The 123282-nt window shown below is 50.9% G+C and overlaps 30 protein-coding genes and 1 non-coding gene across 31 annotated transcripts; 13 read left to right on the top strand and 18 right to left on the bottom strand.

The window, feature by feature from the left end:
* Positions 1–11181: 11181 nt before the first annotated feature.
* On the bottom strand, positions 11182–12019 carry BCR38DRAFT_485412 (uncharacterized protein; the record flags this gene model as incomplete). The annotated part of the gene is made up of 2 exons (XM_040863883.1): positions 11182–11217; positions 11366–12019. 2 exons carry the CDS (start codon positions 12017–12019, stop codon positions 11182–11184), a joined length of 690 nt encoding a protein of 229 aa, XP_040715688.1.
* A 1209-nt stretch (positions 12020–13228) lies between these two features.
* BCR38DRAFT_210851 (uncharacterized protein) lies at positions 13229–15132 on the bottom strand. Its single transcript, XM_040854156.1, has 2 exons — positions 13506–15132; positions 13229–13444 (listed from the first exon to the last, which is right to left on the bottom strand). The coding sequence occupies exons 1-2, from the start codon at positions 15030–15032 to the stop codon at positions 13349–13351; spliced, it is 1623 nt and encodes a 540-aa protein (XP_040715687.1). The 5' UTR covers positions 15033–15132; the 3' UTR covers positions 13229–13348.
* A 1243-nt stretch (positions 15133–16375) lies between these two features.
* On the bottom strand, positions 16376–17182 carry BCR38DRAFT_485410 (uncharacterized protein; the record flags this gene model as incomplete). The annotated part of the gene is made up of 5 exons (XM_040863882.1): positions 16376–16419; positions 16511–16630; positions 16681–16715; positions 16774–17041; positions 17092–17182. 5 exons carry the CDS (start codon positions 17180–17182, stop codon positions 16376–16378), a joined length of 558 nt encoding a protein of 185 aa, XP_040715686.1.
* Positions 17183–18797: 1615 nt separating this feature from the next.
* BCR38DRAFT_210884 (uncharacterized protein) lies at positions 18798–19662 on the top strand. The gene is made up of 2 exons (XM_040854157.1): positions 18798–19009; positions 19070–19662. Exons 1-2 carry the CDS (start codon positions 18971–18973, stop codon positions 19586–19588), a joined length of 558 nt encoding a protein of 185 aa, XP_040715685.1. The 5' UTR covers positions 18798–18970; the 3' UTR covers positions 19589–19662.
* Positions 19663–20099: 437 nt separating this feature from the next.
* Positions 20100–20202, top strand: BCR38DRAFT_t187. Its single transcript has one exon. It is a non-coding gene; the product is annotated as a tRNA-Thr (tRNA).
* A 2912-nt stretch (positions 20203–23114) lies between these two features.
* BCR38DRAFT_458012 (EPSP synthase-domain-containing protein) lies at positions 23115–28038 on the top strand (the record flags this gene model as incomplete). Its single annotated transcript, XM_040862108.1, has 3 exons — positions 23115–23307; positions 23448–27853; positions 27973–28038. The coding sequence occupies 3 exons, from the start codon at positions 23115–23117 to the stop codon at positions 28036–28038; spliced, it is 4665 nt and encodes a 1554-aa protein (XP_040715684.1).
* Positions 28039–30513: 2475 nt separating this feature from the next.
* On the bottom strand, positions 30514–33080 carry BCR38DRAFT_210777 (uncharacterized protein). Its single transcript, XM_040854155.1, has 2 exons — positions 32035–33080; positions 30514–31920 (listed from the first exon to the last, which is right to left on the bottom strand). The coding sequence occupies exons 1-2, from the start codon at positions 32867–32869 to the stop codon at positions 30755–30757; spliced, it is 2001 nt and encodes a 666-aa protein (XP_040715683.1). The 5' UTR covers positions 32870–33080; the 3' UTR covers positions 30514–30754.
* An 8162-nt stretch (positions 33081–41242) lies between these two features.
* BCR38DRAFT_210690 (histone-fold-containing protein) lies at positions 41243–42338 on the bottom strand. Its single transcript, XM_040854154.1, has 4 exons — positions 42155–42338; positions 41925–42103; positions 41664–41801; positions 41243–41596 (listed from the first exon to the last, which is right to left on the bottom strand). The coding sequence occupies exons 2-4, from the start codon at positions 41932–41934 to the stop codon at positions 41433–41435; spliced, it is 312 nt and encodes a 103-aa protein (XP_040715682.1). The 5' UTR covers positions 41935–42103; positions 42155–42338; the 3' UTR covers positions 41243–41432.
* A 719-nt stretch (positions 42339–43057) lies between these two features.
* Positions 43058–44342, top strand: BCR38DRAFT_434470 (histone-fold-containing protein). Its single transcript, XM_040860308.1, has 3 exons — positions 43058–43570; positions 43694–43846; positions 43907–44342. The coding sequence occupies exons 1-3, from the start codon at positions 43358–43360 to the stop codon at positions 43949–43951; spliced, it is 411 nt and encodes a 136-aa protein (XP_040715681.1). The 5' UTR covers positions 43058–43357; the 3' UTR covers positions 43952–44342.
* A 604-nt stretch (positions 44343–44946) lies between these two features.
* On the bottom strand, positions 44947–50939 carry BCR38DRAFT_474771 (uncharacterized protein). The gene is made up of 2 exons (XM_040862981.1): positions 50521–50939; positions 44947–50432 (listed from the first exon to the last, which is right to left on the bottom strand). The coding sequence occupies exons 1-2, from the start codon at positions 50700–50702 to the stop codon at positions 45437–45439; spliced, it is 5178 nt and encodes a 1725-aa protein (XP_040715680.1). The 5' UTR covers positions 50703–50939; the 3' UTR covers positions 44947–45436.
* Positions 50940–51060: 121 nt separating this feature from the next.
* On the top strand, positions 51061–53176 carry BCR38DRAFT_524351 (pre-mRNA processing factor 3-domain-containing protein). The gene is made up of 2 exons (XM_040865292.1): positions 51061–52186; positions 52342–53176. The coding sequence occupies exons 1-2, from the start codon at positions 51303–51305 to the stop codon at positions 52976–52978; spliced, it is 1521 nt and encodes a 506-aa protein (XP_040715679.1). The 5' UTR covers positions 51061–51302; the 3' UTR covers positions 52979–53176.
* A 327-nt stretch (positions 53177–53503) lies between these two features.
* BCR38DRAFT_409645 (uncharacterized protein) lies at positions 53504–54361 on the bottom strand (the record flags this gene model as incomplete). Its single annotated transcript, XM_040858391.1, has 3 exons — positions 53504–53784; positions 54055–54078; positions 54319–54361. The coding sequence occupies 3 exons, from the start codon at positions 54359–54361 to the stop codon at positions 53504–53506; spliced, it is 348 nt and encodes a 115-aa protein (XP_040715678.1).
* A 643-nt stretch (positions 54362–55004) lies between these two features.
* Positions 55005–55315, bottom strand: BCR38DRAFT_485401 (uncharacterized protein; the record flags this gene model as incomplete). Its single annotated transcript, XM_040863881.1, has 2 exons — positions 55005–55090; positions 55141–55315. 2 exons carry the CDS (start codon positions 55313–55315, stop codon positions 55005–55007), a joined length of 261 nt encoding a protein of 86 aa, XP_040715677.1.
* A 1116-nt stretch (positions 55316–56431) lies between these two features.
* BCR38DRAFT_485400 (uncharacterized protein) lies at positions 56432–56808 on the bottom strand (the record flags this gene model as incomplete). The annotated part of the gene is made up of 3 exons (XM_040863880.1): positions 56432–56442; positions 56497–56622; positions 56679–56808. 3 exons carry the CDS (start codon positions 56806–56808, stop codon positions 56432–56434), a joined length of 267 nt encoding a protein of 88 aa, XP_040715676.1.
* Positions 56809–58766: 1958 nt separating this feature from the next.
* On the top strand, positions 58767–60304 carry BCR38DRAFT_458006 (major facilitator superfamily domain-containing protein; the record flags this gene model as incomplete). Its single annotated transcript, XM_040862107.1, has 3 exons — positions 58767–58949; positions 59004–59252; positions 59348–60304. 3 exons carry the CDS (start codon positions 58767–58769, stop codon positions 60302–60304), a joined length of 1389 nt encoding a protein of 462 aa, XP_040715675.1.
* Positions 59967–63806, bottom strand: BCR38DRAFT_210575 (leucine carboxyl methyltransferase). Its single transcript, XM_040854153.1, has 5 exons — positions 63622–63806; positions 63342–63562; positions 62917–63278; positions 60801–62863; positions 59967–60750 (listed from the first exon to the last, which is right to left on the bottom strand). The coding sequence occupies exons 1-5, from the start codon at positions 63694–63696 to the stop codon at positions 60301–60303; spliced, it is 3171 nt and encodes a 1056-aa protein (XP_040715674.1). The 5' UTR covers positions 63697–63806; the 3' UTR covers positions 59967–60300.
* Positions 63807–64769: 963 nt separating this feature from the next.
* On the top strand, positions 64770–66291 carry BCR38DRAFT_485397 (protein-vacuolar targeting protein Atg18; the record flags this gene model as incomplete). The annotated part of the gene is made up of 4 exons (XM_040863879.1): positions 64770–64830; positions 64880–65034; positions 65088–66169; positions 66243–66291. 4 exons carry the CDS (start codon positions 64770–64772, stop codon positions 66289–66291), a joined length of 1347 nt encoding a protein of 448 aa, XP_040715673.1.
* A 2036-nt stretch (positions 66292–68327) lies between these two features.
* BCR38DRAFT_485396 (uncharacterized protein) lies at positions 68328–70507 on the bottom strand (the record flags this gene model as incomplete). The annotated part of the gene is made up of 2 exons (XM_040863878.1): positions 68328–68650; positions 68707–70507. 2 exons carry the CDS (start codon positions 70505–70507, stop codon positions 68328–68330), a joined length of 2124 nt encoding a protein of 707 aa, XP_040715672.1.
* Positions 70508–75112: 4605 nt separating this feature from the next.
* Positions 75113–78242, top strand: BCR38DRAFT_320893 (DDHD domain-containing protein; the record flags this gene model as incomplete). The annotated part of the gene is made up of 3 exons (XM_040854770.1): positions 75113–75795; positions 75838–76344; positions 76397–78242. Coding segments are annotated over 3 exons (3036 nt in total), but the record flags the coding sequence as incomplete, so codon positions are not given.
* A 160-nt stretch (positions 78243–78402) lies between these two features.
* Positions 78403–79537, bottom strand: BCR38DRAFT_210474 (uncharacterized protein). Its single transcript, XM_040854152.1, has 5 exons — positions 79456–79537; positions 79196–79349; positions 78932–79081; positions 78788–78866; positions 78403–78552 (listed from the first exon to the last, which is right to left on the bottom strand). Exons 2-5 carry the CDS (start codon positions 79313–79315, stop codon positions 78521–78523), a joined length of 381 nt encoding a protein of 126 aa, XP_040715670.1. The 5' UTR covers positions 79316–79349; positions 79456–79537; the 3' UTR covers positions 78403–78520.
* A 7683-nt stretch (positions 79538–87220) lies between these two features.
* BCR38DRAFT_485393 (uncharacterized protein) lies at positions 87221–88401 on the bottom strand (the record flags this gene model as incomplete). The annotated part of the gene is made up of 2 exons (XM_040863877.1): positions 87221–87410; positions 87464–88401. 2 exons carry the CDS (start codon positions 88399–88401, stop codon positions 87221–87223), a joined length of 1128 nt encoding a protein of 375 aa, XP_040715669.1.
* A 4577-nt stretch (positions 88402–92978) lies between these two features.
* BCR38DRAFT_457996 (DNA repair helicase) lies at positions 92979–95720 on the top strand (the record flags this gene model as incomplete). Its single annotated transcript, XM_040862104.1, has 3 exons — positions 92979–95322; position 95425; positions 95717–95720. 3 exons carry the CDS (start codon positions 92979–92981, stop codon positions 95718–95720), a joined length of 2349 nt encoding a protein of 782 aa, XP_040715668.1.
* Positions 95721–95848: 128 nt separating this feature from the next.
* BCR38DRAFT_524343 (oxoglutarate dehydrogenase) lies at positions 95849–99597 on the bottom strand. Its single transcript, XM_040865291.1, has 2 exons — positions 96635–99597; positions 95849–96582 (listed from the first exon to the last, which is right to left on the bottom strand). Exons 1-2 carry the CDS (start codon positions 99210–99212, stop codon positions 96038–96040), a joined length of 3123 nt encoding a protein of 1040 aa, XP_040715667.1. The 5' UTR covers positions 99213–99597; the 3' UTR covers positions 95849–96037.
* Positions 99598–100255: 658 nt separating this feature from the next.
* Positions 100256–103011, top strand: BCR38DRAFT_434414 (TFIIH p62 subunit domain-containing protein). The gene has a single exon (XM_040860307.1). It carries the CDS (start codon positions 100735–100737, stop codon positions 102691–102693), a length of 1959 nt encoding a protein of 652 aa, XP_040715666.1. The 5' UTR covers positions 100256–100734; the 3' UTR covers positions 102694–103011.
* Positions 103012–103704: 693 nt separating this feature from the next.
* BCR38DRAFT_485389 (uncharacterized protein) lies at positions 103705–105043 on the top strand (the record flags this gene model as incomplete). Its single annotated transcript, XM_040863876.1, has 2 exons — positions 103705–104897; positions 104953–105043. The coding sequence occupies 2 exons, from the start codon at positions 103705–103707 to the stop codon at positions 105041–105043; spliced, it is 1284 nt and encodes a 427-aa protein (XP_040715665.1).
* A 130-nt stretch (positions 105044–105173) lies between these two features.
* Positions 105174–106319, bottom strand: BCR38DRAFT_434413 (mitochondrial carrier domain-containing protein). Its single transcript, XM_040860306.1, has one exon. The coding sequence runs from the start codon at positions 106213–106215 to the stop codon at positions 105334–105336; it is 882 nt and encodes a 293-aa protein (XP_040715664.1). The 5' UTR covers positions 106216–106319; the 3' UTR covers positions 105174–105333.
* Positions 106320–106558: 239 nt separating this feature from the next.
* BCR38DRAFT_342566 (uncharacterized protein) lies at positions 106559–108715 on the top strand (the record flags this gene model as incomplete). Its single annotated transcript, XM_040855957.1, has 2 exons — positions 106559–108379; positions 108446–108715. The coding sequence occupies 2 exons, from the start codon at positions 106559–106561 to the stop codon at positions 108713–108715; spliced, it is 2091 nt and encodes a 696-aa protein (XP_040715663.1).
* A 615-nt stretch (positions 108716–109330) lies between these two features.
* BCR38DRAFT_409631 (uncharacterized protein) lies at positions 109331–109954 on the bottom strand (the record flags this gene model as incomplete). The annotated part of the gene is made up of 1 exon (XM_040858390.1): positions 109331–109954. The coding sequence occupies one exon, from the start codon at positions 109952–109954 to the stop codon at positions 109331–109333; it is 624 nt and encodes a 207-aa protein (XP_040715662.1).
* Positions 109955–110973: 1019 nt separating this feature from the next.
* On the top strand, positions 110974–111447 carry BCR38DRAFT_409630 (uncharacterized protein; the record flags this gene model as incomplete). The annotated part of the gene is made up of 1 exon (XM_040858389.1): positions 110974–111447. One exon carries the CDS (start codon positions 110974–110976, stop codon positions 111445–111447), a length of 474 nt encoding a protein of 157 aa, XP_040715661.1.
* Positions 111448–111897: 450 nt separating this feature from the next.
* BCR38DRAFT_485384 (uncharacterized protein) lies at positions 111898–114276 on the bottom strand (the record flags this gene model as incomplete). The annotated part of the gene is made up of 2 exons (XM_040863875.1): positions 111898–113409; positions 113506–114276. 2 exons carry the CDS (start codon positions 114274–114276, stop codon positions 111898–111900), a joined length of 2283 nt encoding a protein of 760 aa, XP_040715660.1.
* A 7079-nt stretch (positions 114277–121355) lies between these two features.
* BCR38DRAFT_210343 (uncharacterized protein) lies at positions 121356–122131 on the bottom strand. Its single transcript, XM_040854151.1, has 2 exons — positions 121916–122131; positions 121356–121865 (listed from the first exon to the last, which is right to left on the bottom strand). The coding sequence occupies exons 1-2, from the start codon at positions 122029–122031 to the stop codon at positions 121457–121459; spliced, it is 525 nt and encodes a 174-aa protein (XP_040715659.1). The 5' UTR covers positions 122032–122131; the 3' UTR covers positions 121356–121456.
* Between the last annotated feature and the right edge of the window lie 1151 nt (positions 122132–123282).

The following is a 123282-nucleotide window of genomic DNA, read 5'->3' as shown; positions in this document are numbered from 1 at the left end:
AAGCAGGCTCCTTTTGCCGTTATTCCGTAGCCGTTTTTGATTTAACCCGTTCGGTATGGGCGTGCCACGTTAATTTGCGGTCAAACCAGACCCCTAGGAACCTTGCCGAGACCTTCGGCGTTACTGTAGCGTTTCCAAGACGGATACTCTGCGGGGAGGGGTCTCAGGTTCTAGTGAAGTGCATCAGCTCACTCTTGTCCGGAGCGAACTCCATCCCGTGCCTGGCGGCCCACCGTTGGCACGTTGCCCAAGCGTCTTCTAGTCGGCGGCAGGTCGTGCCCGTGTCTGTGCTCACGCTAAGTAGGTTCGTATCGTCCGCGAACCCTACGACTAAGAGTAGGGGGTGTTTCTCCGCTAGTTCCTCATATAGCGTCGAGATATATAGGATAAATAGTATCGGGGAGAGTGGCGACCCCTGGGGGACGCCAGCTCGTAGAGGGATCAGCTCTGACTCCTTACCGTCGAACCGGAGGCGTACTGTCCTATCCTCTACGAAGCTGTGTACCCATTCCTGAACCCACTCCGGGTAGCCCTTCCGGGCTAGTATAGAAATCAAACGCCTGTGGTTAAGTGTGTCGAACGCCCCCTTAATATCAAGTTGTAGTAGTGTGGCGATCCCTCCGCGCCTCCAAGCTGTATAGGTTACGTCCTCGACTATACGTATCGCTAATTCGGTGGACCGCCCCTTTCGGTTACCCATTTGGCCGTTTGGTAGCAGACCGGCCGTCTCCGCGACGGTAGTGATACGCTGGCATATCACCGCCTCTATCACCTTCCCTATCGTACTAAGCAGCGCTATCGGTCGCCAGCCGCTAGAGGTCTGCTTTTGGGCTGTCGTTTTGTTCGGCTTAGGGATAACGACTACCTTTGCCGAGAGTTGAATTATTATTTTTTAGTTTAGTTAAGTTATTGAAGTTATTCATACGGTGCCAAGGAAAAGTGGCCAACTTGCTTGTGGGGTACGTTATACTATTCGTGTTCGTCGTTAATTACTACTAGTAACGGCAGTTTCCGACATTAACTAGGTTATCCGGATCCGTAAGCAGTTAGCTAATAATTAATTCTAGATCTTTAGCTAGTTAAGTAGCTTTAACTTATATTATTATTATTAAATACGCCGTAGGCTCGAAGCCCCCGGTACCTCTACTAGTACTCCCGTATGTCAAACCGTGCCCTAATGGCTGGACTAAATACATACGCTGCGTCGTCGGTTCGCCCTATTGGCGACTGCGTTGCGTTCACTACCATACTACGTTGGTTCTCAACCTACCAACAAAGTCCCCCCTGAGAAGATCGATGCTATCTGGGCCTTGAAGCTGTTAAAGATATATAATCAACTAATTTATTAGATGTAGATTAATTTAAATTGATTTATAGCCTTATAGTTGCGTAATTAGACTTTAAAGATATCGTATATTGAGAAGTACGTACTTGCTTAGGTACGCGACTCGCTTGTAAACCCCGTTGTTATCAAACCTATCTTATCAGAATTATAGAAACCCTTAACGTGAATGTGCACCTAGCTGGCCACCCTTACATAACCTCGCATAGAAATTTTACGATAGTAAAACCACAACGCCGTAAATCAATTGAAACTACTCTGAATCTTCCTCTCCAGAAGATGGCAATGCGATCTTACAAGTTCGCGCATTATGCCCAGTCCCGTTGCAAATACCACAGCGCCTCGGGCGCGTTTCAACACGCTTTGCGCGACCACCATTTCGGCGCTCTTCTTGCTGTATCTGCGTCACCAACTCCCTAGAGTCCCGTAGGTCCTGTCCTTCTTGGAAAATAAGTGATTCTCCTTCCCGTAATTGCATTTTTTTAGTCCTCCGGCGCCGGCTTAGCATCTTATTTGCCTCTCCAAGCTCAGTGCACTCGGCTCGGCCCGTACGAGGGCGAGCTCGTGCATTATCATTTTTGCTCCCTTCGCAAACTGGTCGACAGCTGAGAAAATATTCGTCGGAGAGCTATTCTGATGCTCGGAGATGCGCTTTTTCAAAAAAGTAGACTGTTCATGAGCCTCTATCGGGTTCTGTGGCGTCTTTGATACCCACGGTCGGGTTTGCCATTGCTTCCACATCAGCAATCTGGGGCGGAAACGCTCGTGCATCTAAGTCCAGTATATGCTTGATAATGACCTCCTCTTCTAATTCTGTCATAGTTCGTGAATTGGGCAAAATATCGCGGCCCGTTTTTACGCGTTTGGAGGGTGCTTCGGGGGACTTGATACGTTTTTGCCGCATGTTGGAGACTAAGTTTTTGGTCATTTTTGAGAGCTTGAAGGGCTAGCATTAAGTCTGCTTTGTTGTATGACTTTGCCATAATTGGTTGTTGAGAAAATCAAAGATTAAGTTGGCCGGTCGCGTTGGCGCATGAAAGTGGCCAGCTCGGTGTACATTCACGTTAGTAGAGATAATAATAATAGTAATAGTAGTACTAGCCGAAGAGGTCGACGATCTACTAAGGACGTCGAATATTATAATTACGGTAAGAAGGGCTATCCTAAGATAGATTACCGATCCCGCCCTAATAAGGGTGCTAGCGCGAATACTACAGAAGGGCGAGAGCAGTCCGTCGTAGCGCCCCCCGGACTTAAAGAAGCCCTTAGCGATAAGTTCTACGGAGCGAAGGTAGCGTTCGACTACTAAGATCTCGTCGATAAATACGACTAGACTACTTAAGCCCTTATCGTACGAAGCTATATAGTAGATGCTAGATCGGTTAATCCTAACTAGCTGCTATTCGATACCGGAGCTAATATCCACGTTATAAATAACGAAGACGATTTTACAGAGGGCACTATAGTTATACTAAAGAAAAACGCGTATCTAGTAATTACTAGCGGTAGTATCGTATACGCCTGGAAGGTTAGTATAGTTAAGTAGCTCGTAAAAGGTCCGGACGGCTAGCGTAACTAATTAGCGACAAGTTTAACGTGGTTTAACACCGAGTCGCGCATATCACCGAGTCGCACACTTTTTCAACTTTTCCAACCTTTTGACTTCAACACTTATTTCCTCAACAACAACACCATGTCAGTTCAAACCCAAGAAGCCAAAATCAACCTTGCCATCGAAGCTATCCGATCGACCAAAAATATGAGCCAACATCGAGCAGCAAAGCTATACGGTGTACCCGAGTCCTCACTCCGTGACAGAATCCCCGGTCGCACCCCACGTACCGAAATCTGGCCGAATAGCGCACTACTCGCCAAGATAGAGGAAAGAGCTATTGTTCAGCATGTACTTGACCTAGATTTGAGAGGGTTTCCTCCCCGGCTAGAGGGTGTGGAAGATATGGCCAATTCCATTCTTGCGACGCGGGGTACCCGACGCGTCGGCAAGCTCTGGGCGCATCGCTTTGTAAAGCGAACCCCAGAGTTACAAACGCGTTTTTCTCGCTCGTATGACTTCCAGAGGGCCCTCTGCGAGGATCCAAAGATTATTGCGGACTGGTTCCGGCTTGTATCGAACATGAGGGCCAAATACGGGATCCAGGACTGCGATATGTGGAACTTCGACGAGACGGGCTTTATGATGGGCGTTACCTCGTCTGAACGTAATGGTAGAGGCAAGAAGGTCCAGCCAGGTAACCGGGAATGGGCCACGGCGATTACCTGTGTCAATTCGGAGGGTCGCGACATCCCGCCATTTCTGGTAATTCAAGGGAACTATCACCTTGCTAATTGGTATACTGAGGGGGGACCTACCAGCCGATTGGGTAGTCAAACCGACCGAAAACGGGTGGACGAACAACGAGACTGGTCTAGACTGGATCAAACATTTCAACAAGCACACTATCTCGACCAAAAGAGGCGTGTATCGGCTGTTAGTATTGGACGGGCATGAGAGTCATACATCGGCCGATTTAGAGTCTTATTGCAAGTATAATGGCATTATTACTATCAGTCTGCCCCCGCGCTCGTCTCATCTAACCCAGCCACTTGATGTCGGGTGCTTTGGGGTCTTGAAACGTATATACGGTCGAGAGATTGATATATTTATCAAGTCCCATATTAACCACATTACTAAGGTTGAGTTCTTTATCGCTTTTAAGGATGCTTATTTAAAGACAATAACCGACAAAAACATCAAGGCAGGGTTTCGAGGGGCCGGCCTAGTCCCCCATGACCCTGAAGCCGTTATCTCGAAGCTGGATGTTAGGATTCGGTTGCCTACACCCGTTAGCCTCTCTCTTCCAGATGCTGACCCTTGGGTTTCACAAACGCCCAATAACCCGACAGAGGCTCTCTCGCAGTCCGATTTTGTCAATCGCCGAATCGCCAGACATCAGGGAAGCTCTCCGACCCCAATCTTTGATGCTGTTGGCCACCTCGCGAAGGGTATAACTCGATTAGCCCATGAGAATACCCTCTTGAAGGCTGAGTGCTCCACCCTTCGCAAGGCAAATGAGGCACTAAGCAAGCGTCGGAGGGCAAAAAAATCGCGTGTCCGGCAAGGAGGTGCACTTCCTGTCGAGGATGCCCTGGACATTTTGGCCCGGAAGGACGCGGAGGCCCAGATAAAGGAGGACAAGCGCTCTAGGGGGGGTAAAGAAAAGGCTGGTCCGTCGACTGTACGACGATGTAGTAAGTGTAAGAAGACCGGACATAATGTAAAGACTTGTCAGGTCGAACTATAATTGTCAGATGTATATAGCTCTGAATAAATTTCAATAAACTTTAGTCTGTTGTGACTTTTTAATTGAACTTGAAATTATAGTGTGGTAAAAGGCGCGCGACTCGGTGTTAAACCACGTAATATTTAGTATGCTATAATACGAGGTAGTTAACCTCGTTTTTCTATATATCTCTCGTATAACCGATTATCGATATAAATAACTAGTCCTATATACTCCGTAAAATCGTCTAGTCGATCTATACGTATAATTCCCTTCTTTATTTATTCCTTTAGTCCTTGATAGAACTAGGCCTTTAGGGCGTCCGTCCTAATCCAAGTAGGATAATACTATCTAAATACGAGAGCGTAGTAAGCGGCTAATATGACTAAGTCTATTTATGTCCCAAGAGTTATCTCTTAGTAGTCCTAGGGTTACCGAATAATACCTCAAGTCCTTCTCTAATTCCTTATAGTCGCCGAAGACAGTGCGCGTATTTTAGTCCTAATCCGTATAATCGCCGTTATCTAACTAGTCTCTTATAGTAAATTCGAAGTAAGTAAATACTAATTCCGCTAGAAAGCTTATAGCTCGTAGCTTTATAGTATCGCGGGTAGGCTTTAACTTAGATTAGGAATCCTTAAATACTTCTATTTATATAATAATATTATACGTCTTAAGCGTCGGGGGTTAGTATCGAACTATATTCATAGGGTAGCATTCGGGCTAGTCCTCTAACTACTAGAATTATATCAAGAGGTAGGTAATCATAGCCTATATCTAGATAAGGTTAATAAGAAGAGTATTACTACTTATAATACTCGTAGTTAGGTTTATAGTACTATAGTATCGAGAGGATATTACTAAATATCCGTATGTTAATGTTCTTAAATAACGTAATCCATCTATAAGCGGGCCACACCCATTAGCGGGCCACTATTTTTAGCAGAATAAGAGGATAATCAGTAATAGTATAATAAGCAAGGTTGAAGCTATTTATAACGCTATTTTCAACTGGATATATCAGAATCGAGCGGTAGTTCCTTCTAAACGCGTTTAGTAAAGGTAATAACACCCCTAAGGGCTTATCTACGCTCCTTTTCACTTATTACCAAGCCTCTGGCTCCTGTCTCCGGCACTATTAATCTCGAATCTCTTTAATAATTAATATACGTATAGTACTATAGGCCTTCTTCGTCCTTCTATTTCTACTTTCCTATTATTTCTTAACGAGACCCTCGTTAATCTTTTATAAGCTAGATTATCTACTAGAGTTATTAGGTAAGTCTCTTTAATGAAAGAAACCTTACGCTATAAGGGGCTATTACAAATAGTAATAAGCTTAGCTATAATCTTATTAATCTGCTAATCCGTATCCCTATTAACTTAAATATTAACGCGTATGTTATTCTCGTCGGTAAGGCTTATAAATAGAGGGGTCTTTAGCCGATACTTAGCGAGGATCTTCGACGGATCTAGTAGGGATAAGCTAGTACCTCTCTAAGCGACCCGTTTTCTCCTGGATGCAGCGCTGGGCATCCTCCCAACACAAACCATAGATGTAAAATTGAAATTGCATGTGGGCTGAAGGACACAGGCATTTTTAAATGCAGCCAGGCAACTATAGTTGGACCTCACTACGATTTATTTGTGCTGGTGAGAAAAAGACGGTTTTTGAGATTCATCGATAACTTCATCGAACAGCGTTAAACCATCAAACAGATTACGGCAATCGATTTTTATAGGCGCTTACATCGGATAGTGACCTCGCATCGCTTGCGAATCGAGGGGGCAAAGCCATGGAGATGCCGATGGTAATTGACGGGGGGCGGGCGGGACTGCAACAGAGTTTTCACCACCCCCAAGCGAACGAAAGCGCCTACGCGCCGAGCGTGGAGCGTAGTAGCGACGAAAACGCAACGAAGAAGCAAGTCGACAGCGAACGAGCGAGCGTCGAACAAAAGATTACCGACTTAGTACCTCCCGAGAAGATCGAGGTTATGGGAGGCTTAATGGAACGCTGGCATGAGCTAAAGCTAGCCGGCAAGGCGCTGGAACAGGGCGAAGACCGATCCGCTACACCAGCCGACGTACTAGCAGCGATCCAAGCACTTACCGAGGGGATTACGACTACAGTACAAAAGACGATACAAGACACCGTGAAAAGCGTAGCTATGCCTACGACCAGGTCCTGGGCCTCAGTCGCCTCGGGAACGGCCCAAGGGAGGGAACCCGTCGGAGCTCCGGTGTGGCAGCAACGGGTCGTTGTACCCCAGCGAAGGGAAAGAGAAATAGTGATCCGAGGGACGGAAGACCCCAGTATGAAGAACAGGACGGCGGCTGAAGTCGTCAAAGCAGTGAATAAGGCACGCGGTAGCACCGACGCCGTAGCGGCCCGCAGGCTACGCAGTGGCGACACCGTGGTAACGTTCAAACAATCGGCCTCGGCGGCGACCACGGATAGCCGGTGGGTACGCAACGCCTTCGGCGATAAGGCACTCCTCAACCGCAGGGAGGTTGCAGTTATCGCAAAAGGCCTACCTGCGAAACGTTTACGAGAGGTCCATGATGAGAACCAACTACTCAAGGACCTAAAGCGAGATAATACGAAGCACCTCTCTAGGGCTAAAAGAAACCTCCCCCGGACGCCCCAGGCACCATACGCGGCTCTGATACTACACGTGGATAGCGTCGAGGCGGCGATGGAGCTGTGCTCTGAGGGACTTATATGGGAGGCCCAGATATTCGACTGTGAGCCGTACGACGGCAATCTCCGGGTCCGACAGTGCTACCAGTGCTACGAATATGGCCACATAGCGAAGCACTGTAAAAAGACGAGACGTTGCGGTATATGCGCCGCGACGGCACACCCAGGGGGCGAAAAAGACTGCCCCGAGAAGGCCTCAAGCGGCAGAAAACGCTGCGTAAACTGTAATGGGAAACACGCAGCGTGGGACAGAGTCTGTCCGACGGCGGAACAACAGCGACTACGCGTATGCGAAGCGTACGCCCACCGCCCCCGGCAGTTTGAGGTCCGTAGCTACTCGGACGGGCTGTCTAGCGAAGGCAGGCTCACTCCACCTAGCTCGTTAACTAGCGATGGGTTTACGATCGTACGACCCCGGGGCCGCCCTCCAGGCGGATCACAGGCGGAGCAAGTGCGGACCGAGCGCTCAGCGTCAGCAATGCGAAGCTTCCTTACTAAGGGATGCACGAACGAAGAAATACCACCGGCAGCGTAATGGTAGTCTCCATTCTCTAGTGGAATATTGCGGATTCAAAAGCGAACGCAGCGCTAGCGATTGAGAAGGGAGGCGATCACGATATAATAGCGGTACAAGAGCCATGGATTAATCGACAGACGAAGTCAATCTACTGCCCAAGGTCGTCTAGATACGAGGCAGTCTATAGTAGCGGCCGAGCCGCGCTATACGTCCATAAACGCTACGATGTAGCCTCGCTACGACCCCGAACGGGTACCGACTGGAGCAGTATCACATTAGGAACAGGCCCGGATGCCCTTACCATCTGGTCTATCTATTCACCAAACCAGTCCGGAAGCCGCTGGATTAGCCCGCTCCGGGACCTCCCTAGTGAGGCCCCGGAAGGGAAGCAGGTCCTCGTAGGGGACTTCAACACACATCACCCGTTGTGGGACATACACGGATGATCGTCACGGGGTAGCGAGAATGTGATAGAGTTTGCGCGACGGTGGCAATTAGAACTCGCCACACCTTTCGGGGAAATTACACGGCAAAGACACAGACAAAGGGACTCAACTATCGACCTTGCATGGGCGACGAAGGGGACCGTAATAGACTACGAAGGGGACCCGGGCCTAGAGGGATCGGACCATAGGGCGCAAGTAATCAGGGTAATATCTAACGAGGAGGCAGCGAATGAAGGCCGCCGTAACACCGAGGGGTGGAATTGGACGATGGCAGATAAGTGGCTAATCGTAGCCGAGTCGGGCCAGAGATTCATGAACTATTTGCCGGTTGAGACGAGAACAGAGCTAGACCAGGCGGTCGATTGGGTCATCCAAAACCTCCAAGAGATCGCCGACGTAGCGGCCCCTAGGCGTACTGTTGGTAGAGGCGCCGGGACCCCGTGGTGGTGCCCCCAGGTCAGCAAGGCTTGCGCTGAGACGAAGAGGCGACGACGAGATTACCTCCACGCGAGGTCGCAGACTAACTGGGACGAATACTTAAGAGCTAACCAAAAACAACCGCTCGAAATCAGCGAGGCACAGGCGCGGAGCTGGCATGAAAAACTCGAGAGAACGGCGAAGGATCATAAAAGCCTTTGGGCATTACAGAGATGGGCTAGGCTGCGGAGCTGGACACCCCCTGACACCCATGGGATGCCGGATCTTCGACGGAACGCAAGCGATGCACCCACAGCGCGCACCCACGACGAGAAGTCAAAGCTACTAGCTGAGAGGTTCTTCCCAGACCTGGATATAGACCTGTCGGATCTCGATCACAACCCGCCACGGACGAGACCAGACCTGGACGTCCCTAAGGAGGTAAACGCGAAGGACATCGAGGCTGTTATCAAGAAGACAGCGGCTTGGAAGGCCCCCGGCGATGACCAGATCCCTACGGGCCTACTGAAAATCTGTGGTAAACCCCTATGGGAGATCCTAGCGGATATAGCGACCGTAAGCTTTAGGCTAGGATACTACCCGGAGGGCCTCCGCTCGGCAAAGGTAGTCGTTATCCCTAAGCCGAACAAAACGACAGCCCAAAAGCAGACCCCTAGCGGCTGGCGACCGATAGCGCTGCTTAGTACGATAGGGAAGGTGATAGAGGCGGTGATATGCCAGCGTATCACTACCGTCGCGGAGACGGCCGGTCTGCTACCAAACGGCCAAATGGGTAACCGAAAGGGGCGGTCCACCGAATTAGCGATACGTATAGTCGAGGACGTAACCTATACAGCTTGGAGGCGCGGAGGGATCGCCACACTACTACAACTTGATATTAAGGGGGCGTTCGACACACTTAACCACAGGCGTTTGATTTCTATACTAGCCCGGAAGGGCTACCCGGAGTGGGTTCAGGAATGGGTACACAGCTTCGTAGAGGATAGGACAGTACGCCTCCGGTTCGACGGTAAGGAGTCAGAGCTGATCCCTCTACGAGCTGGCGTCCCCCAGGGGTCGTCACTCTCCCCGATACTATTTATCCTATATATCTCGACGCTATATGAGGAACTAGCGGAGAAACACCCCCTACTCTTAGTCGTAGGGTTCGCGGACGATACGAACCTACTCAGCGTGAGCACAGACACGGGCATGACCTGCCGCCGACTAGAGGACGCTTGGGCTACGTGCCAACGGTGGGCCGCCAGGCACGGGATGGAGTTCGCTCCGGACAAGAGTGAGCTGATGCACTTCACTAGAACCCGAGACCCCTCCCCGCAGAGTATCCGTCTTGGAAACGCTACAGCAACGCCGAAGGTCTCGGCAAGGTTCCTAGGGGTCTGGTTTGACCGCAAATTAACGTGGCACGCCCATACCGAGCGGGTTAAATCAAAAATGGCGACTCAGAAGCTAGCCCTAACAAAGCTAGTGAACATGGCGTGGGGCTGCGATCTCATACGGGCGAGACTACTGTACACGTCGGTTATTCGCAGCGCGATCGCCTTCGGGGCGGCTGCGTGGCACACTATAAGCGAGGAACCAGCGGGACCAGCTAAGAGCCTAGTCGGGATACAGAATGAGTGCCTCCGAATAGTCTGTGGCGCCTATAAAGCGACACCGGTCCGACACCTAGAAATAGAGGCAGCTATCCCGCCACTAGACCTATATCTCAGTGCCCGGGCGGCGAAATTTGAAGAACGGCTACGGAATAACGGCAAAAGTAGCCTGCTTCGGAGCGCGAGCGCGAGAGCGTCACACATACTCCGACAGGACACGCCGGCGAAACGGAAGCGGACGTCACAATCGCTCAGACCAGCGAGGTACACGATGGAGAAGGAGGCTAGGGGCTCTGAGTGGATAGGCAAGGCGAAGGAAGTCCCGGCCGCCCTTCTAGACCACTGGGAGAAGAGATGGCTCTCCGGGGCAGCACAACACGACCGCCAGCGACGCGCTATCGCCGACGAGCGGGAGGGCCCCTCGATGCGAATGCCGAAACAGGGCAAGTACTCAGACCTAAACCGACCGGAGGCGTCTACCCTATGCCAGATCAGGACCGGGAAAATAGGACTATCAGCTTTCTTATTTAAGATATCAGTGAAGGAGAGATGGATATATAAGGGACAGGACTCCCAGGCATTTCATAGATAGACAGTCTCTACTTCAGTGATCAATCTAAGCATCAATCTAACCCATTGGTGAGGCAAACTGCCTTAACGACTCTATTCCCGATTACCCTACTTGAATACTTCAGTTACCCCAAAGCACTATACTCCATACGTCAAACCCCGATATTATTGCTTGAGGACTCCGCAGCAGGACTTACTTACTAGCACAAACCCTTACAGACTCTTTAGTGGTTTACGCAGCTAGACTATTAGAGGTTTCGTTACACCTTACCCCGTTACATTCCTCCCCTATAGGTTCGTCTCTGTCCCCAGAGACAGTCGAACCTATATAAAATAAAGGGTAAGGCAAAGTTCTTCCTCTAATCGTAGCAGCGGTGTCTTTCGAGAAAAAAAATTTGGAGAGGGAGGGGGGGTTTGATAGTCTGATCAGACGACTTGTGTCCGAATCTTGTGTCCGAATCCTGTGTCCTACGCACCACAGTCTTCCTCTCGTAGCCTTGTCATCCGACTGAAGTATTCTCTCCTCCCCAGGAATCTCTCTCCTCTTTCCTCCCCAGGACTCTCTCGATTCTGCCTGGCTGTCCGGTATCTTCCTCGTCCTCTTTAGTAGCTTCCGAATCTTCTTCCTTGACAAGCTCCTCCGAGAAGTGTAGTCTACTTCCAGACCGAATAGTAGGACTGTCTGACCGCTCATATCAATCCTCTTAGCAGCGGTAGTCCTCTGATCGACGGTAGCCTCGTCCGTGGCGGTAGTCCTCTTATCGACGGTAGCCTCGTCCACAGCGGTGGTCCTCTTAGTATCAGCAGTCTCGTTCCTCTTCGTCTGATCAGACGGCTGCAAAAACGGTTCAACTGTCGTGCTGTCCAAATCTTCGACTATCGACCTAGTGAGGATCTTGGTAACTACAAGGTCGGCTGATCGGACGTCAGGACTAAGGGCTGTGTTCGTCTTCGCTGTCTCTGGCTGTACTAGTCCTGGCGTCTGTAATCGATTATCCTGTACTGGCGGCGGCTGAGAGGAGCTCTGAATCTGGAGAGTGCTCGTATCATTCTTCGTAATACCAAAGTCTCGTCTAAGATAATAGGCCGCAAGCCGCTGGAATTGAGGATCAAGGTTGTTCGACATGACCCAGTCGCACACCTCTCGTAGGATAGAATTGCCCTCCTGCGTCGCCTTTCTCTCGATATAAAAAAAATATTAAATACGCCGTAGGTGTTAACCCTCGGTACCTCTACAAGTACTCCCTTAAGGGGCTATAGATGATATAGCGGGCCCTTAAGCCGCGTCGGGCGGTTATACAGGTAAACTTGTAGCCAAACGACTACTAAACCTCCTGTCCCTCCCTAAGTCTGTGCTACAACCCCTGCCTGAACTACCGATAAGTGTGGTAATGTGGCACTTAAATTCGTCCTCAGGGGTGGGATGCTGCTGATGTGCAGAAGATGCTCGACTATTTTTTGTCGCGACAAGTCGTAGTATCTGCTAATTGGGGTTCTCGTCGAGCGTATACATCTCAACCATACGCTCAAGTGGATAGACCGTAACGTGGTCTAGACGCTCGCATGAATCGCGGCGAGAGGGCGTGCTGCGCGCCTTCTATCGTGAGGGGACGGGTTCGCCGACGAGCGTTATAGCATATTAAATATATCGCGTCTCTAATGTCCCACTCGGTCTCTATACTAATATTGAATAAAATTAGGATGCTGATCTAGCTTTCTGCGATCTCAATATGCCGCGCACTTACGTTCCTCGAGAACTAGCCTAGGATTTGGTAAGGATAATATCGAGGACTAGTATCAACCCGAGGTATCATATTGTCTTACTGGCGGTGACCTTAAAATTTGGACGATAGTTACTTTCCTAATCCAAAGAACCAGGATTTATAGCCGTACACCTGTGCTGATTTAAGCCTGATTATAGCTTCGGAGCAACAGGATCAATTAATCAAGTTATGCTCTTAAACAACCCTATCGCTAAAAGGAAGGTGGCTCCGAGGAGGGCAGTATTTAACGTGCAATGTGGACAAGACGCGACACGCGAGGTCGTCTCGATATACGTAGCATAACTGAGCCGACCGCATCTGCCTCCCAGAGCGCCCGCAGGCCTCAGTCTTCCAGTGACGTGACAACAGCAAGAGAATGTAGTTGGTCATGCCATTGCCAAGAATGTGGTTCCCCTAGAGAGCATCGCGCATCCACGCTTTCATATGAATGTGGAGGTTCTGACCTCTGAACTTGACTGAGACGACAGCCAACTCCAAAGCCAGTTGAGTTGACAGCGCGAGGGGTAGCAAGACATGGTCGCTCACAGAGCTGGAAACATCACTCATCAAGAATGGGGACGGGCTAGGATGTGCAGTACATTCCAACATTGTTATAGTTATGCCATGCCAAAGGTCCCGATGCAATCGGCAAATGGTATCTCTCGACGTATCATAGAAACACATACCCAATCCTAATAAAGATTAACCACTTGCTTGTAAACCTCTATGCTCCTCTTCGATACCCCAGTGACGTTGACATTGCCGATATCACACCAATTGTTGACGGGCTGCGCTATTGTTAGCCATGCTGTACTGAAATACAGACATAGGAACGGCGGGTAAACCTACCAAGCAGCTCAAGTACTTGTACCATTCACGGCTGTTTTGATTGAGCACGAATCTCTTTGTATAAAAATTGTTCAGAAGAAGGATAAAGACGACGATAATGGTGATGAGAAATGCGGCACGGACGAGCCACCAAGCCCACCACAGACCCTTTCGGCCTTTAAAAAAGCCAACAGGGTTCCGGAGGAAAGGTGGGAATGCAACACTGGTGATGCCTCCGTTGTTGACACTGGAATAAGAAGCGGCAAAGTGATCCTCGCCGATCTTTTCCCGCAGCGCATTTGGTGAGTGAAGCACGCAGATACCCAAGCACAACCCCATGAGGAAACCGCCGATGTGGGAGAAATTGTCCAGGCCGGGAAGTAGTCCCAGCACGAACGATATTACCACTTCAATCAAGATGAACATGAGCTCCCTCACCGGGCTGCGCCTCTCTTTCCACGAGTACAGTAGATCGAGCAGCGTCAAGGCGATGATGCCGAACAGGCCACCGGATGCCCCCGTCGATGAGATGCCTTCAGCTGCATAGTTGCCACCCATGACAAACCCAAAGATACCAGCGCTCATGTACACAAGGAAAAAGCGGATGGACCCAATGGCCCTTTCGATTTCCTTACCCAGCGTAAGCTGCAGGAGCAGGTTGAAGCCGATGTGGATGATTCCAGCATGCATGAAAATGGGCACAATGAAGCGCCACCACTGATTCGGTGCGGCGTTTGGGCGACTGGAGTTGGTGGTGGCGCCAAACCCGCACAACTCAGCTAGAGTGCATTGATTCGAGGCATCCGTCCCGTCGGACGAAGTCGTGTTGGCGCAGGCGAAGGAGAGCTGGGTGGTCAGGTTAGAGATGCCCTGGATGTCGTGCATGCAGAGAACATATCTCGAGCCCATGTTGATGAGGACCTGCGAAGACGGACCGATCATGGGGTTGAAGGTAGGTGAGGTCTGGATTGGCGACCCCGTCAACTGCGCCGCCTTGACCAGCTCACCGACAAAAACGGCCAGCTGGACGACGGAGAAGAAATAGACGATCAGCGGTATCCTCCTCTTGCCTGCACCGAGCATTCCTAGTTCGCCATACTGTAGCCTGCGCCGTCCCCGCGAGCGACCCTGCTGGGGACCATGCTCCGGGGCGTCGTATACATGATCTGCTGAGTCGAGGGGTATTCCTGCCGTGCCTATCTTGTTGCCGTTGCTGTCTTGGTGCCGCAGCGGGATGTCGTCTCCTACGGGCGACACGTTGCCGGGGGCGGGACTATGGTACCTCGTGTCCTGGGCAAAGCTTTGTTGACTATGCTGCTGCGAGTGCATTGGGTAAACGTGGTCATCAAAGTCGGTATCGAAGGGGGACACGATCGGAGCTGCAGTAGCGGGCGTCGTTGCGCCTAGCCGGTCCGGCCGTTGAGGCGGCTCCGACGCGTACGATGGGGGATAGGAGGGGGCGGCTGCTTGATGTGACGATGTTGGGTCGTAAGCACCATAGTAGGGCCGTGACGAAGATGCGTCGTTGTAGTAGTCGTTGGCTGCCATATTAAGCTGGTCTGGCTAGACTCTTCTGGCGCTGCTGCAGAGAGCGGCTTTGGGGTGTATATCAAGGGAGGATTGTGGCAGCCAACCCGTCTATTGACGAGACAATCTCCAGGCGCAGCCAGTCGGATGTTTTGATCGCTGGGCTGGGGTGATAGAGCCGTGTCTGGGGTGGTTACGCAAAAGCAGTGTGCCGACCGATTTCAGTTATATATGGTAATTTGCCCCAAGAAAACAAAAGAGAGAGGATGTCGTTGTAGATACAATCCAACGGAGCAAACAAGGACGAGCGAAGGTGTAGGCGGCCTGATTAGATCAAAAAATATTGCAGCAGTTTGTGAAGGAAGAACATTTGTTGGCTGTTGAAAGGAGCGAGACAAGGCTTCTAATGCCAAGGACGAGGTCGGCTGGCAAGCCTGGTAAGACTGGGTACCCTTAAGCATAAATGGAGACGGCAGGTTCCTAATTTTAGCAGGATTTTGGAGCCAGCCTCACAGCCTTCGCTAGCTCGAAAGCTCTTGTCATCACCGACAAAATCTCAACCAACTGAGAAGGGGAAGAGACAGCAATTTGTGGCGTTCACAAATCCATGTGGCTTGCTACGGATTGCACCTGACGACAATGTTGGGGTGGGGTGCCTCAACTGCTAGCCCTAGAGTCATAGCTCGGGAGTCGCAAGTTAAATTAGTGACGAGGCACGCGGAGAGGAAGCGAGGATGGGGGTGGTGCAATGTGCCAATGACTTTCATCATGACAATACCAATCTTCAAATTTTTCACAGATCCCTACAGGCTGAACGTTGCTGCATCATACTCGTATATTTGAAGCCACAGTGGGTTTTATTTTTGACGTTGGACCCAACTTCACCACTCGCATGCGAGCAACAAAGCCCCTCCAGCCTCAGTGTTTACGTTTCAGCAGCAACTCAAACTTTGACAGCTGTCCATCACCTAGCAGATTGTTCATCCCATTTTCCACCAAAGAGTAGTTTAAAACTCCAAACCCTCTCCGGGTAATTCGTTACGTTGTTTCTTTTGACAAATCTCTGCTGGATTCACCGACCTCGTCAGTCGATGTGTAAAGGGTTCTTCTACGGAGCTTATTACTCCTTCCTCCGCATAGGTAACACCAGAGCCGCAATGAGTGTATTGTGGGCAGGCCTCAGCTTTGATTGCGTGTGCGTATTTCGTAATTTGGGCAATGCCACTGCAGGGCAAAGAAGCGCACGCACATCACGTCCCGACCGCAAATCTGCTCCTCTTTCTCAATTGCTTCCCGTATCGGAAGAAATCTTACAGAAACGGCGTCATAGCCACCGTGAGGGACGCCAGCAAGTAGTTCCCCCATTAATAATGTGTGATACATCCGAAGACCGAAAGAGGGAATGCGGCTGATTGTGGGGCAGTGTCGAGTCAGCGGGGAATATCCTTCCGCACGAGATGCAACCTGGAGGGGGGAGCAGAAACTGAGAACTTGCTTACCTGCAAATGCAGGTTGTGCAAAAGAATTTGTTGCCGATGCCGCATATATCAGGTAGGCGTCCACTAAAAAGACATTCTTATAAACGTTGTCTGGGATCAGTCCGTTGGCCAGCTTACCAACTAAAACATGTGAGCATTTTCATTCCAGGCGCGGTCATGGGACAACTTACCAAAGATGAATATGGATGTACAAACCAACAGAGTTCTGTATCAGGCATCAATACCAACATCAGGACACAAGATTGCCTCAAGGCCCAACTTACCCCATGCCAAAAACGGCAGACCCGAGAACAGACACAATCCCGTGCACCCAAGGGTAAGCACTCCAGACGAACCAGAAGATTGCGGCAGGGATAAGTAAAGCGCCGAAGATAGCAGGCACCAAGCGGAATTCCAGCTTGGAGACGCCTCCATCCAGTTCCAGCACCCTGTTGTAGGCACAATGCCAGATAGGATCCGTTACTGGTGCAAAAATCATGCCACAGAATACTTCTATGAATGCCAATCCCGTCTGCCAGAGGTGGAGCCATACTTGTACCCAAAGATAAGCCCAAAGGCCCCAAAGAGCATACACAGTTTACCGAGGAGAATGGCAGAGAATTTGCTCAGCAACAGGTACATTGGCTCAAATATCAATAGCTGGAATGGCCAGAGCAGCGAGTAGCTGGCCATCTTGGCAACTGATTTGTGCATTTTCTCCAATGTTACCTACCATCGTTGTTCGCCTGTCTCCTTCCCCAGTGCTTGGGCCTTTGCTCACAGCCTGATTGGGTCTTTTGAGCAAGTCAGCCTGTCTGCCTGAAATGTCTAGTTGCGGTGCAAACACCCAAGATACGTCTCGGGGGCCAGCACGATAATTAGGACAAAACATATGATAGACCATATGGGTAGGAACTGTATCCTACTGTCAACATTCGGAGCCGGAAAAGACGAGGATGAGGAATGCTCACGTAACAAGTCCACCGCCAGTCTCTGTTGGAATTAATAAAGCCTCCCAGCAATAGCCCGAGACTAGGACCTATATCCATTAAGTGTCTAAACCCAGGCTTGTATCGGATATGATGCACAATGGGCTACTAGTATCTAGGAGTGTTATACTAACGATTAGTATAAGGATAGATACTAGGACAAAATTAGCGGTAGGACGGGCGTATTACTATTAGAGAAAATTAGCCGGGCCGAACTACTAAAGATTTTCTATAGGTTATACTACTAGGGACTAGTAGCTTCGGAGGGGGAAATAACTATAAGATTAAGGAATATAGGGCTATAGTGTAACGGGGTAAGGCCGGACATCAGGGAAATAGGTTACGGGGCTAGGAGAAAGTTTATTTTCTCTTCTTTAAGAGGCACAGAGGCAGAGTAGGACACGAGTCCTCCATCTTCACGCATCATCATCCTCATCTTCATATCATCATCTCCTTCTTATCTATATCTTCACCTTCGCTTTTCAGTCAGTTATTTAGTTATTTTAGTTATTCAGCTTATCTTTACGTTCGAGATCCTATTATCACGATACGAGTCTCAGAGGCACATCCGACCAACTCGCGCACCAGACGTATAAGAGCTTCACTCTTATAACCAGTACCACGATCTTCGTCTGATAAGACCACCAGATGGGATCTGTTGGTACTGGAGCCGTCTGTTCAGTGTGTTAGGTGGTAGGTATATCCTATTGACCGCCTGACCCCGTTTCAATGGTGATCAGAGGGAGGCTTCACGGCACTGAATCTCTCGCTCAGCGGACTATACTCTTCAGGATCTCTCGTCGGATCGCAATTATTGAAGACAACCGATCAGTCGCGAAGAGGGAATGATGGAGACCCCCAAATGCTTCTGCTAAGGACACGGAAGACACGGAAGCCTCGGACATAGAGTTAAGACCGACAAACTCGGAAGGGCGGGGCTCCAAAGTTTCTGGCTACGAATCGACGATAAGGACAGCGAATGTGGGAATTCGAAGAGGAAGTACAGGCTTCCGAGACTGCCGAAGCCACGACGGCCTTATCAACAGGATATGGATAGGGACTTGGCACACAGCTCGGCACACAGCTCTTGAACTCTTATTCAGAAGATAAGATACAGAGAGATAAGAGAGCACAGAGCACAGCATCAAGGAGAGACAGACATACGACAATCGGCATCGACAAGAAGGACAAGAGTATCAAGGGCATCGACAAGAAGATCAAGAGCATCAAGAGTATCGACAAGAAGAACAACGGCACAGGACCGAGAGCATTACAGAAGACAGAGAGACTCGGATACAGAGATGCGATAGACGATATGAGACTCAGATACAGAGATACGACTAGTACGACAGGACCCATAGGAGAATAGTTCCTACGAAGGAACAGTTTTCCAGAGCCGAGAGAGAGACCGTACGGCGAGAAGCACGGAATCTATTATTCGCCTAGGACTGATCAGACTACTCTCGTCAAGACCGCCGAGAATCCGATCAAAATGGCTCAAGCTTTTGCTATACAATATATGATCCCCGATGTAGCGCAATACCCAAACCTCCGCTTTGACGGCGATAACGTACCCGACTGGATTGAGCAGGTCGATCGGATCTTTGAGAGAGCTCGACTCAGTGATGCTCAAAAGATTGCCGAAATCCAGTACTGGACTAAGGACAGGACGCATCAGAAAAGAGTGGAGTACGCTATCGATCAACTTGACAGCTGGAGTGCCGCGGTAACGGCTCTGAAAAGTACCTTCGTAATCGGAGACCCTAGACAACTACGAAGTGCATACCAGCGCCTCAAAGACCTCGAGAACCAGCCTCCACTATCGAATCCGTCGAAGATCTATACGTACTGTCTTGATCATGAGATCCTCGTTAGTGAGACGAAGGGTACTACTCGAGTCCCAAGCGACCTTGACTGCACTCGAGGTCTATTCGAGAGGATCCACGGCCACAGCCTTGAAGACATCATAAGCAAAGCTGATATGACGTACGAAGAGATCTTCAAGATGGAGTACTCTCAAGCCCAGAAGTTAGTCCGAGGATGGGCGAAGACTAAGGTCGATCTGGAAAACCACAACAAGCGAGCCAAGAGATATTTTCCGTCTGATTAGGGCAAGAAAGGACAAGAGGAAAGCCAGCCAGATGTGACTGCTCTCACGGAGAGGCTCAGAGCCTTGGAGATACGGTTATACCAAGTAGGTCCGTCTGATCGGAGACACCAGATGGAAGACATAAGGACTGCGTACCGGCCACAGCAGCTATGGGGCTGTCAGCCACTCGTACAGCAGGTCGTACACCAGGCCCAAGGAAATACGGTCAGGACTCAAGACAGCCCTCGTCAAGATATCCCTCGTCAAGACATCTCTCGTCAAGACATCTCTCGTCAAGGACAACTGTACGATTACGAGACCAGACAACACCGTCCGTATCCGAATCGATGGGGCACGACAACCAGGAAATGTGTCTTCTGTACTATGCCTGGCCATCTTGTCTCACAGCGCGGTATACTTGAAGATTTGAATCGCGACGGCTTTCTCCGATGGGACCCAATGGACAGAGCCTACTTCCTCGGAGGAGACTACAAAGACAGACTGCGATTCAGGTACCGACATATATCGAGAGGTCGGCTGGTGTAGTTGGTCACTTCGCTGGTAGATAAGTCCCGATTTGAGCCTCGCCCACTTGGGTCGGTGACGAGTCGCGGGTTCGAATCCCGCAGCTGACACACAAGGGGGTTTAGTCAACCCTTACGGCGCGCTGCCCACCTTGTTGACTTCGCCTACCTAGCGATAATAGGGAGATTGGTGCAGTTTAGGATTACGAGCATCCTAGCCAGTCGATGTCGAATATCACGTGTGTCCAATCGAGTAGTCAGCAGTGCGTAAGATTGTATATAAATGAGGTGTGTTCTTGTCTGTCTGTCTTCTTGTCAGGGTACGGCCTGGACCGAAGGCGATAGTACAGAGTGAAGGGGAGAAATAGGCGTGTCCCCCTGGTGGTCACCTGGTGTTCACTGGTGGTCACTTGGTGATGGCAGGTAGGGGTATCCACAGTCGTTTATTGATCTCTCCCCTCTCTATCTTCCTCCGTCTCGACTCCTTACTTATAGCCAGCCGAGGTTCTCTGTTGGATTCTGGATGTTTGCTTCCGCATGTCTGTGTTCCTTCGACTTCGGCCAACATCTTGGATAGCGGCTCTTTATCTGCAACCAAGCGATTCCCTATCCGCTGCAAACGGCTTCAACAGCTCTCATTCGCCACAAGCGGCTCTCTAGCCGCCACAAACGGCCTCCCGGCTCCTCATTCGCCACAAACGACTTCCTTCCTGGTGGAAGCCGGCCCGCCTCGGATGACACTTGTGGCTCTGACACTTCTGTTCTCGCGAACTCCCGTTGCTCTGCCTTTTATAGATGCTTTAGAACATGTCGGTAACTTTGGTGTTACTTTTGAGAAGAGGGGTTCCTTTCGCCTTCTGAACTTCAAGTGACAATAGTCTTCTCTAGTGCCATATTATTTCTGAACCTAGGAACCAGGTGCCCTATCTGACACAAAGTGCTCTCTACCTTACCACTATCTCGAGGTATTTACTTCTATATCTTGGGAAGAGAGAGAAATTAGGCGCTACAGAGGTTTTACTGGGGATACCGATTCATATTCTGGACCACCAGCGACTGAGGCCGAACAGGATTTTATTTTCAGTTATAGAATTTCAATTTGACGGGACCAGTTCAACATAACCTGAACAATGTTACTGTGAAGGCCATACTACCCGGGCTGCTGAAGGTGATATTGACCTGTGCGCGTATCCCCATGTTTTGGATCCCACTGAGGCTTGATACACTTCAGTGACATATCTTGTTTGTCCCCTGCCTGTAAATATTGGTAAACCTAAGTTATAAATCGTGGTTGAATATTGGGGGTTAAAAAGGCCATTCAGGTGAGTCAGCGATGACGTAAGCCTAGCCACTCGCCCGAAGCTCTGGATACAACCGTCATTTTTATCGAGTACTCCTGATGAAATTCAAGATCGTATTTCAAAGAAGTGTATATAGCTGCAAGAAAAAATTCGATTTCAAGAGCGTGGGTCACTTTATTTAGTATCTACTAGTTTACTTAGTAAGGGAAGGAGTAATCCTGTAACGAGGCAGAGGCACATAGGTACGAATCAAGGTTGCATATCAGTGCATCTCTATTGTTGAATACTAAACTAGGGAAGAAAGAGAAGGAAAGGGTTACAAGTATGTCTGGCCGTTCTCCTATTATAAGGGGAACGCGCTCGTCCAGACCAGGGCAGGCCATGTCAGGATGTCCCTGCTTATCGTCCATGTGTCAGTCGTCACAAATCCTAGAAGGAAGGGGGTAATTGTCAGATAGGACACCTGGTTCCTAGGTTCAGAAATAATATGGCACTAGAGAAGACTATTGTCACTTGAAGTTCAGAAGGCGAAAGGAACCCCTCTTCTCAAAAGTAACACCAAAGTTACCGACATGTTCTAAAGCATCTATAAAAGGCAGAGCAACGGGAGTTCGCGAGAACAGAAGTGTCAGAGCCACAAGTGTCATCCGAGGCGGGCCGGCTTCCACCAGGAAGGAAGTCGTTTGTGGCGAATGAGGAGCCGGGAGGCCGTTTGTGGCGGCTAGAGAGCCGCTTGTGGCGAATGAGAGCTGTTGAAGCCGTTTGCAGCGGATAGGGAATCGCTTGGTTGCAGATAAAGAGCCGCTATCCAAGATGTTGGCCGAAGTCGAAGGAACACAGACATGCGGAAGCAAACATCCAGAATCCAACAGAGAACCTCGGCTGGCTATAAGTAAGGAGTCGAGACGGAGGAAGATAGAGAGGGGAGAGATCAATAAACGACTGTGGATACCCCTACCTGCCATCACCAAGTGACCACCAGTGAACACCAGGTGACCACCAGGGGGACACGCCTATTTCTCCCCTTCACTCTGTACTATCGACTTCGGTCCAGGCCGTACCCTGACAAGAAGACAGACAGACAAGAACACACCTCATTTATATACAATCTTACGCACTGCTGACTACTCGATTGGACACACGTGATATTCGACACTTTGTGCTCAGGATGTTCCTATATTTAAAAACCATGAGTCCGATCCTCGGCATCAAGCCCAGGCCGGAAGCCAGGGACAGCTGCAGGCTGGAGGGGCAACCCCGAGAGCCTGGGCCACCGTGCAACTTAGCTCGCGAGTTTCATGACCCCGCGTCCGACGCGGAGCTATTCACTACCGTTTAATTGGTCAATTCTACTACAAGTTCTGATATTGAAGAAAAAAAGTTGTAAGACTTGAGCTGCACTTGCCATATCCGCATCGGCGTCGTCGAGTCACACCAAAAGGAACATTAACGAGGGCGACCTCAAAGCTTACAGCGCATTCCCCGTCAGCAACGATCAAGAGAATACGTAGCACGTTGCGACGAGTAAGATATTTCATTCGAGTTCATCCACCGACCCAGTCCTCGAAGGATCACGCCGGCCTGTTTGACTCATACTATTGATTCTCGTAAGAGTATGGAGTGCTTCTGCTGACCTGAGTTCCTCCCGCAGCTTGTCTACTTCCTACGGTGGAACCAACGGATAATTCCACGTCGAGTTTGATGGAATAGTGCTTTCCGACCATGGCCCACCACGTCACCAATGGCCCAACGCGCATCTCTATTTTGGGCAGCGAGTCCATCATTGTCGACCATGGCATATGGCGCAGTTTCGTCGCCCGCGATCTCCTCGAGAGCCCTGACCTCAAATCCTCCACCTATGTTCTGATAACTGATACCAACCTCGACGCAACATACGTGCCCGTCTTCGAGACAGGTGAGGACCCCCCCTTCCGCCCGCCTGAAAGAGCAATAAATTGGAACAAGCGCGTTGCGAAGCCGGCAACACTACGGTGGACCCAGTAATAAGAGAAAGTTACTGACTCGTTGCGTACTTGTTAGCGTTCCGAGAAGCAGGCTCGCAAAGCCGGCTATTGACCAAGACAATCCCGCCCGGCGAAACGTCCAAGAGCCGCGAGACCAAGGCCGAGATCGATGACTGGCTGCTGGAGCAAGGTTGCACAAGGGATACCATCATCATTGCCCTGGGCGGCGGCGTTATTGGCGACATGATCGGCTACGTCGCCGCCACTTTCATGCGCGGCGTCCGCTTCGTCCAAGTCCCAACGACACTGTTGGCCATGGTGGACTCGTCCATCGGCGGCAAGACAGCCATTGACACTCCGATGGGCAAGAATTTGATCGGCGCCTTCTGGCAACCGCGCCGCATCTACATTGACCTAGCCTTCCTCGAGACGTTGCCCGTCCGCGAGTTTATCAACGGCATGGCCGAAGTCCTCAAGACGGCTGCCATCTGGAACGAGTCCGAGTTTTCCTTCTTGGAAGAGAACGCGAAGCTCATCCTAGACACCATCCGGTCCAAAACGTCGGATCCTTCCGAGAGATTACTCCCCATCCGCGCTATTCTCAAGCGAATTGTCCTTGGCTCGGCCGGCGTGAAGGCTGAAGTGGTTTCCCAAGACGAGACCGAGGGCGGTCTGCGCAATCTTCTCAACTTTGGCCACTCCATCGGTCATGCCTTTGAGGCCATCCTCACCCCTCAGCTCCTGCATGGCGAGGCTGTCGCCATTGGTATGGTCAAAGAGGCTGAACTCGCCCGGTACCTCGGCGCACTCCGCCCTGGCGCTGTCGCCCGCCTGGTCAAATGTATCGCCAGCTATGATTTACCCACCACCGTCCGCGACAAGCGCATCGTCAAGTTGACAGCAGGAAAGCGTTGCCCAGTGGATGTCCTACTTCAAAAGATGGCCGTTGACAAGAAGAACGATGGCAAGAAGAAGAAGATCGTCTTATTATCGGCCATTGGGAAGACGTTCGAGCCCAAAGCTAGCGTGGTGGAGGACAGTGCCATCAGAGTCGTGCTATCTCCAGCCACCCGCATCGACCCTGGTGTGCCTGAAGGCCTGCAAGTCAGCGTAGCTCCCCCGGGGTCCAAGAGCATATCGAATCGTGCTCTCGTTCTGGCGGCACTCGGCAAAGGCACTTGCCGTGTCAAGAACTTGCTTCACTCCGACGACACGGAATACATGCTCAACGCGATTGCGCAGCTCGATGGCGCCACTTACACTTGGGAGGACGCCGGCGAGGTCCTTGTTGTCACGGGCAAGGGAGGAAAGCTTCGGGCTAGCGAGGAGTCTTTATACTTGGGAAACGCAGGCACCGCATCGCGTTTCCTGACGACGGTTGTCGCCCTGTGCTCACCATCCAAGACGTCTTCTACCGTTTTGACTGGTAATGCAAGAATGAAAGTCAGACCCATTGGACCCCTCGTTGATTCTTTGCGGACCAACGGTGTCAATATCGATTACCTCGGTCAGGATAAAAGCTTGCCTGTGCGGGTTGACGCTGCTGGTGGGCTGGATGGTGGTGTGATCGAATTGGCCGCCACCGTCTCTTCGCAGTATGTGTCGTCGATTCTCATGTGCGCCCCCTACGCAAAGAAGCCAGTAACTCTCCGTCTTGTTGGCGGTAAGCCCATCTCACAGCCGTACATCGATATGACCACAGCCATGATGAAGACCTTTGGCATTATCGTCACCAAGTCTGAGACAGAACCAAACACCTACCACATCCCGCAGGGTACATACCAAAACCCCGACGAGTATGTTGTGGAGAGCGACGCGAGCTCGGCTACATATCCTTTGGCAGTGGCCGCCATCACGGGTACCAGCTGCACGATCCCCAACATTGGCTCCACATCGTTGCAAGGCGATGCGCGCTTTGCAATCGATGTCTTGCGACCCATGGGGTGCAAGGTAGAGCAGACTGACTATTCGACGACAGTGACGGGGCCACCGCCAGGGGCACTAAGGGGAATCCCGCACGTCGATATGGAGCCAATGACAGATGCCTTCTTAACGGCGTCAGTCCTGGCTGCCGTAGCTTCTGGGGTCACAAAAATCACTGGCATTGCCAACCAGCGCGTCAAGGAGTGCAATCGCATTGCTGCCATGAGGATACAACTGGCCAAATTCGGAGTCGAGAGCGGAGAGCTCGAGGACGGTATCGAAATCAGTGGAAAGCAGTACACCGAACTCACCGAGCCAAAGGACGGCATCTACTGCTATGACGATCACCGAGTGGCCATGAGCTTCAGTGTTCTCTCGGTGCTGTCGCCCCGGGCTGTCGTTGTTCTCGAGCGCGAATGCACGGGCAAGACCTGGCCTGGCTGGTGGGATGTCTTGGCTCAGTCCTTCAAGGTTGGTCTCGTCGGCGTCGATGCTGAAGCTGAGCCGAAGGACGCAAAGAAGGCCGATACCGGCCCGTCTGTCTTCATCATCGGGATGCGCGGGGCCGGAAAGACTACGACTGGCGGCTGGATGGCCAACATACTGGAACGACCCTTCACGGACCTTGACTCTGAACTGGAGCGCCGGGCCGGCATAACCATTCCCCAAATAATAAAGGAAAGCGGTCGCGGCTGGGAAGGGTTCCGCAAGGATGAGGTTGACCTTTTGCGAGAGGTCATGAAGAACCAGGCCTATGGGCACGTCTTCTCTTGCGGCGGCGGTATAGTCGAGACCCCCGAAGCTTGTGAGCTGCTCGTCAACCACCACAAGAAGGGAGGAGTGGTCCTCCTCGTGAACCGCGATGTTGAGCAGATGGTCGAATACCTCATGCGAGACAAGACTCGACCGGCTTACTCGGAGCAGATCCGCGAAGTGTACGAGCGACGTAAACCCTTCTTCCAGAAGTGCAGTAATTACGAATACCACAGTCCGTACCTCGACGGCATCAGCGAGGCTCCCGCTGATTTCAAAAACTTTGTTTCGCTTGTCTGCGGTCAGAGTACGCACTTTGAGGACGTCAGAAAGAAAAGCCAGTCGTTTTTCGTGTCGCTCACGGTCCCCAACCTCTCATCGGCAGTCGACGTGATTCCCAGGGTTGTGGTAGGCTCGGACGCTGTCGAGTTGCGCGTGGATCTACTTGAAGATCTATCTCCTGAATTCATTGTCAAGCAAATCTCGCTCCTGCGGTCCACGGCCAAAGTTCCTATCGTGTTTACACTGCGCTCACAGGGGCAAGGAGGTCGCTTCGCGTACACGTCAGAGGAGCAACTCATCTCCATCTATCGGGCGGCCCTGCGCATGGGTGTCGAATATATAGACTTGGAGATGACTCTGCCGTCGGAGATGCTGGACGAGATTATGCATTCCAAGGGGTCAACACGAATCATTGCGTCCCACCACGATCCAACGGGTGCTTTGTCTTGGAAGAACGGCGGGTTTCAAGCGTGGTACAACAGAGCATTACAGTACGGCGACGTTATCAAATTAATAGGGTTAGCTAAGACGATGGATGACAACTTTGCCTGTAAAGCTTTCCAGGACAGAATGCATACTGCTCACGACAAGCCCATCATCGCGCTGAACATGGGCCCATTGGGGAAGCTGTCTCGAGTGCTGAACGGGTTCCTCACGCCCGTCTCCCATCCTGCTCTACCTTTTAAGGCAGCCCCCGGCCAGCTGTCAGCTGCCGAAATTCGTGCAGGCTTGGCCTTGGTGGGCGGACTTGAGACGAAGCAGTTTTATCTATTCGGCAAACCCATCTCGGCGTCACGATCGCCGGCCCTCCACAACGCCCTTTTTAAGCAAACGGGACTGCCACACAAGTACTCGTTGCACGAGACTGACGACGCCGCATCCGTGAAGGATTTGATCAGATCGTCAGAGTTTGGTGGCGCTTCAGTAACGATGCCCCTGAAACTCGATATGATGGCCTTGGTGGACGAGGTCACCGACTCGGCCAAGGTTATTGGCGCCATCAACACCATCATCCCAACGCTGTCGCCAGACGGTATAACTCGGCTGGTCGGCACCAACACGGATTGGCAGGGCATGGTGTACACGCTTCGTTCGGCGGGTATAGTATCACCGACCAAGTCGAAGCCGAGTAGCGCCATGGTTGTGGGGTCGGGGGGAACGACCCGGGCCGCTATTTACGCGCTTCACTCGCTAGGCTTTAGCCCCATCTACATCGTGGCACGCAACACCAAGATCGTCGACGAGCTGTGTTCCTCATTCCCAAGCGACTACGACATTGAAAGGCCCGAGGAGGCCAGCGACGTCAAAATTCTGCCGACCGTTATCATTAGTACCATTCCGGGCGATAGGCCCATTGAGCCAGCCATGAGAGAGCTGCTCGGAAAGATCTTGCGGCAACCCAAGTCTGCTGGGCAGCGTCGCGTGCTCCTGGAGATGGCTTACAAGCCGCTACACACCCCGCTCATGGGCCTTGCTGAGGATTCGGGCTGGGCCACCATGCCCGGACTCGAAGTACTCTGTTCTCAAGGCTTCTATCAGGTAAGTCTCAATGTTGCCGAGTGGTGCCAGCATTAGTGAACCTTGCCCTTCATCGCCTACTTAACATTTTGCCACCTTTTCTTTGTTAAATGACTGCTAACTCAATGTGCCATGTGTAGTTTCTGCTTTGGACCGGCATCACACCTTTGTTCTCGGATGTTCGAGCTGCCGTAATGGGCGAATAGCCCCGAGCGAAGATAAACTTCCCAATTCTTGGATGGAGCTGTGATGGGTATGAAGTGTGTCATCCTACTTAGTTGCTGTGCTCAACTGCACTATTATTGGCCCCCTGGCGAGTCAACTTTATCATGTTCTATGAATAGAATAGACATATCCTAGCCGTATCTGGCAAGAGGCTCGTGTGAGCTGCGGCGTGCAAATGTGTACTTATCCCGGTGGCAGTTTTTACAAGTGATCAGCATAGTCTATACTCTCACGCCTGGTTTTCTCGCCATAGCAGGCTAGTTCTGGCTAGGTCCAAGTTTGGATGGTGCACTCCAGGGTACCCGTCGTCTACATAGTATTTACCCGAACTTTGCCTGGCGCAGCTCAGAACGACGAACTGTCATTTTCCCAATAATCGACCCAAGCTCCACCCTCCTTCCCTGCAAAAATAAAAAATCGGGCCCAACTTATGAAAATCACCAGCCCAATTATCAGTCTAGCTATTACTGCCCTTCGTCAATACACGGGCTTGCTGGTTACCTGTATAACGGATAGGTGGAGTGTATAGGTCGCGCGTATACTGTTTATACGGCTTAGCTCTCTGGCCTAGTAGTGCCTTGTGCGCCCCACGTATCCCTCATATACGTAGCGGGAAGGCCGCACGGATTCAAAATTCCTCCCTACACACACGAAACTAGAGAAGGGTACTGGTAAATGGACTGGTGGTTGCGCTGGTGATTGCAGTGTGTTGGGCCCTGATAGGGATTTCTGGGTTCGGCAGGGTATTGTCAGTTTTGTCGTTCTGGGCTGCCGTATTTGCCACCGCGACTAGATTCTAGTTCTTGGCCCGAGATGCAACCCATCTTGGCAGGACCCCTGGCCTCAACCTCTCTCATCTACTTGAAGCACATATGCGTGACGCACTCAGCGACAAGAACCTGTAACTCTGGTATGTCTCGCTTTTCAATGTTGTATCAGCCCTCCGTCATAGGAAAAATTCTATATTTCGGTTCTTGAAGGTTTTTCCGTCGTTCTGGTCACGCCAGGTGGCGATTGTCAGACGTGGCTGGTGAGCCCGATTCCCAGTTGTTGCTGCGTCGCCGGCTGGAGTAAGCAAGATGGATATCCAAGTCGAGCCCACATGCATGCATGTACACCATGTCCATGTCCACCATCGAGTCCAAGTATCATCGACGTTGGCGATTCGTGTAGACATCGTTTAAGTTCACATATCCATCTCGGCAACTACCGGCTGCCATCTATCCGGTTTTTTGTTTTTATGAAATGTTTACAAAGGATGTAATATCACCTAATCCTTGTATAATGCTATCATTTTCAACAACTTACTATGGTATACTAATTCAGTTCCTGGATGTTTCTGTGTTGTATCCATACAACGGTCCATAATACTTTCAAGCATTTGGAAATTCGCCCGGGTTGTCTTAATCTGGCTGGCATTACTTCCTTGCTTGCTTGTAGTGATGTACAGGTACAGCTCATAAACCCCGACCGAGCCGTAGAATATTCATCAGAAACCCTGCGAAAGCACTCTACAACCGGCGTTTAAGTGTGGTAGCATTACTCGCGTCATTGGCGGCCTCGAGAATGACATGCAGACTTTTCCAAATATCACGATATTGAAGAATAATGGCAGTTTATTTAAGCACCTTGTTTGCACATTATCCACAACAATAATTTATTATTTCTAAAGGATACTACGCTCGACGTATATATTTCAATTATGGAATTTTATCCATTCGGTTCACCGTCCGTCGATGTTGAGCCATGGAACAGTGCAACCACCACAGCCATCAACGAGGCTGCTCGTTAAACGATATCAGCAACTCGATGTGTTTTTTTCCATCACGCCTCATCTCATCATCGTACATTCCCGCGCGGTCGTTGTGGGCCGGGGGTAAGAAATCAAGTCGCAGTCGCATGTAGACGATAAAGAGGACCAAGAATGTACAGGGAATCCAAAAGAAGGCATTACATGATTAGTAACAGTATCCAGCATGCATGATCCAATGCCCATCTCTTTGACCCCGTTCTATACCCATAAAGCCCCAGCGCATGACACAGGATATGTCGTGAATAAAAGCCAACAGTTTTGCCATTCGCGCCCGCTGAAAACTAGAAACCAGCGAAGAGCCGGCGGAAACAAAAAGCCCGCAGATACAACTGCCCAATGAAGAAATGACGCCGTCACAACATTATTGTGCGTTCGCGGGCGGGGATAAGGCCCGCACTGCATTCAAGCGGGCAGGACGGGAAAGAGGAAAATGCATCGAAACCCGATCGGGGTAATAGTAGCATGAAAATGATGTAAAAGTTGGGGTAGGACTTGTTATGATGTAGGTGGTGATTTGTCTTGTGTCGGCTCGCTGCGAGGCATCGGCCGCTTGACGTCATGAGAGACAGCTGGTGGCTCCATACGACGACGTTCCAGATGGTAAAAGGTGGGTCTATGACCAGGAGAATCTGTGCAGTGCGCCGGTGACCACCGGATAAGGTAAGGTCCGGCGTTGAACTAGCAACCCTGCAAGACCCTTCACGCATGAGACCCTGAAAAATCGACACCCCGCCAAAGAGCTTGGGCGTGACGATCACACCACGCGGCGAGGGGCCGGCCGTCGACCCATCTTCACCACACCACACCACATCATCACCTTCACGACACATGGCCAGCATGCGCTTGACGTCGAATGATAGAAAATGTCGTCATACCACACTACCTCAGACATGAGACCCGCCTCGCCGTCGGTGCTTGCCGGGGAACTCGACATCGGGATGACATACGCGGTAATGTCTAGTCAGGGCGTCGGCGCGGCTAAAAGTCTTTTCTTCGGTGCATAGATCGCATCGCACCTTCTGTTTTCGCGCATTATGGATGGTGTCCTCGTGTCGTGTGAGATCGTACGGTCGTGAAAATACAGTGTCACAGGACTTCCCAGTGCTAGGATTAATCCTATCGCACCGGTGCGGGCCAGCTTGCGTGTTGAGCAGTGTCTGTGGCACACCTGGGGAGGTGACTGCAGGTCGTGCAGTGCTCAGTGCGTTCGCTTGACGATGCCCTTCGCGCTTGTGTTTCTGTAGCATGGACGGTGTATCGAACCGTAGCGTACAACCGTGATACGTGCACGTATATGTGCCGCTGTCGGCGTTGGTCCGCATTGGCCTTCGAGCCGATCCAGGGCTAGCCGATCCGTTTGTGTCTTCAGAGCCCACTCTTGAAAAGGTGCTCACCGACGGCGTTGCTTGTTGCCGCTGTCGTGGGCGTGCCACGAAGGGATATTGCTGCGGGACTTGAATATTTGTAGGCATATTGAAATTGAAGGCGTTCTGCAACGGTGTTGTCGACTGGAAGTTCTGCATCTGCTGAGGCATCGACTTGCTAAGCTGGTGCAGATCGAAGTTGTTGGTTTCCTGCGCCGAGAATAGCGGGAAGTTGGAGTCATCAGCCGGCTCGTTGAAATCCAACATGGCATCCTTGGGAGAAATGGTGCTTGGCGTTCCCTGCTGCTGTTGCTCTGCCTTACGCGCCACTTGTTGCAATGAGTTCGCGTCCTGCTCTGTCTTTCGCTTCTCCTTCAGTTGCTGTGCCGAATTCGAGCGAACCTGGTTCGACTGCTGCGAGAAGTCATTGGATACGGGTGCCAGCGGCGAGCCGTGACGGAAAGGCGACTGGTTCCGTGACGAGACCGAGACGGGCGACTGACCCGTGTTCAAGTGATGGCTGTTGGCCGCCTGAAGTCGCTGCGCAAACACATCATTGCTAGGAGACATGGCGAGACGCGTCTGCGGAGGTGGAGATGCTGATGTGATGGTAAAGTTGGGACTGTACAACTCGTCGCCGAAGACGTCCGTCATGGTACGATCCAGCTTGGGCATCGAACTAAAAACTGTGCGGTCACAGGAACGTAAGTAATTGTGATCAAGGTTCAGGTGTAGGCCGAGTATAAGATCGAAACCAATATCTTGTAGTTGTGGGAGGGCGCATATGGAAAGATTCTCACCATTCTTTCTCCTTCTGCCTTCTTCATCAGGCTCTTGAAAGGATGGCGTGGCGGGTGAGTCACCGCCAGCGATTGAACTCGCCACTGAGTGTGAATACGATCTCGTAGCTGAGCCATTGGAAAGTTCAGGCGCCGGCAGAAGGCTTCGGTCCGGCTTGATATGGTGCGGATGGGCCGACATGTTGGGCATTTCGTCTTGGAAGCCAGCGTTGCCAGCCTGGAGATTTTGCAGGGTTGCGTAAAAGCTTTCGTTCATGCTCATGGATTTGCCGCTCGACTGATATGCGTAATTGCTTTCGCCGCCACTCATGTCGTGAAACATTTCGCTGCTACTCGAGTCGGTTACAGCAATATGCGGGTTTGATGTGTTTGCTGTGTAGGGCGAAGCTGGGCCGTTGGAACTAAGCGACGACAACGACGGCTCGCGTTGGTGTACTAATCGGTGGGCGGCTCGAGGAGTCTGCTGCGGGTGCTGCGGCTGAGTGGAACCGAGAAGCCACTGCTCCGAAGGCGTTAGGTCTGGCACTTGGCTTAGACTTTGGCTGTTTTGTACCTCGTATGAATGAGGCGTCGTGGGAAATTTGAAGTTGTCCCCTCTAGGCACGGCCGACGGTATGGTGTCGAAGGTGGTCGAGAGCGATGTCGTCTGGAAATTTGAGTACTGCGAGAGTAGCGACGATTGTGTCGAGTGTGGCGAGGATGCGACGCTGTCTGTGTCCACGGGATCTAGGTTGCTGCTGTCCACGTCGAGATGCTGATGATGTTGATGTTGATACTGCCTGAACGAGGGTTGTTGATGTGTAGGTCGAGTATAGATGTTGTGAACAAGCATCATGGTGTAGATGACGTATGTTTTTTGTTTGTGATCGAGGTCAAGGTTGTTCAAGGTTAGATGAAGGGTAAAGGAAAGTGGGGGTTTAGGGCGGGGTGACGAATGGATGACCTTTATAAGTGTGTTGGAGTCACCGTCACTAATAAAAGTTATCTGCACCGACTGCTTGGATTTTCGCAACTAGAGGGAGATCCTTGTTTGGTGCTTGGAAACACTTGGAACCGGCTTCTAGCGCAGTGTGTGGATAGTCTTGAGTTTCTTTCGTCTTGGTAATCCGAAGGGGGTTTGTCCCTGTTATAAGCGTTGTCAAGGAAATATTTATCGTCACGAGGTCGACCCAACCAGTGACCACTTGCGAGTATCTCTTTGTCGTGTCTTTGTCGTGTCTGTGTCGCTGGGGTTTGTCGTTGGGCCTCAGTGTTTGGATGATGACCAGTCTGGCTTGTAATTGGGGAATCCTATGTATTACTGAGACGGAGTATTTGATGTTGTTGGTGTATGCATGTCAGGTGTTGATTATCTTGATACGGAAGATGCGGGATAGAGAGGAGGCGTTATCGAGATACTATTATATTGAATTCAAATCTTGTTGAAGACTGGCAGAAAATAAAGATTGTAATTGAAAGCTGCAAGCCCCAAGGGCACTGGATTGGACAGGACAGTCAACTTCTGGCGAAAGGATGACATGGTGCATACAGCCACAACAAGCCTGTGTCTGTGACGTAGCTTTCATTCGGGCTTCGCGGGCGCGCGACACTACGGGTTGGTGCGCCGATGTGGGCGGCCTGCCAAGACCTCTCGTCTTCTCTTTTTTTTTGGAGCCCCCGGCACCGTTACTCAGGGATTGCCCTGCTCTGGCTTTCTCCGGTAGCTAATTATACCCGCATAAATCGAGGCTTCCGAGATGGGTCTGCTGCCATCGTGAAGTAACGCCGATCATGAGACTTTTCGAGCTAGACGATGAAGCTCGTTGGAAATCTCACGATTGGAAAGTTGCACTGCCACAAGGGAGGCAAGCCACATTAGTCATGCTGGTGGTACCTGCTTCGGCTGCTCGGGAGACGGAAATCTCGAATTTACGGCATAGGAAGTAGACAGGTAGCACTCGCAAACCACAATTATTCATCATTCAGTGCAGTCGTGGAGATTTATTTTACTCCGCCCTCCCTCTTTGTGACTCCGCCAGATGGCCGTTTTAGGCCGTTCTTGGGAAGTACGCCCGATAGTAGTAAGGAACCTTGGTCTTGGCATAGATCTAGGCCTGACGGATTTCCAATTAGTTGGTAACTGCTGACAGGTCTACATTGTGCAAATCACCGTAACTACACCTGCAGGACGGGCTTGGGTAAGGGTGTGGGTTACCGAGGTCCCAACCGCATCTTGCCAGCGTATCTCAGCTGAAATTGAAATGCGTATACCTTGTTACATTCCACAAACCCAGGTGTCGCGTAAGCCTGGCAGGCCGGGCGAGTCACACGAAAAAAAAACTTAATTTGGTCGTCATCATGGCGACTATCTGGCTCAACAAGCCATGCCAAAGAATTCGACTCGGATCTAGACATGCGGGCGTCTAGGGGCAGGTGCAACGAGGTGACAAACAATATTGAAGTCATACGAAGAACCACACAGACTGTATACAGGCTTGGACTGAGTGCTTACGGAACGAAGTACGCCCAAACGCCGGTTTCCCATTCTGACGGCACGTTGCGCAGTCTTGTTAGCGCGGCGGATCTCCCGAAACATGGGAACCGCGTGTTCGGCTTTTAGTGAATCTCGCTGCCCACTACCGGCGAAGTGGAGCCACAAAATACACCGGGAGTTTATGCACACTATGTTAAAGTACGAAGTACATTGTTGGCCAAGAATGCTCTGTACAGCTTCTAGCAGAATCAGGGTCACATTGCGGCTTATATGGATGGAACTGAGAAGTTCAAGTAGGTGTGATGCTTTTTGGAGCAAGCAGGCATCCAAACTGAGGCTGGATGTCAGGAAATCGGCCACAGCTCGCTTGCTGCTCGCTCTCGCTCTTTGAATTACAGTGCTGACTGAGAAGTGCAGCTTGGGCATTGAGCAGCCAGGGCAACCGACCTCAGCAGCCGCGTATGTCCTCAATCCTTAGCCGGGGTCAAACTCCGGCCCCGCTTGGGTTATTGTTACCAACTTAGCCGCCCTTCTAAAACTAATTCATCGACAACGCCAACAACAACGCCAACGACAACGGCATAACGTGGAAAGCGGAGCCGGGTCGACTTCGGCTTTGCCAAGTTTTTATTGTTCATTTTAACTGGGCTATGCACAATTCTTTCTCCTCCCAAATGTCGAGCTCTCGCACAATGCCGAGTACATAGTACAGAGTATGCGAGGAGGGCATGCTCAGTAGCTCCACTTTTATCCCGCACGCACATGCACAATATCCTGCGAGTGCTCAGGCGAATCCCGTTGAATCGCTCGCTCCTACACAGCAATCTGCAATGCACTATATGTTTATACCGGCTATCAAGCGAACGCAAAAGACTGGACATACTTCGAAATAATCCATGGACCAACTGTGCATCGTACACCATCCAACGTCGGTCCATCACGGCCAGATAGGGGAAGCTTGTCTCACATCTTGGCAACTGCACAACACGAGGTGCAAGCTGCTGATAGACGGGCAATGCGTAACTGGATTCCATGTACGGTCGGGCGGTAATTACTTGGCAGCGCAGTCTACCCGAATCTACCCATAACAAAATCAAATCAACTATACGATGCGCCACTTATTAGTATCCCTGTGGGCAGCAGCGATTATGCAAGCATGCATACTGACTTTGAAGTATTGGTATGTCCCGGCGATCTGGGTCGCTTTAGACCTTCGAGCACATTTTGTCCTGCATATACGTTGTGGCTGTGCCGTGCCATCGTGCAGTCCAAGTCGGTTGGTCTAGACTGGTCCGGCGTCGTCCGGCATGCCTTAGCATACCCCAACCATTTGAAGAAGACATAAAAAGTAGCATGTAGAATTGTCCCTCAGCGGAACTTGTAGAACAAGAAAGAAAGCATTGGTGACCCCATCAAGAATTGTCGTCGCAATGAAGCCGCACTGTGGACAGATAGTTGAATTCGCCAAAATACCAACATCAGGTATGCAAGACTGCCGGGACGCGGATGAAACGTCAAATCCCCCGTGATTATATGTCGGAGCCCGTGGGTGCTTCCTAGTCAAACCCAACATTACATGTCTATTCTTACATGTCTATTCAGCTATAAAAGATGCAACTCTACTAACTTAATCTATTCCGCACTTGGGGGCGCGAATGAGGACGATTCCGCGCGGGTAACCGCACAGCCTCCCCCATGCCAGGCCACTGGTCCACGGCATTTCATATGGGATTTTCAAGAAACCCGTCGTCCTCCTCAAGGTGCATGCTGTATGCATCCTTGTCCTGTCCTGCGCATTAGTATAACCTTGCTCTTACCACATCAAATTCTAGAACCTTCCACATTTGCTTCGCACTGACCGAACAGCCCAGGCCGCAGAAATCAGAAAATAGCTGAGACCACCTTGCAGTCGGGCCAGTAGGAAGAAGCGAAGTGAACACAATGCATGCTGTGCAAGAACAAATCGGCGGCTTCCGACGTTATGCCGCGGTTGTTAGTAAAGAACTTCCGGCGTCAAATTCCTGTCAACCTTTTCACCACGCTCACCCCGATCCTCGAAGTAGACTACTACTGGTAGGGATGCCACTGTGGAGACCCCCTTCAAAGCTGTGGCTGACGCACATCTGTCGGCATTCCCACTTTGACATCATCAATGCAACGGCATAACGTTCTGGAGCCCCACGGTCGCTTCACACAGCCACGCAGAATTTGCAGCCCTTCTCAGGAACCAGCTGTCAAAATTGTCGATCGACATTTAGTAGCATAGTACTGCCCAGATAGGGACCCACCTAGAATCCATTCAAAAAAGATACCCTTTGACAACTTACAACTGTCTGGTCTGTCTAGCCTGGCTCACATTGGCTGCCCTGGCAGGATCGACAACTCGGCGTCTAACCGACCACATGCCATGTAGTCAGCCACTTTGCTTGACCTGATTGTTGAGCTTTCAAGCCTCACTGTACATTGCAGACCTACCTAGGTATACTCTGGGTCCACTTCGTTTATCGGTAAGAGTAACATAGCATGTGGGGTAATGTAATGAACTATTTTGACCTCATCAAGGGTACTCCGGGCTGTGTTACATAGTACATGTCATATGTGCGCTATACTTCGTAGTGTGTGGTCGAACAGAGGCCTGTACGCCGGTATGAGGAATTGTCATAGCTTCAAGACTCTCGTATGTAGTTCGAAGAACTTCTTGGTTGGATACAGCTCGAGTCGCCACCAAACCCCGTATAATGTTATGTTGCCATCTGGCGGCCTCCGAATAGACTTGACGTATGCACCCTGATCCCAAAGCTAACCGCTGGGCAAGATACTCTATATACTTCTTGGGTTTTGGAGTGAGTCACGAGGAATACATTATTATTAAATACGCCGTAGGCTCGAAGCCCCCGGTACCTCTGCTAGTACTCCCGTATGTCAAACCGTGCCCTAATGGCTGGACTAAATACATACGCTGCGTCGTCGGTTCGCCCTATTGGCGACTGCGTTGCGTTCACTACCATACTACGTTGGTTCTCAACCTACCAGCTAAGTCCCCCCTGAGAAGATCGATGCTATCTGGGCCTTGAAGCTGTCCGACCCGTCCCTAGCAGCCACCTTACAATAGCCCCACTAACTACTGGTTCTCCTGTTGCCGTTGCGAGGTCTCTGCGAGAGTATAGTGGCCGTGGTGCGATAGCGGCCCGTAATCGTTCCCTCGGTCCTTCTAACAGCCCGCAAAAGAGGATTATGTGCTCTGCCGTCTCAGGGGCGTCGCCACAGCGGCATAGCGGCGAGTACACGCCAAAAGCCCCTGTCTTGAATAAGAAGGCTGCTAGTCCTATTTTTTCCGTCCTGATCTGGCACAGCGTAGACGCTTCCAGTCGGTTCACGCCGAAATACTTGCCCCCTTTCGGTATCTGCATCGAAGGGCCCTCCGGTTCCTCAGCGATGGCGCGTCGCTGGCGATCGTGATGCTCTGCTCCGGTGAGCCATCTCTTCCTCCAGTGGCCGAGGAGGGCAGCCGGGACCTCCTTTTCCTCGCTCATCCACTCGAAGCCCCGGCCCTCCTTCTCCATAGTGTACCCTGCCGGTCGGAGTAGCTGCGACGCCTGCTTCCTCTTCGCCGGCCTATCCTGCCGGAGTATATGTGACGCTTTAGCGCTCGCGCTGCGAAGCAGATTTCTCTTCCCGCTAAGCCGTAGCCGTTCTTCAAACTTAGCAGCCCGGGCACTAAGATAGAGGTCTAGTGGCGGGATTGCTGCTTCTGCTTCCAGGTGGCGAACCGGCGTCGCTTTGTGGGCGCCACAGACTACCCGGAGGCACTCGTTCTGTATCCCCATCAGGCTCTTAGCTGGCCCTGCCGGTTCCTCACTTATAGTATGCCACGCAGTCGCCCCGAAGGCGATCGCGCTACGGATAACCACCGTATATAACAGCCTCGCCCGTATAAGATCGCAGCCCCACGACATATTGACTAGCTTTGTCAGGGCTAGCTTTTGAGTTGCCATTTTTGTTTTAACACGCTCAACATGGGCGTGCCACGTCAGTTTGCGGTCGAACCAGACTCCTAGGAACCTCGCTGAGACTACCGGCGACACTGTGGCGTCCCCAAGGCGAATACTTTGCGGCAAGGGCTCTCGGGCCCTAGTAAAGTGCATTAGCTCACTCTTGTCAGGAGCGAACTCCATCCCGTGCCTCACTGCCCACCGCTGACACGTAGCCCATGCGCTCTCCAACCGGCGGCAGATCGTGTCTGGATCGGTGCCGACGCTTAGCAGGTTCGTGTCGTCCGCGAACCCGACTACTAAAAGTAGTGGGTGCTGCTCCGCTAGCTCCTCGTACAGCGTTGAAATGTATAATATAAACAGTATCGGGGATAGCGGTGGCCCCTGGGGGACGCCAGCTCGTAGGGGGATTGGCTCTGACTCCTTGCCATCGAACCGGAGGCGTACCGTCCTATCCTCCACGAAGCTGCGTACCCACTCCTGAACCCACTCCGGGTAGCCTTTCCGGGCTAATATGGAAATCAGCCGTCTGTAATTGACCGTATGGAATACAAAGCCATTGGGGCCCTCGTTGGATTATACAGTTTCATCTGGCGGGTTACATAGGCATGTATTTGTTCAAGCCAGTGATGCTTGCGTCAGTTCGGGGATATACTCCTTTCTTGGGGGGAGACCCTCGAGAATTATCGGAGCTCTCTGCGGTCATGCCTGCAGTGTGCTCGAATTTGTCAGTTATAGACACCTCAGTCTGCAAAAGTTATATCGAAAGCCGCATAATGAGGGGTTGTGGCCGTGTGTCAGTCAATGTAAGGTATGTTATCAGCTTGGAGAGTATCCGTCGAGGATCTCCATGTGATGTATTTTCAACTTCGCACTACTGCTCAACTATATCCCCACTTCTGGCAGAGTCTTTATTTTTCGTACGATTACGAACTCGCATCCTCCCTGGGGCTCATACGACTGTTTTGAGTGTTACCAGTTCCGGTAGCATTTTTCCGGCGTAGGGGGACGCTCAAAGTACTGACTAACATGACTATACTTTACCCTGACATGTATTTACCAGCATCTGTAATCCTCCGGTATATGGACGCAATATTAACAAAGCAAATTGTATAACAGCTATATTGATAGGTCAAGTGCTATATATGTGCACTGCTTATAGGACAGCTCGGACAGAACTAACATAATCTAAACCATGATACTTGGGATTGATACCTTCAAGTCCTTCTTACATTACCAATGATTAAAACAGGGCTCACCTTCAAGTGTTGGTGGATGTCCGGAAATTGATCAACTCCTTGCTTTAGCTGGAAACCCGGTCCCTCCAAGGTCATCTGCGGTACCGGTTTGTCTGGAAATGCCTTTAAGCTCTGACAGCACGAGCCAATTGCCATTCTACTACTAGGTGTATTGTACAGGGCATCCTATATCGTTCGTTTGTATTACTTTCGGCTTCCGTTGGTTTTGTCCGACCTGGATCTGTGGGTAAAAATGTCACATTGGATCTTGTATGACCTCTTGGAAGAGACCACAACCCTTTTGCGGAATGAACAGAAGATGCAAGTGTTTCGCATGCAGTGTCCAATATACACAATGTGACGATATATCTGTAGCAGAAGTCTCGTGTTATGACATGACTCTAAAGCCCAAAGCCTCACAGTTTGCACGGACTGTGCTAGGGAATATTAGCCCCATAGTCAACTTTGAGAATTATGTTTACATCACCAACAACCCCGAACGTAGCAAGACATGAAAATACTCATATCTCCAATAGAGAGCATACCAAGCTGCACTGCGTGTGGGGTTTTCTCCCCTTGTGTATTTGTTTCACATGTCAACCCACCCTCGCATAAGCGGAGCTACCCTAGAGCCAGCTCGTTGACAACAACTTTCCTAAGCGCAACACAACCAGTAACACCGCGGCACTGGGTTGGGTATCTGAACGGTACCTATGATGCAATACATCAGGTTAAATCAACTCGTTGATTATACTGTAGAAAACGTTTAAGCGCATACATTTTTTATGTTGCAAAAAGGTTTGCAGTTGTAACTGCGAACAGTGGGCGAACAATACTTAGGTAGCCAGGCCTAGGAAATAACCACACAACAGCACAACAAGAACAAATATGCCAACAAAGCGCAGCAAAAGTGCAGGTAAACTTGAATAGATTATATGACCCACTTCAGTTACTTTATATTGCTCAGGTGGAGTTCTCACTCGGTTTATATCCTTAACCGTAGGGGCAATACCACCAGAACAAGCGATACAACACATATAAGGGCAGATATTGCTCATCTTGAGCAATAATACATGGCAGAGAAAGACCAACTGATATAGAGAATGCGAAAATAAGAGCAATTTGTTGCCTGGTCGGCACTTCATATAGACTAGTTAAGGCAACAGAAGCATGGTCGCTTGTTAAGCCCCAGTGACCACGCCTTTGAAACTGTGAACAGTGACTCAGAAATGTAATGATCAACGAGGCAGTTGACACCTCTACGTGACAAAGAGGCCCCAGATGAGTCAGAAGTAGATACTGCCACCCCAAGCATTCATTATAAACCCAAACTAGATGACCAACATAGCAAGGATGGCCATATGGCCAAGTAGGACACGATAGTAAACAAGAAATCGCCCGCCCAGGACGTGACGCGAGACGACAGAGAAACAGGTTATGACGCAATCTGGATTGCCAAGTCACGGTAGCAGAAAAGACACAAGCGGTTTGCTCTTAAATGTCCTTGACGGATTGATTATGCCTCATCGGACAATCCATCGATGTAGTAGTTGACCCCCATTCCCTTATGGTACATGATCAAAACACCCAAAAGCAGACCCAATCCCAATGGTCATGACCGGCCACTTGCAACCAAAGTGGCACTCGCAAGAAATGACTTCATAACAGACGTGAAACTCCACAAAGACCCAAAGTTTAACCACCAAAACCGTACAGAGTGCGGCCTTGTCGCTTCAGCGCGTAGACGACATCAAGAGATGTGACAGTCTTGCGTTTGGCGTGCTCAGTGTAGGTGACGGCATCACGGATGACACCCTCAAGGAAAGACTTCAGGACACCACGGGTCTCCTCATAGATCACTGCAGTGAAGACGCGTCAGCCACGTTCTTAAGTGGGATTGAAGTTGAATGCGGGGTGGGAACTTACTGGCAGAGATACGCTTGACACCACCACGACGCGCGAGACGTCGGATTGCGGGCTTGGTAATACCTTGAATGTTGTCGCGAAGGATCTTGCGGTGGCGCTTGGCACCACCTTTGCCGAGGCCCTTGCCGCCCTTGCCGCCTGTGAAGACGCATCAGTAAATGGGAATATGGCAAATAGAAACGCGCTGAGCCGAACGACAGAAGTTCAAGCTTCGCACGATAGGAGTAGGACATGATGACTGAATAGGGCTGATGTACTCACGTCCAGTCATTTTGATTTGAGATTTAAGATTGCGAAATATGTGTGGTTTGGTTGGTGGTGCAAGAATGCAATTTTGCGGCTGAAGACGTTGGTGGATGTTGGGTTCGTGATATGTAGAATAGAAGGTTGAAGACGTGGGGAAGCCGACCAGTTTAAATAGGTATGGGGTCTGGGTGCAGCTTGAAATCAGATCAGCCTGGAGTTGGAGGGGCATGCGCAAAGGTACGTACCTCTAACGCGTCCCGATTGGGAAAAATCAACACCTCAAAAATTTGCCTAGCCTATCACAAAAAGTTGAAATGGGCTGCACCAGTCAGAAAAATGCGCCTAGATCCGCAACTGAATATTCGACTAGCTCGAACCCAACCAAGAGATGCAGCCCTTTTTCCTTTGGGGAGAGGGGCGGAGGGGGCGAATGGGATGATGGACGGAGTTCTTTTGTTGCAACCTGCCGCATTTTTATTTCCTGATGCCCCGAATCTGAGTCTTGTGACCTTGATGTCCTGATCGAAGTAATGTGTTTGTGCTCCAATCTACTTTCTTCACAATATCTATCCACTATAATTTTCCCCAGACACGGTAGCAGTAGCCAATCATCAATTGGACATCAGGCTATGCTATTTCCATCCTCGTGTGTCATGAAGACACCTAGACAGCCGGCCGATGGCAAATCCTGGGGATTCGAGATGCGTGGCCGAATATTCATGTGGAGGCAACATCAAAATACCATTCTCATTATAATAATCCTTTCGCGAAGGGAATTCATGCCTCACCTGATTGCTGCTAGAACGACTTAGCCTAAGAATGACAGATGGTTGCCAATAATGACCAAAGATCAATATCAAGACACCTTGGTTAATTGCTAGATGTGCTCGAGTGACTTCCATTTCGCTGTAGTTGCCATCGAGTTCAAAATGCCCCATACATCACACACAGGTAGCCAACCACAGTGGCACCTTGCTTTGATGCACCCATTATTCCAAGGCGGCTAGTACAATCAGAAGTCGATTCCATCTGTTTGATCTTGCGTTCGGGCCAAAATCGGTAAAGAGTGAATGTTTCGCTGGACCTGTGCTTGCGGCTGCACCCAATCAGAAATAGGCAGCGTTTCTGAAGTGCAAAATTCCCACTCAAAAACGCGTGCACTTTGTTACAACAAACGCATCCCTGTCACCCAGCTTTCTAGCAATGCTTTTTCTCGGCCAGCAATTGCAGAAGGACCTTAGCGCCTGATTTTTCAGAATCAGCAACCACGCACAATCAGCCCGGCAGGCCAGCCCACTTCTCAGATATTTAAGCACCTCCCCCACCTCTCCTCCAACCATTCTTTTCCACCATCCACTCAACAACAAGCATCAATCTGTCCACACCCAACACAACACTTCCATCCCCAACTTCATCATCAAATAAGTCGCATCCATCAGGCAAACACAATGGCCCGTACCAAGCAAACCGCCCGCAAGTCTACTGGTGGCAAGGCCCCTCGCAAGCAGCTCGCCTCTAAGGCTGCCCGCAAGTCCGCCCCGTCGACCGGTGGTGTCAAGAAGCCTCACCGCTACAAGCCCGGTACCGTCGCTCTCCGTGAGATTCGTCGCTACCAGAAGTCGACTGAACTCCTGATCCGCAAGTTGCCCTTCCAGCGCCTGGTAAGTCTGATCTGCCCATTTCCTATCTTTGCGGCCACGCCAGCGTTTCCGCGACACCGTTGGCATTGCGACTGATGCGATTTCCCAAATTCAATCGACAACCAGCTGACAATGCATCAACAGGTCCGTGAGATCGCCCAAGACTTCAAGTCCGACCTCCGCTTCCAGTCTTCCGCCATCGGTGCTCTTCAGGAGTCGGTTGAGTCTTACCTTGTCTCCCTATTCGAGGACACCAACCTGTGCGCCATCCACGCCAAGCGTGTCACTATCCAGTCGGTACGTTTTCACACCACTGCTCCTGTGCTATATTTAATTACATACTAACAACCCATATAGAAGGACATCCAACTTGCCCGCCGCCTCCGTGGGGAGCGCAACTAAGCTGCTCTCAGTCGCTTTGATTTTCGGGGGATACTTCATGATACTCACTGGGATGGTTTGACGATAGGGTTTTCACAAATGGCAAGGGTAATCATGGCGTTATGAAATGCGTTGATTTTTTCTCCCCGGTGAGAAACATGGTTGTACATCAGTCATAGGCGTCGGAACAATAATCCGCGTGATTCTGAACAAAGGAAATTTATGAACAAACATCACACTTGCGACGTGAATTAATCGAACACACTTGGAGTTGCTGTTGCCGGTTCAGTGTAGGTCAAGCAGCCATTCTGAGGACGATCTTGTGACCCTTCCCTTTCGCTGGGATTCTGGAATACAGCGACTGATATAAATCCTTAGGTCTAGGGCTGATGGACTATGATCATGTTATGCGATACATTCTTCAGAAGTAACACAGCTGAATCTGTTGATGCAATCGATTCGTGGCTCGAAGTTATCTGTAGCAGGTGTATGATCATGAGATGGATAAGGCTTGCACTTCCAAGCTCATATTTCACTGCAAGTCTCTTGGGAATAATTCACTCGACCGGCTTTGCTGCCTTCTTCTAGTTGTAATGTGTGATACTGCTGGCAGCCTCGAATGCATTTACCTTCCACATTCAAGAAGTTCAACAATCGCTTCGCAAAATGCACAGGTACCGCCGGTCGTTGCCAATCTCATCCAGATACTCTGATGGTGGCAAAATAGATAACTGATATTAAATCATAGGGCAGAAGAGTGCGACTGGGCCTCATTATTCTTGCTCATGAGACTTCAATCCATATTTACGATCTCTTCTAGCGACACCGCTGGTGCCCAGGAATACGGGCAGATACGATGATTTGCAAATCTCACAAGGGGGAGCGTTAGTCTGAAGAAACTACAGTTTGTTGAATTACGCGCATGTGGGGGTTGACTTGGTCGCAAACAAGAAACAGGATTCATTGTCCGTACTTAACTAGGTATGCAAATCAATCAATGCCAGGTATTAGTCTTTCAAACTCGCGACAAGCAACCCAGAGAACTTTAAACCTGCCAGAATGACCTACATATCAATTGCCAAAAAATGGTGTGACGTCAAGCAGGAGACGTCAACGAATTCAGGCCATTGTTCGCTGGTTAGCGCAACTTCGGACGCTACCTGGTCCAGTTTAACTAAGATGGTTGTTTCAAGGTTGGCGATGCCATACAGGCTTCCAACCTTGAAACCGACAGACCAACGGACGAGACGGCCGTATTCGAATGATAGCATGCGTTCCTAGGGGACCACAACATGACTCAAACGAATCATTGCAAACTTCATTTCCTTCAGATAGAAACATGGTACTAGTATATGTCACATTTTAATACACCCGCAGGACTCCTTTTCGCCAACAAGCCAAAAGGGAAATGCAAAACAGGCAGATGCCGCCGCATCATTTCACCCGAGAGGTGGTGGGCAGACAGACATGCGGCCCCTCTATCGCCAGATCAGGTATAATCTAGCACTAGAATTGGCTTTTTCCGTTCTTCGCATGTACCCTTGTAAGTACATCAAAAGCCCCTGTCCCAACCTTGGACAGTTTGCCCATGACAATCCGACTGCTCGGCGTAGTCAGATCGTCCCAGTCCCCATCAAGCACAGCATCTTTCAAGAATGCCACCGTGGTCTCGAAACTCATCTTGGTGAAGGGACTGACGTTGCCCTTGAGGCCGTTGCGGTTGAAGGGCGTAAACCCACCGTTTTTCGTCATGTGGTCGCCAATCAAATTCAGGTGGCGGTTATCGACACTGATGCCATGACCACCAAAGACGTTGCTGAGTTCGAGGATGATGGCCCTGCGCGCCGCCTCGACTCCGTACACCCGCAGCACCGCAGCAATATCGTTGGTCTGAATCCGGTTGGGGTTGATGAAGTCGGCGTACCTCTGCATGGCCGTAAGGTTGACACCAGCTGTGTGGACGACAGGTGTTTTGCTCGTCTCACCTGTTACCAGGTCCTTGATGTCTTCGTCGGCAACATACGTGCATTTGCCCACGCCTTCAATCTGCTGCACTACCGTCTTACGCACCGCTTGTTGGACGATTTGCAGCATGAGAACCTTGGGCATGTTTGACTCGTACTCCAGAGAGAATTCACACCATTCGCCATTGGTTTCGTCGCACTCGAATCGGGAAATGTTGCTGGCTCGTTCTTTGACACGCTCTTCGCGACTCCTGTTCAGGGCTGACATCTTCTTTTTGGACTCGCCATTTTCGTTATCGCTTTCGGGTGGCTGGCTGCCACCAAATCCTTCGTCCTCGGGCTCCTCAACGTCTTCTGGCGAAGCCTCGCGCTCTAGTCGTTGTTGGATCGCGTTATCGTCATCATCATTGGCGCTGTATGATATTGCCTGGGCTTGGTTTGCTCGCTGCTTGGCGTTCGTGGCGTCGTCATCATCCTCTTCGTCGTCATCATCGTCCTCGCTGCGGATCCTCTCAGCATCAGGTGCGGCCATCTCAACGTTGCCAGCCTTGACACCAATCTCAGGGCGAGAAGCACTTTCGCGGTCCGCCCGTGCTTTTATCTCTTTTTTAATCAACTTCTGTAGGTGGGACACGAACTTGGTCTCTACTACATTCAACACATCCGAGATCTTGATGGCGTAGGTATCGGAATAGTCTGCCGACTTGAAAAACTCCAAGCGCACGTCAAATACCTTGGCTAGTTTGTAACCAGCTCCCTTGCCCACGCGCTCCTTGACCGTCACTTGATTGGTAACGTGGGACAGAGGAAGCACGCTGATGGATTTGGCGAACTTCTCGGCTGTTTGCTCGGGAAGCTCCTCATTCAAGATCAAAGTCATGGCTGGGGTGGAGATGTGATCACTAGCTGTCATTAGAATTTCTCGCAGACGGGGAATACCGAGTGTGACGTTCTTGGCTGAGTGACCAGCCAGATGGAAGGTGTTGAGTGTCATCTGTGTCGAAGGCTCTCCGACAGACTGCCCAGCGACGATACCCACCGCCTCGCCAGGTTCCACAAGCGAATTGAGGTATTTGGTGTGAAGAAGAATCTCGGCATACTTGCGCGCAATGAGTTCAGTCGACTTGGATTTGTCACCCTTCTCCTTGAGCAGCTTGTCCTTGTTGTTCTTGATGTAATCCGTGACCTTTTCATAGAACGTCTCTGATGTGGAAAAGGCGTTACGATTAGGGTTGAGCCCAGCTGTGATGGGGTCTCGCGCACGAGGATCGTTCGCCTTGGCCTCCTTAACGGCCTTCTTCATATATTTCTGCACGTACTCTCTCGACGAGAAGATGTCTTGGTCCCAACCTCTCTCGTCGATGTTGAGCTGTGCAACCTCGGACGCCCGGTTGCGGAGCACGAAGCCGAAGTCGTCTAGGTACTTTTGTTTGGTGATGTCTAGACCATCTTCTCCGTATAGGAACTGCACCAGAGTGCCGTCGGCATCTCGAACAGAGGTATCGTAAGCCACCTTAAGGCCTTCCATACCCTTGATGAGACACCTCTGCAAGTAACCTGAACGCGAAGTCTTGACAGCAGTATCGATCAGCCCTTCTCGACCAGCCATGTGATGGAAGTAATATTCCTGAGGCCTAATGCCCGTCAAGAAGCGGTTGACAATGTATCCACCAGCTCTCACATTAGTCTCGAATGGTCGAAAACATGGCAAAGTCTTGCCGCTGACCATGACGGGCACTCTTCGACCTTCGAGAACCTGCGACCCAAGGTTACAAGAAATCAGGGTTGCGTTGACGGCACTACCTTTGGCGCCAGAGGTGGTCATAGATTGCATTTGGTTCCAAGGGAACTGTTTCTCAAGGCCCTTCGGCATGACAGCCGACTTCACGTCACTTGTAACGATAGAACATGCCTGGTTCATCATCACGTCGAGGCCTTCTTGCTCGCGATCGTCCCGCATAACTCCCTCTAGGCGTTCCAGAAGTGTGGGGTTGGTGTCATCTATATCGGCGTGCTTGTCCAAACTGACATATTTCGTGGCGACCTTAAGACCGACACTTGTAGCAGATTTGAGCTGTTCCTTACGGGCTTTCTCGCCTTCAGGTGTGAGGCGCAGATCGTCCATGCCACAGGTAAACGCTCGCATATTGAGATATCTTGTCAAAAGCCTGCCCATGCAGCTCAGCAATTTGGCCGCTGACTCGGGACCCCAAGTCTCGTGCACGGAGTGAATAAAACCGCCGGAACTGGGGCCCAACTGCGACTTGTCCAAGATACCATGAATGAACTCGCCGTCTTGGAAAAGGACGAGGCCTTCTTCAGACTTGGATGCCCAAAGATCTGCGGGAATGGACGATTTTCCAGTGAGCCAGAGATCGCCGAAGCCGACAGGCTTGGTGTTCTTCAGGATTGTTGTGATGACCTGCTTCCCTGTCCAGCGTCTCACCGGCTTGAGAATCGCGGGAGGGACCAACTCCAGCCTCTCCGTAGTAATGTGTCCATGTTCAGGCCGGAGCGCGTTGTACACAAGCTGTTGGTATGCGCCTTTGTCGAAGAAGGTGTCTTTGTTACACAGAGCTACAGATACCGAAAGATGGTCCTGAATCAAACCTCGAAGCGGCTTTCCCGCGGTTCCCGAGAGGTACTGGTGGTCCGTGTCGGCGATTTGCATGGCTTCAGCGCGAGCCACCTCGTTTTGGGGAAAATGCATGTTCATCTCATCACCATCGAAGTCAGCGTTGTAGGTGTTGCAGTTGGCGTAGTGCATGCGAAGGGTCTTCTCCCCGGGTAGAACACGGACTCGGTGGCCCATGATGGAAGGCTTATGCAGGGTGGGCTGGCGATTCATCAACACGACGTCTCCGTTGCCTAGATGACGATGGACCTTCTTGCCCCTAGCTCCGGTCTGATTGTGAGTAGTGGGAGCCAGGAGCTGGTTAGCTAGTGCTAATCTGTCGTCTGCGGTCTTCTTGGTGAGATTTATTATTTGGCCGTTCTCATTTTCAATGGCGACGGCGCCTGGCCATTTGTCTGGACCGTTTATGACGGCCTGTTGCATCTCCAGGAAGTTGTGGCTAGTGACGGGCTCGGGATAAGTCAACTTCTTTGCGAAGACCGGAGGCACACCAATCTCGCTGGTCTCAATGTTGGGATCCGGGGAGATAACACTGCGGGCAGCAAAATTGACACGCTTGCCCATCATGTTCTTCCTGAAAAGCCCCTCCTTCTTCTCGAGCTTTTGCTTTATGCCGTCCTCATTCCGCTTGCCGGCAGCTCCTCGAATGGGATTCCGATCCCTATCGATCAGGGAGTTGACACAGTCTTGGAGCTGGGTACAAGCCTCATGCAGTTCTGATATGTCTCTTTTCCGGACTGGTGCTTCCACACCCGACTTGCCGGCATTGAAAATGTCACGATAAATCTGGGCAACCCGGGTTGACGCATGCAGGATCATTTTATACAGCGAATTTTGCTGATCCTCGGCGATTCCTCCGTCGCCTTGACGAGCTTCGGGGCGGTACTTGTTTGGCGGCACAAGAATCACTTGCAGGAAGAAGGTGGCCGGCTTCTCTGGTTTGGCCCCCTTGGGCTGAGGTCTTGAGTTCCTGAGCAACTTCATCATGTCCTGCTCTTTCTCGAACAACAGTTCCAGGAGAGCGAGGACCTCGAGTGGACCCACGTATCGTTGCAGTGCTTTCGTGGCAATATTTTTCTTGGCTTTGGGTAGCTTGGCCGTGGCAGCATCCGTCATGACCACGTCGCCATTCTCGTCCAGCTCCTTCCCATCACCCTCCTCTTCCTCGTCGCTCTCTGCCTCTTCCTGCTCGAGCTCCTCGCCTTCACTTGATGCTGGGTCAATGTCGGCGATGCCCTCGTCCGACTCCAGCTCCTTCTTTTTGGCGACGGACTTGGCTTTGGACTTCTGCCAGATAGTCAACGCATCCTTCCTTTTGAAGCTACCCTGAGCCATCTTGGCGGCATCCTTGGTACTCAATGCCTTCTCGAAGATCTTGACGAAGCGGTCTTTTCGGTAAGACGGGGAGATGCCCTTGCAGTTCTGACAGTTTCTGCCCTTGACCATTTCTTTCTGGAACTCCTTGAGTAGGGCTGTTCTTGCTTCAGAAATGCCCTCATGCTTGCCTGTTCTAATGTCGGCGGTGGACAATGTGTGCTTTTTGAGTGCCCGCTGAGTGTATGCCTCCCGTATCCGAATGACCCGCTCGATAGAGGCACTTTCGGCTTCAGCTTCATCCTCTGCTTCATCCACGATCTGAAGCCCAGGAATGTCCTTTGTTTCGGTGGTGATTTCGTCCAGGAAGTTGGCCTCATCTATGAGATTGAACCGCAGTAGTCGTAGCTTGCAACGGTAAAGTTCGAGGTCTGCTCGGCGCATGCGGAAGCGGTGGCAATATACACACTGAGCCCGGAGATAGGCCATGATACGGTCCATGAAAACCGGGTGGTAGACCGGAACAGGGAGGTCGATATGGCCGACATGGCCAGGACAGCTCATTGGGCCGAGATTGCATGTTGTACATCTGCAGCATGGTATTAGTAGGTGTACTAAGAGTCACAGCAGAGTGCAGAAAGCAATTCAATTGATGGATTGATTGAATAAGCACCTACGGTGACTCGCCCCATGCGCCTAGGGCAGGATCGTATAAACCAGCGGGCGTTGGGTTCAGTAGACTGTCAAAAGTAGTCGGGTTCTCGATCCGCTTGACGGATATGGCCTTGATCTCCTCGGGTGTCAGAAAGGCAAAGTCGACGCAGTCTATGGCCGAAGCAATGGGCTGGGAGATATTCATGGTGACGGTTGTAGGTCGAATGACCGGGATAACCACAATGCTTTGTCAGCGTTATCCCAGAGGAATGAAGCAATTACTAAGAGCTTTCCATGAGATATCGGTATCTGAGATCAAGGAACAATTTTCTGCATCAACATAGTAGCCTGATGCTTGAAGATTGGCCTTGCGCGTAAAGAGCGACTCAACTCTGCCATTTTCTTCGAAGTATGTGGGGTGGAAAGCAAAGGCTGGCGCGACAATTTTTTGGCGGTGGCAGGTGGCAGAAATTGCTGTCGAGCCTGCAAGTAGCACTAGCCACGCTCTCCAGTTTGAAGAGAAGTACCGAGTACTTCGTAGAGTATGGGTTTGGCTGCACGTGATACAGCTCCGGCATACAGGGATCTGATTGCCCATCGTCTTTCTGCAGGGATCATATCCCATTTACCAAGTTAGGCGATTTCATCCAATCCATCTTGCGCCGACACCGAGGACATCAGGAATCTCCTGAGCATTCAACAACCACACCATACTAGTAACGCATACCTCTTTGTCGTGCTAAAAAGGCGCCGCGCGCAACATAATAACGTGGCGTGTATTCAGTTTCATCCTCCATTTTTCGTCATGGATAGACACGGCTCACCTGGCCTGGGCCCAAGACACGATGGATCTTCGAGGGTCCAAAAACCCGAGTCGGCGGCCGACAAGCTGGCTGCGCTTAAGGCCAGGGTCGCCGCAGCTATAGGAATGACACAGACAAAAGGCCCCGGTGGCGGGTCCAGTAATGGCCTCGGTAGCTTGGGCGGCCTGAATTCTGTAACAAACCAGGCCAGAGGAGGTCTGAATGTTGGGCTTCATCCTGCCCTCGCCGATGTAGGACAGATCAAGCCGCCAAGCAAAACCTTCAACGATTCGCGGTCTTCGCGGTCGGCGCCCAAGCCTTCCCAGAAGCAGAAGCCCCTCGATCTGGCTGGTCCCTCAGCAGACGAGATCAAGAACAACCCCTACTACGACCCCAGCCTCAGTGCCCCCACCACTAAACCGCGCCAGTCGCGCCAGCTCATCTTTAACCAGAAGGGCAAATACATAGCCCAAGCGAATGCTTTGCGACGACAAGCCGCCCTTGAAGCGCTGAAGAAGAAGATCGCCGCTCAGACCCGCAAGGTCGGCATCGACGAGGACATTGATGTCGAGAAGAACTTTTTGGTCGAGGCCCCGCCCGCCATCGAGTGGTGGGACGAAGGCTTGGTGGACGGGAACACATACGACAGTATCGAGGACCCCAACTTCATCAAAATCGATACGCCCGACACTATTGTGACGAGCTATATACAACATCCCGTGGCCATCGAACCGCCTCAGGATAAGAACGCCCCCGCTCCGAAGCCCATGTATCTCACAAGCAAGGAAATGGCCAAATTACGGCGACAACGCCGCGGTGCTGAGCTGAAAGAGCAACAGGCCAAGATCCGGCTGGGACTGGAGCCTCCACCGCCGCCCAAGGTGAAGTTAGTGTACCCCAAATATTCTCCTTCCTCTTTTCATCTCGTGTGTTATCATTCTTGCCTTTCATAGGCAGTCAACATTCCTGATCAAGATTTTTTGGGATTCCTTTTATCTATCAAAATGGGCCGTGGACAATCGCTAACTACCGATGCTATAGGAAGGGCAATCTGATGCGAGTACTGGGATCCGAGGCGGTTCTCGATCCCACGGCTGTCGAAGCCCGCGTTGAAAAGGAGATCCGAGGACGTTTTGAAATTCACATGCAAACGAACGAGGAGCGCAAACTGAGCAAGGAAGAACGGCACACTAAGCTCATCAAACACCAGGAAGAGGATGCCGCCAAAGGTCTCCATATTCTTGTGTTCAAGATTAGCACTCTGGCCAACGGCCAGCATCGGTATAAGATCAACATCAACGCCGAGCAGATGGCCCTGACCGGCATCGCTCTCATGAATCCCAAAATGAACCTGGTCATTGTGGAAGGGGGCGCGTATAGCACCCGAAAATACAAGAAACTCATGTGTGACCGGATCGACTGGACCGAGAATGCGCCATCGAGGGATAAGGACGGCAAAAGCGAAGCGTTACGGCAGTGGCTGATGGCCGAGGATGAGAAGGGCGAACTGAAGGACATGTCGCTTAACAAGTGCCAGCTCATTTTCGAGGGCGAGGTCAAGTCGCGTGGCTTCCGGAAATGGGGCAGCAAGGTGTGTGAGACGGATGCGGAGGCTCGAGAAACACTGGCACGGGCCAAAATGGAGAATTTTTGGAACTTGGCAAAGTCGACGCAGTAAGGGGGGCAGACTGGTGGAATTGTTGAAGGAGACCGTGACACGGCCGCCACAGTTTGGCCTGCTGGATGGATTTCTACCAATATCTCTGTGTCGAGCTAGAAGTACTAGAACTGGATTTTCTTCTACAGCCCTGGACGAGGGGGTGCGTTTCTACCCAATTGAATGACTTCCATGAATATATACCCAAACAATACCAAGGCTGCCTTGCTTACTACTGCTCACAGTCGTCCTAGAGAACCATCCGCTTGAGCTACAGTGAACTAAGTGCTTTGCACCTAAGCCCATATGGAAGTGCCTCGACTATGTACCACAGCTTCTCCATCTGTATTGGATGACAAGTCGTTGAGGCTGCGGCCGCAACACCGATTTCAATTGCCCCTGCGAATTAACCCTGGTTCTGTCTTGTCTGGTCAGTTTGTGTCCGTGCTCTGCTCGCTCGGCACATGACTTTCTACTTCTGACTCGACACCCTGCAGAATCGAGCCTCATCTGTATCCAAAGACATCACTACCGATCAGGGTAGCCCTATGCGAGAACCAGTAGTTCAAAACGCAGTATGAAGCGGTCGTCAGACAGAAATGCCGAGGCCGAAAATACAATGTTCCATGGGCAGAGGGTCCTTGTGCCGACGAAAGATGCCAGGATGACACCACTCGGATGTTCAACTACTTGGGCACCAGGGTGGTGATATCTTTGGCGAAGCTGATAATGTTGACGCTGATCTGGGCCAGCAGCTAGGCTTGGGAGCCGCGGTGCTTGCTGAACAGAGAGAAGTCGGTATGTTGCCGGCACCGGTCGAGTGGCCCCTAGTCACGAACATCAGGTTTGACAGCCAGGTCCAGGCACGTGTCGATCCCTAAATAGTGGCGGGCGCTTGGAGAAATTTACCCTGGCCACCGGCTTGGACCATGGGACTTAACTAGGACGTCTTGATCTAGAACATGTACTGCAGCTTCTGGGTCTAGATCAGGATCAGCGGGAACTGGATACAGCAGTAGATGAAGAATCTCAGCAGACCCTCTAGTGGTGTCAAAGTTGAGGTAACTGATATGGAAACAAATATTTCTACTACTTACCACGCACTGGTGGTGCCGGCCGACCTAGGCAAGTGATGGGGCAAATAAGCGTAGCTTGACCAAATGGCGACGAGCGTCTGCGTTATGCAAGAGGCGCTGTTGGCAGACTGTACGCCGAGCCAGAGGAGAGCAGGATTCCGCGGCTGATGACGCAGAAATAACTGAGCCAATGTCCCTAGCTCGCCTTGGCCGCAACGGAAAAGGGGATGTGCAGGCCGGCCCCGATGGCTCCGTTAAGCACCGTCGATATGGAGTTGCATATACCTGCCACCAGCACGATGAGGATGACAGCTGTCCACATTGACATGGTGATCAGGTCCGAGTACCAGCATGTGATGAAGGCCCATTTCTTTTATGTTTGTTTGTCTTGCGGCACTGAATCGTGATTGCAGTTGGATGTCCATATCAGTCTTTGTCGCAGGGGGAGCTTTAATTGGTCTTCGTACCGACCTTGGTCCAGATATGTGGAGGAGCGATGCTGTTGGCCTGTTTTGGCAACTTCTAACTGTGCGGCCCTGTCAATCTTGAACGAGACTTGGGCAGTTCAGAAAACAGGGTACTCATAGCTGTGGTCTTTGCAGACGTTGAGCCAGGCGACGGTGAGAGAGAGGAATGGCGACGTGAACTCTCTACGGAGGAGGACTGTCCAATGACATCTGGCATGCCACCTCACATACTCCGACCCGTCACTACTTTACAAAGTCCCACTGAGATGCGAGTTGGCCTTGGCCCGATATAGCAAGGCCACGAGCGAATAGGTGGGAATCTTCGGCATTTCATCGTTATCCATCACACTCGTTGGATCCGATGGCTTATCCTTTGAGTTACAAAGCTTCGATCCGCTGACCATGCTGGTGTTAGGCAAACCCCCTTTTGCATTATTCTGACAACTGGAAACACAGAGCCGAACATAATTTCACAAGCTGAACTGGTACAATGAGACTAGTGCCTCAGGAGCGGCACTCAGGGAGGGGGAATACGGGCGTGCAGAGCTTGCCGCGCATTGCGGCACAACGGGCGCATTTTCCAGAGGCAGCTGGACACAATTAGCCAAGTGCCAAAGGAGAGCTACTAAGGACTAAGTACAAGTGGACTCGCGGCACTGAGGGGGCTCAGGCTCCTCCTCAGATGGGGACCATTTTGCCATGGCGTCAAGGCAACGGCAGCAAGGGGCATCCCGCAGGATGGTGGCAACAGCGGCGTCAGGGGCCACGTCGGTGACCACCTGGGTCGCAGCAGTAGTAGAAGTGGATTGAGACATGGTGTTGATGGTGACAGAGGAAGTGGTTGATTGAATGAGTATTGTAAATGAAGTGTGTACTTGTGGAATTGATGAATGTGGTGAAGTTGGAAGAGTCGAAGGGGACCGGATCAGACGAGGATATATAGACGGGATGGAGGCTGGGCATGAACGGAACAAAGATCGCAGGTAAGTCACCTATTATCACATCTACATAACTACGAGGGCAACGGTACACCGTTGGGAAGCCGGTGACAAGCAGGGTCTCTCTATTGCTGAAGACGGCGGGGAGCACTATGGCTAGGCTATGAGTGTATACACCGTCACGCGGACGTATCGAACATTGGTTTGCGAGAGTTTACTGGGCCAATGTTCCGACGATTTGGAGCATAGGGCCACCGGTGAGATGCTGGTGGGAACCTATAGCTTCGGAAGGCGAGCGATAGCGCGGAGCACTGTGGTTAGGCCACAAGTGTATACGTTATCGTGAGCGATTGTCAGGCAGAGGTTTTCGAGCAATGGCTGGACCGATGCTGTGACGTGTGAGAGTGGGCGACAGCGCGAAGCACTGTGGTTAGGCCACAAGTGTATACGCTATCGTGAGCGATTGTCAGGCAAAGGTTTCGAGCAATGGCTGGACCGATAGCATGACGTGTGTCTGCGGGTGACAGTGCGAAGCACTGTGGTTAGGCCACGAGTGTATACGCTGTTGCGCATGAAGAGTTACGGGGTATACGCCGGAGGGCACCGGCGACCACCGGCGCGGCATCGGAGGATGTGAGAATAGAAAGGGTCGGTGTTTTACGGGATGAGCGTTAAGGCCCTGAGGACAGGGCCTTGTTGGGAGAGGTCGTCGTGTCAGGACACGGAGCGCAGGACACCGGTGGGGTACCGGTGGGATTCTTCGGACAAAGGACTCCTGGGTTATGATTACCGTTTACGTGAAGCTTCGGGTCCAAGCGGTAGTCTAGCTGTCTATATAAGCACCATTTTGGAGTAGGATAGGGGAGGAGCAGATATCAATAGACCGTCGTGGGCACCCCTACCTGAGACCGCCAGTGACCGCCAGTGACCACCCGGTGCTACGCAGTAGGGACGCCCATTTACTCCCCATCACTCTGTACTATTGCCTTCGGCCTAGCCGTACCCTGACATCCAATCTCAGCCCGCTGATTGGACCGCATTGGTGTTAGTTGGCATACAATCATTGCCACTATTCGCCCCAGCCTCGGCTTGTACCTTGGGTTTTGCCTGCAGTGCAGTAAAGTGTACTGACATGGCCTTCGCAATAAACTCGTCTTCCGTTACAAGATAATACTTCTTCGGGCCTAGGTTACGATGAGATTGAAAAGTTGGTGCTTTTATCATGATTAAGCTCACACACCCTGACTCAGTGTATCCTTGAACGACTGGGTGAAGGCAGTAGAGAAGCGCTCACCATAGTAGTCCTCCGGCTCCCAGGGGCCCCTTACACGGTTGAACGTCGATGTAAAGCCATCGTTAGACTCAAACATGAGCAAGTCGCCAATATTGCAGATTGGCCCCTGGAGTAAAGTCGACCTTAGTCCAGATGTCTCAGAGAGAAGGGCTCAGTCGACATGCACGCCAGCTCGGTGGTAGACGTGCCCATCATTTGTCTAAGACGTGGGAGAATAGTGTAGCAGTCGCAGCCCTGATAATCCGGCTGGGTCACATCGTGAAATTTGATGAAGCAATCGTCCTCAAATCATATTGCCCTTTTCAGCCACAGAGTCAGCTTCTCCGATACGCCGTGCAACCTGTGTATGAAAGAAAGGCACCTGTCCTTGAAGCTCGACAGATGCTCGTCGCTCATCCACAGCTCCTTCTTGTTATCTCCAAACTGTAGCCGTGTATGATTTTACCCATGATCAGCGTCTATATCAACAGAAATGAATCGCAGAGTGATTCAAAAGCCTTTCATTCCACGCTCACCACCAAAGTGTCCAATGACAGTTCGACCGAGTCTAGTTTTCCAAGTGCTACTAATTCTCAAGCCACCTTAATTATTACTCTGTTGGAGAAAACGCACACCGATAAGCACAATTTTGGTGCATGATCTGGATGATATCAGCGGTAAGTTGTATGGATTGGTGTAAGGAATGTGCAATAGCTGACTGAATACGCCAGACGCTGACGTCAAGGCCTTAACAGATGCTACCTGGGTAAGTTCTTCGCAGAATGAGGGATATTTCGGGGGTCTGTATGATACAATCAAACCCATAAGCTCCTCGTAGTTAAGGAGCAGAAGTACATTCACTCTGCCAAGCAATGGGAAGTAGTCATTCATTTTGATCAAGATGCAACCCAAGTGTACTCCCAGGGTGATCGCAAGTCCTTCAACAGAAAGGGTGCGTTCTGTCGACAAATGGAGAGGTGCTGGGCATTCCGGGAAGGATCACTACGGCATCAAAGAGCAGACGGTGACGAAATGCCTATCGCATGACTTCCAAGCCAAGGAGCTTCCCGTTGGGCTGGCAGGGAGGTTGTTGGAAAGCATTCGAAACATGAAACACATGGTTCTCATAGCTCAATTGCGTCATTATAACAGCCGGGAAAGAGTCAGCTCATCCGGGTATGCGAGTTCTCACGATGAAAGGAGAGGTCAGTTCAGAGAGTCCGGTGCGCCTAAATCGGCAAAACCCAATGATTTTCGCGTGGAAAGCGTTGCGAACATGCAGAAATGATATGATAGTACCATCACCGAGAAGGCGACTAATGTGTAAGATTCCTAAACTGCGGATGAGATGTGGTGAAGTTAATGAAGAGAGGGACACTTGCTACCTAGTTTCGGGAAGCATCCTACTGGTCAGATCTCATCTGAAGGGAACGATGTTGACGGCATCTTTGGTATTCCCTTCCGACGGCATATCATCGGCAGACTATACTTGATTACAACATACCCCACTACAAAGCTTCTCTTGGCAGGATCACTTAACCATGACAAACGTGGGTCCTCCTTCCTTCCGACCATCGCAATGTCGGCTTTGGGCTTAGTCTGAGAAATGTCGTCAGGGAGGTCGTAGGACAGTGAGGAGAGTGATACATGGGCGGCCAACTTCAAGGGTGGAGATTGTTATCGTGAAGTATTCCAGAAGGTTTCTCACAGATAATTGAGATAAGATATTTAAGTATTAGATATGTACCGCCCTTCAGTTGGTTCGAGTTGGTCATGCCATCAAGGTTTGGAATGTTCCCACATACAGTTGTTCACTCTACCTCTCTACCTTACCCATCACAACCTACTATTACGCCCGTTGTAGTAAATTCTGTCTGTTCTAGTCGATGTTCACAACTCTCCATCCGCACCCGACTCGCAAGAAAACAGCGCCTCATATCAAACACAATGTGTCCGATCTTCCCCGTAACAGGTGCCGGGGAGGAATGGTTATCAGCAGAGCCGGTCCAAAAGCAAGGGCCAGATGTGGCCAAATCAGACCTAGAAAAGCCAGAAATGCCCGGTACGCTCCAAGGAAACAACGTGGAAGCACAAGGCGACACTGCAGCCGATGACCAAACCCTGTCTTTGCCTAAATGGAACCAGCCTAGAATCAACGCATACCGGTTTCTCACGACCATACTCTGCTTTATCATCATGGGTATGAACGATGCCTCTGTAGGAGCATTGCTACCTTACGTATAAAACCTATTATTCCTCGTTGTTTTTTCATCTAGCTGATCAAGAGGCTAGATTGGGGAATACTACAATGTCTCCTACACCGTCATCTCGCTCGTATTCCTGGCGCCGTTCGTGGGCTATGTGCTGGCCGCTCTCTCGAACAATCTCATACATCACTATATGGGTCAACGGGGTGTGGCAATCCTAGGACCGCTCACCCGTCTTATTGGATACGTTCCCTTGTGTCTGCATCCTCCATTCGCGGCGTTGCCCCCCATCATGTTGTTTCCGGGTTTTGGGAACGGGATAGAGGATAGTGCTGTAAGTTGAGATGTTCAGAAAACTTTCACATGTCAAAGTACGACAAGTGCACCTGCAGACTCTGGACTTGTACTGATTGGCATGATGTGCCTTAGTGGAATGCCTGGATAGGCAACATGGAATCCGCCAACGAGCTGCTCGGTTTCATCCATGGTGGGTACGGGCTGGGAGCCACCATCGCCCCCTTAATTGCTACGGCAATGGTGACTAAGGCGAATCTCCCCTGGTATACTTTCTACTATCTCATGGTCGGAATGGCGTCCCTCGAACTTTGCCTCACAACTACGACTTTCTGGCGGGCGACACGCACCGCTTATCGCCAGCAGCACGCGGTTGTGAATGGCGGTGTCAGAACGACGACGCGGATGGCCATGAAGCATCCTATTACCTGGATAGTCGCACTCTTTTTGCTTGGTTATGTGGGAGCTGAGGTCAGCTTGGGCGGCTGGATCGTCTCATTCATGCTCAGAGTGCGCGATGCCGAGCCTTTCCAAGCCGGTCTAACAGTGACCTTCTTTTGGCTCGGGTTAACGATGGGCCGATTGATCCTGGGCTTCGTCACAGGGAGAGTCGGCGAAAAACTGGCCATTACCTTCTACCTCCTGATATCTATTGCGCTGCATCTGATGTACTGGCTGATCCCTAACTTCATCGCTTCATCCGTCTTCGTCGCGCTCGAGGGCTTCTTCATTGGCCCTTTCTTCCCTGCTGCCATTGTAGCCGCCACGAAGCTGCTTCCCAGCGATTACCACGTCTCGGCCATCGGATTTGCAGCAGCGTTTGGTGGAGGAGGGGCTGCCGTGTTTCCGTTCGCGGTCGGTGCGATTGCTGAGACCAAAGGAGTCGAGGTCCTTCAGCCCATCGTGCTAGCCATCTTTTTGTTCATTTCCCTCATGTGGTTTGCCCTACCAGGTGGTATGCGCAGAGGCGGGCTCGAGCGTGCTCGAGATACCAATGAGAATGTGGGGCATCAGGTTGCAATGGGTTACAGATGGTTAAAGCAGAGGTCGGACAGGAAACAGGTGACCGAGATCGATCAGAGCGCATCTTAGTCGCGAAGCCTCTGCGAGAGCTCGTCCGCCAACCGGTGAACGTAGAATTCTCGCATGTCCTGCGGCACCTTGCTGAACGCATTTAAAAGGCGCGCTATGTATTCCCGTCCCTTTTCGTAGACTGCGAGATCGCGGTTTCCGTATATGTCTCTCCCAGAGGAGTACCCGTTTTCAAGGTTGCGGAAAAAGACGTTTACGGCGACACCGAAGCCGGTCAGGGGTTTTGCCGTATGTAGCCAGAGCGGTGGTAGGAACAGAACGTCGCCTGGCTTTAGTATGGCCTCGTGTGGGTGTGTTCCTGCCAGGGATGATGAGTCTAGTTCTGCGAAAACGTCGAGGCTGGAGCTCGACGCCCCTGGCGCAAACGACAACTGCGTGACATCTGCAGGTGGGAACAGAATGAGTCTTTTCGATCCGACTATCTGGCAATACACATTGGCTTGAACCTAGTTGTCCATTATTAGCTGTCAGTTGATGCAATCGAGTGCAAGCTTACATCATAGTGTAGCCACATATTGACAGGCCCGGAGATGCGCAATACGGAGCTAAATGTGTTCTGTGAAGCAAATGACATTTCAGTCGGAAGTTGAAACTCTTCCGCCAGTTTGGGAAAGTCTTGGCTTAGATTAGCCGGTTTCTCTGTTGGCGCCACTTCAGAAAGCGCCCGTAAATACATACGCCCCCCACGTTGGACTTCTTGTATGAAAGTACCGAAATCTTTGGTCACATACTTGAAGTTCTTGGTGTTGAAGTCCATCTTGGCCGCGTTGGCTTCATGGACAATCACCCTGTGGGCCTCCCCGACTTGGGCTACGAGATGCTCTGGTGTCCAAGCTTGCAAGCAGCTGCCGAGATTACTGCCTTCGATAATGACAGGTCTACTGGCTGTCAAAATATCGGAGAAGGCCTCTGGGGAGTCAAGCCGAAGCCTTGGTATCTGCACCGTCACAGCTTGTTGCGCACCCATTTCTGGCCTGGAAGGCATCTGGGCATTAGCAGCGTCAGTGACCTCAAGAGTTTGGTGGTATTTCCATGTGGTCCCCAATGGTTTGCGCACGGTATTCGCCAGCACAATCTGCATGGCTGAGATGGGGCTGCGGCTCAAAGTATAGCAACCTTTATTCCAATATGTGCCCATTGAGAAGCATGTAGCGCCACCACCCATAATCACAAGCCTCCCATCCGCAGTGGGAGCAACCGAGATCCCAAGAAGCAGTGGCCTAGGGATTAATTTACCCTCATCAGCCTGAATGAGCGAGGCCGTGGCGATGACTTGGTACTTGGGTAGAGTGATATCGACGACCAGTATTTCCTGCTCTCTTGGAATTGTATAGTCCTCAATAATGCCACCCACGATCAGAAGGCTTCCATGCTCGTCGACAAAAGCACTTGCTCCAAATCTGCATATGATTGAATCAAGTTTTAGTTCTTTCTGGCCTCCAGCTGCCGTAGCTGATTGTGTTCCTGCATACGAGGTGAAGTTGATGATGGGTTGCCCAGATTCTGGCAGTTCCAAATCCCAACGGAGAATTTGCTTGGCCACTGTCCCATCTTCAAGAAGTCCGCCAGCAAGTATCCCTCGAAAGTGAACCGAGCGGGAGCAGTCTGTATCATCTGAATACATAGGGTTGAAGCTGACAAGCACGGCGCCGAAAACTGGCGTGTAGCACCGATTTGAAATTCTACACTCTACCCATCCCGTCTCTGGGTGATATAGGAAAGATCCATTAAAGACAGAGGATGGCCCAGTCTTGCCGCCGATAACAAGTGCCAGGTGTGAACTGCCTAGTCTGGTGGCAGCATGTCGATAGAGGGGAGTTGGCAGATCTCGTAACTGCTGCCACGTCTGACTATTCTTGTTGAAGAGCCAGCAGTCCTTTAGTGGGTTCGATGGTGATGCTCTACCTCCCATCAGGATATTGCCATAAGTACCCAATTCTACGATTGTATGACACATCCTACCAGGTGGGCCAGCCGAAGGAAGCTTCAGGTCCCTGGCTGGTGGATGAGAACTGAAAAGATCCAACGATTTCAAGCGCGTTGTGTGTCCGAAACCAAACATGTTGACGAGCAGTTTGTCCCCAATGTGAGACTCCAGCATCATGGGAGCTCCAAACCGCCGCTGACCCCGAGTCCCGTCGTCACTGAACTCAGTCAAAGCCACAAGACTGCGGATTGGTCCCAAATGACGCGGGTCTTGATCCACTCCGTGTCGACGACAGTGGTCCGACACTATAGTCCCGGTGCGCGATGTGATAACACAGTAATGACTCCCGAACACAGCAAATTCCTCCCATTCGTCAAATGGCTCGACATTGTTGATGACCTTTCGATCATCTGACGAGAGGTACTTTGGAGAAGACCAGGTACTCCAGAGTGACTCCGCCTCGACATATGACCATCCCAGGCGCGCAAAGCGATCTTTCTGGGCTTCAAGATCTGGATACGCAAACACCGATTTCAGGGGTGTTTTCAGCTTTTCAAAGTGCTTCAGCATGGTCTCCGCAAAAGGATGATCCGCGCCATCGGGAATGATTTGCTCCAGAAGACAGAACTCGGCTGCCTTGCAGTTAGCTTGGGCAGAAGGTTATTGTATAAATAATTTTTCCCACCTTGGCCGAGGCTACTTGCCCAGCGAATGACCGCATCCGCCGCTTTGGTTTCCATATAAGTAATAGAGACTTCCGCAACAAACATAAACTCGCAGTCGGCAATAGTGACAACGCTCGACAGCGCATCATGGATCTCGGTCAAGTCCCGCAGATCGCACCCGATTTGTACATATCGGTCACTCTGTAAGATCAAATGGGGGTGTCCGGATTCCTCAACTCCCGTGAGCATAGAGTTGAGCTCTGGTGTACTTCGAACAGTTTTGGACTTGTTTTCCATAAGGTCAGGAAAGTCGACATCTATGAACTTGACACTGTTGCAATGATCCGGATATCTCGTCATGCATTGCCATGGAAGGACATCACTAGTGTTCGGAGAGGATTAGGCTCAAGACCTGGATTGGCCAAGGGTAGCAAGCACAACTTACCTTCCACATCCAAGATTAATGACTACTTTCTTCTTTTCAGAGCTCCTTTGGAGGAAGTTCCTGACCGCTACATCGATGACATGTAACCTGAGGTGGTAGCCACGATTGATCAAGGGGGAGCGTCTCTGAAACTTTTTGACAAAAAAGCGAAAGAAGTGAGGCTCGTTCAGATAGTAGATGCGTTCAACACTTCTCTTGGAGACAATGCTACTGCTGTTTGTCTGCAAGTAAACGAGTCAACTATCAGCACACATATCTTGAAACTTTCAGGTAAACTTGCAGACATAACCGACTCATCGTGTGCTTGCTCCTTTTGCGACCTCTTGGAGGTTTGCTTCGCGGCTGGGGGTGCCATGATTTCTGGTACCACGGGGCTAATGAGTTATCCACCAAGATGCGACAGGTTTAGCATGGACTATCAAGAAACTAGTTGTATAGTTTCGAGTACAGAGACGCGAATGCCAGCCTACGTGGGTGCGAATGTCTTTGTTAGCAAATACCCGTGACAAATACATGACAAAATAAATGGCGCATCCGGGATGGAATAAGATAGGACAGCCCAGTATTCTAGTGTACTAACTCTGCCATGCCCTTATATGACTTCCCTAGGACTGTTCGAACCCTTCAACTCACTTGTGGGTTGGGAATATTCATGAACGTTGCTGAGTCCAAATATATGCGCCGGGAGAAGTGAACATCAACCTTGGAGAAGTTCAAACGGTGGGAGCATTTGACGAGTGTATCATGGATATGACCGGCAGACTGGAACCCTGAGAATGTTACGACCCGGGTGCCTAAAGCTATATTTTACTTCAAAGGCAGGAGTAACGATTGAGTTATCTGTCCGGCTACTCAAATATGTGTGTAACTTTATTCAGGTAATTCTTAATAACATTTGTGCTTCTATGGGCACCAAGAAAGAAGATCGGTACAAACTAGTGGCCCGAGCTCTTAGCCACACAGCGCCTGTTCCACTGTAAAGTCGATCAGCGCATGGGTCGGGTTGTCACAGTGGACTGCAAGCATTTGGAGCACTGACGCAATTTTAGATAGCACTAGAAAGGGCCCGCCCGGCATAGCTCGGGGAGCTTCTGTGCAGCTGCTTCCTTCTTAGCTCTCTCCCCCACTTCGTACCAACCACTCACATTTCCCGCCACCAGACCTTATAACACCAACTAGCTTTTGTACGGCGTTGCAAACATTTCGCATTGCGATCCGTAGAGCTCTGGGCTGCTGGTGAGGCCGTCTCTAACCTGAAAGTACGACGTGTGCCATCCTCGACATTGGACAATCGTTACTCCACTCCCAGGCAACGAATGAACCGGCGCAACAGAGCACACCATAAAGAGTAAAGCGGCCCATCGCCGAGTTGGCTATTTTGCGACCAGCCTTCCAAAACGCACAAGTCGGTAGGCAAACTCGGGCAACATGACGAATGCGCAGCTCAACTTCATCACCTTCAATCAGGACCACAGCTGTCTTGCTGTTGGTATGTTGCCCCTCGAGACATGCTGGGCGGGTCTTCGCTAACAGTCTAGGCACCTCTAAGGGCTTCCGAATATATCATACCGATCCCTTCTCTAAGATCTTTAGTAGCGACGATGGAAACATTGCTATTATCGAAATGCTCTTCTCCACATCGCTCGTGGCACTGATACTCTCGCCGAGGCATTTGATAATACAGAATACCAAGGTGGGACTTGAAGTATAGCTCTATTGATACAACACTAGGCTAATCCTCCTCAGCGAGCATCTGTCATCTGCGAACTCACCTTCCCCTCGGCCGTACTTGCTGTCCGACTGAACCGCAAGCGCCTGGCTGTGGTACTCGAAGATGAGATCTACCTGTATGACATCTCCAACATGTCCCTTCTCACCAACATTCCGACGTCGCCGAATGTGAGTGCTATTTGCGCCCTGTCTCCTTCATCGGACAACTGCTATCTTGCGTATCCCCTACCGAAACCCCGCGAAGACGCACAAGATAAGCGACCCTCGCACGCCCCGCCCAACTCGCTCTACGCCCCAGTCACGTCTGGTGATGTGCTCATATACGACACCTTAACGCTCAAGGCCGTCAACGTTATCGAAGCGCACCGCTCGCCGCTGTCTTGTATAGCCACAAATAGCGAGGGCACCCTTCTGGCTACAGCAAGCGAAACGGGCACAATCATTCGCGTCTTCACAGTGCCCAAAGGCCACAAGATTTTCCAGTTCCGCCGGGGTACATATCCCAGCACTATTTACAGTATGTCCTTCAACCAGGCCAGCTCGCTTCTCTGCGTCTCCTCAACCACAGATACGGTTCATATTTTCCGTCTCCATCAGCCGGGACCACAGGGTGCAAATGTCTCGTCCGAAATGGGAGGACCCGCCTCACCTCGTGCCGACCGCTGGTCTAGAAGCCGCAGTTACGATAGCGGAAATGACTCCCCTGGGAGCAATACAGGATCCCCGCGCAGTGATGCTGCCGAGGCGGCATCGCCAGCAACGAACTCGAATAATCATAGGAGACAAAGCGGTTCGTTCAGCAGCATGCTCCGCCGGTCCTCGCAGATTATGGGCCGCAGTGTGGCTGGCGTCGTGGGTAACTATCTGCCCCAGACTGTCACCGAGATGTGGGAGCCCTTGCGTGATTTTGCATACATAAAAATTCCAAAATCTTCGGTCGCAACCCCTAAATCTAATTCTGGCCAACAACTACGGAGCGTGGTCGCCATGAGCAGCACTAGCCCGCAGGTCATGGTCGTGACGAGTGATGGAGGCTTCTACGTCTTCAATATCGACATGGAACAGGGCGGTGAGGGATACTTGGTCAAACAATTTTCGTGAGTTCGTTCTCTTCCAATCCTGCACCAGGCGGGCTATGGGCAAAAGTCTAACCCATATAATCGCCTATAGTGTCTTTGAAGGTGACGATAAGCTCGATGCTTCTAATTACGGCCCCTAGGAAGGTGCCGTTGAGGTGCAGGTAGTTGAGGACGAACAGTAGGACACCGGCTTCACGGATGCTGATGAGTACGGCACCAAATGCCCGCCTGAAATCGACAGGGACACCCAGACAGGCGGCCAAGGATAGAATCTAGTACTGCCAAGGCGACGCCAGATGAGTCTGTAATAAGAGATCATTGAGCGGCGTGGTAGCCCAGGGTCCATGAATGGTGTTATGAATTTATGCTGGAGGCCAGCAGTTGGCATGATACGAAGTTTATGCCTGTGTGCCAGCATCGCTGATGATGGAAATACGTTATGAGAGTCGTCTTGGGGCTCTGGTGTTGTGACGTGCATCTCTGCTTTCCTACCTACGAATATTTACTGCATCAGCGTTTGGCGTTTTGGTTGAATGCGGCATGTATCATCATCATCGAGCTTGGTATTACTTATCAATAGTTCAATAGAAGCCGTTGGATCAAGAATTCGTACATTTGGAGCAAGATACAGAGTACTCGAAATTGATCTAGCAAGCCGGCTAGCCAGGTTTCCCTCATTAAATGGGCCTCTTCAACCCTGAGTAGAAGCACCGCCCTGTGAGCCTGAAGTGATTCATCCCTTTGTGACATATATCCACGTTGGAAAATTACCTGATCAGGTATAGACTCGTCAGCATTGTCATGATATCATACAGTAGAGCCGTAAACTCTGTCGGAACGTTTTGAAAAAAAGGTCTACTCGGCCCTTCTCCCCTAACTCTGAGAACATAAAATCTACCAATTGTAACCGGAAGGTATCATCAATGGCAGTCAAGATGAAGAGGTTTCAATTAGGGGCATTAAAAATTTACGCAGGACAAAGCTTCAGGGGTTGGGTAAAGGCTACAGTACCGCAAGATCTTGCAGCAGCTTGGGGTTGAAAACGGGGTGTTCCACGCTCTGTGGCGAGGCGATGTTCAACGCGGGAAGGGTGGCCGATAGTCTCACCCGGCAATAGATGAGACTGATAGTTTCATCGCAATGGCCCCTAAAAATTCTGTGGAATTCGTTTCTAGGATACCTTCGGCCAGGTCCATGGAAGCGAACGTGTATAAACTAGTGCTTGGCTAAACACGGCGTAAATGAAGGTGGCACTCGACTTATCTTGACTTCTGTCCATGTTTATTCTTACAACTGGCGTAGAATGATGAACCTGAGTGTCACTGATTATATTGATACACGTATATCCGATGTGTTTACTTCGAGGATTTTCATCTTTCATGAGAGGGCCTCTCTAGCACACATCCCGTACTCAGGCCGACAACGATAACATTTCCCTTTGTGTTTGTCCTCACATAACCTAGTCACCGGAAAACAAAGCAAAATAAAGGAGGACGGCTGCGCGAATCACATGTCATGGTGTATTCCCATACCTAGGTGTTTTGCCCTCCAGCCCGTAAGTATCACCAGTCTCAAAATCTCATTGTAGTCCCACAGGGGCTCGTCCCTAGTGAGTGTGATAATAGTTATACGCCTCAGAACCACAGCATGATCCCGGCGGTGTAGTATGACGCGCCTTGATTCCTAAACGTTTCCCCCATTTACATGTTATAAATCGGCACCCCGAGCCCCATTCTGCCCAAACCCCAAGTTGACCCTCCAAATTGGCGCCAATATGGAGCACAGAGGGCCCTTCGAGATAAAACCCTGGAAAATAGTATCCTTTTCTCCCCTCCGCTCAAGTGATTGTTACGTCATCTCGTCATCAGAAGTGAAAGTGTTATACGCGCGTCATGAAAATTAGTTGTTTTCCCGTTGTTTCTCTTTCCAATATCTGTTCCTGCAGCTGATATGCTTGAAAGAGTTCGGTCGTCGATACAGCGTACCTGGTATTAGGAGCCCGGACATGCCGAGTCCTTCACAACCTGGGCACGGAGACCCGCAACTTGCCCAGGAGAGTAGCAAGTTTCTCGACCGACCGAAAGCTCTGGAAATTTGCCTGCCGCCCCAGCACTGAAGCGGTAACCGACAGTCTTGCCGTGATATGCTGTCGAGTCGTCCTTGAGGCCTAGCAAGCTCATCTGGCATAAGGTCGATTCATGAGAGCGATCTCCCTCGCAATCTCGCCCCACTCCAGTTCTCTCTTGATCTCACCACTTTCATGGTCATCATTACTTGATCGTCTTCCGTGCAATATCTCCTCCCACTTCAGCAGCTCGTATGCAAACCTGAGATGGGGCTGAATAATGACGTTGAGCCGCCGAGCTCGGACGAAACAATAGGCCCTAGGAAGTGATAGATTCAGAGTTCGCATGACTTCGGCAATGCAGATGGTCGCACTGCGCGAAACGCCGACCCGGCAGTGCACGAGTGTAGCTGTCCCGTTACGCCGGCCACGATCTAGAGAATGCATGTCAGCTCTGGATCCAGATGCCAGACGAGCGGGAGGGACGAACCAATAAACTCCAGACAGCTCTCAAACTCATCGGTTAGGGGATCAATACCGTTGTCTTGCACGCCCTGGACAATTTTAACATTCTCGGGTCCCCATTTCTCCAGCTCGCCGTCTCTCCACATGGCCGTTTCTCCCACGCTTAATATCTGGCCAATACCCAATGCTCTGAGCAGGTCGGGATTGTTGGCATGCCCCAAGTTACCAAGATACATGTAACCGAGGATACGGCTGGGGAACGACCCATCCAAACTAGCTAGCCATTTCGGTTCGTCTTTCAGCAGGGCCGTGATGTCCGACAGGCTCTTGTGGGCACACACGGGCGACTCGGACAACAACCGGCTCGAGATAGACGTGAGAAGAGCCACATCTGTGGGGTATGCAAAGAAGTTACGTTTCATGGTGGTGTGAAGGTTCAGCCACGCATCGGGCACAGGCCTGCCCGTGCTGTAGCTGAAATAAGCAATTCCAAGCATGGTTGACTCGGTGTAGCCATCTGCACAATGTAACAAGATTTTCCTCGCGCGGCAAGTCCCCAGGCTGCTCTCTGAATCATCTGACATGTTCGTATCGCCGTCGTAGTCTGTGCCGGATTTCGACGGCAAGGTTCCGTGAGACAGATGCCAGATCCACTTGCATGTTTCCAGTATACCGTCTGCTTCTGCGTGGGACCACGTTGGTGGAAGGATGCTTCCAGACGAGGGGAAGTCCAGGTACAGCGGGTGCTTTACATCCTCATCTGACCCACGAGCGATGGCTCTCAGACCAGATGGGTTCAGCCGTCCGAGATCGTTGCACTCAATCAAGACATCATACTGCTGTTCCTCTTCACTCCCAGGTTCTGGTGTAGGACCCAGCCAAACATTCTGTGCTATCTCAGAAGCCTTGGTCATGGCGTACATTTCCGTTCGCTCCTGTTGGAAGAAGTCGAGTACGGCACCCGTCAGATGTCCGTCGGAATCAATCGACACAATCTCACCGTGCTTCTGCTCAAAGACCTCGAAGGGCCCCACGTAGATAAAGGTGTTGTATGTCGGGACGGAGCAGCTCTGGTTTTCGTGCTTCTCGCGCCACTTTGCTTGGGCGGATGCAATTTGCCAGCCTAGCTTCCGCACAAGAGCAGAGTCCTCGCCGTATATGATTATGTCCGAAGTCATGGCTGCCTTGGCGGACTGAATCTGGAAGTTGCGCACCGAAAAACCTTCCTTGGGGTCGACTTCGAGAAACTCGCCTCCAGAAGCGGATTGCATGAACTCATCTGGTGCAATGGCCCCCTTGAGACGTGAGACGGACAAATCTCCATCGGCCTTGACCACGGTGATTCCTCTCAGACAACTTGGGGTCTTCCTCAGAGCCCTCCTGCGCGCAATGAAGAAGGCTTGCTGGATATGGTTGCTGGGATGTAGGCCATGGAACCAGGGGAATACCTGGCCTGGGGTTGGGAGTGGTTGCCGCGAAACATAGTCTAACGCAGCTGATATATCGGCCGCGTTGATTTTGTAGATAGAGAGCGAACCTTGCTCGAGACGAATGTATCTACCAGGCGGGAAGAGCAACGACGATTGGCGGCATTCATCGTCCTGTGTTGGTGTCGGCGGCGGGGTATTGGGCTCCTGCGCGGGAGCTGGTCCTGTTGGACACACGGGGATGTGTTTGTTTGGAATGGGAGGGCAAAGCACCACTTCCTGCTGCTGCTTTTGTGATGTTGTGTTGATTGTGTCGAGACTTATCGGCGACGATAGCGTGACGATACCAGACGACGATTGGTGGGGCGGAATGGGTCTCGGTACCGCAATGGTAGCCATCGTGGAAATGTATGTAGGCCCGAAGCCCGTCTACTTCATAAGCTGCGAGATAGTGACCGCAGCAACCAAAATAGTTGAGATTCTACACTCTCAAGTCAAGTTGAATTGACATTGATTGTTCCAAGGTTGCAGTAAATGTCGTGCTCGTGTCGCATGTGGCCGCATTCGTCCAATTGCGCGTCGCGAAGAAGGCGGGGTCGTCAGTCTCCAAGTACTTTCGTTAACGATATAAGTCAGCCCGTCGCCAATGGCCTCTTTCCAGCAACCTAGTTCTGAAGATATTAGCAACCGTCTCAAAGACTGTAGAAAAGTCCCCTATACCCTGAAAGAATGGTAAGAGGGGGCACAGAAGTAGGAGGGGGGCGATATAGGGTATTCGGAATGTTTTACACGCTCGTCCTATTGTTGATTGGAGTCGGCCAGCCTTATCACACACATCCCTGTGGACAATACGAACGCGGCAGATAAGGTACTTAAGTAAGGTACTCAGGATACTCACACGAACAAGCGTTGTTAATAATCAATTGAGAGCAGTGTCTTCTGATAGCACGGGACCACTGCTTAATTCGTCTGTTGTTTTGATACAGGTGCTGAGTAGACGCAGAGATCGAACGGATTATACTTCGACAAGATGTCTGAGTCTGGAGTTCTGAAGCCTTCGACTCCACCTTGCTCATGTGTGGGGGAAAGAAGTGTCTCTTGTGTGTGATGTTTCGAGACGAGCTAGTGGCCACTTCTTTGTGCCAACCACAATGTCGCCGTCGTCCAGGGGGCCCGGCTTTGTTCAATAAATAGCCGCTGCTGTTCCCCCGTCTCAACGTCTGGGTTACGCAAGGGTAGTGGCACGTATCACCTGGTAGAATTGGCCACTTAGTTGCCGGAGCACAAGCTCGACAAAGGACTGTCGGGACGAGGGAAGAGAAAGAAGACGAGGTTGAGGATGATACCGACCAGAAAAATAAGCGACGATAGACAGAAGTCCAGCTGAATTACAGACGGCTGATATGCCACCACGTTGTTGCGACGGCGGGCGGGGAGCGGGAAGTGTAGATAGCTCGAGAGATAGGCCAAATCAATGGCGTTCTCACATACTAGTTGCTAAACGTAAATAGCTGGCTAGAATGCCGCCCACACTGCAGGCGACAGTACAGCGTCGCGTTATCCCCAGAGTTTGACAGGGAACTCTCTACCACACTGCGTTACTCAAGAAGTACTGATGGAACCTTGATAGGCTCATTCGACGCCGCGAGCAGCACCATGTACAGCCGGCGGAGGGGCATCAACCTGTGACGAGCGAGGCCAATAGCCAATCACGGAGCTTAGAGTGGAGCGGCGCATACTAAAGTGCCACTACTGGGACCAGGGTCTCTGTCTCTCTATTAAGTATCCAAACCTCCGCTCCCCTCTCACTTTTGGCCAGACTCACAGACACTGTGGGCCTCCGGCAGCCCTCCAAACGGAACAAGACCATGCCCCAAGAGGATTAGAAACACTGCGATTTCAAGGGCAGTCAGTGCTCGCGGTGCATTAGCGTCTATAAAGGTTTCCACACAACCACCGTCTCCAAACTTGGCAAACTGCTGGCTGAATGAATTCATGCCAATCCTTTGCTCTGCGACCAGATCATCAGGTTCCTTGGGATTAAGCAGTCAATTCGAATGGGACGCTTCTTTCAAGGGGACCGGGGCTCGATTGTTAGCCTCTGTTGGGTTGGAGGCGATCGTGGGAGGACGGGGCGGGGGCGACGGCACTGGAGAATGCGCTCGGGCAAATGATATCATGGTCACTATGGGGAAGAAGCCGGCTATACATGGCAAGCGGTCGGTAGTGGTGTACGTGCAAAAGTATTGGTCGTCGATACTGTTTTAGTCTGAGACGGAACAGGACTGCTGCACAATTGAATAGGACTATTCTTGACGGTTGAGGTTGCATCTGTGAAAACACCCTGAACGCTGAACGGCCTTCTCATCGCCATCAATGTATGAGCCAATGGCAAGAAGGACGAATGCGTGCATAGCTTTCCAGAAAATCATACGTATACATGTAACAGGAAAGTAGTAAGCGTCCGGAATGATAATCAGCAGGGGACTCAAGCAAACATTGAGTTTCTTATGTGTGAGCTTTGGCCGTAGTAATTGCATGTATAAGCGCGCACCAAGCTCTCGGATCGGCGCTTACGGTTTCGTTCCGGGGCTCTTCACACTCATCTGTGGTTTCAGCATGAGTTGTTATTACTGAGATGACATGCATCTTTTAGATAACGAGTTTTCTGGGTGACACATCCAGTGACCAACCCAATCGCCCTTCGCAGTAGATAGTCCGACTCGGGACCGCAGTTTGCTTTAACATGTCAAAGCTCTGGCATCGCCGGTCGCTTGTGGCGTACGGTTGATCGACTGATCAGAGCTCCGGTTAACGATGTTTGCCAGCTCGATATTAGTCAATTTTTGTACTGCTGAAACCCTGCTGTGGAATGTCAGAGGCGCGGCCACCCGACAGAGGCCACCGGGCTTTATGTCCCAGACGGACAGCGCTGAGTTGAGAAAGATCCAAGAAGTCTCTTGAGCTGCCAACTTTTGGCGAAGGTGGGTTGACGCTCACCGTTAAACCTAAGAGGTCTGGAAAATCATCCGACGTTGACTTGCATCGATAGCAGTATGCCTGAGCACGGTCGTCATTGTATTGGTTCTGTGGTACGTGGGATGAGGATGTTTTCGCTTAAGAATGGCTCTGCGAGACTTTTGTGCGGTAAATTGAGCGCAGTATACCCTACATTCCTCATGAGTGGCCAGCAGGTTTTGGCTACCAACGCACATCGAACTTGTCACTCACTGTTCACCGCGAAGTAGCTTACAGACCATGCCACTCAGAATCTTATAGTAAGTTGAGAACCGAGCGATGAACTCGCATGGACATATCAGATCGAGAGTTAGCGCGATCTCTTATTTACGCTTCGTATACCCCCTTCACCTCGTGGCAAAGATCGAGATGGTCGAGCATATGACAGCGGAGATAGTTGTCCTTGCTTGACGAACCTGTATATGAGACAACCCAGATCATCAGCGTTCAGCGTCAGGAGGGACTTGTTCCGTCCGGTACCATTTTTGCAGCGAAAAGTTGCAATGGATATCGTCAAAAACACAGAGTTGCTCTACACATATATTGAAACGTCCTGCTATTGTTTCTCATCTTCTTGGGTTCTACACAAGATCGTCTAAATTGGCTTTGAAATTAAGAATCGCACAGTGTCAACGCAACAGAGAACAAGACCACCCGCTCTTGAAGCAATGCCAAGCCACCTGCGTCAAACTCCCCACCTCATGTTCTCCGCCATAACTTGACAAGACCTAGCATTTATGAGGTTGACTATATTTCCATACAACCAGCTTCAGGCAGGGTGTACTTCAGCTAGCACAGGAGAGTCTTTGAGGTCCAGAGGCCAACCGTTCCGACTCAACGACCTGAGTACAGTTGCTGAAGTATACACACCTGTCGAGCGACTCGAGCGATGTGTATCCGATGCCAAGATGAACCTGTAAATTGGCGAAATTTCCAAGTCATGTTGCTCAGCAGTCGAGATAAGGGCACGTCGCCAAACGTCGCCAAATGTAGGACAGCCTCAACGTTGATTGAGTCACAAGAGACTCGCAGCATCGAAGGATGGGCGACAGATGATGCAGCTTGGCTAGTATTGCTTTGCGCGGGTATATAGTCGACTGCTGTTGTGAAATTCTGTAAGTTTAGTACCAAGAGAGTACGACCAAGGCCTTGGGGTGGATTGGGTTTTATACGGAGACAGCAGGTGAGGTAGATACACCAATCGTAGCAAACACTGGACGTAGTATATTGGTCGGGCACAATCGAGGTCCTCAAAGGAGAGCCAGCATCTAGTCAGCGGTCAACTTCAAATTGGAGGGAGACAGCAGCGAGTATTGAACAAGGTAAACAAGTGAATGACCCTAGCCAGCGTCGAGATGTTTTCGGACCAGGCTTGTTTGATGTTTTCGAGCTTCAGGGGAAAGTAATCAATGGTGAGTTAGTAAACAAGGTATATAATAATAAAACCCATTCCGCGCCTATTGGCAGTGGGTCGAAACAGTATTCTGTCTGGTGCTTGAAAAGGTTGTAATGGAGTTTTGAGAAGTGCATGTTACAATTACATCGTCAAATCGGATTCCGCATAGCTTCAGCCACGGCGGATCCCGATAGCTCCAGCCACACCACGTCATCAACCAGGCTCTTGTCTCCAACATGTGCTTTTGACTACCGCCTAGATTACCACTACTTAGGTACATTGCGTTGCGTCGCGTAGGCGTGACTTTGACCACAGAATCTTTCAGCTCCTCTAACCTTTTTTTCCATGAGGTGATTTACCTGTGGTCAAGCTCTGGGATCATGTCTGCTCTGCGCAAACTCCATCTCGGACTCGCCCCGGCTCTCCCATCTTGTCGATACTTGCGCACCTGGGTAGACGGATAAAATAAACGGCAAGTGTGGTTTACAAAAGCCAACCAGCGAATACACCAGCAGCCGTCTCTGCCTAGACTACACAAAAACTCGGCCGCCTACATTTTGACGATGTCTTCCCTTGTGAACGTCTCCGGGTCAGCCCCGGTGCACGATTACGGTCTAAAGTGCCGACTGGCCCCCGTCGTCCACCCTTTCACGACAAACAACAGCAACGACATCCCACCTGTCAAGGCCCAGTACTTTTACATGTCGCCGATCCCTATCGATGATCCTCTCTCGACCTCAAGCATAGCTGGATCCGCCGATGCTAAATCCGGCCGGGGTATCCTCCGACCCTTCTCCCAAGGCGACAACAATGCCTTGGAGAAGGCTTGGCTCAGTCTGGCCTCGGATTATTATCGCCGGAACCATATCCAAGCCCGCCGCAACCGCAGCCTTAGCCCTTCCCTGGCTAAGGCGAATGCCGAAAAGTTAGACCAGATAATACACGACTTGGCCATTGAACATAAAGAGAAGCACGCGCGAGAAGGCAATAGTCAAGAACTCGAAGAGCCCACCACCGATTCGCTGACAGATCCCGATGCCCTATTGCCACTATGTTGTCCCGAGCTCATCGCCGATGTGGGCGTTCAAATCCGGACATCCTTCTGTGCCATAGCTAGAAGACAACAGCGTGTACTGGATAGAGACAGGGTGGCTCAACATGTTATGGCTTCCATACGGACTCTACATGCTTCAGCTTCAGCTTCAGTTACAGACCAGCGTGTGCCGTCCAGCAGCATTCCCTCAACACACCCCAGGGCCGACTCACTTGTCATGTTCAATATTCCCTTTCATTCCAAGGAGAATTTCTCTCCCAGTGAAGCCAAGAAGGGTACCTCAAACCCGGCAAGCAGAGATGAGCGATCTGACTCTCCGCGCTGTCAAGAGACGAGGGTACTGTCTCAGTCGCAGCTTACAGCGCGAAGCTCTGTCAATGAGGCCAATACCACGGCCCCCATCTCTATACGCCCTGGAATTGTGGATGATGGCATCTCCGGGAAGCCATTCGTGAAAATCGGTACGCCGGAAACCACCCAATATGGATCGTCTCCGGCCTCTCTCCCGCGACTGTCAACTCCTACTGTTGAGAACCAGACTCCTGAGAAGCCAAGCGCCGCTGTAAAGCCAGTGCTGCATTCCACTGCAGAAATGCCGTCGACATTGCCTGAGAGAGGGCGAAACCCCAAAAGAAGGGGCTCTATCGATGTTCCCGTAGGAGTCTCCAGACTCCATGAGGTGACTTTGCCGGCCCTGCAAATGAAGCCAATATACTGGTCTCCAATCAATGACCTGGCCACCGTCTTACGCGGGACATGGTTCTACAAGTATGTCCAAAGCTTCTTCAATGGCTCAGTGGCAGTGACTAAATATGCATAGGGATACCATGGTACCGGTGGACACGACCGTGGCCAACCAGTTAGAAGCAGGGTACCGGGAACTGAAACCACACTCAGATACCTGGAACGTCGAGCTCAAGTGTGCTGTCGAGGTCGGCCCTTTGGGTGAAGAGAAGGTAACACACCAACTTTGGCCGAAGGACCTTGCTCCAACTGCCAAAACCAATGACATAATCGAGGAGCCCTTGATCTCGAGCAATCCTTTCTGTGCCGCTCATTGTTTCCAAGGCGAAGCCGCTGCAGAGGGGACCTTGATCCCCTCGAAAAATGAGGATAACTCTCCGAAAGCACCCTCTCAGCGCAAATACGAACAATACCATGTAATCTACAAAAATGCCACTGCCGCATTTCTCTTGAAACCCAGTCTGAAGCCTTCCGCATACCACGGAAGACGCCCGGTGGCAAAAATTCTCAAGGGTATCATCATCGGGATTCCCGTTGTGCGAGGGTTCGACAATGAAGAATGGATGAGATTGCATCAGAGGAAAGCCCAAACGCCGCACCCTACCCAGTCAAGATCCGCAGCCAGTGAATCCCAGGAGAGTACTGGTCGGGATGTTTGTGCTGCCTGCAAATATGAAAAGGAGAGGGGCCAGGTTACTGACCTAGTACTTGTCGCCCATGGTATCGGCCAGAAATTGGCCGAAAGGGTGGAAAGCTATCACTTTACCCACGCCATAAATGCGTTCCGTCGGGCCATCAACATCGAACTTGGGAATGAGACGGTTAGGTCAGTTCTCCGGGATGGACAGAATGGCATAATGGTGCTACCCGTCAACTGGAGACAGAACCTGTCCTTTGAGGAGGGCGGCCCTATGAAAGAGGGAGACAAGGCCGAATACATGCCCGAAGGCTTCGGGCTGAAGGACATTGAGCCCCGCACGATTCCTGCCGTCCGAGGCATGATCTCTGACATCATGTTCGACATCCCGTTCTACATGTCCCACCACAAACCCAAGATGATCCAGGCGTTGGTGAATGAGGCCAATCGTGTTTACAGGCTGTGGTGCCGCAATAACCCAGGATTCTCAAAAAATGGACGCGTGCATCTGATCGGCCACTCACTGGGAAGTGCCATGGCGTTGGAGGTCTTGTCGAAACAGCCGACCGTAGCACCGGCACTGGATCTCAGCAAAACGATACAGCTCAAGTGGTTTGAATTCGACACCAAAAACCTGTTTCTTCTGGGCAGTCCCGCCGCATTCTTTCTGCTCCTGGAGCGGGGTGCTTTGATTCCACGAAAAGGTCGTCAAAAGCCAGGGGCCGACCATGCCGACATTGTGTCTTGTGACATTGTGGGCGATGCTGGCCTGTTCGGCTGTCTTGCCGTCGACAACATCTACAATATCCTGGCAAGAGAAGATCCTGTGGCCTACTTACTCAATGGTACCGTTGATCCAAAGTACGCGGCCAGCTTGAAGACGGCATACGTGCCGAGCTCGTCGAACACCCTGCTTCAGTCTATGGGCAATGTATTCAGGAGTGTGGTGCCGGGACTTGGGCCAAGTGCGGATCAAACCAATCCTGCGCTAGTCAAACCGTCCACGATGCGACTCCCGTCGAATCTGGAGCTTGAAGTACACGATTTCACGCGCGAGGACATTGCAGAGAAGAAGGCATACCTGCTCAATGACAACGGCCAAATTGATTACTTCCTGCGTTCTGGGGGTGGGCCCCTGGAACTGCAGTACCTCAACATGCTGAGTGCTCACTCGAGCTACTGGTTAAGTGCTGATCTGGTCAGAATGCTGTGCATGGAGATTGGGAGGAAGCCTGGGAAGGCGAACACGCTGCCAGCTATGAGGGCTATGAAGGCCTCGAAGCGGGCAATGCCAAACTCGAGTTTACTTGGACAGGAAAGTCATTAGAAGCCCAGCTTTGTTGCATAGCTAGAGTGTCAAAATATCTTGAGGCGTTTCGGTGATTTTAGCACGAGAATGCCCTGCATCTAACTAGACATCGAATACCCATTTTGTTCTGATTTATCTTGTCGACTAGCTGGTTTCTGCGACTGGGAACGAGAGGAGGATAACTAGATGTCCTCCAGTCGCTGTTCGCTCGACCCAAGAGACGCTGTCATGACGAGTTGTTGGTTTCATTACTGTCAGATGTTGTTCCAAACACTGTTTACCATATCTGGTACAGCCAATGTCATTTACGTATTCGCTTGGGAACTATCATAGGAGGGAAAATTCATTTTTTGGGAGTAGGGACTGCTCTCTGGAAAGTACCATCGCGCAAATACTCACCAGACAAGATCGTGGCGTTTGGCTTTGTGCGTTGTGGTAAGATACGTGCGAAGCCAAACGCCGTAATAGGGCCTGGCGATGACAAGACGAGAAAGGAGGGAGAGTGTTCGGGCGTTACTCACCAGCACCGAGTGTCGCTCCGCTGCCGAAAACAAACGCGTTGCCGAACTTGGCAGCCAAGTCCTTGGCCCATTCTTCATGCTATAATGTATGGGAAATCATCAGCACCACCTAGTACTTCGATTTCGAGCGGGGGGCACACCGACCTTGCGGTGATTCGGATTCGCTGGGTGATTGGGATCCTGGGCCTGCTGAGCAATGGTCTGCGGTAGCGCGGGACTGACGACGGCGTTCTTGCCTGTACCACCTGGAGCGTAGCGGGCGTCGACGTAGGCGGAAGGTTGACCACCCGGTGCCTATGTCGGATGGACCACAGCGTGTGAGCTTTGGCGCTGACCGACAACGAGCCGTGGGGGTCGCATGGCAGGAGGAATGTGCAGAGATACGGTAAGGTTATTGGATGGACTCACGGGCAACTGTGCCGTAATCGAATTGAGCTGCTCCCATCGCAGCGCTCCCGCTTTTTGAAGTATTTCGAGTTCTTTGCGGATTACTTCGATGGAGCGGTTGATGGAAGATTTCTCAGCCATGTTAGAGATGTTCTAGGATTGGTCGCTTTTGGGCCTGGCTGTAGTTAGGACACTGATCTTGGTGAGGGACATATGGTTAAATAGATCCAGGTGAACTGTATATATTAATTTGTTTTGGGGATTTAAGCTCATTAACATACCGTATGTGAAGAACGAGAGCTGCTCAACGTCTAAATGTCCTTATCTTGGGAGGCAATTGCTACATTTGTAATGGCCAAAATGTCTCTGCTTCTCACGCTGTGTACTCACTGCCAGGTAAGTCGTTATACAGGGAGGAGCTTTGTGACCCCAGCAGTCGCACTTTCTGTCCTGTTGCAACACCTGGCTTCGCTTAAGTAGTTACACTTGTTCCAGGAAGCATTCAATGCTGTTCTGTCGCCTCAAGGCAGAAGCATTCCACGCTTTGTACGCGGGTCGTCTTCTGACCTGTCGGCAATTTAGCCACTATCTCTAGCGATTTGGTTATCTGTAAGCACCCTGGTTTCTATGGGCTTTGGATAACTCAATGGAGTTAGATCGGGCTACTTAGGTGTCTTTGGAACAAACCCAAAGGAGAGGTGAAAACCAGACACGATAATAAATAAAGCAATTAATGGTCTGTTACCCTCTACTCAGTGATGAAACTAGTGGGATTGGGAAGATGTGACTTAAGTTGTTGGCTGAACCAAGAGTTATAGATTATGGACTCAAGTGAGGATGCTCCTCTTGGAGGATACAACGCATACCCGTGACACCTCTTTGGGGCTCTCAGCGGAAAGCCATGGCGATCAGATCTAAGGTGGCTTCAGGAAATTGACCCCGAACGGCACGTGTGACTACGAAGGAAGTAAACATATTGGCGATCGTTCAATTTTTTGTTCGCACCTGCACATGCAACTGATAAGGACCTTGACGGGCTTTTTGCCTCAATTCTTCATCTGCGCACAGTGGTTGAGTAGGTTTCCTTGTAAATAAGCGTGAATTAGACTAAATGAATTGAAGATTTGAAAGCCATGAAGGTTGCACGTATGTGGTTTTCCCCTTTCCCCGACAGAGAACTGGCCTGATTGCCTTCAGAATCTGAATACTCATCTATTTGGCGTATCCTTGTGTCTGACGGATGACCTCACAAGCATCAACGGAGCTTCCTGACTACTGAAATTGTCCCTAATAAAATGATATGTACTGAGAATGGCATGTACACACTCCCTGTAGATGAGGCATTGCTATTTCTAGGTTTCAGTCTGCAGCTTCCAGTATAGACTAGGTTTATACCATCAGCATACGTTAGTTACTTAACAGTCGGTAAAACAGATTAATCAAACTAGTTTAACGGAGTAAAGGAAAGACCCGAATACTTCATGGGACTGAACTTCCCAAACGACGTATTGAATTGGAACGAAGGGGTATGTTTGCTGGTACTATCAGACCGCCAAGAGGAAGTACCACGAATTTGGGATATCCTAAGAACCACTTGCGATGGTAACGGAAGTTGCCGTTTACACAAACATCAGCTATTAAAAATTGCCTTGCCAGTGATTCCGATAGGGTACTAAGGCATGCATTCGTGAGAGTAACAAGGTCGCAACCAGTATTGCCATACCCATCAACCAAGGGGATGCCGCCCATATTTTAAGCAAGTAGATTTGGTAGGGAATCGCAATCAATCGAAAACCCCCGTTTCTTAATCAAAATAGTTGATGAAACATGTCAATCCATTGTTGTTGCTTGATGCCCCTCCGTCTCGATTCCTTCCCATAGCATTCCTGCTATATCGTCGACATCACAATGGCCATATCCACCATATCTTCGCTCCCACGGAAACAAGGCAGATAGATCCGCGTGTATGTCCCTTTAAGGCGTATTTCAGCCATGGATGATGCCGTACACTGAGTATACGTGGGGGGCTATCGAGGTGTCAAACATCATGTTCGTTCTTGGATTTCCGTGCCGCAGGAGCCATGTAAGGTGGGTTATGTAGACGAGCTGGTCCAGCCCATGTTTAGCGTTAGTTGTGCGTGTGACAGCTACCAGGATCCAGAAGCTCCTTACCATGAATGACCTGACCTGAGCGCGAGTGACGTTGTGGAATCTAAGAACATACATCGACTGACCATATAGGAGGCCAATGTCTTATACTAGGACGCGTCGGTCCCGATGCCGCGTTGGGTCGTCCTGGGTCGGTTGAGCATCCTTTCCATCCTTATCACGAATTATGCCCAATCGGCTCAGGCCAGGATGTAGTGTGCCACGAGTTAGAAACACGCAGATTTTCAGGCGCAAAGGCAGCAAGGAGGGGTGGGAAGGTTCCATTCCATGTCCACGCAAATGCAAGGCCTCCAAGGCGTCAACGAACGACCAGCTTCACGAGACGGAAGGTATTCCCTTCTATGAGAAGGACATCTTGGAAAGCCAAGATAGCATCTCAGTAATGTCTACTACTTGACATGGCAAAGCATCAAAGGAAGGACTAAGCGATTCGATGAGAGACGGACTAACACAGGCAAGAGTGACGACACTGATACCTCGGTATCCACCATGGCAAATGCAAAACGATACCGCACACAGTTTCCTGTTTTCAGTCATACAAAGGAAGCCAGTTGCATATCCATTTTGGCAGCTAACGGGTCTAGAACATGATGCAAAAGCCATGGATTCGACGGTTTTGGTAGTTGAGACGCTAATAGGGCCCAGAGCCCAAGGCCAAGGGGTAACCAACCTGTTTGACAGTAATGAAACTTCATGTTATTCGTCGCTGACAGCTGCAATGTGATAAGAATAAGATGCTGACAGCACAGGCCGTCTAACCGGCTGCAGGTTCAACAACCATTGAATGATGAAGCACGAATCCTCATGTTCGGAAGCTAAGGCGTCCTTCACATTCAAACTTGGCATTCCGCCGGCTGTAGAAGATCCAAACCACCGTTCATCGTCGCATAACCTGTCGACTGAGTTCCGAGATTACCACTGTGAGATATTTTGACAAGAAGTCCTAAAAAGAAGGAGGGGGCATTTCCTGAATGCGATTCCTGGCTGTGTTGCTTAGTTGGAGCTGACTTTCAAGGTGGTAATACATGCATGTAGATATGTAAGACTGCCAATTTACTCGATGGAGCCTGTTAGCCTGTTGCCTCGCTTCTTCAGCGGCAACTGTGCCTCTCGGTAGCATGCCGCTATCTTCAGCCCCAGAAACGTCCATGTGGCACGACATACACCTTTAAGTTATGGGGCTATACTGTACTCCACTGTTGTAGTCACACAAAGGTACATGAATATACTGACACGCGCCGCCTCGCAGGTTAGGAAGCGCGCAACCGCAGCGGTGACCCCGTGTCACGACGGAAGAGGTTGATATGGCAGGCGAGCAATATTGAAGGTTGCCGACGGCATCATCTGTCGTGGCCAATCAGACATCTGGGTTGTTTTTAGGCCACCCCCAAAGGAGAAGATAGTCCCGGAACGGACATTTCTCATGGCTCTGGAATGGTCGTGAGGCTGTGCAGAACGTCCTTCGACTATCTATAGAAGATGCTTAACAAGCAGATCTAGACAGCAAGACAGCAGTTATCTAAGACTTCCAAAGTGACACTGTATTATCCATCCAAGCTCGCATTCTAAAGGATACACGTAGGAAGACGTGTTGGCTCATAGCAAGCTGTGACTCCCAATACCAGCAGAGAAAGGAGCGCAGAAATGTGGCCAAATCCTGCCAGCGATGCGGTCGCACCAAGTTGAGCTGTTTCTTTCCATAGTACCATACCACTGAAGATATAGTCTCTGGATTCTATTCCTCATCGGAAATGACAGGATACCCAGTCGGGTAAGCGACCACGACGGCGTCATCTACGACGAGGTGCTTCTCTCCTGAGAACCCGACCTAATGTATTGAGCCAACATGCCAGAGAGATTGTGGTGCATTATTGCAACCCTACCCTGTGTAACGCAGTCGTGCCTGTGTAACCCGAGAGCAGGCCCAGTTAGGCGCTAAGCACCGCTGCAACCTCTGAAAGGGCTCTTTTGCAGAAGGTTACACAAGCCATTACACGAACTGAGTTGAGAAATGCCAGAGTCCTGACTGGCGGCCTTGGATGCCGAGGGGTGCCCGCGAGGAACAGCTAGGCTAATAGCGGCGGCGAGCGCAAGGCGCTTAAGTCACAAGCTGACCGCCGCTTCATGGGTGGGCAGGACCTGGGTTGCACATAAATATCAATTCAAAAGGCGGAGGTTGAGCCAGTCTGCCAGAGTAGATTGACCGACCACCATCCCCTCAATGAAGAGAGAGGATCATAGTCGATCTGACCGGTGGCCATCCGATCGTCACTTCGGTGAATCAACTTAACACGTCAGAGGCCCCAAGCCCCAAGCACCATGGAAGCAGTAGTGTAGATAGTGTGCGTTATTTAGTAGGGCTGAGGTCGCAAGTTTCAGGCATATACCCCACCTTCTTCAAGGGTGTTTGGTCATTTGGTCATTTGATGGGCGTCTTCAATATCCCCCTGGACAATATCCCGTCGGATCAACATAGTCAGAACTTTGTCTGAACCATTGCGTTTGACATGGAATCTCCATTAATCCTGCTAGATTATGTCCATTGGCGGGCAGTAACGGTGGGATGTGGGCGATGGGGTGGGGGATGATGGATGGCAACATGGTTTGAATATGTTTGAGGATATCGTGATTTGACCCAGCTGTGCAACACCAATCTGGGGGGGGTACTGGCTACTTCGCGCACGTCGCGTAGGAAAAAAGCAGTACAGGCTCCCCGTGGCATCTTCCGAAACAGATGGCCATGGTGGCATTTGAAACTCCAAAATTATCTGTATGCATGGGTAGTATTTGTGCGAAAGGGAAGGAACCTCGTACTTATATCGATGCCGCTAAGCTGAATCGGGGTAGAGACAGGTAGCAGTACATTGGCATTATTTGACCCAAGTACCGCAATTCCCAGACGAGGTACCTAAAGGGCACGGAGCAGGAACTTTTTGAGAAAGAAGTGCTGTGATTGGCGAGCACCGATCACGACCATTGCGACTTTTCGCTTGTTGCCGCGTGGTGCGATCCCCTGTGCTTGTCAAAAGGTACCCTTGTGGACAAAAAGCCGGCTCACCATTTATTATTACCGGACAGCTCCAGTACAACTGACAAATAAATAATTTCCAAAAACATAGGATGGTTTAACTCCCTGTGCGTAATGATTGATACAACGGTTACTCCTAAGTTTAAATGCCTGACTTTGCGGGCTAGGCATTATGTTTTATTCGCGCTTGTTGTTAACCTAAGTGTTGGAATCTAGTAGGGGTGAGCGACTTTTTTGTTCATAGGTTAACCGCCTGTGTTGTGTAACGAAGGCATATGTGCTCAACGCCAACATACATATTCTTCTGCTTCTTTTCTTGCAAGGTGTAGACCAGTTAGAGTCACTGGCCAGCGTCACCACGAGTCAGTCATGCATGGCAGGTCTCATTCCATTCAACGTGGCGGCATTTGCCGAATACTTTGCCCTCGAAGCTGAACTGGTGGTGTGGATAATACCAAGTAGGCAGCGCATGGTAGATTCCTTTGATTCCTCTCTTCCTGCCCATTGAGCTGATTTTACCATGGTTGCCCTTCCTCCACTCGTATTAGTGGGACCACATTTGAGGTGCTCCAAAAAGTTCCCAGATTGCCAGAGTCGCAGTGGCAGAGACGACAGGGAAACCTCAAGATACATACGTAGTAATTGACAAGCACTGGCTTAGTACAGGTGCTAGCCCTACACTACTAATAGATGGGGAACAGATAAAACAGGGCGTAGCTTTGTGTAAGCATCCTCCGCGATGGCAGCTCAGAAAATATACCATGTACCCATGCACCATGTACCATTTATGCTGCGGCTTGTCGGTTCAAGTCAAGTTTAGGTCTCTGTCTTTGTTGAGAACTAGTGGTGAACTGTCGCGCTTAACCTGGGATGAAGCTGCGTCCTTCGTGCGCGTTCCTGCGGTCAGCTTATCGCGGCAGGGTTATAGTTACACCATCCCATCCCAAGGTCCGAGGATTTGGTCGAGTTACACTGCGCTGACACAGAAGCAGCTGCCCTTGTAATCTGTAGCATGAGGTCCCAATCTGTATGGGAATCTGCCAATCTGCAGACACCACGAGAGAGAAACTTTCCCACTCAGGCTCCAGAGGCAGACTGCAGCGAAAGACAGAAAATAAGACGGGGAGACTGATGGGCCTAAAGGGGGAATTTCTCCAATCGGGTTAGATCCGCCCGCTCTGCCAGCCAGCTCTGAAGCCAGCCAATCGTATGTGTCCCATCGGCTGTTGGCGCTATTTTGGATATGGGCTCAGGGCTCAGGGCTCAGGGCAACTGCAGAGACCTTTTAGCAGGGATACCACGACCCACTGGAGGATTTACAGTTCTCCACTGAAGACGCTCCCTTTTCTGAATCTCCAGGTCGTCGTTCCGTGAGCCACTCAGATGAAGGCAGGTCAAGTAACTCCGGCAAAGGCTATTAACCCAAAGCGTATAGTCCGACGGTGCAAAAAAGTTCTTGACACCAAACAGAGCACAACACCACCTAATCTCTTAAGGCTGCGGAAACGACCTCAAGTCCCGGGGAAGCCACCCTGGATGCGACCAAAATTTTTCTTCGTTTCTTGTTCTTGGTTTTAACAAAACAAAACCCCCCTCTCTCCCCCAACAAACCCTAGTTTGAGCACTACATTTCCGAAGCCGGGTAGATCGCTCCTTGATTGCTTTTGTACCTTTGCAATGTTCTTGCTTGATCGTGATACTGCTTGAGATGAGGATGATCGTTGAGCCCTTGTGTGATGTGCGTGAGAGTCATGTGCCGATATCTCATTGGCCGTGTCATCTGCAAATTACATTGAAGAATATTATGGAGGCGATTGAAGACCTGGTCGGCCGACCCTCTTTGGAGGCCACAGACAGTTCGGACGGAATTGAAGTTGTTGCGTCGGAGTTGCTCATTGTGTGACATGTATGAAAGCCGACTACCAGTATAAATAATGGAGCGTTGGTTGTTGGAGGAATGCCCTGGGGAAAGACGCCAAGCTATGCCATGCCACGCCACGCCACGTTGCCGGCCGTCCTCCCCTTTTCTAGATTGATTTACTATCAGCCTTCTCGAACGATTCCCCGTTCCCGAAAGCTGCCGTGCTGTGCCTTACTGAGACGATGCGGCCGCTGTTGCTATGGGGAAACGCCACAGCCGGCGGCGGCAGTGTGTCGTAGTGGACCGGGTGATTAGTTATATGGGACGGACGTAGTCGAGCCCCGTCGGGTTCGTCGGGTCCGTTGGATCCCTCCATTGGATGATGGCCTTCCTGTGCATCTCCCATCTTGCATCTTGCTTGGGAAGAGATCTGGATCCGCAGTTCATGGCCATGGCCGGTTTTCCCTGGTTGACAATTTTCATTGCCATCCACGGTCTCGGTGTCGGAGCTTGTCACTTAGATTGCGTGCGTCTTGTGCTGCTGCTCGGCCAGTTTCCGCTGCAAGGTTTGGTCGCTGCGTAGCATCTGTCGCGCCTGTCGGCGCTGCACCTTCTGGGCACTTTGACGTATGTAGTCTGTGAACTATCAAGACATGGGGAAGAAACCTGCACATCTCGTTGCACCACATGTTTTACTGCGTGCAGGTTGGGAACGTGTTTGGGAGTCATTATGTATCTTGGTATCTCTAAAATAGCAGAGCATAGGCCCGTGTGTGGACAATGCATACATCGTCCTGTAAAGCACTAGTTGTACATGATATCTGAACGGACAATGCCGTCGAGTTTTTTGTCCAAAATACAGCCTCTCCTTGGCGTCTTTGGGGCCTAAGATGCTCTGGGCATGCCCAAGTCCGTGTCACGTCCACGTCATCCTCGTGGGCACATTAAACATTCCACGCCATCGTGTTTCCACACTGACCATTCTTCTTTAATCGCCAAACTGCCGCCGCGCTAAGGAGGGAACAGGCGCCAGAAGATTTTGGTTTGGGCTTCCTGGCTGTATCGGAGGCAGTTGAGCCAAAGGTGCAAGTTGGCCTCGATGGGGCGAATTGTATCCCTCTTGACGCAGGTCCAGAGTGCCAATGTCAAAGCGCTTGGGACAGCCATCTTCCATGTGTCTACACCGTATTAGTCAACTCGTACTCGAATTGGGGTTGGACACGGAACATACCTTCGCAAGGTATCTTTCCTCGCGAACATGCGGCCGCAGTAGTCGCACCTGTGGTTCTTTTTCTTCATATGCACACTTTGATGGTGTCTTGCGAGGTCCGTCTTCCGGACGAACCTCTTGCTGCAATCGCTTACGGGACAGGGAAAGGGGTATTCCCTGTTTTCGTCGTGCGTCTCCATGTGCGCTTTGTAGTTGTAGCTTCTGCTGAACATTTTGCCACAACCCTCGACCCTGCAGTGGAAGACTGCCTCGTCCTTGGTGGTGAGCCGCCGCGGGTGTCTGCGTATTGCGCGCGGCGGTCGGTACTGTCTGGGTTGGTCTGATGGCACGAGCCCTTGGCTGCTGGAATGCAACTGGTCTGACTCTGCATGGTTGTTGTACTCGGACTTGAGCCAGTTGCTGGCCGGGTCTGACAGGTAACCCGAGCTGCCGGGGTGGGAATTATAATTGCCCACTTCTATAGGTAATGCTTGGGCAGAACGCGGCGACGGATAATCAGAAACCTCGGTATATTCACCCTCCATCTTAATGCGCGGCATTGGTGAAGGCCGGGAAGATGTGACGGAGGTGCGGGACAGTGTCCTATGAAGCAGCTGGGGGCTCTGCTGGCCGTGTGCTGAATACATGTCATGGCCATAGGCGGGAATAGACTGCTCGTAGTTGGCAAAGGCATCATAGTCGACTGACATGACGTTGGGCAGGCCCGCTGACGTCGTCCCCGGCCAGTCTGCCGAAGTCATGGTGTCTAGCGCAGGTAGCGACGTCACTGGGTCGAGATTGGGATCCATGCCACCGCAGACTCCCTCGTATATGGAGGTGATTCTGTAATGGCTATCGAGCAGATCTGGCGAAGGGTAGTCTGACAAATTGTTTTGCGGCGAGCACGTGTTGGGCGACGACACGGGTGATCTGCTAAGAGATGGAGGTGAAAGCTCCATCACGTGGGTGTTGTAGTCGTCCCGACCAAGTTATGAATGCGAAAGGGCGGTATTAAATGGTGCTAGCTCCGGAGCCTGGGGGAGGCCTAGTCAATCCGTATTTGATGTAGTTGCATGTATCAGCGCTCAAGTGCCTTTAGTGGCGAGTCGCCGTATAAGCGTGTCGGCGTTGCGAGAAATCCAGATGTAGATATATAACACGAGTCTGTGTCGTTTGGACTTGAACGAGCAGGCAACAAGACAACCAGACAAGACGTGCAAAGCCCCTTGTGGTTGGTGTAACGGACAGATTTTAAGGCTGAGTGACTAAAATGATCTACAAAACCGTCATGGCCACGGTGTGGTGCAAAGCGCGATGCGTCAAGGCAGACTCCGGGAAGCCATATATACATCCATCCACAGAGTACCATGTACCGAGCCTAGTAAAGTCAGGCGGACGGACTGTGGACAGGCTTCTGCCTGTTGATCGTGCCCATCTGGTAGAGTGGTATATCAATCAAGATATATGGAGAAGAAGGGGAGTGGAACTGCAAGGATTGAAGGTACCTTGGAAAATACGCAAGGTACATATGTACCCGGGAGATCGAGAGAGGAAGGGTTCATCTGGTTGGTGACTAATACGGCAAGCTGACAAGGGGCTGGCCCCAAGATAGCCCAAGAGAGTGTGGGCCGTGACCCGTGGATCATAGTGACACAGAATACCAAAAGGCTAGTCCAGGGTACAGACTCAGGCAAGTAGGCTGCTAAGCTCTTGCTGCAGTGGCTCTCTAAAGTGCTAGAGGTGATTTCGATGCCATAGCCCAGCCCGAGTCCCTTTGTTGGAACCAAGAAGAGAAGGAATCAGTTTGTTTGAGTTTGGGTAGAGTACTCCGGATAGAGTAGTACCCTTACTTCTTCGCAATGCGTCCCTAACGCGGGACAATTAATAATCAAGCATTTTGTTACGAAAGCAAGAGGTACTCACCGAGTATCAAGTGCCACACTGCCGTTGTTTCATACAACCAGACCAATCTCTTTCCACACCCAAGGAGCGAAATTGTCATGGTCTGGGGAGCGTCATCCATGTCCATGTACGAAGTACGTTCGGTCATAGGGCGGTTGTCACAATAAAGTGCGTCCGGGCGGAAGAGAAGGCCAGAAAAAGATTGGAGCAAATGACCTGATGAGGACGCAGGGGACTTTTCGCATCAAGGGCCACCAGAATTAGGGGTTGTCCGCTGCCACCCGGGATTACGGGCAGAACTTCTTTGGGCTGAGAAGTTATGGCCAAGAGTCGTCCAAGCAGCGTGGTATCAGAGTGGAATCGCAACACTGCTTTGGGTCGTTGGGACCAATCATCCAACGAGGAACCAAAAGGCGGAGGCCAAACAAAATAAAGGTGGGTGGGTGACTTTTACCAATTGGCCAGCAGACCGCACGTCAACGGCCACTAAAAGTTGACAGCTCAAGTTCCTGAAAGTGAGGTCTCTGGTACTTGGTAGGACGGTACTAACAAACGAGAGAGAGACGAGCCCCCCAAAGGCCCCACCACGATGAGCGATCCCTGAAGCTGAGATCAAAAGTAAGCGAGCGGGTGGAGTCGAATGGGAATAATGTCAACGCGGGCAAAGTCTCAACATCAAACTCACTGGGACGCAGGGATGACGATGGCCATGAGGTCCTAAGGTTAGTTGTAGGTTGTGGGGTTTGAAGTTGACAATGCAGATAGCCGTGAAGTGAGGAATGGCTACGATTCCTTTAAGGCATACTCCAGACATGGGCCAGCCAGCCCGCGGATAAATTCGGTTGTTCGAGACTTAGCCACTGGACTCAATCTCTTGCATTGACTGATCTTTATCACCAAGTCCATGTCACCGTTGCCCACCTTGCACGACCGCAACGAGGCTCCTTAGGCCATGAGGTCATGACAACGTCTCCCGCGTTGCGACTTCGTTTTGCAGCCAACGGATTCCTCCAATAATGAGCAATACGAATTTGAAGGATGCTACTTGATTAGGATGCTCAATTCAACTTCCATGGCTTGCTAGCAACCGACCCACTCGTGTAGCGTCGAAACAAACGTCGTAAGAAGCTGTAATGAACCCATATAGAAAATCCACTTAACCTTCACGAAGTCAGTGATAAACGTGAGAGGGCTATGCGAGTGTGCGCTCAATGGACAGACCGTCACTTTGAGCCTTGGCCAGTTCGCCCACCCACCCTAACCTCAAAGCATGGGTTTGGAACCGAAGACATGGGCACGCGTCAAATGTGACTAGTCCGACGTAAGACTTGCTGTATCTAAAAGTACTTGTCGGCAATAAGAGGCATTTCTCGAGATGCCCCATAGGTCAGTCAAAGCAATACGGTTGCTCGTTCGTAGCGCTGCGCGTTTGGAGTTATTTGAAAGAAGGGCCTGCTGGCCTCATGTCACTGCTGTAATCCGCAATGGTTGCACCAGAGAGACCCGAGAACGCTTCTGCTATGTATGCGTTGACACCAGACGTACGCAGCGATAACGTCGCTCATCTCGTACGACGGTACAAGGGGCGACAGCAAATTGGGAGCAGTTTGCGAAGACGCGTGGGGTAACAGACCATTAGATCCTTGAGCGTCTGTCTCGGCGTCTAAAGGCAGGTTCTCACGTTACACAAATGGAGCCGGGCTGGTATCCCCGAAGTGCATCGGAGGCTGAGCTTTGGCCAGTTCAAGGCGGTCCAATATCGCTTATTGTCCCCACCTTGACTACTTTAGTTAGTTAGCCGACTTGGGGGCCGAAGAGTGGGAATCCCAACTTGATCACTTCCGACAGTCATGTTAGCTGCGGACGGCTTCATTCATCGTGACTTCTGCAACTGCACAGCACGGCAGCTGATCAAGGGAGAAATACACTTCCTTGATGCGGTGCATGCCCGTGAATGATAAGACTCAGATATCCCGAGTTTTGGGCGGTGCTAGAGTACCGGTTGAGCTGGCACGTGTAGTTGTTGTTCGGAGTACGTCTATTGAATCTGGAGCCTTGAGCCACTAAGTGCCTTGATGACCGGCCTGGCAGTGAATGTCTGCTCTTGAGAAATGGTCTCGGTAGGAAATAGAGATCGCTCCACAGATTCGGACCGCCTGCGGCTCGCGGTTTACAACGTCGGGTCCATTGTGATGAGGTATCAAGTGGATCCGCGGCTTCTAAAATCGTAAACTGACCAAACGAGGTTGGGGGCTGGAGCTGCACTTCGTACAAGGTGGACAACGAAAGTGGATAATTCAATGTTTGATATGCAGATGATTTGGGACGTGTGCGTTGGCAACTCAGACAGTATTAGAATCGAGACGTATTCGTCCGAGAGCTCAAAACACCACCACTAGATCCTGATCGTCCACCACTGATGAAGAAGCGGAGTAGATCAGATTCAAGATATCCTAGAAGGCCTTGGAGGTACCGTTTCCATATACCGGACGGTTGTGGCAGACGCCCGAGCATCGGCACCAGACCGCCACAGCCGCAATGCGCTTTGAGGAAGGGTTCCCTTCCATAAGCGACTAGGTTTTAGTCTTGATGAGGTGGAATGGTGACAGAGGTCTGTATACTGTGGTTTCATTTGTGTCAGTCGAGGTACTGATTGGTAACTTGGCTGATTCTGCTCGCTCGATCTTAGACCATTTGTCAGGCCGACTTATACGAAATAGCCTCCGGCAGGACGCAGTGAGGTTCGAATCTTTTTGAGCATGAAGCTTGATTGAACTGCTTCAGCGGCTGCTTTAACGCGGCAACTCTTCCGACAGGTGAGCAGTGGTTTCGGGATGCCTGGCCAGCCATGGGCATGTGATTAGCTGCTGCTGCTGTAACAAGACGAGAAAAAAAGAAAGAAGAAGGGAATCCGAGGACCGTTGGGGGCTGCCAGCTGCACCGTTGTCAAAACAAGCTTATTTGGTCGACTGAGAAAGGAGCGTTGTAGACTTTCTTCTAGTCTGGGCTCATTCCCCAGAATTTGGCTTCATGACCTAGTCCAGATCTTGGTTCTTTAGACAATGGAATGGAATACAATCCCGACTAGCAGACGAGACATCTTTAACATCCTTCAACTTCGGGTTGACGCAACTTTGGGAATTGGAAGCCAAGGTCACTAGCCACATTGGCACGTCAAAAAGAACGGTCCAAGTCGCGATTACGGATTTTGGTGGCGTGAGCTCAAGCTTCAGCATTGACCACTCGCTACAATTTAGGCGTAAAGTGATTCATCAGCCTCATTTTTCCATAGCCCACAGCAGCAGGAACGGTCCGCTTGGAGATGAAGTGAATTCGATCCAGCAACTGATCAAATAAGATACACCTTCAGGTACGCAGTGCTGAACCAAAATATCATCAAAATCGCAGAACGCTCATCGATGCTACATCACCCGGTATCGTTGGACTCGTAAGGCCCTGTCCGACCGGGGCAGGTCGACCCAAAGAGCTCCAAGCTATCTCGAGACAGGAATGAAAGCAAAGCAAACTGCAATAGAAGGGGAAAATAGCACAACCGCGATCACGACTTCATTGAATTCACCTGTAGGAGAGCTTCGTTGCATGAGCGCGTGCTCTACCCGTTTCAACCGCCAACATGAAGTTCTTCATTGACGGCCTTCCGGTGCTCTTCCCGTATCCACGCATCTATCCCGAGCAGTATGCGTACATGTGTGATCTTAAGAAGACGCTGGATGCCGGCGGCCATTGCGTCCTCGAGATGCCTTCGGGCACCGGCAAGACCGTCTCTCTGCTCTCGCTCATTGTAGCCTACCAGCAGCACTATCCCGAACACCGGAAGCTCATCTACTGCTCCCGTACCATGTCGGAGATCGAGAAGGCATTAGCAGAGCTGAAGGCCTTGATGAAATTCCGCGCCGATGAACTTGGCCATGTCGAGGACTTCCGTGGTCTTGGACTGACGAGCCGGAAGAACCTTTGTCTCCACCCCTCGGTCAAGCGTGAAAAGAGCGGCGCCATCGTCGATGCGAGGTGCCGCAGTTTGACAGCCGGCTTCGTCAAAGAAAAGAAGGAAAAGGGCGAGAATGTCGATGTTTGCATATACCATGACAACCTGGATCTCCTCGAACCCCACAATCTCATCCCGAACGGCGTGTGGACTCTTGATGACCTCCTTCACTACGGCGAACAGCACAAGCAATGCCCATATTTCACTGCCAGGCGGATGATGCAATACTGCAACGTCATTATTTACTCTTATCACTATCTTCTTGATCCAAAGATTGCCGAGCGTGTCTCTAGGGAATTCTCTAAAGACTGCATCGTCGTCTTTGACGAGGCCCACAATATCGACAACGTCTGTATCGAGTCTCTGAGCACAGACATCACCGATGACTCGCTCCGCAAGGCGACACGGGGTGCACAGAACCTGGAACGCAAGATCACGGATATGAGGGAGACGGATCGGGAGCAGCTGGAGAACGAGTACCAGAAACTTGTGGAAGGATTACGAGATCATGATGAAGCTCGTCAGGAAGACGCTTTCATGGCGAACCCGACACTGCCAGATGACCTCCTCAAGGAAGCAGTACCAGGAAATATCCGGAGAGCCGAACACTTCGTTGCGTTCCTGAAAAGGTTTATCGAGTACCTCAAGACCCGGATGAAGGTGCGAACCGTCATCTCAGAAACGCCCCCATCTTTCCTGGCCCACCTGAAAGAGCACACCTTCATCGAAAAAAAGCCGCTTCGTTTCTGCGCAGAAAGGCTAACGTCACTTGTGAGGACTCTGGAACTTACTAACATTGAAGATTATCAACCGTTGCAGGAGGTGGCTACCTTCGCTACGCTCGTGGCAACCTACGAGAAGGGATTCCTCCTGATCCTGGAGCCATTTGAATCTGATACGGCTGAGGTACCAAATCCGGTTCTTCACTTTACCTGTCTCGATGCTGCGATTGCCATCAAACCCGTCTTCGATAGATTCAGCTCCGTCATCATTACATCGGGTACAATATCTCCCTTGGAGATGTACCCCAAGATGCTGGGGTTTAATGCGGTTGTGCAGGAGTCATATGCCATGACGCTGGCTCGACGATCGTTCTTGCCCATGATTGTCACTCGAGGCAGTGACCAGGCGCCAGTCTCGTCCAGCTTTCAGGTCAGGAACGAGCCCAGCGTGGTACGCAACTACGGCAATCTCCTGACCGAGTTCGCCAAGGTCACCCCAGACGGCATGGTCGTCTTCTTTCCGTCTTACCTCTATATGGAGTCCATCATTAGCATGTGGCAGGGCATGGGAATTTTGGATAACGTCTGGAAATACAAATTGATCCTGGTAGAGACGCCTGATGCACAAGAGACATCGTTGGCGTTGGAAACATACCGTAAAGCATGCTGCAACGGCCGAGGCGCCGTTCTGCTTTGTGTCGCTCGAGGCAAGGTATCGGAGGGCATTGATTTTGACCACCACTACGGGCGAACTGTGCTCTGTATCGGTGTCCCTTACCAGTATACCGAGTCGCGTATTCTTAAGGCTAGACTGGAATTCCTGCGCGAAACATACCGCATACGAGAAAACGATTTCCTCTCCTTCGACGCTATGCGACACGCCGCGCAGTGTCTGGGACGTGTGCTGCGTGGCAAAGACGACTACGGTATCATGGTGCTGGCAGACCGCCGGTTCCAAAAGAAGAAGACGCAGCTACCCAAGTGGATTTCCCAGGCCATGACCGAAGTTGACACGAACATCAGCACAGACATGGCGGTCGTCACGGCCCGGAGGTTCTTGAGAGAAATGGCCCAGCCGTTCAGGTCCAAGGATCAGGAAGGCACCAGCATGTGGAGCTTGGAAGACCTACAGGAACACCAGAAAACAATGGACGAGGAGAGGATCCTGGAGATGCAGAACGAAGCCGCAAAAATGGAGCGGATGCAAAGGCCGCAAGCTGAACTGGCGTACCAGGATGACTACGCAATGAGTTCGGACGATGAAGCCGAAATGATGGATATGGCATGAGCCAAGCATTTTCACGAACAGCATTTGGAGACTAGGAATTTGTACAATCATCTGTTGTTATTAGAGTAGAATAATGTATAGGTGTTGATGCATCTTTGGGTCCCTCAGCATTCCATTTACCCCTCCTATTCAGCAAAAAACTCACAAAGCGGCGTTTTTTTCCCCCGCGCCTCGATCGTGTTAACAAGTTACATGAAATACCGATCCTCGTCCCAGCTACGAAGCCGATGGGAGATAATCATCATGTTAGAAAACCTTACCCCACCAGAGGGGCAGGCTCATGTTGTCTGAACGATAGTAATACCATCCATCAACAGCCCTGAGCACGCGGCGTTACTGGTGGCATTCCGTTCTAGTTAAATTGCACCAGCGTGACGTCCAAATGGTCCTTGAGCGAGATCTCGTCCGGCATTTTCACAGCCAAATCATGTTGCAGGTCCAAAGTCTCTAACATGTCAATTTGAAGTGTGCCTAATCACCTGGAACTTGGGCAGGAACGTATATATATATATTTATAGGGACAGGAATGAATGCATTAGTACCTGAGAAAAAGGCTTTCCCAGCCTTCCGTCTATCTAGCCTCGTTCATGATTCGTCGAGGCTCGTTATACACGATATACAATACAGCAAAGAATGCGGCGATAACCCAATGCAAGACAAACAGCTCTATGCTTTCGTTACTCGCCCTTAAGCTTGTCCTGCGTTACTGAAAATGCTGCCTGGAGGAGCTCCTCTTCTTCCTTCTTATGGACGGACTTCAATCCGGTGGCGACAGATGCTGACGGATTGCGGCCGGCGTACATGACGTGCTTGCGGTCATGGTGTTCAGTTTGGTTGAGAAGAGTCTCGATACGCGGCTGAGTGAAGCTCCAGGCGCCGGCATTGAGGGGCTCTTCCTGGCACCAGACAATGGTCTTGGCGTTGGGGTACGTGTCGAGGTTTTCCTTCAGTTGTTGCCAGGGGAAGGGGTTGAGCTGCTCGATACGAGTGATGGCAACATTATCGATCTCATTGTCAGCACGGTATTTGTGCAGCGCGGCGTAGACCTGGCCAGAGCATAGAATGACACGTTCGATCTCTTCAGGTGCCTTGATTGCTCCATTCGCGTGCTCCGGGTCCGGGATGATCCACTGGAACTGGGCATCGGGACCTGTGAAGTCTTCAATATTGGAGCGCGCAATGGGATGACGCAGAAGAGACTTGGAGAAGAAGATAATGAGGGCTAGAATCCCGTTAGCAAGGTTTCTTCCATATTGGTGTGGTGCGAGACTTACGCTTTCGGAATTGTCTGTGCATCTGGCGGCGAAGAGCGTGGAACAGATTTGCAGGTGTGGTCATGTAGGCGATCTGCATGTTGCAATCCTGGTGTTGGCGGTGGAGTCTCTCTTCGGATGGGAACTCTCGGGGGTCTTCGTTGGACAGCTGGAGATAACGTTCGAGACGGCCAGAGGAGTGCTCAGGACCCTGCCCGTCGTAGCCATGAGGAAGCGACATGACCAAACCAGTTCGCTGCATCCACTTCACCTCTCCAGAGGCGAGGAACTGATCGATGATACATTGGGCGTTGTTGGCAAAATCACCAAATTGAGCCTCCCACATGACGAGAGCATTGGGGGATGAGAGAGAGTAACCGTACTCGAAGCCGAGGGCACCAAACTCACTCAAAGATGAATTGGATATGACAAATTTACCTTGATCTTTGCTTATGTTCTGGAGAGGTGTGTAGGTGTCTTCGTTCTCCTGGTCATGGAAAACAGCATGACGTTGCGAGAACGTGCCACGCTCAACGTCCTGCCCAGAGATGCGGACGTGATGACCCTCAGTCACAAGCGAACCAATGGCCAAGGCTTCAGCCGTCGACCAGTCGATATTCTTACCCTCGACGACAGTCTTGGTACGGTTCTGAAGGATGCGCTTGAGGTTGCGGTGGATGTGGAACCCTTCCGGTGCGGAACCAATCACTTCGCCGATATGCTCCAGGGTCTTCTTGTCCACTCCAGTAGGGTTATGGGGCAGAACTTCGGTGGCCAACTCCTTGGGCGACTTGAAGCCGTTCCAGGCGGAAGTGGTCCATTCCTTGGATGTCGGCTGGTATTCCTTCGACTTTGAGAAGCTTTCCTCGAGCATACCCCAGACCCACTGCTTGTGCTCCTCGACGTCCTCCTTACTAAAAGTGCCGTCCTCGAGCAATTTCTCGACGTAAATGCTGATTTGCGGGTCATGCTCGGCAATGCGCTTGTACATCAGAGGCTGGGTGAAGGAAGGCTGGTCTGTTTCGTTATGTCCATGCTTTCGGTAACAGACCAGGTCGATGACAACATCTGTCTGAAACTCGGCGCGCCAGTCAGCCGCCAGTTGGCAAACGAAGTTGACAGCCTCGACGTCATCCGCGTTCACGTGGAAGACGGGGGCATCGATGGCCTTGGCAATATCGGTACAGTAAGCAGTGGATCGGGCGAATCGAGGATCAGTAGTGAAACCAATCTGGTTGTTGACAACCAAGTGGACGGTGCCGCCCGTAGAGAAAGCGGGTAGCGAGTGGAAACCGAGACATTCGTACACGACACCCTGGGCCGCAAAAGCAGCATCACCGTGGAGAAGGACACCCATGGCGGTTCTGTGAGTCTTCTCGTCGTTGTTGTAGTGCTGAATGGCTCTCGTCTTGCCCAGCACAACCGGGTCTTCGGCCTCAAGATGCGACGGATTGGCGACCAACGATAATTGAACACGCTTTCCAGAGGGAGTGGGACGTTCGAAGTTCATACCCAGATGGTACTTGACGTCACCAGATCCCTCGTCTTCGGCAGCAGCACTGCCAGCGAATTCGCTGAAGATAGACTCGTTGGGCTTGCGAACGACATTGCTGAGAACATTAAGACGACCACGGTGGGGCATTCCAATGACAATATCCTTGACACCATAGTCGACGCTTCGGTCAATCAAGGCCTTCATTCCGGGAACCAGAGTCTCGCAACCTTCCAGACCGAAGCGCTTGTCGTTTGGGTACTTGGTGGCGAGGAAAGACTCGAAACTCGAACTCCAGATCAGACGGTCGAGAATTCTTCGCTTCTCGTCGATTGAGTACTTGAAAGGCTGGGGAATCTCGACTCGCTCTCGCAGCCAGTCGCATTTGGCGCGATCAGGGATGTGAATAAACTCGACACCGTATGAGCCGCAGTATATCTTTTCGCAGGCGGCAATGATTTCGCGCAATGTCATCTTCTCGCGCCCATCCCGTTTGAACCGGGGCAAGATACCGGGGCCCAGCGTATACTCTGTGTCGAGATCCTTCTCTGTGAACTCGTAATGGTCGAGGCTCAGCTCTTTCGGCTTGATGCTAGTGAAGCCTTTGGATTCGTTTCGGATACCCAGAGGGTCGATGTTGGCCTTGTGATGACCACGAGCTTGGTACGCACGCACTAACAGCTGCACTTTGAGATGGTTCGTGACGTCGGAGCCCTGACCGGCCAATGCGCCGGCCACGACGCCGCCTGTGGCACCTGGAACCAGAGTCGGAGGAGGAGTGAAGGCCTGCGAAGTGGGCATGTCACCGGTCTCCATGTTCTTGAAATAGACCTGCCACGAGACGTGGACGCTCTGGGGATCCTCCTTCCATTGCATGTACATCTCGTCGATATAGTTGGCGGTGCTTCCAGAGAGGAAGTTGTCGTTTGGGTCGGGGGGAGATGCTTGCGCCGAGGCATATCTCCTTTGCGACATGGATACAGCGAGGGTTCGGCGGGCAGAGGCGACCGAAGAGCACCTCGGGCTGTGTGGTGCGCATCTTGTGGTGGTTTGGCAGCTAGCTCGGAGGAGTTGGCTGCCTGACTTTCGCAGTGAGCTTCTCAGCATGGCGCCAGGCTAATGCTGTTGACAGCTACCTTGATATTTGTGGGATCGAGCAATCAACAAAGTCAAGACCAATTAAGATGATTATAGAGATACCCCCACCAAAGCTGCAATCCGTCTCGAGAGAGATGTGGATGGAAGCGATGAACAAAAAGAGCGGCGGAGTAAGTCTTGATGTAGTGACAATGGGAAGGAAAGATCAACTGGAACTGGAGTAATGGAGGCGATGAGTTGGAGAAAAGTTCACGACCGCAGACGAGGTTCCCTGGTCACAAGGTCATGACCACCCCGGTTATGCCGATAACTTGTCGTATGCAGCTACAAGACGTTGCAATGTTTCACATGTTACCTGATCAAAACCTGCAACAGTCAGAGTCATTTGTTGTTCCTCGCCATTTCAAAACTGGCTGCGCTCACATCCGGCCAATTGGAATGCGACTATTTGGTAATGCACCCCGCAGAGCCAAAGTCGCTTTGAGTACCCCAAAAAGCATGCACCTAGAGAGGTTGAGTGATGAATACAGTTTCTTCAGGCAGAATGGGACTGTCGGCCCTTGTCCGCGAATCAGGGGACGCGACTACCCCGGAAAGCCGGGTTGTACCGGGTCCGTCACCAACAGGACAGCTCCAGCGGCTTCCCTTTGCCGGTTTTGAGAAATGCCGATGTATTGATATGGCCTTTGTGCAAGCCTTGCCATAGAATCAACAACATGGTCATACCCGAGCAGGGACAATATGGGGTTATCATCCCACCCAGGCATGTCTAGGCTGTATTTTGGGAAAGTGCCAACTGCTCCAATACAACAGGTGTTGGTTTTGACAGGTTTAGGATACGTCTTGGCGCTCAAGGCCACAGGGTGCCGCATTGAAGCACTCACAACCATAATTACCAGTGATTGACTTGTGGGCACAGGAACTGATTCAGCTTGAGATCAGTAGATCCACACTCAGTTTCATTTGTCCTCATACTGGAGAGTTCCGTTCCGTTGCGGTTGTAACTACGGATGGCTCCGTGGCACTACCAGAAGCACCAGCCACTTCGGCAATTCATTGCCAATTTGACGACAAGCCTTGGCATAGTGGCTCAACTTACTGCCTAATTCGAGGCATGTGGCTGAATTTCGAACAAACATCACAGGCTGACATGGACATTTGAATAATCCTCCCCTGGTCGAGCCTCTCTCTTCAGAACACAACGCGCATTCAAGGACCCATTTTGCCGGCGACCTCATCACAAGGACATAGATTTTATTGGGGGGAGTGTGCCGCGTAGCCAAACCTTGGCATATTGGAACGCCAACTGTTTTGGCAAGGAGAGTACCTACTGAAGGCTAAGCTAGCAACTTAAGGAGCTACAGCCGGTGAAATCGCTCGCACCACAAGGTCCAGCGGTGAAACCAGGGGACGGAGAATATCTTCGTGGAATCCCTCAAGTGGAAGGGCACACTGACCGCGACCGGCCGCTATTGTAGGCAAATTTCGACATCTCCCTGATCCTGAGTCGTATCGGCTACTTCTGGCGAACATGGCAACGCCGCGAGGCACTGCCGCCTACAAGAAGAAGGATGGAATCATCACCATCACTGATGATAAGAAGACGGTCATATGGACCCCCCAAACTGCACCGGGTGGACCGCCAGCAGTATCACTGGAAATCACGAATGTGACAAATCTCCAACAAACGCCAGACACCGCAGCAAAGGTGATGCTCAAGATCTTTGAGAAGCCGGCTGAGGGGGGTGAAGCCGTCCCATTCTTATTCCACTTCAACTCAACAGGTGATCCGAGAGGAGAAGCCAACGCGATCAAAGATCTATTGTCACGGCTTATTGCTGAGTCCAAAAATAATGATGCCGTCACCACTCGACCTGCCGCTGCCGCTGGTGGTGGTAGCGGTGCTGTTGGCAGTGGCTCGTCTTCCATGGCTTTTGCCAACACAGCCAACTCAAAGCCAGCAGCATCTCGATTATTCGACGACAATTCACTCAAGTACGATATTGAGCTGCAACAACTACTGATGAAGGCAGACCGTAATCTCCATCAGATGTATATGGAAGCACGCGCAACAAAACCTGAGTCCATGTCGGACATCACTTTCAACGCGCAATTCTGGTCGGCGAGAATTAATCTACTACGAGCACATGCCATTGAGTCGAGACAGAAGAAAGGCACATACAATGTGCTTGCCGAAGTCAGGCCCCAGATGGAAACCAATCCCGATGATCCTGCCGCACCCAGTAAGCTGAAATTGAATATGAAGGTTGAACAAATACACCTCATTTTCAATCAACATCCCCTGGTCAAACGCATATACAACGAAAATGTTCCACCACTCTCGGAAGCGGAGTTCTGGGAGCGATTTTTTCTCAGCAAGCTCTCCGCGAAGCTGAGGGGGGAGCGAGCTACTGGTCAGGAGCAACCTGACAGGGTGTTCGATAAGTACGACGAACACGAAGACATGGCATCTTACTCCAGCAGGTTTATAAACCAGCACGTATCGAGGATTATCGATTTGGAGGGCAATGAAGAGAACCAGGGTGGCTTCAGAAGTGGAAATCGTGCCGACGTCGAAATGAGACCGAGAGGTCGAAAAGATGTGCCACTCATTCCGACTCTAAACAGCCTGAGCGAGAAGATGATGGACGATTTAAATTCGGTAGAGACTGGCCTGATAAAACCAACGAATCTCGGCGAAGACGTCTACGATGAACTTGCTTTGCGTGATCTACGGGGGGATGATGAAGAACGCCGGATCATGCTGAATATCAAGCAACAAAACCTATTCTTCTCTAGTCAAATCGAGTTTGGCTCGGCGGCGTCGGAGATATATGCCAAACAGAACCCGGTCAAGGTTCTGAGGGATCTTAACGAAGATCTGGAGAAGCTGTATGGCCGTGGCGCTGACAGTGTGGACTTGCACGGTGCGCTGGGAATCGACGATGATAGTGATAGCGAGGACGGAGGAGACAAGTCGGCTCATGTCGGGTCTCGCGCCTCAAGAAAGGAGGCACAAAAGCAGATCCTGGACAGCATGCTGCAGAGGAGGGCGCAGGTGTACGGCCATGCCGAGGATGAATTGACACCGATGGGACTGCCGGTGGACATTGCCGCACGTTGCAAGTTGACGCACGCAACCACCATGGAGTTTCTTCACCAGTTTTGGGGGGCATTTCTCTCCGGAGACCCAGACAGGGCCGCAGAAATTGGGTATTTGGTCGAGTCCCTTCAGAGATCCAAAGCACGGATCAATGCCGTCGCCGCTGATGCAGACAGGGCGCGAGAAGAGGCAATAGAGAAAAAGAAGCAAGAGATTCGGGATATATACAAGCGGACCTCGAAGAAGACGAAGATGCCCATAATTCGTGGAGGCAAGGATGCCGTAGTAAAGCTGATGGACCCTGTGGTTCAATCATTGGACAAAGCGATAGCTGACTATCAGAGGGCACTGGCTGCTGAGGGACTTCAGGCTAGCACAGAGGGCTAGTATATGGAGATAATCTCGTTGGTCAAGAATTGCTGGCAACGAAAGGATCAGTGAAGAACGTAAGGGACGGCTTGAGCGTAGCAAGAATGGCACTCATACGCGGCTTGTTCGTAATTATCTCGATGAGTCTATTCCAACACGGCTTGCGTTTCACGAGGTCGTGACTACGCACGTATGCTTCTCTTTCCCCGACAAACAATGTCCAGGTCATTACTCGGGGGGAAATTCCGAATCGGAGCATAGGCAGGGATACACAGACAGGACGCTACCACTTCATAGAAGCGATCATGACGAAATCCAGGCATTGGTTATTACACACACTACTTGTGCGTATCTGAACTGTGAATGTGCTTTCTAGTATTGATGCCGCCTTTGGCCAGGCCACTATAGGGGGCTTGTGAACACTCGCTGTGTGTTAGTTACGACCAGGTTTTCATATTTGATGAGATATCCGTTGCTGGCTACGACGAAGGTACAGGTGCGTCTTATCAGTATTTGAATTTGATCCAGAGCTACCAGCAACTGTCGTCATCAGTGAGTCTGATGCTGCCCCAGTAGAGATTATCCTATCGTAATGGCTAGATCCACGCGAGAGTTACATGGCTAACAGAGTAGACAAAGTTCCTAGCGAATCAAATGGAGGAATCTTTCTCGGTCTCTTCATAAATATTGTGTTAGAAATCGTGGCTTTGCCATGCCATCATCTTGAAGCGTTGCCGCTTCCTAATTAGACCAGGAAACAAGATCTGTGCAGTCATGAGGAGGGTAAGAACAGCCCAATACCCAAGCACTATTGAGGAAAGAACACACCAAGTAAGTTGGCAAGTAGCCTGATTTCCCAGTTCACCTCCCCCGGAATTACTACGTTACCTTGAGCATTGTTGTTGTATTCTTGAAGTGAATGCCACTCCTGACTTTCCAAACTATCGAGTTGAACGAACCCCATCTTGAGAAGGCTGGTGACATATTTGCTTTAGGCGCCCTTCAATTGAATAACCTACATATCACAGCATGGATATACAGAATATCAACTCAGCAAACAAACAACTTCCGATGTTTCCGGAAGAGCCAGTCCAGTTACTTACTAGGCATGCTGCAGGTCCCCCATCACCCAAGCACCTGCGACGCTTTGCGCGTCTCTCATCAGATAGCTCTCCCTGCCCCAATGAACTGCGTCCCGACTTGGGTCACCCTCCAAACAAAGGCAGGTATATGGCAGACAGTTCGACTTCTTCGAGGAAAGGAGACCTGCCTTCTCCTTCGGGCCGTCAACTGAGGCGGGAGACTCGGGTGTTGGACGAGAATGTACCGTCTCATGATTATTGTGCCAACGCTACAACGACGCACCCAGCTACGCAGTCATACGGTCCGATTCATTCGCTTATTGTCGAGGATGGCCAATATGGACAACATGGCACTTCCAGGTCACCATTTGCTGCCAAGCATCCGACTCGCATGCCACCTGCCCTGTTGTACGATGAGCGACCACGCATGGATCCTTGTTCCAAGAGACCATTCTCTGGTGGTGAGCCAACGGATCGAAGCCCGTTATTAGAGAGGGTTCCTAATGTCGTCTCCCACCAACAGCGGCCCTGGATGGACTCGGATGAGACCACACCGAGCATGCACGATTCCATTCACGATGCCATGCCAGTATCCCCAACCGACTCGAATCCGGCATCGCCGCCCATGAATGTCAGCTACACGCTACCACCTCAGGAATTTATCTCGTTCCTAGGTAACAATGGTACGCACCTAGACACTATCTCGGAACGCAGCCATTTGTCGACACCGGCTCCCACTCCGACGCCTGTTCCCACCCCTACTCCCAGTTTTACTTTTGGGGACGACCCAACTCAAGAACAAAGCACGTCATATTCCGGTAACCTAAATGAAGAACACCGCAAGTCTGGTTCTGGGGGCCCAATCCAAGAACGGAACATGTCCAATTTCGGGGACCCAAGCCAAGGACAAAGCACGTCCAGTTCTGGGGACTCAAACGAAGAACACAGCCCGTCTATCTACCCTCCCACTCCTGATTGCACCCCATCCTCCAGTGTTACGGACGCATGTGAAAGGTGGTCGGGCGTGGGACCGCCGGTTCGCCCATCCTGTCAAAACTGCAGATATGACGACAAGTGGAACTGGTGGCACGTCATCCGACGAAAGGGTGACTACGCCAGGAAGGGCGATTGGTGCTGGCGGTGCGTGTTTACCAAGACCCGGAGGTTGCTTTTCTGTCGCTAACTCATGTACAAGCTGTTTTTTCCGACACGTTGGGTACTTTTATGGCGGGTTCCCACGACCAGACAAGCGGCCACAGTGGCAACCGGATAACATTATAATGTGAAGCAGGAGGATATGCTGGTGACCGGAGACGTCGGTTACTCGTTGACGGTTGTGATAATAGGGTTTAGAGTATGCCAAAGAGCAGGCTGGAGTATTTGTAGCTGGTAGGGTCACAAGTAGCACCAGGGCAATGTGGCCAATATGAGAGGGTATTATTGTTCTACAAAAAATCCACCCATGCCTTCGTGCTATCTAACAGGCAGTACACATGGAGCCGGCGTATCCCCTAGGTAGCCAGCCTCTTTGGCTTCTGATTCACACAGTCTCACCACGACGGTCATGAAATATTGCCTACATTGCATTCACGGCCCACTGGTAGCTGCCCAGAAAGATGGCTCCTCCCGCACTGATCCACATGATGCGCGGCCCAATGCCGGCAAAGAAGGGTCGTATGCCATGCATCTTGAGTATTTCCCTCACAATGGGTATGACGCCTTCCCTCTCCTTAGACAGCATAACGCGCGTCTTTAGCACGTCGAGCGGTGTCGTGATTCCCGCAGCCGTTGCCCCCGATATGCTTCCGTACAAGGCACTTTCGCCAGCGCTGACATCGAGTCCATCCCCCTTCCGCCTGCGCCCCCAGCCCTTCAACGCCTCCCACAACGGGAACTGGATCACGGTAAACGGCACCTCGCGCATGACGGTAATGCCCCAGCCCCGGTAGAGCTCCCTCCACACGCCGGTCAAGCCAATGGTTCGGTACTGCCCTAGTATCGCGCCGAACGCAGCCGCACTCGATCCACCGTGTAGTCCCGCCTGTGCTCTCTGCTTGACAACCTCGGTGGGCACCCGCACCGCGCACGCCGCCACCTCCCCCGAACTCGCAGCCACCATGTGTTCCAGCGGCGCCACCCAACCTTGGGCTTCCCGTTTCCGACCATGTATCAGTTCTTCAGGCGTCAGGGGGGTTAAGGCGTTCTGCCGCCGCGTGGCCAGGACATTCTTGACGCCTTCATAAGTACAGAAGAAGAAGGCTGCACCTGGTGCAGAGCCAACAACGGCTGAACCTATGCCGCGGTAGATGCCTCGGAAGCCGCCTGATGGAAAGAAGCCGGCTGCGGATTGGAGTCGGGTCTTGAGGGTGTCGAGAGGGTAGAGGGAGAGGTCGACGGTGGTTCCGGCCAAGCCGCCGGCGAGGAGGGCCGTAGTGTAGGGGGGTTGACTTGGTGACATGTCCTCAAAGTTGGTGATGGAGGTTGATCGGTAGGGCTCTTAGGAGGCCGAAGCCTCAAAACTTTCGTAAATGAAGCTATAATTGCATCAGTTCATTTGATCTCGATAAATTATTCATGATTCCAAAAATTGAAGCTGTCCGAGGTCGGATGTCTCGAGCTGCTCTAATGCGGTTAGTTTGCGCAGAAAAAATTGCCTAAAAAACGAGGCGATCGTGGAGCCTCACTAACCCGAATTGGAAATACCTGGTACCTCGATCAAACCAACATGATCCAGGACGAGAGCTGGCAAATCATTGACCAAAGTCTGTATTTGCTCAATATAGCAAGCAATATGTGATGGAATGGCTACGATCTCGCCAGTCGTGCACAGTAGTGCGCGAGCCATTCGCCTGGCCGAATTTCTCGATGCCCTGCGAGCCACATGCAAGCCGCGATTTCCCCATGCGCGCGGTAGCCAGCACCGGCCTGTCGTTCTGGCCATAAGCGGCGGCGTTGATTCCATGGCTCTGGCCTATTTGTGCTCCAAGGTCCGCCGTTTTGACCCGGACTTCAAGATCAGTGACAACCCAGTCCAGAAGTTCCAGGCCTTGGTTGTTGACCACGGCCTTCGAGAGGGTTCTAATCAAGAGGCTGAGGCCGTTTGCAAGGCTCTCTGGCAAATGGAGATACTCAGCGAGGTCCTGCCAATCAATTGGAACAAGGAAATTGGCCTAGGCACTGATCCCAACCTGCTTCCCAATCTCGAGAGCGTCGCCCGCAGAGTACGATACCGGAAGCTGGGCACGGTGTGCGCCAATCGCAAAGTTGCCAGCTTGATGCTTGCTCACCACCAAGATGATCAGTATGAGACGGTGCTCATGCGCTTGCTGAATGGCCATGGAAGTCGGGGCCTGCGCGGCATGCGCCGCGCTTCTGGCATTCCTGAGTGTGAAGGCGTTCACGGCGCCTACAATAGTGGTTGGATCGATGACCAGAGTCGTCAAATCCCTTACTACAACACCAAACCTACCCAGAGGCAACGCAAGTACCTAAGGTATGACCTTCGACACAGCATCAACATGCTGCTACAAGAAGACGAGCCCGCTCAGGCAGAGGACCCCTGGGCCGGCGAAGAGAATTACGGCGCGTACTCCTATCTCAACAGGGACGTGAGCAAATCATTTGTGGTCGGCCTTCTTCCCATCGAAGATGGCGGTGTCAACATCTATCGCCCTCTCCTCGAATTCAGTAAGGACAGGCTCGTTGCAACGTGTCTCGAGAATAACGTCCCATGGTGGGAGGACCACACTAACAAAGATCCGACTTTGACTATGCGAAATGCTGTACGGCATCTGTGGAAGAACTTTGAGCTTCCCCAAGCTCTTCAGAAACCAGCCATTCTGGAACTGAGGGAACGGTCCGAATGTCGTGCCCAGGCCCTGGAGGCTGAAGCCAACAGACTGCTCCAACAAACTATCCTTCATGATTTCCAACCACAGGTAGGCACACTAGTGGTCCAGTTTCCGGAACTGAAGCCGCCCAAGTCCACAAAGTATCGGCCAACTTCAGAACGATATCAGGGTTGGGTATCCCGAAAGCGCGAGGTGGCAGGTCTACTCATCCAGCGAATACTTGCCCTTGTTAGTCCCGAGACACAGACGGCACCACTCGCAAATCTTCAAAATGTCATATCTCGTCTCTTCCCCTCGCTTGGCAACTCAGCTGCAGAACTGGTGGCGACGCCCAAGGCATTTCCCATCGCGGGAGTCCATTTCATGCCCATCGAATCGACACCCCAATCTGTCGCCATGTCTACTCATCCACGGACATGGTACCTGGCACGCTTGCCCTACCCAAAGAACCGGCCTCTCCCAACCTGGCGCACTCCCTACTGGTCTTTGACCGAACAGATTGCGAAGCACCGCAAGCGGGTCCACTGGAAGTGGTCCACATGGCTCCGTTGGCACTTTTGGGATGGCCGTTACTGGGTGCGGCTAGCCCACCGCCTGCCCTACCGTGTGGTCGTCATGCCCTTCTTAATCGAGCACGCCAAGTCCTTCAGGGAATCACTATTGCCTAGGGAGCGAAAGCGACTCAACGAGGCACTGAAGAAATATACTCCCGGCAAAGTTCGATACACCCTCCCGGCCATCTACTGCGAGGAGTACCTCGACCTCGACAACGTGGTGCCCCGGCCAAATTACCCGACTCCTAGGGATGAGGCGGCAACGGACGAAGAGGCAAAACAGAACTGGCGGCCCATAAAAGCCCTCGATACGTCCAAGATGAGGATGCTGGCTCTCCCATCCTTGGATATACAGGTGCCAGAACTGGATAAGTGGCTTTTGTACGAGATGAGGTACAAGCGGGCGGACCGAAATACCCTGCAGATGGCCGGCACCTTGGCCAGGAGCCCAGTCCGGGCGACGCGAAGAGTTGGCAGAGCGGTAAGAAGCATGAAGGGCCGGATCAGACTTACGCGGACGGCCGGGTTTCGATCACGCTCGTCTAACAGGTGAAATGTCCAGCTTTGTATATATTCCGCAGGCTTTGGTCCTGGTCCCTCGCCCATTTGTGTATAATGACGAGATGACGTCTTACAAAAATACTAGCATCTAGGCGATAAAACAGCTGGAGTTGCTATACGGCATGATACTTAGAGTCATTAGTAGGTACTCTCGCGTTTTTTTTCCGGCTCTTTTTCTGAATGCCTGACTCTCCGATAACTCTCCACCACCTATTCCCGACGGATGCAGAATCTCGTCTGTGCGAGCAGACAAATTATGTAGTCTTTCTCCCATATTACATCAGTCGGCCTGACAATCGTTGGGGCTGGTTTGAAGACAGTCTTTCCAAGTTTATTGCATTTAAGAGAGAACGCACCTCTCGACAGACAGACATGCAGCCACTATATTATGGAAGATGTATGGCCTATTTGTGGGGTGGGTGTCTGTGGCTTCAGTATTTTTGGGCGTTATGTACGGCTCTGGGTATGTGTACGTGACTGGCTTATGTATCCACCGCGGCCAGTGATGTGCTGCCTTTTCATTAGAAACAGATATATACCACTCTCGCCGGTTTGCATTTGTCTTCAAACCCAATAGAAGTTATCAGACCAAAGATGTCTGACCAGTTTATTCAATTTGGTCGTCTCGCTGCCCAATATATCCACCCCCCTTTTCATCCTCCTCGCTCTCCTTCTTCAGCTTCTTAATTTTCTCCATGCCCTGAGGCGACGTCTCATACAGCTGCGACATGCGTAACAAACTGTTCCGCACCTGCTTGACAGCCTCTCTATCGGGCGACGGGCTGCAATCTCTGGCATCCGCAATCGCGACTGGCACTTGTCTCCCTTTAATCCCAAGAATCAGCACTTCATTCAACTGATCCAACTGAATCCCCGCCCTTTCCTCTTCAGGAATCGAAGGCATGCTGGACAACGAACCTGCGCTCTTGTGGCTCGACTTGTCCTCGGCGTTACCGCTGGCACTGCTGCTGCTAGCGATACTGACAGGGATTCCCGCGAGTCGCTTCCTCTTGCACTCCAGACACAAGCCCTGGGTGGGACGCGTGGCGACGCGCCGCTTGCAGGAAAGCAATCCAGGCGGAATCTTGGAAGGGGGGGTGGGCAATAGGGTGGGCTGGATCAGTATCATCTCGTCCTTCTCGTCACAGCGGCGCGCGATGTGGCAGTGGTACGTGTTTTGGTATTGGCGGTGTTGGCATTCATGGTGAAGGGTCTGGACCTCGGTACACATCGTGGCGGTGATTTGAAGAGAGTTGTTGTATTTTCTACGATAGGAGTGGGATAATGTGTGTTGTCGTCAGCTGCTTGCGACCCTGGCAAAATGAAAAATGTATTTTGTTTTCCAAAGTTGAATTGGACGATGAGAGGAAAATAATGTGAATTGGCAAGCGCAGCTGGGCAAAGGTATCCGTGATTATGAGGATGTTGAAATGGGAAAAGCGAACTGCCAGCAATTCGAAAGATTGTATCTTAGTAGTCGTCACGATGGCTTCATATGTATTTTCACTTCTGTGCTCTACAAAGGTTGAGTCATGCTCCCCTTTTTATTTTAATTTTATTTTAACTCTGCCTGGCCCAGGTTCTAGACACGATGACTATTGTTCGCCAAATTTGGACCAAAGACAACCGAGAATATGGGACTTTTGGCCATGGCTCAATGAATCCCGAGAAAGCTTACATGTATATGATAAAGGAAGCTGGGGCTATTGTAAGCTGTGGATCACGGCTAGGTAGCGTGCTACGTACGGGGTATCCTTTGTTGTCGGGTTAGTTTGAAAACTTATTTTGACAATCAAGAGCGGTGCGCTTAGGGACAGCTGTTCTGGACAACGTTACGGGAGTTTCCATACCTTTGGAAAGTGAGTAATACTGAAGCAAATCGCAGAGACCGCTGGCAATGCCAACTCGACTTGGAGACCTTGTTCCTATTTGATCCAGGGGGGCCGTGAAGCTTATATTGTCGATCCCAACGGAGAAGCCACTGAACTACCTTCTCCGAACGGTATGTGAATGGCTCGCCCACATAAATTATATTGTATGTTCTGCAGCAGCGGAGAAACACAGAATTGTTTCCTACAAAAGAAAATATCATCATGAACCTCTCCAACTTCAGACAGGTTCCTGCTATACCACCCATGCACTCTTCCAAAAGAGAGACATCCAAGATATACAAGCTGCACCCAATATATACCCTCACACAAAACCACACACTCACACCTGCTAGATCAACCACCCAAGCAAACTATCACCATGTTCAGAACATCAGCCATAGTGATCTGCTGCTTATCCTGCGACACGACATCCTTCAAACACGAAGAACGCCACGGCCCTCACAGGCGAGGCTGGGGCTACCCCGATCCGTTGCAGTCGATGCCCTATTATCGGGGTTACTACATTCGGGATGTCTACTTCATCCAGCCCGAGGACTCGCACCAGTGCTACGAGTGTCTGACGAAGCTATACATGATCGAGCCTTTACAGCGCTTGCGCGACGAGATAAAGGCTGAGGAGGCGAAGTTAATCGAGAAAGAGAACAAGAGAAAGGCGGCGGAGGAGAATAAGGATAGAGAGCAGCATCGGCTAGAGATGAGTGCCATCCTCCATTCAAATGAACATGAGCAAAACAAGAACCATCAGTCGCGGATGAGTCGCCTCGTCTCGAATGTCGACGCCCTCAGGTTGGACCCCTATTCGCTGCGGCCGTCTCACCTTAGACGCTTCTAAAAGGGGGTGGGGGGTATCTTCCAGCGAATTCGCGTTTCCTTTTTACCTGCCAGGCCAAAAAAAGGGACTCGTTTTGGCTCCAATTTGCTCTAGTACAGGTCCATATTTTCGAAGTCGGAGCAATTTGTCACCAGTGTTGAAGGAGGTATTCTTGAATACGCAAGTATGAGCTTAAGATAGAAAATAGACGGTGGAGGCTGGACATGAACATTTCCTGTCAGTGTGTATTGTATCGACATATTTGTTTCCATGTCGTTTTCCTGAGCATGTAAAACACAAACTCCAAACCCAAGCATACCACCTTGAAGCAACCAGAACGCCGTATCCCCGACTTGTACGTCGTCAACGAATGCTAAAGTAGTTATATTTTCCTTCGTGGCCGTCATTCGTAGTCGAGCATCTCAGATCCCGTGTTTGCTCCTAATTCTTCTCCTAGCGTGTTCTTCTTGATCATGTGTCCCCAATCACTGCGTCTAAGCTTCCCATCATGGTATTGACTACGATGGTGGAGCCGTTACCACTCTTCCCCTTGTGTGCCTTCATCATGGTTCCAGGCCAGCCGCCGGTAGATTTGGTTACTCTGACGTCCTTGCCCTTGACGTTGAGCGTGCCGCTAGTCGACTGGGCTTGCAGATCTCCTACCCAGGATTGTGGGTAACGCAGTCCCACGTCGGAGCTAGTCGACTTGTGCAGAGCCTGCAGGCAGTCAAACGGTCGGGCAACGGCAGCCGCCCTGCGGCTGCCCGCGATACTGTCAGGTGGAGACACAGGCTGGATTGAATCATGTGAATCCCCGTTTCCGATAGGCTGGTAAGGAATATACTTTTGCTCTCTGGTGGCCTTTTTGCTCCCAAACCAAACAGGTTCAAGTATGCGAATTGCCGTCGTGCCACTTGTAGTTGTCGTCTCTAGCTGTGCAGGTCGCGAGGCTGATAGCTTGTCCGAGTCGATAACAGGGAGTAGATCAACGGCGATGTCACTAGCCGTACTCTTCAATTCGACACCCGAGCCAAAGGCGAATGCACCGTGGATACCGCCCGAGGTTGATTTGAGATCAACCAGGTATTCGCGTAAGAGTATCTGGTCAACCAAATGAACAGGCTCGGTCGCATGTATATAGCCTGAGATAGAGCTGATAGACAGTATAGCTGGCTTGGGGTCAGACTCGAGCACCGATTTAGGCGTGATGCTGACTTTGACGTCGCCAGCCGTAGTGTGAAGCCCCAATACATCGTAAAGGGGCCAGTTTCCGTTGATCTTGCCAGATGTGCTTGTGACCTCAGTAACGCGCGAATCCAGGTTGTAAGATTGCTTGGCCGGGACAAAGGTGTAGTCTGGATTCTCATTGAAGACCAAACCCAGGTTCTCATACGAGAGGGGCTTGTCAGCACCAGACACGATGTCTCCCGTGATTGACGTGATCCTAGAGTAACCGTCGACCTGGATGGACAAGTCGTCCAACAAAAGAATATCAAGCTGAATAGCGCCAATCTTGAGCTCTTTTAGCTGGCCTCCCTTGGGCACCCAGATAGTCGCCCGCATTTCCACGCAAGGCACGTCACCCGAGTCAAGGGAAGCAAATTTCTTAGGCACACTAACCCTCATGGCCTGCAGGTCCTTATCGGCAAAGACATCTAGCCGCAGGTTCTCGTCGTTGGTGACGATTTCCAGTATGATGCGGGGTTCTCCCCCACCATCAAGCAGTCGTAGGTTGACCTGGCCACCGACTCTGACTTGCGAGTTACCTCCATGATTGTGCGAATCTTGCACAAATGTCAGGTTTTGGTTCTTGCCAAAGTCAACGGCCAAAATTTGGTCTGGGAAGCGGAGCGATGCGTCCGTGCAGAAGGTTGGTTGCAATGGCTGTGAGCTAGGTGCGCCTGGTGCTGTGGGTGGTTGCTGGGGTTCTTCTGGTGGCCGCTCAACCCCATCAGAAGGGACCTGGGGTCTGATGCTGTTTTTCTTCAAAATCATCAGTCGACGGTAAGAAAAGATTCTTTGCGCAAAAAGAAGAGGGAGCGACAAGTACAACAAAAGTCTTGAAAGGGCTGGACTTACATTCTCCCCTCCCTTGAAGACTCGATATGAACTTGCCAGAAACCCAACAGTTACAGCAAGCAAGATCACGGTAAGCATCAGCATGCGCCAACTCATCCACGGCAGCAGACGTTTTCTGATGCGCCGCGCCCACAGAGGGCTGCGTTGTGGTTCGTCACCTTCACCTGGCTCAGCCATGCTCTCGGGGTCTTGCCCCAGCAGCCGCTCATTCTCGATACCCATATTGTAAGTGATGGTGCTGTAGTTCCTGGCTTGGTTGGACGGGCTTGCGGGAGAGAGGGGGGACGTAGGTGAGGGCGAGTAGGGAGGCGGCGCGTCAGAATATAAAGAGGGAGCACGTCCTATGAAGGGGCCCGCTCGTACCTGCTGTTGTGATCCCGATGGCACTGTCGATGTCGACGCTGCTGCTGATGACGAGGACGGAATGTAGAGTGGATAAGACGGGTACGAGGTGGTATTATGCCGAGCAGGTTGGGCAAACGAGCTCGCTTGCCTTTGTTCGCTGTAGTACGAAGCGCCGGGAGTGTGATGATATGAACGGCGGGAATGTGCAAGAGGCGCCTCGTCTGCCTCGCGTGCTTTGGACTCTGCAGCTGTCTCTAATGGCCGTTGCAGTGTGGGGTCGATGAGCATAACATTAGGCACATGCGGCACGACATTGGACGACGAAGAAGGCGCGAAGAACCCATCTGAAGGCGACAGCTGGTTCACAGAGACATCCTCGTCGCCGTCTGAGTCGTTGGCGGCCGAGTATGGACCGTCGTCGGCCATGGTTTGGCTGTTGAAACAGTCTTGGCGGGGTTGCTGAAACTATTGCCAAGAGCGCTCGGTACTCACTCGAAACTGTTTGGCCGTCTTACCGCAAACGTAAAACGACTTACAGTTGAGTTACGACAGCGACTGGATCAATTGAATCAATCTATGCGCTACTTGCGACAACAATGGGACTAATATGAGTCTGTCGTGAGGTGGAAGAACACGAGAGACATCCAGATGGGTGAGGTTTGATTCGGCGAGACTAGTAACGAACGACACCGCCGTTCAAAAGCGTTGTCGAAAACCGAGAGTCTGGAAATGGACCAATGACTGCTTCGCAAGGCCTGGCTGGAAAGAGTCTGATTGATGCAGGCTGCATCAGTTCGCAGAGGCACGTCGTAAGCCCTGTAGATCCATCCGCTGGGCTGGGAAAGGCGATAACGACGCAAACCTGGCTCTGCATGTACTTCGTACTCAACTCACTGTAGCCGTACTGGAAGCGCTAGAATACATTGACACTGGCTGTCATTGCCAGCAGGATACATGGCGAGTCTAGACCTCAGAATTCGAAGGCTCGTAGGTTGTATACCAAAAAGGAAGCTCACTAACTCGAGGCCAAACCTGATTGGCTACATGGCCCAACGTCGTTCCGATGATTACGGCGGCACGGCTAATCGTCAGCGACCGACTATACCCTACTTTGATAGACCCGCCTCTCCAGCTTCCCGCTCTCGTTCACGTCCTTGCTTCCATTAGCGAACCCGCCCCTCTAGATCTCGTCGTCCAATCATGCCCCGGCGCATCACTTTCGTCAAGTCACAAAGATTCGTGGACAGGCCTTGGGATTTTATCACTTGTTAGCTAGTCACCCTCCAACGTGACGAATCACCCAGTATGACATGCATTGATGATGACGCCACCTCATGTCCCTGGGAGACTTGGGCCTCGCAGGTTCGCTGTACCTCTATCTGTATCGATTTTGGAGTTGGGTGATGCCAAGGCTGACGCATATAAGGCTGATAATCTCAACCTGCCTTACGTCTCACAGCTGGCTTCGACGCTCACGGGAGGGTCCCCTATCTCTATTTTTTCCTTTCTTCTCTCGTGTTTTTGCGTAATGACAGCCAAGCTCATGAAAGTGTCCACCTGCTGAATTTGGTCACAGACAGCGGAACAAGCATTGTCCTCCAAGTATCCGGTCACGCTACTCAGTACAAGATTATAACAGAATATCAACTTCTTCTTCTTCTCCTCGTGGATGGAGCTAATGGCTAGAAGGTTCGTGTAGCTACAAACCATAACACGGTGTCGATAGTACTGTGGGTGTTCCTCGGTTCAAATTGGAGACTCCAAGTAGAGTCATTTTCCCGATGACACAACTCCTTTTACCGGGTTGCTTCTGCATATTCGCCCACGGCGTCGACCCCTACCGCGGCCGCTGCGGTCGTTACAGCGATACTCCAACGCATGAAGATAATAATAACGCCCCCAGCGTATGGCTTTGTGCAAGCATTAGGTTCGATAAGAGAAGACTGCATCTTGTCCAAGATATTTGCTGCAACAAAGCCTAAATGATGAGGCGATTGCCGTCAGCACTTCCTGAGGCTTTTGCCAATCAGTGTTGGAGAAGAACTAGAGGTTATCCGCACAATCGCCAAAATGGCCGTGATTTCTGTTCCGAGCTGCAGATCCGGTAATGAACTGTAGTAGGCCCAACGTCAGTCCATACACTAGTGCCTACAGCAGGAGCCTGCTTCCGTGTATCATATTTTCAAGCTTGCCAAAGCCATATGATGAGGGATTTCCTTTCTCCCACTAGCAATTAAAGCTGACTCACTGGGCATCCAGATGATGCTTCACGGATGTCTGGCGAAGCCTCCGTCCAAACACACCTAGTCAAGGGATCATGGTTCGGTCAAAAGTGCCATTATTGAGAAAATGCTCTCACCAAGTCTTCCAGTGACGGTCATGTTGTGAATCATAAGTTCTAGGAGTTGCTCAGATTCAGCCGTCACAGCTTTCCCTTGCTTTACTTCCACTCGAGCATCCATCTTCCCTTGCACAACAAGCCTCGCCGCATTTCTCGAGTTCCCTGTCTTCAAATGGCCAGCTTCTTCAGCCGAACAGAGGCCAACTCCGTCTATGTCGTTCCACGCCATCCTGCATCTTTTCAAAACAGGCATCTTCGTTCGTTGATGCGTAACATCACCTCGTCATTCCAATATCACGCCGTCTGCCATGCCCGTATCTTCATTGCCAACGTGCTTCTTGTGCTGATTCAACCCTGTTTCGCCACGTGAGAGCAGTACAGCTATAGGGTCCTGTATTCGATATATCTCCTACTCTGCTGGTGCCTCATTCGGCATAACATCCTTCTTCACAATAGAAGAAATCGATCTTGCGAGTCAGATTGTCGCCGAGCTCTGTCCTATGGGCACGTCAGCTAGACATGATTGAAACTATCAATAAATAGACATCAACCTACCTAACTTCTCTCAGTGTCCACGCTCTCGACGGGAATTTCGTATGCCTAGCTGCCAGGCAATTAGAGCAAAGCCCATGTGTTCGAGATGCTCTGCGATGATGCAGACAAATCCGAGGCTTACGTCTGAGAGATGGAAGCCTTTGTTTAAGAAAACGTCCGGGCACTGGACTCATCTAATGACTCTTTAGACGTCTCAAATGCTAGGCACCTAGTTCTCACAAGAGCTAGTATTCGAAGCCATGAAGGCCAAAACTGGCGTACGTAGATTGTTGGATCATGGTCCACTTCGTTGTCTTCAGGCTTTCGCAGGTCTCGACGAGGATTCACTTCACATTCGAAACTCATGATGACACTAAACGCGACCGGATTGCTTCGGATGCAGCTGTCCTCTATTATTTCCTGAAGAGCGTACACCATAGCTTGGCGAATAGATTGGTGGTTGTGTTTCTGAGGAGCATTTTGAATCTGACTCATTGGTTCGTGTACTGATGACGTCCGCCGCAACAGAATAACCAAGCCATAACTCGTATCTTTTAAGAGCGTCTGAAAAATTTCACTCATCAGTTACCTGACCTACTTCTGCACCGTTGGAGCTTACGGGTGGGAACATACTGATGACCGCAATGTTGGTTAGGTGCGACTACCGTGTTTGGAGACAAGTTAACATCTGGTCTTTCAACTTTGCCAGACAATCGAGGACAACATAGGCCAAATGACTTTGCATGATGACGGCTGTTTCTCCTGGTCCAGTCTCAACAACTGGCCATCACAGGCTCTCATTTATGGAGACATGACCCATCTCATCATTGACCCTCCTCAGAAACCGGATTCCGCGCTATCGTCTGCAGAATTCCTTGGCCTTAACAACAAAATCTCATATGGCTCGTATGCGCATGAGGTTGCAACCCACGAACTTCAACAACCTCGCCAGAGACTTGTCCGACGTCAGCCTAGTGCCTGTTTCTCTTTCCAACTGTCAACCCTAGTCGCCCGAGAGTCCTCTCGAGCAACAGGAATATATACATGCTTAATTCAAGTGAACGGTTGAGGATCATTTCCAGCCCTGCCTATCTACCTCCGCCCATCTAGTACGTCCTAAAGTTGACAGACTAGACTATCTCCCGTACCAATTTCTTTCTAATTCGTTGGAACAACTACTGCTCAAGCCTCGACCCTTATTCCCGAATGCCTTTGAACTTGAGGCTTCCATTAGCCTATATGGGATTTTGGACTTTCGATTCGGGAATATTTAGAAATATACCCGACTTCTCTCTTTGGGTGGGGTTTGCAATGTCACGTTATCTAGCTGTCTATACTTGGAAGACATAGTCCGTCGCTTGGATCATTTCCTTGGACAAAGTTTCCACGATGATCACGACAGTATACAGAATGGTCTCTTGATTTCTTTCATGGTCTCTCCTTTACGATGTCACATCCTTCCTAACAAGCTTATATTTCATAATAATCTAATAATGATTGAACTGTATCCAGTTAATCTGTACCGAACATGGCACTTGCCGGTCAATTGAATTATCCTAGAGAGGTATATCCCCTCGCCGAACCACCCGGACTACTTCTTGATTGAGCATACTGAATCACGCATGCCCCATCTGCATAACAATCTGTACGATGCTTTCCGAAAGTAGTTCCATGCCCGTCGTGTGTATCAACGTACTAAAGTCAACAGTAAAGTAGGGCATCAGCCAAAATATTTGCCTTAAGCTTCTTCCTCGCAGACACTCTTGGAATCGCACGCTCTGAAAAACTCTGGAGGCGTCGAGGCTTCGATTATTAAGTTAAATATATTTTCCATGTAATTAGATTGCGATTAAGGTTTGGGAAGTTGACATACTTTCTTAATGCCGTGAGGCAGCTTCGAATGCACATCAAGGTACAGTACTTGTAAGACCCACGTACCGGGAACCACAGTAACTTATGTGTTCAATGAATGAATTTTCCAAGTGAATGCTGTGAGAGTATCGGGTGTATGGTTCCCACTAGGACAGAAGAGTTCACAGTTCAAGTTCGCAGTCGACCTCACATATCTATGCATAGCTGAAGTCATAATTCAGGGGCAACATTACTAATTACACTGTATGTCCGTGTACGGCACACCTTGAAGTCGTAAAGCAATCCACTGAAGCATGGCGTACATATCAATTTTCTAGCCACTATTTCAAATTTCATTATTTCCAGTTCCTTCGTTGACCTTGATGGCCACGTCACCGTGATATTCACCGTGCAAGTATCATCCGTTGGCATCCTCCCCAACCATATATATTCAAAGTTGTAATTTATGATTAGGCAATGCAACGTACAACGCAGTTCGGGACTGATGAGACAGACGCATCAGAACCAAAATACTTGTCCCCAAGGCTATTCCAGCGTGACGTTAGGCGTGAGGGTTACTTAATTTGGAAAGTGGCAGCCTTGGGGAGGGGAAGGGGAAGGGGCGTGCAGATTCGTATTGCTTTTCCAACCTACCATTCCCACCAGAAGTTTCGCGTACGTCTAGTCACATGTTGATATCAGTGCGGAAATTCTGTTTGGCAACCAGACAAGATGGCGCCCGCTTGATGCTCCGTAAACCGCCGGACTGAACGAACTGCACACATGGCCGGTGTTTTCATAGGCTTAAGCATGAATAGTGCATTTGATCTCTTAGGTTGATATGTTCGGTTGTCAACAACAACATTTCTATCGCCACGCTAAGCGCTATGTGGGTTCTCTGGTTTGAGGTGCTATTAGCTAGCTGGTGACGTCTACATATTGAAAAAGAGCGTAGAGGCACCAAATGTAACTAGAAACAACAATATGAGAAGCAGAGGCACAATGGAGACTATGGAAATGAACTAGCCAACGACGGGGTATCGTCACATCTCTGTGGAACAGGCACATTGCCGTGTTTCCCTTCAGCCACAGCGGAGGAGATGGTCCAATACTACTTTCCATTCCTGTGAAGAGATCTCTAGGAGCTCATGCAGAATTGGACATGTAATTGAGGAAGGTGATGCTGAGACATTGTAGAGAGGACTGGCTCGGTGTTCAGTTTCCTATCTCTGGCATTCAGGTTATGGGATCGCTGGAGGCAGATTCTGGCCATCCAGCTTGAAAGATTAGGCTGTAGTACGGCAATCATGGAAACCATATTTCTTCATTCGATAAAGACCTACGGGCATCTCAGGGAACGGCAAACACTCCCGGCGATCATACCATCCAGCTATTTGAGAAAACCGATGCTGCTGTCACTCACTGTCATGAGAGGAAACAGCAGGCAGCGCTTGACGTTGATCGAAGGCTGACTTGGTAGCATCTAATACAACAAGGCACCCGTCGACTACATGTCTACGGGAGGGTTGACCCCCCGAGGGGCATTCTGAAGCTGATCGAGGTCGGAGATGTAAATGTGGACTCATTTACGTGCGTCATATTTCATTGAGGAGCGCTCACGCCGATAGCCACGCTGTGGTTCCAGGAGTAGCTTCTCGACCCAACGGATTAACAACATGTCAAGCTAAGAAGTCCAACTTATTGCAAGTCTGGATACCAACACGTCCTCTCCCACTAATGGACACATTCGCCGACACACTCCGGGAAAAGATTATTTCCTCCGGAAGATGAAATCAATTGTCCCGACGGTGCCCATCGTGCCCTGTCGTCATTCCAATTCGCAGACGTAAAAAGTGACGGCCTTGCTGGATCGAAATTGGACGTATATACGACCCCATCAGCTGATTTTGACAGCCTTCTCCACATATCCCATCGCGGTTTCACCTGATGCGCAATATCCATCTCCTAGAGCAGCAAGTGTCATGGTGCAAAGTTTGTCCCTCCCTGCCTCAAAGACTTTTCTCCCAGCCGCATGTATCGGGAATTGGAGAGGCAGGCTCTTTTGCGTGGATGTCGTCCGGAATCTTAACCGACTTGGGTCGTAAACACAGGCTATGAAAGGAAGGCATGTCGTTATTGTGAACCAACTTTGGTGACAATTGGCTCGTGGCTCCTGAGGTCCCGCACTCTTAGGCTATTTTAAATGCGTGCAAGCCGTCCAGTTGGCCCGGAAGTCAGATCCGGGTGCATGAGTGGGTTTGCTTTCCTGCCCGATGAGGCAGCTCTGCAATCAACTGGGCCAACCGCCCCCTGGTTGATGGATCCATGCGATATACGTTGTAGTACATTTATTCCTTGCGTGTTTGGGTCTTCTGTACGGCGCCTCGCCGGTGAGAAAAACACAGTGTCGGGTTGGGCACTAGTAGGTCCTACATAGTAGCTGTATACATACAGCCTATAGGGGTTGGGAGTGCGCGAAGGCGGTCTGCCGTCCAATTAATCACAAGAAAGTTGCCAAGATGCATGCTGTTGGGGCCATATCCCGGGTTTACAGTCTAATGTTCCCTGTAAGCCTCATCAACCAAGGACGATCGCCAGTCTTGAGTGCATATTGTCAGACCTTTCAATATTTCCGAGATGCGCTACTGTATGTCTCAATTCCTATGGTATGTCGTTAATACTGGAGACGCATGGGAGCGGCTGCCGTGACAGCTTTCTCCTCAACCCAAGCGTGTGGGCACTGCTGAGTCTGCTGACTACTTGGGTTACACGCCGGGCTTTGGACGTAGCAAGTCGAACCACGGCGCCCTCGTCTACACGAATAGTGTTCTAGCGTCCATTGGATAGGATAATAGTTTGAAGAGTCCAGCCTGTAGAAATTCAGGTCAAGCTTGTGGAAGGTGCACAACACTGATGCGCAAGGCCGCCCGTCGTTCGTTTCTGTGCCACATTGAAAGGCAAAAGCCCTGTATCGGTTTCATGCATACGCCGTGATAGCTTATTGTTTCGTCCACGGTTGACAACAGGATACGTGCAACCTACTATGTAGACGGAGCCGTTCAGCACCAAGGCATCGGATCGTGAATGCCCCTGAACCCGTTGTGGTGCGCTGTGCGGACAATCAGCAAGGCTGCCGCGAGTGCAAAGACCAACTGGTCTCCCAGAAACGGAAGGTCGGTTTCGAGGCGAATGGTTGGATGAAGTGCGACACGACCTTGTCGCGAGGCTGGCTGGGCCGCAAACAAAAAGAAGGTCTGGACCGCATCGTAAATCACCCGAATTGGACCACCTGACGCTAGGTAAGCTACGAGTATGGTTTAATGTGGATACCCAACGCACCGTTGGGTTGCAAACGGTGGGCAACGGGCTGACAACGACCTGTTAATCACCAATTGCAAACCATTGAAAAAGAGATCTATGCCACGGTGTTGGGAAACGGGGAGACCGAGTCGCATCACGTCCGGATAGATATTGCTAGCCTGCCGTCTGGCGTGCTTGGATGACTCGACCAGGGAACAGGCCAACCAAGTTCCCAAGGTTGGTTGGTTGAAAGATGGGAAAGCGTCTCGTTCGTCTATAAACCATACACAGTAGAACCCAACAAACAACCAGGAATGCGACAGCGAGTCAGCCGAGGAACCATTTGATCGAGGTGATGCCACAAGACACGGACACGAATCATGCCGTCAAGCTGTCCAAGTTGGCCAAAGCTTTTTACCAAGGTGCTTCTTCCGATACTGCAACAGAATGCGAGTCGAGATTTTTGGAACGTTGCGCAAATCGAATACTGCGAAGCGGTCGACTCATAGGACATCCAGGTATCAAGGCGTTTCAGTGGATATCACATTGTTTCACGTCGTCCACGAACCATCATGCAACGCAGGTATAAGGTGTAAGGTGCAGGGTGCCTAGATTTCCGGCTTGTCCGGTCGCATGCGAGGCAACGAGGCGCCGCCAATAGCCTTGGATCGAACCCAGCATAGAACGATTTCAGCCGCCTTCTACAGCGTTACTGGATTTGGCCGTTGACAGGGAGATCCCATGGGCAAATCGTTCCGTAGCGGCGGTGGCTTGGTTGGGGTTCCGCTGTCTCCATGTCTACGGTATCAGGCCAAAGTTTTCACCCCCCTGACAAGTACCAGTGTATCACTGCCAAGGCAACGCTATACTAATTCTGGCCTAGCCTACTGATGCTAACGAAAAGGTACTTTCACCTCTACTTCAACGGTGGTAAATCGAAAGCCGAAATTCATACTATTACAACGTTTTCTCTTAACCAGATCAAGATAACTATTAAGGCCTCTTCAAGCCAGGTAGCTAAGAGATCTAGTAGACCCCGGACTTTATCTCGTAAGTAAGAAGAAGAGCTCGTTACATATGTAACAAGTTCTAAGCAAGGCCGTAGAGCCTTATTCCTCCAGTTATCAATCATCCTTTTCTAGTCCCTCTTCTACCTTATTCCCTTGATCTAAACCCGATAGAGATATGCTAGAACTAGATAAAGGAATATTGAAGATAAATACGGTATTACTAAAAAGCCTAGCTATGATCGTCTTCGGATATGGGTAAAGGAGGCTTGGGATGAACTACCTAAGAGCTACTTACAGGAGCTTTTGAAGTTAATGCTAGAGAGGTGGGAAGTGGTGATCGCGGCTAACGGATTGCATACAAAGTACTAGTAAAATGTATTGAATGTATATGCTAAG

This window comes from Pseudomassariella vexata, assembly GCF_002105095.1.
Source record: "Pseudomassariella vexata strain CBS 129021 chromosome Unknown BCR38scaffold_7, whole genome shotgun sequence".
NCBI lineage: Eukaryota > Fungi > Ascomycota > Sordariomycetes > Amphisphaeriales > Pseudomassariaceae > Pseudomassariella > Pseudomassariella vexata.
Note: the sequence above shows the minus strand (reverse complement) of the source record. Positions and strands in the feature narration are given on the sequence as shown.

Coding starts and splice junctions, on each gene's coding strand:
- BCR38DRAFT_210851 (XM_040854156.1), bottom strand. CDS start 15,032: ATGGCAGCCAACGACTACTACAACGACGCATCTTCGTCACGGCCCTAC. Junction 13,445..13,505: donor ACAAGTACTTGAGCTGCTTG/GTAGGTTTACCC, acceptor ACAATAGCGCAG/CCCGTCAACAATTGGTGTGA.
- BCR38DRAFT_210884 (XM_040854157.1), top strand. CDS start 18,971: ATGGCTCAAGCTTTTGCTATACAATATATGATCCCCGAT. Junction 19,010..19,069: donor TACAATATATGATCCCCGAT/GTAGCGCAATAC, acceptor TGGATTGAGCAG/GTCGATCGGATCTTTGAGAG.
- BCR38DRAFT_210777 (XM_040854155.1), bottom strand. CDS start 32,869: ATGATGCTTGTTCACAACATCTATACTCGACCTACACATCAACAACCC. Junction 31,921..32,034: donor AGGCAGAAGGAGAAAGAATG/GTGAGAATCTTT, acceptor GTGACCGCACAG/TTTTTAGTTCGATGCCCAAG.
- BCR38DRAFT_210690 (XM_040854154.1), bottom strand. Junction 41,597..41,663: donor TGTCAAGCGTATCTCTGCCA/GTAAGTTCCCAC, acceptor TCTTCACTGCAG/TGATCTATGAGGAGACCCGT.
- BCR38DRAFT_434470 (XM_040860308.1), top strand. CDS start 43,358: ATGGCCCGTACCAAGCAAACCGCCCGCAAGTCTACTGGTGGCAAGGCC. Junction 43,571..43,693: donor AGTTGCCCTTCCAGCGCCTG/GTAAGTCTGATC, acceptor ATGCATCAACAG/GTCCGTGAGATCGCCCAAGA. Junction 43,847..43,906: donor AGCGTGTCACTATCCAGTCG/GTACGTTTTCAC, acceptor CAACCCATATAG/AAGGACATCCAACTTGCCCG.
- BCR38DRAFT_474771 (XM_040862981.1), bottom strand. CDS start 50,702: ATGAATATCTCCCAGCCCATTGCTTCGGCCATAGACTGCGTCGACTTT. Junction 50,433..50,520: donor GGCGCATGGGGCGAGTCACC/GTAGGTGCTTAT, acceptor ACCATGCTGCAG/ATGTACAACATGCAATCTCG.
- BCR38DRAFT_524351 (XM_040865292.1), top strand. CDS start 51,303: ATGGATAGACACGGCTCACCTGGCCTGGGCCCAAGACACGATGGATCT. Junction 52,187..52,341: donor CCACCGCCGCCCAAGGTGAA/GTTAGTGTACCC, acceptor CCGATGCTATAG/GAAGGGCAATCTGATGCGAG.
- BCR38DRAFT_210575 (XM_040854153.1), bottom strand. CDS start 63,696: ATGGCACCCCCAGCCGCGAAGCAAACCTCCAAGAGGTCGCAAAAGGAG. Junction 63,563..63,621: donor ACGATGAGTCGGTTATGTCT/GCAAGTTTACCT, acceptor GTTTACTTGCAG/ACAAACAGCAGTAGCATTGT. Junction 60,751..60,800: donor ATATGTGGCTACACTATGAT/GTAAGCTTGCAC, acceptor ATGGACAACTAG/GTTCAAGCCAATGTGTATTG.
- BCR38DRAFT_210474 (XM_040854152.1), bottom strand. CDS start 79,315: ATGGCTGAGAAATCTTCCATCAACCGCTCCATCGAAGTAATCCGCAAA. Junction 78,867..78,931: donor CGAATCCGAATCACCGCAAG/GTCGGTGTGCCC, acceptor CATACATTATAG/CATGAAGAATGGGCCAAGGA. Junction 78,553..78,787: donor CGGAGCGACACTCGGTGCTG/GTGAGTAACGCC, acceptor TGGCTGTACCAG/ATATGGTAAACAGTGTTTGG.
- BCR38DRAFT_524343 (XM_040865291.1), bottom strand. CDS start 99,212: ATGCTGAGAAGCTCACTGCGAAAGTCAGGCAGCCAACTCCTCCGAGCT. Junction 96,583..96,634: donor GCACAGACAATTCCGAAAGC/GTAAGTCTCGCA, acceptor ACGGGATTCTAG/CCCTCATTATCTTCTTCTCC.
- BCR38DRAFT_434414 (XM_040860307.1), top strand. CDS start 100,735: ATGGCAACGCCGCGAGGCACTGCCGCCTACAAGAAGAAGGATGGAATC.
- BCR38DRAFT_434413 (XM_040860306.1), bottom strand. CDS start 106,215: ATGTCACCAAGTCAACCCCCCTACACTACGGCCCTCCTCGCCGGCGGC.
- BCR38DRAFT_210343 (XM_040854151.1), bottom strand. CDS start 122,031: ATGCGACTCGGTCTCCCCGTTTCCCAACACCGTGGCATAGATCTCTTT. Junction 121,866..121,915: donor CCACCGTTTGCAACCCAACG/GTGCGTTGGGTA, acceptor ACCTAGCGTCAG/GTGGTCCAATTCGGGTGATT.